General features: G+C 42.1%; 2 protein-coding genes and 1 pseudogene across 2 annotated transcripts; 2 read left to right on the forward strand and 1 right to left on the reverse strand.

Moving 5' to 3' along the window:
* Positions 1–1,398: 1,398 nt before the first annotated feature.
* Positions 1,399–64,432, reverse strand: LOC129137654 (transcription factor Spi-C-like; annotated as a pseudogene).
* On the forward strand, positions 18,511–20,935 carry LOC748792 (BTB/POZ domain-containing protein KCTD9-like). Its single transcript, XM_054670790.2, has one exon. It carries the CDS (start codon positions 18,511–18,513, stop codon positions 19,336–19,338), a length of 828 nt encoding a protein of 275 aa, XP_054526765.1. The 3' UTR covers positions 19,339–20,935.
* LOC455243 (polyunsaturated fatty acid (12S)/(13S)-lipoxygenase, epidermal-type-like) lies at positions 23,342–29,888 on the forward strand. Its single transcript, XM_016931390.4, is given in 14 exon segments — positions 23,342–23,476; positions 23,878–24,079; positions 24,271–24,352; positions 24,442–24,564; positions 24,654–24,757; positions 24,901–25,061; positions 25,865–26,008; positions 26,103–26,312; positions 27,749–27,835; positions 28,074–28,243; positions 28,352–28,474; positions 28,919–29,018; positions 29,121–29,288; positions 29,396–29,888. Coding segments are annotated over 14 exon segments (1,989 nt in total). The 3' UTR covers positions 29,576–29,888.
* Positions 64,433–124,100: the final 59,668 nt, after the last annotated feature.

Consider the following 124,100-nt stretch of genomic DNA (forward strand, 5'->3'; position numbering starts at 1 on the left):
TTTGGTACTCTCAAACCCTAGGGAGGCATCTCTAGGTCCTATAAGAAGTTTGAATAATTAGTAAAGATCTTAAAGCTCTAGAGAAGATGCCCCTAAGATTGACTAACTTGTGTAAAAAATTTCTCCCTTCATGGCCAGGCACAGTGGCTCATGCCTGTAATCCCAGCACTTTGGAAGGCCGAGGTGGGTGGATCACTTGGGGTCAGGAGTTTGAGACCAGCCTGGCCAACCTGGTGAAACCCTGTCTCTACTAAAAATATAAAAATTAGCCAGGCATGGTGGCATATACCTGAAATCCCAGCTACTCAGGAGGCTGAGGCACGAGAATTGCTTGAACCTGGGAGGCAGAGTTTGCAGTGAGCCGAGATCATGCCACTACACTCCAGCCTGGGCAACAGAGCAAGACTCCATCTCCAAAAAAAAAAAAAAAAAAAAAAAAAAAAAACAAGAAAGAAAATTTCTCCCTTCATTGTATGTAGTTTCATTTTCAAAACTACAGTTTCAAAAGGCCACAACATGACAACCATTACAATTGATGACCCCGAGGTGGTCCATTTTGTGCACTGGTCTTCTTCAGCTTTAGTTACAAGCTCAGCTTCCTCTCTAAGTCTTGAGGTATCCTTGTATGTAATGATGATATCATTTGTCGAATGCTTATTAAATTGTATAGACTGTGTTAAGAGCAAGTTTGCACAGTAACCCTTTTAATCCTCAAGTATCTCTATGATGTAGGTTTTAGTATTTTGATTTTATAGATAAGGACATAGAGGCTGTATCCTCAGTAATATGTCATGGGTCACACAGCAAGTTAGGGGCATGGCCAGAATGTGACTGAAGTGTGTTCAGCTCAAAACCCTATGGCCTTAACTACTACACCAGTCTTTCTCCATTATCTCATCCTCTGAGATGCTTCCCATGAGGCAGTCTCAAACTCTTAAGTCCAACTCAAAGAAAATGGCTTATCTGAATATGGTTTAATACTGTTTTGATTTAGAGGATTTTCCTATTGCCTAAAGGCTTTGCAGTGGTGAGAATGGGATGGGAATTCCCAAAGTCACCTGGACAAGTTTAATATTAATTTTTGTGCATACATAGTGGATATATATACTTATGGGTTACATGAGATATTTTGATAAAGCATGCAATGCGTAATAATCACATCAGAATGGAGTATCCATCTTTGCTAAAGGATAAAGCATTTATCCTTTATGTTACAAAAAATCCAATTATACTCTTCTAGTTATTTTAAAATGTATAATTAAATTATTTTTTACTATAGTCACCCTGTTGTGCTAGCAAATAATAGGTCTTACTCATTCTTTCTTGCCAAGACCAGCTCAGTCGGGGAGACCCTAACCCAGTGGCACTAGAGGAATTAAAGACACACACACAGAAATATAGAGGTGTGGAGTGGGAAATCAGGGGTCTCACAGCCTTCAGAGCTGAGAGCCCCCGAACAGAGATTTACCCACGTATTTATTAACAGCAAACCAGTCATTAGCATTGTTTCTATAGATGTTAAATTAACTAAAAGTATCCCTTATGGGAAACGAAGGGATGGGCTGGATTAAAGGAATAGGTTGGGCTAGTTAACTGCAGCAGGAGCATGTCCCTAAGGCACAGATTGCTCATGCTATTGTTTGTGGCTTAAGAATGCCTTTAAGTGGTTTTCCATCCTGGGCGGGCCAGGTGTTCCTTGCCCTCATTCCAATAAACCCACAACCTTCCAGCTTGGGTGTTAAGGGCCATTATGAACATGTTACAGTGCTGCAGAGATTTTGTTTATGGCCAGTTTTGGGGACAGTTTATGGCCAGATTTTGGGGGGGCCTGTTCCCAACATGTCTCCCTTCTTTGATTTGCAAAGAGATAAAAGCAAAGGCAGCTTTGTCACAGTAAGCTACCTCTCACAGGAGTCAGGATCCGCATCTGCACACTATACAAAGACAAACAACATAGATTAAAAGCACAATCATCATTGAAATACAGAGCTTCCAAGTGTTTTTATCCATTCTAATGGGTTACTAGCTGCTAATTTGTCTGCAGCTCCTTTAAGCACTCCAGTTCCTGGCATTAAGGTCAGGTGTGCCTGGGATGCTTTAAATATTTGTTCTTTTAATTTTGCCATATCCAAAAACAAGTTTGTAGAGTGTCCTTCTAGATGCTTTTTTATTCTTTCCCAAATTTTGATCTTATTAAGAACATCTAATAGTTTCCACAAATCCTTATGTTAAGCTTCTAGAGCAGGCCATATCATTTGAGGTTGAGGTGCCACTATACCACCACGGTTCCAGATAATAGGAACTTTTGCCATACTTCTTATCATTTCTACCATCTGACCATTTTGTTCAGATCATCTGAACATAGTGTGGCCATGGCACGCAGACTGAGAGGTGCAATTCAAGCTAAACATCCCCTTAGGGTACCAATTAATAATGATTCCATAGGAATCATTGTGCAGCACCTCTGTCTGTTCTGCAAAGCAATCTTCCTAAACAAGTACGTTCACTTTTTTCTAACTGGGTCCAATCCTGTTTACAAAAAGGTTTTTGAGGATGGTATGCCTCAATTATATGAGCAGATTTATTATGGTAAATACTGAGATCAGAAAGCATGTGTAACTGTGTCAGAGTGATTGCATCCAGGCATTATTGCCAGCCAAGATTGATAAATATGCCCAATAAGTATAACTGTTCTCTGTGTCAGCCCTTATTGAAGGAATACTCATGGCAGTGGTGATAACCGCTATCATAGCTACCATTAAATTATTCATTGTGACTGGTTGTCCCACTTTCCTCAGGTTTTCTTCCGCCATCTGTGACAGCTTCTTGATCTGTTCCCAGGTGGGTGGCTGTGTTCGATGGGTGTTGCTCGTGACAATTGGGGTCCTCCTCAGCATCAGTCTTGACATGGCTGCAACTGGGGGGTCCTCGGGATCCTCCTGGAATCTGGCTCATGCTAAGGTTTCAGGTGTCTTGATGGTATCCAGATCAGCTGTTGATTTTGGCCTGGAGAAACACAAGCATAACCTCTACCCCAGGTTGTCTTCTTTTCAGGTAATGCTGTATCTGCGTTTGAGACCAGAGGCATTAACATGGGTTAAATTGTGAGTGTCTAGCATTAGATATTGCATTAGCAACTAGGCGATCAGCCATTTGATTCCCTTCAGTCAAAGGTCCTGGAAGAGGTATATGAGCCCTAATGTGAGTGATGTAAAAAGGGTGCATTCTACTTCTAACTGCTGTTTGCAATTGGGTAAATAAAGTCATCAGTTGTGTATCTGTATGAAATCATAACTGAGCATTTTTAATTAGCTCTGCTGGAATGAACCACCTATGAAAAATCAGAAATCACATTAATAGGCATATCAAAAGCAGTCAATACCTCAATTACCACTACAAGCTCTGCTTTTTGAGCTGAAGTATAGGACGTCTGGAAAACTTTACTTTTTGAGCCAAAATAAGAAGCTTTACCATTACTAGACCCATCTGTAAAAACATTCTCAGCATCTTCAATTGATTTAAACTTAGTTATTTTGGGGAGAATCCAATTAGTTAATTTCAAAAACTGAAACAGCTTCATTTTAGGAAAATGATTATTGAGAATACCCACAAAGTCAGCTAAATGGGTTTGCCAAGTAAGACTTTTTATAAAAGCTTGCTGTATTTGTGCCTTCGTGAGAGGGACAATAATTTTTCTAGGATCATATCCATGTAATTTAACAATCTGAGTTCTCCTACTCCCTATAGTAGCGATTTGATCTAAATAAGGAGTTAGAGTCCATGAATTAGTATGTGGAAGAAAAAGCCATTTTACTAAGTCCTGTTCTTGGACAATAACACCAGTGGGTGAATGCTGAGTTGAAAAAATTAGCAAATCTAGAGTCTTCTCTGGATCTATTCTATTTATTTGAGCTTTATGGACTTGCTTCTCAATCAGTTGTAACTCTGCCTCTGCCTCCTTTGTTAATTGCCAAGGGCTAGTGAGACTAGGATTTCCTCTAAGGATAGAAAACAGATTACTCATGGCATAGGTAGGAATGCCTAGAGCAGGTCGTATCCAATTACTATCCCCTGGTAATTTTTGAAAATCATTTAATGTTTTTAATTTATCCCTACGTATGGTTACTTTCTGTGGCACAATGGTAGTGTCATTTACTAAGGTCCCCAAGTAGGAATAAGGAGTAGTAGTCTGAATTTTGTCAGGAGCTATAATTAAACTAGCACAAGAAATCGAATTTTGCAAGTGATCATAACATTGGAGTAATATTTCTCGAGTGGGGCAGCACAAAGTATATCATCCATATAGTGAATAATGTAACACTGTGAAAATTTTTTACGAGTAGGTTCAATTGCTTGCCCCACATATGTCAGGCAAATTGTGGGGCTATTTAACATGCCCCTTTCCAATGAATACGCTTTCCAATGAATACGCTTAGCAGGCTGCAGGTTGTTTACTGCAGGAATTGTAAATGCAAACCGTTCACAGTCTTGCTCAGCTAAAGGGATAGTAAAGAAACAGTCTTTTAAATCTTTGACTATCAAAGGCCAATTTTTTGGAATTATAGCAGGAGAAGGCAATCCTGGCTATAATGCTCTCATAAGTTGTGTAACTGAATTGATGTCTCTTAAGTCAGTTAACATTCTGCATTTACCTGATTTTTTCTTAATTACGAAAACTGGAGAATTCCAAGGGGAAAATGTTGGAGCTATGTGCCCATTTTCTAATTGTTCAGTAACTAATTTCTCTAAAGCCTCCAGTTTCTCTTTACTTAGCATCCATTGTTCTATCCAAATTGGCTTATCTGTTAACCATTTTAAAGGTATAGGTTCTGGAGGCTTAACAATGGCCGCCATCAAAAATTATTTCCTAATTTTTGGCGAGAACTTTGTTTTTCCACTTGAAGCAGTTCTTTCAAACCTTGCAAACTTTTTTCTAGTCCCACACCAGGGACATACCCTATTTCATGAATTGTATGTTGACTTTGAGGGCTATATAATTGTTCTGGAATTAGAACTTGTGCTCCCCATTGTTGTAATAAATCTCTTCCCTATAAATTTACAGGTACAGAAGTTATAATTGGTTGAATAGTCCCAGGTTGTCCATCAGGCCCTTCACAATGCAAAATATAACTACTTTGATATACTTCAGGGGCAACTCCAGCTATGTTAAATTGAGCGGGTTGAATTGGCCACGCAGACGGCCAGCGCTGTAGAGAAATGATTGAAATGTCTGCTCCTGTATCTACCAAACCTTTAAATTTCTTTCCCTGAATAGTTATTTCACAGGTAGGACGTTTATCAGTAATTTGATTTACCCAATAAGCTGCTTTGCCTTGTTTATTTGTGCTTCCAAATCCTCCTATTCGTTTAATTTCACTTTTTCCCATTCCCACATACGGCAAAATCGGGAGCTGTGCTATGGGCTCTCCTGGCTCTGCTCTCCAGGGAACAGAAGTAGATGTAACAATTTGAATTTCCCCATTATAATCTGAATCAATGACTCCTGTATGTATTTGTATGCCTTTTAAACTTACACTAGACCTTCCTAAAAGTAATCCTATTGTCCCTGCTGGCAAGAGTCCACAGACTCCTGCTGGGACCTTTTGCGGGGGTTCCCCAGGCAGAAGGCTCACAGCTTTTGTGCAGCATAAATCTACTGCGGCACTACCAGCTGTGGCGGGGGACAGACATTGTACAGCGGTGAGGGAACGGCCTGAGCTGGAAATGCCCCGGTTTAGAATGGGGCCCGGGACGGGCCCCTCATGGCATTTCCCGAAATTGGGTTCCCTTCTTTATCAAACTTAGAGTGACACTGATTAGCCCAATGTTTTCCTTTTTTACATTTTGGACATATTTCAGGATCAGCAGTTTTCTTTTTTCCCCTAACTGACGGCCTGACTCACTGATTTTTTCTACATTCTATTTAGTATGACCATGCTTCCCACAGTTAAAACAAGTTCCAGGAAACAGAGTATTTCCTTTATCCACTCTCAGTCCTGCTATTGCCTGTGCTAGCAGAGTAGCTTTATGCAGATTACCTCCAATACCATCACAGGCCTTGATATAATCAACTAAATGTGCTTTCCCTCTGATAGGTCGCAGAGCAGCCTGGCAATTGGGATTAGCATTGTTGAAAGCTAATAACTGCAACACTATGTCCTGAGCAGCCGAATCTGCAATCATCTTTTTAAGAGACTCCCGTAACCAAGCTATAAAATCAATGTATGGTTCTCTTGGTCCCTGTTTTATAGCACCAAAGGAAGGGTATTGTTCCCCACCTGAAGTGATTTTTTCCCAAGCTCTAATGCACACTCCCCTAAGCTGTTCTATGGCATCATCCTGCATGACCAGTTGTGCATGTAAACCAGCCCAGCCGCCAACCCCCAAAAGCTGGTGTGCAGTTATATTAATTTGAGGTTGGGCCTGGGCATTGTGAGAAGCCTGAATGGAAGCTTCGTCTGCCCACCAAGTTTTAAACTGTAAGAACTGAGCAGGAGTTAGACAAGCTCGAGTAAGAGCATCCCAGTCAGTAGGAATCATCCGACTGGAAACAGCAACATTCTTTAACAGTCCCATTACAAAAGGAGAACCTGGTCCATACTGATTTATAGCTTGTTTAAATTCTTTGAGTAATTTAAAAGGAAAAGGCTCAAATGTAGCTATAATATTTCCCTTTTGATCGGGGGTGGGAGGGGTGTATTCTAACAGGGAACTGCCAAGCCTCTAAATCACCCTCTCATCTAGCTTGCTGAATTCCTACCTGAATAGAACTAAAAGCAGTCGCTTGAGGCGCTGCTCAAATAGTCACAGCGGCAACTACTTTTCGCCCAGTGTCCTCCGGAAAAGAAAGATCTGGAGGGTCTTTTTCTTCAAAATAATAATGAGGGGGTGCAGAAGGGTAGGGATGAACCTCTCCTTCCTTTGCTGCTTTAGCTGGTAAATGAACATGCTCTGTAACCTCTTCTGTTACTTCACTATACTCTCCTTCCTCCTCATCATCAGTGTGAAAAAGTTCCAAGATGGAACGAACCAGACCCCACACTTGTCCCATTGTTACCCTTCCAAGCTCCCCTTCTTACTCACCACGGGGATTGCTTTAAGAGTACTCCTGTGTCCTCCAGCTGGTTTTCCATTCCAACTGTTGCTCTGGTGACCCTTCGACCTGGATTTGAGCCCCCACGAATGGACACCACTTGCCGAGACCAGCTCAGTCGGGGAGACCCTAACCCAGCAGCGCTAGAGGAATTAAAGACACACACACAGAACTATAGAGGTGTGAAGTAGGAAATCAGGGGTCTCACAGCCTTCAGAGCTGAGAACCCCGAACAGAGATTTACCCACGTATTTATTAATGGCAAACCAGTCATTAGCATTGTCTCTATAGATGTTAAATTAACTAAAAGTATCCCTTATGGGAAAAGGGATGGGCTGAATTAAAGGAATAGGTTGGGCTAGTTAACTGCAGCAGGAGCATGTCCTTAAGGCACAGATCACTCATGCTATTGTTTGTGGCTTAAGAACGCCTTTAAGCAGTTTTCTCTCCTGGGCGGGCCAGGTGTTCCTTGCCCTCATTCCCATAAACCCACAACCTTCCAGCTTGGGCGTTAGGGCCATTATGAACATGTTACAGTGCTGCAGAGATTTTGTTTATGGTCAATTTTAGGGACAGTTTATGGCCAGATTTTGGGGGGCCTGCTCCCAACACTTTCTAATTTTTTTGTACCCATTGACCATCTCCATTCCCCACACCCTACCCACTCCCCCCACCACATTATGCTTCCCAGCCTCTGGTAAGCATCCTTCTACTCTCTACGTCTGTGAGTTCAATTGTTTTGATTGTTGGCTCCCACAAATAAGTGAGAGCATTTAGTTTGTCTTTCTGTGCCTGACTGATTTCACTTAACATAATGACCTCCAGTTCCATCCATGTTGTTGCAAATGACAGAATCTTATTTTTTTGTGGCTGAATAGCACTCCATTATGTAACTGTACTATATTTTCTTTATTGATTCAGCTGTTGATGAACATTTAGTTTGCTTCCAAATCTTGGCTATTGTGAATAGTGCTGCAAGAAACATGAGAGTACAGATACATCTTCGATATTCTGATTTCCTTTCTTTCGAGTATATACCTAGCAATGGGATTGCTCAATCATATGGTAGCTCTACTTTTAGTGTTTTGATGAACCTCCATAGTGGTTGTATTAATTTACAATCCCACCAACAGTGTACAAGGGTTCCCTTTTCTCCACATCCTCACCAGCATTTGTTATTGCCTGTCTTTTGGATATAAGCCATTTTTAACCTGTGGTAAGATGATTTCTCATTGTAGTTTTGATTTGCATTTCTCTGATCAGTGATGTTGAGCACCTTTTCATTTACCTATTTGACATTTGGATATCTTCTTTTGAGAAATGTCTATTCAGATATTTTGTCTGTTTTAATCAGATTATTAGGTTATTTTCCTATAGAGTTGTTTGAGCTCCTTATGTATTCTTGTTATTAATCCCTTGTCAAATGGGTAGTTTGCAAATATTTTCACCCATTATGTGGGTTGTCTCTTCACTTTGTTGATTGCATCCTTTGCTATACAGAAGTTTTTTTTTTTTTAACTTGATCTCTTTTGTTGATTTTTGCTTCAATTGCCTGTGCTTGTGGGGTATTACTCAAGAAATTTTTGCCCAGACCAATATCCTGGAGATTTCTCCCTATGTTTTCTTGTAGTAGTTTCATAGTTTGAGAACATAGATTTAAATCTTTAGACTTAAGTCTTTAATGCATTTGATTTGATTTTTGTATGTGGCAAGAGATAGGAGTGTAGTTTCATTCTTCTGCATATGGATATCCAGTTTTCCCAGCACCATTTATTGAAGAGACTGTCCTTTCCCTGATGTATGTTCTTAACATCTTTGTCAAAAATGAGTTCACTGTAGATGTGTGGATTTATTTCTGGGTTCTCTATTCTGTTCCACTTGTCTATGTGTCTGTTTTTGTAACTCTACCATGCTGTTTTGGCTACTATAGCTCTGTAGTATAATTTGAAGTAAGGCAATGTGATTCCTCCAGTTTTGTTCTTTTTGCTCAGGATAGCTTTGGCTATTCTGGGCTTGTGTGTGTCTGTGTGTGTGTGTGTGTGTGTGTGTGTGTGTGTGTGTGTGTGTGTTCCCATATAAACTTTAGGATTGTTTTTTCTATTTCTGTGAAAAATGTCATTGATATTTTGATAGGGATTGCATTGCATCTGTAGATTGCTTTGGGTAGTATGGACATTTAACAATATTGATTCGTCTAATCCATAAACATGGAATATCTTTCCATTTTTTTGTATCCTTTAAAATTTTTTTTAGGGCCCCATAACTTTGAGTATAGTTTTATTCTGAATAAAGTGAATATATTCTTTTCATGTGTTTATATGTTTATACAAAAGTAGATGAACAGATGTAGGCACAATTGAAATAAAAGGAAATTCTTTAAAATATTAATATTGTATTATTAATGGATGAGATTATAGGTGATTTGAAACGTCTTTTTTATAGTTTTTGTTATCTTTTTTTATTATACTTTAAGTTTTAGGGTACATGTGCACAACGTGCAGGTTTGTTACATATGTATGCATGTGCCATGTTGGTGCACTGCACCCATTAACTCATTTAACATTAAGTATATCTCCTAATGCTATCCCTCCCCCCTCCCCCACCCCACAACAGGCCCCAGTGTGTGATGTTCCCCTTCCTGTGTCCATGTGTTCTCATTGTTCAATTCCCACCTACGAGTGAGAACATGTGGTGTTTGGTTTTTTGTCCTTGAGATAGTTTGCTGAGAATGATGGTTTCCAGCTTCATCCATGTCCCTACAAAGAACATGAACTCATCATTTTTTATGGCTGCATAGTATTCCATGGTATATATATGCCATATTTTCTTAATCCAGTCTATCATTGTTGGACATTTGGGTTGGTTCCAACTCTTTGCTGTTGTGAATAGTGCCGCCATAAACATACGTGTGCATGTGTCTTTATAGCATCATGATTTCTAATCCTTTGGCTATGTACCCAGTAATGGGATGGCTGGGTCAAATGGTATTTCTAGTTCTAGATCCTTGAGGAATCGCCACACTGACTTCCACAATGGTTGAACTAGTTTACAGTCCCACCAACAGTGTAAAAGTGTTCCTATTTCTCCACATCCTCTCCAGCACCTGTTGTTTCCTGACTTTTTAATGATCACCATTCTTACTGGCGTGAGATGGTATCTCATTGTGGTTTTGATTTGCATTTCTCTGATGACCAGTGATGGTGAGCATTTTTTCATGCGTCTTTTGGCTGCATAAATGTCTTCTTTTGAGAAGTGTATGTTCATATCCTTCACCCACTTTTTGATGGGGTTGTTTTTTTCTTGTAAATTTGTTTGACTTCTTTGTAGATTCTGGATATTAGCCCTTTGTCAGATGAGTAGATTGCAAAAATTTTCTCCCATTCTGTAGGTTGCCTGTTTACTCTGATGGTAGTTTCTTTTGCTGTGCAGAAGCTCTTTAGTTTGATTAGATCCCATTTGTCAATTTTGGCTTTTGTTGCCATCGCTTTTGGTGTTTTAGACATGAAGTCCTTGCCCATGCCTATGTCCTGAATGGTATTGCCTAGGTTTTCTTCTAGGGTTTTTATGGTTTTAGGTCTAATGTTTAAGTCTTTAATCCATCTTGAATTAATTTTTGTATAAGGTGTAAGGAAGGGATCCAGTTTCAGCTTTCTACATATGGCTAGCCAGTTTTCCCAACACCATTTATTAAATAGGGAATCCTTTCCCCATTTCTTGTTTTAGTCAGGTTTGTCAAAGATCAGATAGTTGTAGATATGCGGCATTATTTCTGAGGGCTCTGTTCTGTTCCATTGGTCTATATCTCTGTTTTGGTACCACTACCATGCTGTTTTGGTTATTGTAGCCTTGTAGTATAGTTTGAAGTCAGGTAGCGTGATGCCTCCAGCTTTGTTCTTTTGGCTTAGGATTGACTTGGCAATGTGGGCTCTTTTTTGGTTCCATATGAACTTTAAAGTAGTTTTTTCCAATTCAGTGAAGAAAGTCATTGGTAGCTTGATGGGGATGGCACTGAATCTATAATTTACCTTGGGCAGTATGGCCATTTTCATGATATTGATTCTTCCCACCCATGAGCATGGAATCTTCTTCCATTTGTTTGTATCCTCTTTTATTTCATTGAGCAGTGGTTTGAAGTTCTCCTTGAAGAGGTCCTTCACATCCCTTGTAAGTTGGATTCCTAGGTATTTTATTCTCTTTGAAGCAATTGTGAATGGGAGTTCACTTATGATTTGGCTCTCTGTTTGTCTGTTATTGGTGTGTAAGAATGCTTGTGATTTTTGCACATTGATTTTGTATCCTGAGATTTTGCTGAAGTTGCTTATCAGCTTAAGGAGATTTTGGGCTGAGACAATGGGGTTTTCTAGATATACAATCATGTCATCTGCAAACAGGGACAATTTGACTTCCTCTTTTCCTAATTGAATACCCTTGATTTCCTTCTCCTGCCTGATTGCCCTGGCCAGAACTTCCAACACTATGTTGAATAGGAGTGGTGAGAGAAGGCATCCCTCTCTCTCAAGACAGGGCATCCCTGTCTTGTGCCAGTTTTCAAAGGGAATGCTTCCAGTTTTTGCGCATTCAGTATGATATTGGCTGTGGGTTTGTCATAGATACCTTATTATTTTGAGATACGTCCCATCAATACATAATTTATTGAGAGTTTTTGGCATAAAGCCTTGTTGAATTTTGTCAAAGGCCTTTTCTGCATCTATTGAGATAATCATGTGGTTTTTGTCATTGGTTCTGTTTATATGCTGGATTATGTTTATTAATTTGCATATATTGAACCAGCCTTGCATCCCAGGGATGAAGCCCACTTGATCATGGTGGATAAGCTTTTTGATGTGCTGCTGGATTTGTTTTGCCAGTATTTTATTGAGGATTTTTGCATTGATGTTCATCAGGGATATTGGTATTAAATTCTCTTTTTTGTTGTTGTGTCTCTGCCAGGCTTTGGTATCAGGATGATGCTGGCCTCATAAAATGAGTTAGGGAGGATTCCCTCTTTTTCTATTGATTGGAATAGTTTCAGAAGGAATGGTACCAGCTCCTCCTTGTACCTCTGGTAGAATTCGGCTGTGAATCCGTCTGGTCCTGGACTTTTTTTGGTTGGTAAGCTATTAATTATTGCCTCAATTTCAGAGCCTGTTATTGGTCTATTCAGAGATCCAGCTTCTTCCTGGTTTAGTCTTGGGAGGGTGTATGTGTCGAGGAATTTATCCATTTCTTCTAGATTTTCTAGTTTATTTCCGTAGAGGTGATTATAGTATTCTCTGATGGTAGTTTGTATTTCTGTGGGATCGGTGGTGATATCCCCTTTATCATTTTTTATTGCATCTATTTGATTCTTCTCTCTTTTCTTCTTTATTAGTCTTGCTAGCTGTCTATCAATTTTATTGATCTTTTCAAAAAAACCAGCTCCTGGATTCATTGATTTTTTGAAGGGTTTTTTGTGTCTCTATCCCTTTCAGTTCTGCTCTGATCTTAGTTATTTCTTGCCTTCTGCTAGCTTTTGAATGTGTTTGCTCTTGCTTCTCTAGTTCTTTTAATTGTGATGTTAGGGTGTCAATTTTTTCTTTAGTTAATTCTTACGTATTATATTTTATTTGTAACTATTGTAAATAGGATTACTTTCTTAATTTCTTTTTCAGATTGTTCGCTGTTGGCATATAGAAATCCTACTGATTTTTGTATGTTGCTTCTGTATCCTCCAATTTTAATAAATTTATCAGTTTTAATTTGGTGGAGTCTAGGTTTTTCCAAATATAAGATCATATCATCTGCAGATAATTTGACTTCTTCCTTTCCAATTTGGATGCCCTTCATTTCTTTCTCTTATCTGATTGCTCTAGCTAGGACTTCCAGTACTATGTTGAATAACAGTGATGAAAGTGGGAATATTTGATCCTTGAGCAGTCTTATTGAAAAAGAAAGAAAAAATAAAAAAAGAAAGTGGACTTCGTTGTCTTGTTCCATATTTTAGAGGAAAGGCTTTCAGTTTTCCCCATTCAGTGTGATACTAGCCAGAAGTCTGTTGTATATGGCTTTTATTATATTGAGGTATGTTCCTTCTATATCTTGTTTATTGAGGGTTTTTATCATGAAGAGGTGTTAAATTTTATCACGTGCTTTTTAATCATCAATTGAAATAATCATATGTCTTCTGTCCTTCATTCTGTTGAGATGATATATCACATTGATTGATTTGCATATGTTAAACCATCCTTGCATCCAGGGATAAATCTCACTTGGTCATGATGAATGATCTTTTTAATGTATTGTTGAATTTGGTCTGCTAGTATTTGTTGAGAATTTTTGCATCAATATTCATCAGTGAAATGTTGGCCTGTAGTTTTATTTTTTGGTGCGTCTTTGTCTGCTTTTGGTATCAGGATAAATCTAGCCTCATAGAATGAGTTTGCAAGTATTCCCTCCTCCTATACTTTTTGTAATAGTTTGAGTAGGATTGGTATTAATTCTTCTCCAAATGTTTGGTACAATTCAGCAGTGAAGCCATTGGGTCCTGGCTTTTTCTTTGCTGGGAAAATTTTTATTTTTTTATTAACAGTTTCTATCTCATACCTTGTTATTAGTCTGTTCAGGTTTTGGATTTCTTCCTGGTTCAATCTGGGTAGGTTGTACATATGTAGGAATTTATCAATTTCTTCTAGATTTTCCAATTTATTGGCATATAGTTGCTCATAATAGCCACTAATGAGCCTTTGAATTTCTGTGGCATTTGTTCTAATGTCTCATTTTTCATTTCTAATCTTATTTGGCTCTTCTCTCTTTTTTTTTCTTATTCTGTCTAAAGATTTGTCCATTTTATTTATCTTTTCAAAGACCAACTTTTTGTTTCATTGATCTTTTGTGCTACTTTATTTCAAAATCTTTAATTCTGCTCTGATTTTTATTATCTTTTATTCTACTAATTCTGGGTTTGGTTTGCTCTTGCTTTTCTAGTTCTTTAAGATGCATTGTTAGGTAATTTGTTTGAAGTTTTTTTTTCTTTTTCGATGTAGATGCTTTTAGTTATAAACTTCCCTCTTAGTACTTCTTTTGTTGTATCCCATAGGTTTTGGCATGTTGTGTTTCCGTTAACATTTGTTTCAGAAAACTTTTCAATTTCCCCCTTAACCTCTTCATTGACCCACTGGTCATTCAGGAGCATATTAATTTCCATGTATTTGTATAGTTTCTAAAATTTCTCCTTTTATTGATTTCTACTTTTATTTCAATGTAGTCAGAGAAGATGCTTGATATTATTTCAATTTTTTTAATGTTTTAACACTTGCTTTGTGACCTAACATATGATCTATCCTTGAGAATAATTCATGTGCTGAGGAAAAGAATGTGTATTCTGCAGCTGTTGGATGAAATGTTCTGTAAATATTTATGAGGTCCATTTGGTCTATAGTGCACATTAAGTGTGATATTTCTGTATTGATTCTCTGTCTGGAAGATCTCTCCAGTGCCAAAAGTGGGGTGTTGGAGTCTCCAGCTATTATTGGTCTGTCTCTTTAGCTCTGGTAATCTTTCCTTTATATATCTGCGTGTTCCAGTGTTGGATGCATATACATTTGTAATTGTTATCCTCTTGCTGAGTCGATCCCCTTATCATTATATAATGACCTTCTTTGTCTCTTCTTATAGTTTTTGTCTTGAAATCTATTTTGTCTGATGTAAGTGTAGCTACTTCTGCTCCTTTTTAGTTTCCATTGGTATGGAATATCTTTTTACATCATTTTTAGTCTGTATGTGTCTTCAATAAATGAAGTGTGTTTCTTCTAAGCGACAGATCACTGAATCTTCATTTTATGTCTTTTGATTGGAGAGTTTAGTACATTTACATCCAATGTTATTACTGATAAGTAATATTCATGCCATTTTATTATTTGTTTTCTGATTGTTTTGTGGTCTTCTCTTCGTCCTTTCTTCTTGTCTTCCTTTTAGTAAAGGTGATTTTCTCTGGTGGTATGATTTAATTTCTTGCTTTTTACTTTTGTGTCTATTTGTTGTATGTTTGTGATTTGAGTTACCATGAGATTTTCCAGCACTATTTTATAAGCCATTATTTTAAGCTTATCACTGTTATCACAACCTAATAGTGCTTGCATAAACAAGCAAAAAGAAAACTAATAATAACTCTATGCCTTAACTTCGTCCCCCACATTTTAACTTTTTGTTGTTTCTATTTATATCTTAATGTACTATGCATCCCTTGAAAATTTCTTTTAGTTATTATTTTCAATTGGTTGATCTTTTGGTCTATTTAGTATAAGACTAGTTTACAAGGCTGGGCGCGTTGGCTCACGCCTGTAATCCCAGCACTTTGGGAAGCCGAGGTGGGTGGATCACGAGGTCAAGAGATCAAGACCATCCTGGCCAACATGGTGAAACCCCGTCTCTACTAAAAATACAAAAATTAGCTGGGCGTGGTGGCGCATGCCTGTAGTCCCAGCTACTTGCGAGGCTGAGGCAGGAGAATCACTTGAACCTGGAAAAAAAAAAAAAGAGTAGTTTACAAATCACAGTTACAGTGTTTTCATATTCTGTGTTTTTCTGTGTACTTACTATTACCAATGAGTTTTGGACCTTCAGATGATTTCTTATTGCTCATTAATGTCCTTTTCTTTCCAATTGAAGAACTCGTTAGCATTTCTTGTAGATCAGGTCTTGTGTTGATGAAATCATTCAGCTTTTGTCTGTCTGGGGAAGTCTTTATTTCTTCTTCACATTTGAAGGATATTTTCACGATATGTATTATTCTAGAGTAAATGTTTTCTTTTCCTTCAGCACTTTAAATATGTCATGCCGCTCTCTCCTGGCCTGTAAGGTTTCCATTGAAAAGTCTGCTGTGAGACCTATTGGAGCTCCATTTTACGTTATTTGCTTCTTTTCTCTTGCTGCTGTTGGAATCTTTTCTTTATGCTTGACCCTTGGTAGTTTGATTATTAAAAGCCTTGAGGTAGTTTTCTTTGGGTTAAATCTGCTTGGTGTTCTATAACCTTCTTGTATTAGGATTTTGATATCTTTCTCTAGGTTTGGGAAGTTTACTGTTATTATCCCTTTAAACTTTTTACTCCTATCTCTTTCTCTACCTCCTCTTTAAGGCCAATAACTCTTAGATTTGCCCCTTTGGGGCTGTTTTCTAGATCTCATAGATGTGCTTCATTCTTTTTTATTATTTTTTTCTTTTGTCCCTTCTGATTGTGTATTTTCATTTTTTATTTATTTTTTTATTTGACTATTTTCAAATAGCCTGTCTTCAAGCTAATTCTTTCTTCTGCTTAGTCTATTCTTCTGTTAAGAGACTCTGATGCAGTCTTCAGTATATCAATTACATTTTTCACCCTGAGAATTTCTTGATTCTTTTAAATTATTTCAATCCCTTTGTTAAATGTATCTGATAGGATTCTGAATTCCTTCTCTGTGTTATCTTGAATTTCTTTGAGTTTCCTCAACACAGCTACTTGGTCTCTTTAAATCTATTTTCTATCTTTATGCATTCTTCTTTCTTCCCTGGAAGGATACTATTATGAGCTTTCATACCCTTCAGCTAGTTACTTCTCTCTTTCCTCTTTCCTTTGGGCCCAGGGATGGTGCCAGCTACACTGCTGCCAGCCTCAGGCTCCTGCACTATCCCTTTTTGGTTCCGTCACACCCTATCCACCATAAGTTGTTCCTTTGTAAATAAACCCTCCTCTAATTATTCTAATTTAAGTGTTCCAACTGTTCTATATTGAGTCCTTGACTGATATGGGAAAATTGGCAGAATATGAATCTCCTAGTACCATCACTGAGGTGTAGAATACTGAAAGTTATTATGGAAGAGTTCTGAGATCTTAGCAGTATAGAGCATTGCACAGTCTTATTCCTCCATTATGGAGAAGAAGGGGCTATTTGGCATGTATTTTCTGAATTTGGGAGCATATTTTAATATAGCAACTCATGTTTGCTACTGTTTGAATGAAGAAATTTCACTGAGCATTTTTTAATGAGACACTGGTCAAGAGTGCCAAGCCTGAAATAATCATAATGTATTGTGCCTTAGAAGAAGATGGAGGCCATTTTCAACTCATTTTACTTCTCTGCAGCCCTTAAAGGGTAAACAAGAGCGTGTCAGGGATTCCTGTGGCTCCATATGAAGGGTCGTGGAGACTAGCAGAAGGGCAGAAACCATCAGACTGCAGTTTTTCCAGGCTAAACAATGGAACATCCAACCTGAAAATGACGTTGGGATAGTGTCCCGATGAAATACGGATTTCATTCTAGAAGGAGTTCTTTTGGTAGCAAAGATAGGCATGAAGCTGAACATTGCTCCAAGAAAACCAAACATTGCTTTTAAGAACCATATAATGTTCACACAGGTAGCCAGTAGCAGATGGCAGAGATACATTTGACTACTTACTAAGTGGTTTCTTCATTCTCTCTTTGCTTCCTTCATAGGAGATGTATGAGAATATGAGATTCAAAGAGAGAAAAAAAAGGGAAAGTTCATTTTTTAAAAAAAAAAGATAAAAAGATAAGCCCTCTCCTTTACTGTAAGCCTCTAGGTTCAAAAACAGGTTTAGCTTGAGTTAGGACAGGTGGAGAGGAACATAGTTTAGGAAAGGAGGCTGGAGGCAAGGAGATGAGTCTAGAATGGACTTTGATATGGAAGCTATAAAAGAAGCAATCTTGAGACAGAGTGCGTGCGTGTGGTGTGTCCCCAAGGACAGGAAGGTGGCGAAGGGAGGCGAATCCGAGTGGATGGAGGGAGGGGAAGGGCGGGAGGAGAAAAAGGTGGGAGGAGGACCAGGTGGGAGGGTGGCGGCTCACTCAGGACCCAGCGGGGGCAGCGCGATGAGGCGGGTGACCCTGTTCCTGAACGGCAGCCCCAAGAACGGAAAGTGTAAGAGACTTAAATGAATATGACTGTCACACAAAAAAGGTGTGTCCTACTTCAACACTCAACATTCAAGAAATATTTGTCAAAGACCTGCTGTAAGCCGGGTGGTTGCTGTATATGGAACTTTATCTGATTTGCTTTCTGTGGCCAGCAGTAAACTCGGCATAAAAGCCACCAGTGTGTATAATGGGAAAGGTGGACTGATTGATGATATTGCTTTGATCAGGGATGATGATGTTTTGTTTGTTTGTGAAGGAGAGCCATTTATTGATCCTCAGACAGATTCTAAGCCTCCTGAGGGATTGTTAGGATTCCACACAGACTGGCTGACATTAAATGTTGGAGGGCGGTACTTTACAACTACACGCGTTACTCCTACCAGGTTGTAGCATGCATCTTTTTGAGAGAGCAGCTGGGATCGAGTATACTCTTGACTTAAATATGTTTGTTTATAAAGACAAATGGAGAAATCAATTTTTTTCCCTGAATTCTTAGGAGCACTTTAGTGAATAAAGAACCTGACAGTATGCTGGCCCACATGTTTAAGGACAAAGTTGTCTGGGGAAATAAGCAAGATCATAGAGGAGCTTTCTTAATTGACCGAAGTCCTGAGTACTTCGAACCCATTTTGAACTACTTGCGTCATGGACAGCTCATTGTAAATGATGGCATTAATTTATTGGGTGTGTTAGAAGAAGCAAGATTTTTTGGTATTGACTCATTGATTGAACACCTAGAAGTGGCAATAAAGAATTCTCAACCACCGGAGGATCATTCACCAATATCCCGAAAGGAATTTGTCCGATTTTTGCTAGCAACTCCAACCAAGTCAGAACTGCGATGCCAGGGTTTGAACTTCAGTGGTGCTGATCTTTCTCGTTTGGACCTTCGATACATTAACTTCAAAATGGCCAATTTAAGCCGCTGTAATCTTGCACATGCAAATCTTTGCTGTGCAAATCTTGAACGAGCTGATCTCTCTGGATCAGTGCTTGACTGTGCGAATCTCCAGGGAGTCAAGATGCTCTGTTCTAATGCAGAAGGAGCATCCCTGAAACTGTGTAATTTTGAGGATCCTTCTGGTCTTAAAGCCAATTTAGAAGGTGCTAATCTGAAAGGTGTGGATATGGAAGGAAGTCAGATGACAGGAATTAACCTGAGAGTGGCTACCTTAAAAAATGCAAAGTTGAAGAACTGTAACCTCAGAGGAGCAACTCTGGCAGGAACTGATTTAGAGAATTGTGATCTGTCTGGGTGTGATCTTCAAGAAGCCAACCTGAGAGGGTCCAACGTGAAGGGAGCTATATTTGAAGAGATGCTGACACCACTACACATGTCACAAAGTGTCAGATGAGAATTTTAGGGGCTGGAGGAAGATGTAAAAGATGAAAATGTTTTCCTTATCACTTTTCTTTCTCCACCCACTCAGTTGTCTAGAAGAAATAACACTGTAAGGAAATTTAAAAAAAACATTTAGAGGATTATGCTTGTTTTGAGTGGTGCATAAGGGAAAAAACTGACTTTTTTTCCATATTCTGATTTTTAACAGAAAAGCACTCATTTAATAGATGTAGGGAAACTAGATATTGCTGCCTTTTGAATGGGGTAGGGGGGTTTACCTGGTTTTATGACCAGGCATAGTATCTATTATATTTGCTTTTAAATAGGCATGATGTGGAAATACCATCTTGGTTTGAGATGCATTTGAGGATTTTAATTTATGGAAAGCACAACATATGCAATTATATTTATTGAATTCCTAGATGCAGTATGGATATTTAAATTGTTAAAACTTTCTGAAAACTTGGAAAAGGTTGTTCAGGTTTATAAATAGCTTTAGTGATGCCTCCCCTCTTTAAATACCTGTCACACCGTATGAATATGGTGAGATCAGACTCCCTAAGACTCTTTTCAGGTTCATTTTTATAATGTTTACTTTTTAGGACAGAACAGTAGCTAAATTAAAGTAATATCCAGTTCTTACTGATTGAGACAGAGTGGAAAGAAAGACATCATTGTACATCACTGTCATTCCAAAGGTACAGTGGAACTCTGGATGGAGGAATAACTTACCTATCACTACAACACTTACAAATGAGAATTTCTCAGAATTTCATTCTAGGCAAGTTCCACTCAACACCAGATCAAGCAATTCTGTCTATTTACACTATTAGCCTAGTTTTCTCATACAGTCATCACAAGCATAGGAAGATACTTCAAAACCAAAAAAACCAAGGTGCATCATTAATATTCATTTAATTCGAATACCAAATAGTTTACATAGGGCCAGCTTAGAAATAGATACTAAATCCAGAGCTACTGCAATCAAAGCTTATATGAGTGAATATGGTAGAGTTGCCTGCTAAAAGGCAATGTAATATAATTGCAGCTAGAACCCTACAGTGGGGAATGAGGAATTTTAAACACACATTTGATTACAGCCACCAAAAAAATAGATGTAAAAATAAAGGCCTTTGGCTGGTCCAAGATGTAATTATCAATCAGTCAGCACCTGTGATTCTTTTACTTTTTTTGTGTGTGTTTTTTTTTTTAAACAAATTTCAGCCCAATTTTCTTGAGTCATTATCTCTCTGCAGCAGCAGAGGAAGGGCCTGTACCTCCCTACCAATGACTTGGTGTCCTTATTTTCTACCCCAAGAGCAGGGATATTAGCTGTGTCCAAATGGGTTCTGAATTCTACAGACTCATCAACATGAGGCAAGGAATCATTGAAAACCACCTGTGTCTCCTTTGGGAGAATGACATATCTTTAGTATTTACGTAGCTTATTCTTCTATATCTACATATGCAAAGCTTTCCTTAACAGTAAAGGGTACATATGCATAGTGGGAGGAGATCAGACCTTTACAAGTGAAGGAAAGCAACTTCAGAAATGAATTATTTTCTTTGCTTTATTATTTTTACCAAGACAGAGAAGTATTGTATTGAGAGATAATCTATTTTCATAATCAATATGTGCCTAAATTATATTTAAATCATTTCACTCTGTACTATATTTTCAGGAATTACAGAATGTGGTATTCATTCACTTAAAGGTACCTCTGTAGAAATAACCTAAAACTGCAGAAGGATCTGAAAGATCTAAACATGGTGTGCTTAGAAACTGCAGATTTTAGATCTAATGTATACTGCATTAATAAATGATATAAAGTGTTGAAAAAAAAAAAGAAGCAATCTTGAATATTGAAACAAGAGTATACTATTAAACAAGAATGATTGGAAAATTGTGGACTTGGCCACGAAACTGTTAAGCAAACCGCTACTCAGGAGAAAGGAAGAGTTATTAGAAAAGGAACACAAGTTCATGTTTATACTTCAACTCTTGAGACTCACTGCAATTCCCTTCTGACAGGAATTTTTTTTTGTCTTATATATGGTAGAGTTAATTGTTCTAGAAACCTACTTCAAGCTAACTTAAGCAACAAAGTGGGATTTATTGGAAAGCCGCTTGGGTGTCTCACAGAACCCAAGGAAGAGAATTGAGCTGGATTTCACAGGACCTGGAAATTCCTCAGAAACTCAATTGTTCTCTTTCTTCTCTCTCCAGTCAGAACCTTCAGGAAGGGGAGAGTAGCTCATGGGCTGAGTGGATAAACCACAAAATGGGTAATATACTATAGGTGAGTTTTAAGTGACAAATGAAGTCTAAGCTGTTATTGCACTGGTCGGTGACTGAAACTGAAAATGGGAATTAGAGGTTAAGTGGAGGGAATATGTTGCCAAAATGTTAGAAGGATCTTCTTCAAAGAGAAGTTGAGGCTCTAGAGGATAATGGTAGGGCACAGAGTGGAGGTGAAGCTTGTGAGGGGTGGGGGTCAATGGGGAGGATAGGAGAGCATTCCTGATTTTGAGGAGGAAGGATAGAGGGTTTTATTGGTGAATGACGTGAGTAAGTGTCATGACCGCTCGTATTCTCAGGATTCTTGAGTATTGGGAGATGTGACTGCAGTGGACAGGGCAGTGTCAGAGAGACTAGATTTTATAATAGAAGCTTTTAAATTACCTACCCATCACCAACTTATCAGGAGACTGACACTGTCCATCTCCTCAAAAAAAAAAACTGACCTGCCCGGCACTTTGATGTCCACCAGTTGAGCTTTATGTTTATCAAGAATAGTTGTGTAAACTTCCAAAACTGTTTATGGCAGGCACAGTGGCTCACGCCTGTAATCCCAGCACTTTGGGAGGGCGATGTGGGTAGATGACTTGAGGTCAGGAGTTTGAGACCAGCCTGGCCAATGTGGTGAAACCCCATCTCTACTAAAAATACAAAAAAGAAATTAGCCAGGCGTGGTAGCGGGCGCCTGTAATCCCAGCTACTCAGGAGGCTGAGGCATGAGAATCGCTTGAACCCAGGAGGCGGGGGTTGCAGTGAGCCGAGATCATGCCACTGCACTCCAGCCTGGGTAACAGAGCAAGACTGTCTCAAAAGAAAAAAAAAACTGTTTATATCAGTTATATTTGTTATTGTAATGATGAAATTTATAGACAAACTAATGAAATAGGAGTATAAACATACAGGTATTTTTTTAAAATAAGTTGAATATTTTATGACTACATAAACACTAATCTTTTAAAAGTCACTGTCAATTTGATGACTAGGAGTCAGCCATACAACTATAAAAGGTTTTGAGAAAACTGTAAAGATCTAAATAGAGGCTGCATTTAGTTTTTTTCCCCACAAGAACCTTTAGGTTCTAGACATTTATTTCAAGTAAATGTCAACTCATCTGGATGTAGCTTATGCAAGAAAGACCTAGAAGAGCTCTTATTATGGACCCCCATTCAATGAAAACACAATGGCCCTTTATTTCTCTTTCAACATGAGGAGGTGGAAGGGCTGTTCAAGCCCTTCTGTTCACGATAGCACAGGAGGTCCAGGACAGAGGCGAGCCGTGGGTGAGCTGGAGTGTCTGGGGAGTGTCAACTTTCCATTGAAAAATACCCCTATGATCAAGCCATTTCACTTCCGTGGCAATCTTATTTATGTATTCACCAAAATTGGGTGGGAGCTAGTGTTTAGCTGTCATCGTCCGTAGGCTGCTGTGTTTGGCTCATGGCAGGGTGTGAAACTGGCATCAGGGAGTGTTTGCCAAGTGAATAAGGGTGGGGCTGCCCTTTCCAGAGCCGCCGGGAGAAACTCTGGATACAGAGACCCTAGCCTGGCGCCAGTCTCAGCGTTCCTCCTAGTCGGGGAGGAATCTGTGGGTGGGAGGTGGGGAGCCTGAAACCCAAATACAACAGCCACTCTGGACTGGGCGTGGTTCCCTGGGAGCTGGGTCTCAGATCCTTTTAAAGCTGATTTCTCCCCGGATCTCCCTGGAGGTCCGGGCAAGATGGGCAAGTGCACGGTCCGCGTAGCCACCGGGGATTTGCTCCTGGCGGGCTCTCCCAACCTGGTGCAGCTGTGGCTGGTGGGCGAGCACGGGGAGGCAGACCTAGGGAAGCAGCTGCCACCGGTGTGGGGAAAGGTGAGCGCGGACTGCGGTGAGAGCTGGGGCCCTGGGACTCAGAGGTGTCACTGGGGGCCGGGGCCATTCGGAGGGTGCTGCTGCCCCACCCGTGAGAAACCTGGGAAGCGGGGTAGGGGCTGAGGTCGGGTGCACTTGGTGCGCCTGATAGGAAAAGCGAGAGGAACAGGAGAGATGAGAGGCATTTTCCTGCTCGAGCGGAAGGACAGAGACGCCCGCTGGGGTGTGCACGGCAGGCCCGGGGGGAGGCTGGCGCCCCGCAATACCAGCTGCTCCTCCTCACCTCCACCTCTCCCCGGGTGTGCTGTGGAGGGGAAACGGAGCCAGGATTCTCTGAAGGTTCACCGACCCCGCCATCCTCCCTGAAGACCCCAAAACCTGAGCTGTGTACTGTTGCGCAGGAGGCAGAGTTTGAGATCGACGTCCACCTGCACCTGGGGCGCCTCCTGATGGTGAAGCTGCGCAAACACAACGTGCTGTTGAGTCTCGACTGGTTCTGCAAGTGGATCTCAGTGCAGGGCCCGGGGACCCAAGGCGAGGCCTTTTTCCCCTGCTACCGCTGGGTGCAGGGCCACGGAATTATCTGCCTGCCTGAGGGTACTGGTGAGCTCGGTGGAGAAGGGGCACAGCCCCTGGCAGGCTGGAGGAAGAAGCGGGTTGGGGGAGGCTACTGTAAAAGGGAAAATGAGAGATGAGGGAGATGGGGAGAAGTGAAGGGGGAGGGTGGCTGATGGGGAGACCCGAGCGCGGAGGGGTGACCAGGGAGGGCATGTGCTCTTGTCCCTCTCCCCCAGCCCGGACGGTGAGTGATGACCCCCAGAGCCTGTTTAAGAAATATCGGGAACAGGAGCTCGAGGAAAGAAGGAAGGTGTACCGGTGAGCCCCAGGAAGTCTTTGATCCCCTACCAGATCCCAAGAAACCCGCCACCTGCCTCCTTACCCCTACCTGTGTGTTCTTCCTCCAGGTGGGGCTCCTGGAAAGATGGGTTAATCCTGCCTATAGCAGGGAATAGGCAACCGGACCTTCCTAGGGGCGAGCGATTCCTCGAGGATAAGGATTTAGACTTTAATGTCTCCCTAGCAAAAGGGTGAGTGCCAGGTAGAGGCTGGGCACTTGCTTCCTAGGGCACAAGGTGGGATTCTTCCTTGATCTTCTTGCACTCCATTCTTTCCACAGGTTGAAGGACTTGGCCATTCAGGGGACACTGGATTTCATAAATTGTGTGAAAAGGCTGGAAGATTTCAAAAAAATATTCCCACATGGAAAGACTGTCCTGGCTGGTCAGTTTTCACAACCTCCCAAAACCAATATACAGACTTCCAACCCAGGGATTTGAAAAAGGAGGGGGATGGAGGATTAGATCAGTGGGATTAGGAGTTCGGAGCTCAGAGCTCACAGGGTGCTCCCCAATTGATGTTCCTAGAGCGGGTTTATGATTCTTGGAAGAATGATGCCTTCTTTGGGTACCAGTTTCTCAATGGTGCAAACCCCATGCTCCTGAGGCGTTCTTCAAGGCTCCCGGCCTGCCTGGTGCTGCCTCCAGGGATGGAAGACTTGAAGACCCAGCTGGAGAAAGAACTCCAGGTGCTGCTGGGCTTTCTGCCATCCACCATCCCAGCCATTACCCCCACCTCCCTTCTCCTCCCATCTCCAGCCCCTTCTCTCATCTCCTCCATCTACACCCAAGGTTTCTCAACGTTGGCACTATTAACATTCTGCACCACATAATTCTCTGTTGGGGGGGGGGGGCTTTCCTGTGGATCGTGGGGTGTTTAGTAGCATTCCTGGCCTCTACCCATTGATGCCAGCAGCATCCCCCCGGTTGTGACAACCAAAAATGTGTCTAGATAGTGCTGAATGTCCTGGGGTTGGGGAGAGGAGGAATTGCCCCTGATTGAGAACATTGATCTACAACATCTCCTCCTGTATCTTCTTTTCTCTTCTTTCTCCACGTTCCTCTCTTCCTTCTTCATTGAACATATATCAGCCTTAGGGAAAAGCGCAAGCTTCTGGAGAGAAATAGCAAGAAAAACTAAACAAAGCCTTGGAGAGCTAAAAGCCGAATCTGTTTTGCTGGGGAGGTGGGTAGATAAAGGAAATATTTTTGCTACATTGGCTAAAGCTGGCAGAAGAGGGGATACGTGAAGAATGCAGTGGCCTTATGTGGTGGAAAACCAGAAACTTCGCTGCAGGGAGCTCCAAGTCTGAAGGAAGACATCAGTTACGAAAACTTTGCGTTCAGTTTTTTGGTTCTGCGGAAAGTGATTGGTGCTTAAAGTAAAAAAGACTTGGATGGGTAGAGGAAGGATCCACCCTGGAAAATGAGAGAAGGGCAACTCCAGAAACAACTCCAACCCTGTTTTCTATTCCTGCCCCTGGCCCTGTAGGCTGGATCTCTGTTTGAAGTGGACTTCTCCTTGCTGGATGGAGTCAAGCCTAATGTCATCATTTTTAAGCAGCAATACGTGGCAGCCCCTTTGGTCATGCTGAAGCTTCAGCCTGTTGGAGGACTCTTACCCATGGTCATCCAGGTGAGAGGGCCCAGGTATTTTTCTACCAGACACTGATCTCCTTTAGGGACTTAGATACACAAGTTCTCAGCCCCCACTCTCTCTCCTGCTCTAGCTCCAGCCACCTTGACACGGATGTCCCCCACCTCTGCTCTTTCTGCCCTCGCATCCCCCCATGGCCTGGCTCCTGGGCAAGACCTGGGTCCGGAGCTCTGATTTCCAGCTGCAGCAGTTACAGTCACATCTGCTGAGGGGACACTTGATTGCTGAGGTTATTGCTGTGGCTACAATGAGAAGCTTGCCTAGCCTCCATCCTATCTACAAGGTACTTCAGCATCTCTGTCATTCTGTATCTGACTGTCCTTCATATTTCAGACTCCTACAAAGAGTCTAATCTTGTACATTTCAGTCTAGCAGCAATCAATTTATATGTGGAGACACATACACAGATACATACACACACGCGTACACATACACAGTACTATGGAAACACCCAGGACACACACTTACTATGAGTTGGGGGGAAAAGTGAGAATAGGTTTTGCAAAGGAGTTGAAATTTTGGCTGAGGAGGTTTCCAGGTGGGCAAGTGAGGGGTGGAACATTACAGCCACAAAGATCTATAGAGGCGAGGAAACAAGGGAACATGGAAAATGGCTGAGATTGGGTGAGATTAAAGTGTAGGGCATGAATTGGGATGAGGAGGAAGAAGAAGTGGGAGGAGATGAGAGAAGAAGCCATGTTACTTAGCGGGGAGAAGAATCAAGAGTTATTTTCTGACCATGTGGGGCTTCCAATGCCTATAAAGACCCATTTGCACATGTCAGGAGGGCAACTGGATATGTGAGTCTGGAGTTCCTAGAAGAGGTGTAGGTTGAAAATACAAATTTTAGAGTCATTAGAAAACAAAAGTATCAAAGTCATTATACTGGATGAAGTTCTCTAGGGTTTGTAGAGAATTTGACCGAGATATAACTCTAGGGTGAACCAACATTTACAGACTGAGAGAAGGGAGCAGAGTGAGAAAAGAAACAAGAGAAGGAACCTCATTGAGGTAGGAGGAAAACCAAAAAGTGCAATCCATGGCAGCCAGGAAAAGAAAGCGTTTCAAGAGGGACGCATGATTATCTGTCTCAAGTGCTGCTAAGAGATCAAGAAAGTTACAGAGAAGTGACATTTGGATTTCTCAATATGGAAGTCATTGGTTAATAAATGGACATGCGCCATCTCAGGGAAGTGGAGGAAGCCTGATTCATGGGGGTGAGCAGCAAATGTGAGGTGGGTAAGCAAAGACAACACTGAGTGAAGATTTGCTGTGAAAGGGAAAGCAAGAAACCGGGAGATGGCAAGACAAGGATGTGGGTTTTCTTTAGGGTATCCAATATTGCACATGTTTGTATGACAGAGAGAGGAGAAGGAATATAATTATAGGAGGGTGAAGGTCTGGGTGAAGGCAAAAAGGGATGGGCTCATATGTGGGTACCTGCTAGGATATGGGATTTTTAGAATTCTTCCAAGGACATGAAACTGTGGAAATAAGTGAACTCCTAAAACTTTCACCATGGGATGCTCTGAGAAGACATTTTCCCATCTCTATATTCCCAAATGTTACCCTGACCCACTCCAATTTAACGAGAAGTCTCTCCATTTCATAAAGACCCATCCTCTCCCTTTTCTGTCACTTCCTTTAACATCCTCTTCCCTCATGGATGCTGGGAACTCTCTTATTTGACCATGTCCCATTTCTTTCTTCCATAATCAGCTCCTGATCCCCCACTTCCGCTACACCATGGCGATCAACACGCTGGCCCAGAGTAGTCTTGTCTCCGAATGGGGAATTTTTGACCTGGTATGGAAATGGATGGGTGAAGGGGAGGATGGTTCAATACTGGAAGAATCCTAGGGGTTGTTCCCCTTTCCCACTCATCCCCCAAGCTCTCCTTCCTCCATGGAAGGCCTCTCCCAAACCTGCCTCATGCCTGAAGAGCTTCCTGCTTAAAAGGGCTAGAGTAGGATCATAGGCCTGGAGTTTCCTGATACTCATCTCCCTCCCTCTGCAACTTGGCATGGCTGTGGGTTATCCTCAGGTGGTGAGCACTGGTAGTGGAGGCCACGTGGACATTCTTCAGAGAGCCATGGCTTGTTTGACCTATCATTCCCTCTGTCCTCCTGATGACCTGGCTGACCGTGGGCTCCTGGATGTGAAATCTACTTTTTATGGCTAAGATGCCATCAGGCTGTGGGGAATCATCAGCCGGTAGGTGAAGGTGGCACAGAGAGGCAATGAACGGAGGGGCGGGGGACTGTAGGTCCAGAAGGTCCTGCATTGGCCCCTGAGACTGAGTGTCTTCTTCCCAGGGAACAGGTACGTGGAGGGGATGGTTGGGCTTTTCTACAAGAGTGACCAAGCCATGAAGGATGATCTAGAGCTGCAGGCCTGGTGCAGAGAGATGACTGAGACTGGACTGCAGAGGGCCCAAGACCAGGGGTGAGACATGGATCCCTCCCCACTGAACCCTGTCAACACCCACTCCTCTGCAAACAATCTGCTTCTTCTCACATCATCATGAGACACCCCACCTGCCCAAGGAAGCTGAGAATTCTCCAGAGTGTGTCCAGAAATGCTAACAAGCACTCCTGATCTCCCCAGCCCTGTTCCTACACAGTGTTCTCTCTCCTCTGCACTAAGAGCTTCCTCTGGAACTAGATACAAAACTTCTCTTAGGTATTTTCCCTCACTCTTCCCTCCCCTCTCCCCATAGCTCAAGGTTCATCCCAAGTGCATTAACCTTTGAGCACACACAAGGTGGGAGTCCTACGGTGTGCAGGCCAGAACCACAGAAAAGTTCTTTTCTGTATCTCCGCATAGCTTTCCCTGCCTGAGACCTATTTCGTGTTCTGGTTTCGAGATCTCTGATTCTCATTTCACCAGGTTCCTCATCTCCTTAGAGTCCCGGGCTCAGCTCTGCCACTTTGTCACCATGTGCATCTTCACATGCACAGGTCAGCATGCTTCTAACCACCTGGGCCAGGTAACCTATGTGATCATCCCACAAGGGCTCCTGGGATGGAGAAGTGGGGGATCAAATGCCCAGGTCATCAGCCTGCATTTCTCTGGGCTCTCCTCCCTGCAGCTGGACTGGTGCTCCTGGATCCCTAATGGCCCATGCACTATGCAGAAGCCCCCGCCCATCTCTAAGGATGTGACAGAGAAGGATATAGTGGACTTACTGCCCAATCTCCACCAGGCACGTATGCAAAAGACCTTCACAAAGTTCCCTGGCAGACGCCAGCCTGTCATGGTGAGAAGCAAATGCCTGGGTCCTGGGAAGGAGGCAGCTCAAAGGAGGGGAAGTATTCTGGGCTGAGAGCCCCAAGGGGCTGAGCCAACTTGTCTTCTGCCTCTCAGGTGGCCCTGGGGCAGCATGAGGAGAAATATTTCTCTGGCCCTGAGCCCCAAGCTGTGCTGAGACAATTCCAGGAGGAACTGGCTGCCATGGACAAGGAGATTGAGGTCCGGAATGCAGTCCTGGACCTGCCCTGTGAGTACCTTCGACCCAGCATGGTAGAGAACAGCGTGACCATCTGAGAGGCCTTGCCCGTCTCAGCTCCAAAGCTCCACCATCCCTGAGTGCCGTTGAGTATTCCGTCCTCCTCACATCCTCTGGTGAACAAATTGTCCCCAAAGCTTTGTGGTCAGGGTATCCAGAGCTGCTCACCACACAACTATGGGGAATACACAGTGATGGTCCCCATTGCATTTGGAAGCGGCATCCCCCAAAGCTGCCCTACCTTAAATGTCCATCCAGTCCTGCACTTCCTCACCCCGATCCCTGCACACCTCCTCATTGCCAAAGGACCTGGCTTAGATACAAGTAAAAATACATGATTAAATAACAAAACGGATTATATGTGTGGTGGTGGAAGGTGGGAGGAGAGACCTTGCTTTGTTTCCTGCCCCTTTATTCAGATTCCAAAGAAGGAAAGAAAAGTTTTCCTGGAATGAAAATTTTTTCTAGCAATCAATGCTTTTTCCAAGGGTATCTTGGAACCTCTCTAAGTTAAATGACAAGTGTTCTGGATGACTGAGTCCACTGGGGCTAAGAAACCTGGCTCTTGACAAGGGTTTTTGGCTTGAGGCCTCTCTGAATCCTCAATAAGCCGTCCCTTAGGCTACCTGCAGCAACGCCTCTGGTGCAACTCCCAGCACAGCCCTCCTGCATGATCCCTCCCCAGCTGCATCCCAGCCTTCCTCTCAGTCCTGTCCCAGGACTCTTGATAAACCCTCTTCTTATCATGCTCTATCCTTGCATCCTTAAAACATACCATCTAGCCCACAGTCCTAGATATTGGAGATAAATGGATAAAGAAGGAACTAGTAGGCCAGACTCTATGTTAGAAATTTTAAATATATAATCTCAATTTATCACACCAGGCGCAGTGGCTCATGCCCGTAATCCCAGCACTTTGGGAGGCCCAGGCGGGCAGATCATCTGAGGTTGGGAGTTCGAGACCAGCCTGACCGACTTGGTGAAACCCCTTCTCTACTAAAAATACAAAACTAGCCAGGTGCGGTGGCAGGTGCCTGTAATCCCAGCTACTTGGGAGGCTGAGGCAGGAGAATCACTTGAACCCAGGAGGCAGAGGTTGCAGTGAGCCGAGATTGCACCATTGCACTCCAGCCTATACAACAAAGAGTGAAACTCGGTCTCAAAAAACAAAAAAAATTTATCCTCACAACTTCTCTGTAAGGTTGGTATCACTATCACCATCTTATAACAGGAAAATGAAGGTTGGAGAGATAAGGGCAGAAATGACCTGGGACCAAAATGCAGCAGAGTCAGATTCCATTTGCTAGAAGGAAGCAAAGCCCAGGATTGTGGTCATAGCAATAACAGTTAAAAGACTGATCATAAAATCTAGAGGCCAATGAAAGCCTCGGATGGATCTGATGTAATGGGAAAAAAAGGAGAGATAAAGATTCTTTGAGTCTTTTAAAGAATCTTACGCATTCAAATTACTTATGTCCCATATATTTTTAAAAGGAACATATACAATACGGCTAATACGGTAGAAATAGACATGTGTGAGCCATCCAGATTCACCTACTGATGCCCTCAACCTTCTAATGTCCCGTCCTGTTCTGTGTATTGCTTCCGTCCATCATATGGCTTTTTTCAGTAGATGACAAAAGAATTTTAAGATAGCCACAGACCATAGACTCACAGAATCTTTGACTTGGTTGCTAGAAGTTTTTGTGGTTGCATGGAATGGTAGCAAGGAGAGTCAGAAGAGAGGGAGGGGATGAGGCAGAGGTCACGCTGAGGTTTTCAGTTGCGGCACAACTGGCGAGAAATACAAAGATTCAGAAGGAAGGTTGTTTAAGTTTGATGTAATACTGTGGTTCTTATGGGAAGAAATTAAACAGGTAATTGGAGAGGCTGAACTGAAAAGAGAAAGGAGGTGAGTTCTGGCTGGGCGCGGTGGCTCACGCCTGTAATCCCAGCACTTTGGAAGGCCAAGGTGGGCGGATCACGAGGTCAGGAGATGGAGACCATCCTGGCTAACATGGTGAAACCCCGTCTCTACTTAAAAAAAATACAAAAAATTAGCCGGGCGTGGTGGCGGGAGGCTGAGGCATGAGAATGGCGTGAACCAGGAGGCGGAGCTTGCAGTGAGCCGAGATCGAGCCACTGCACTCCAGCCTGGGCGGCAGAGAGAAACTCCGTCTCAAGAGAAAAAAAAAAGTGGAGGTGAGTTCTACAGTTCGGATGATTTATAAGCTGAATTTATGAACAAGGGAAAAAGAAGAGTCAGAGGGCCAAGGTGTCCTTGGCCCTAACAAGAATTAGGGATATAAAAAAGAACATGAGGCCAGGAACGGTGGCTCATGCCTGTAATCCCAGCACTTCGGGAGGCCGACTTAGGTGGATCACCTGAGGTCAGGAGTTCAAGACCAGCCTGACCAACAAGGTGAAACCCCATCTCTACTAAAAGTACAAAAATTAGCTGGGCGTGGTGGCACGTGCCTGTAGTCCCAGCTACTCGGGAGGCTGAGACAGGAGAATTGCTTGAACCCAGGAGTTGGAGGTTGCAGTGAGCCGAGATCGCACCACTGCACTCCAGCCTGGGCGATGGAGCGAAACTTGTCTCAAAAAAAGAAAATGAAGCCAGGAAGTGAGAATGATCCTAGTTTGAAAGGTAAGAAGAAAAGCTGGATGATGCAGGTCACGGAAGCCCTGTCATCACTCCCTATGACTGGGTTGTCTCCCTGAGCTCTCTCATTTTCTTTTTTTTCTTTTTTTCTTTTTTTTTGAAATGGAGTTTCACTCTTGTTGCCCAGGCTGGAGTGCAGCGGCACAATCTTGGCTTACCGCAACCTCCGCCTCCCAGAATCAAGCAATTCTCCTGCCTTAGCCTCCCAAATAGCCGAGATTACAGGCATGTGCCACCAAGCCTGGCTAATTTTTATATTTTTAGTAGGGATGAGGTTTCATCATATTGGTCAGGCTGGTCTCAAACTCCTGACCGCAGGTGACCCACCCGCCTCGGCCTCCCACAGTGCTGAGATTACAGGTGTGAGCCACCGCACCCAGCGGCTCTCCCATTTTCTAGATGCGTCACCTCACTCCCATTTTCCTCCCCAGTCTACTCCCCATCCTCACGTGTTTCCTCAGCAAGTGTCCCCATCTCTGCACAGCACAGTCATATCCTCAGTCCAGCTTTCAAATTCTCCCACCTCATCTCTCAGGAGGGTCTGATATAACTACTCTTTTACTCAGATAATCTGTTCAGGCACCTGTGCCTATGAGAGGCTTACTGTGATCTCTGAATCTATGTTTGTGGTAATCCTACGTGGACTGCTCACCTCTAGATGTCTTATGAAATCACCTCTCCTTATTTCTACAACAGGCTCAAATTGCCTTCGGGAATCGTTAAAGCTCAGTGTCCTGGCTTTGATCGGTCCTTCGCTCCCTAGTCCGCCTACACTCATGTAGGGTCATGCTATTACAAAACTCCACAGGGTACCATTTATGTTGTATTCCATGTGGAAGGTGTCCTCTGGAGTTTGGCAATATAGCAGCTGTCTGTAAAAATGATATTGAAAGCATCCTGAGTTCTGGAGTTGCGCCGATTCTATTAGGCTGAGAACCCCAGTTTCAAGTTCATCTCTTCATTTTTCTCTCATTCCATTTCACAGCGGCTTAACAGCAGGTCCTTTGTATTCGTTTCTGGCCCATAGAGGGATCTTTATTCAAAATCACAGGGTTGTCTCTAAATTTCTGCTAAGCTAATGAATGGTGTTAGTATGTTCTCTTCTCCAGGGCAGAGGCAGAGTTTTTTTTTTTTAATTAGCCAAAAGCAACATTACACAATAAATCACATATCATTTTAGAAGAGAAGAGTTAACTATTATAACTAAAAGATAAAATGCCATGGCATTCAGGCAACGGTGGATTAAAAGTACTTCGAACCTATCAGTTCTGTAAAGCCTAGCTTAAGTCTGTTGGTCTAACTTTCTAACTAGACTTACCTTCCTTTAGAAAATATTTGATGTGCAGAGAGCTAGACTGAGGATCTAGCAGTCACAGATCACCTTAATTCAATCAGGAACTAAGATTATTTGATGCTGGGTTTTAACCCCTTTAAGGCCTGAATTTCCACCCCACCTTTACTGCTAGGGTGCAGCTCTTTGAGGTCCCAACCCAAAGTGGGTGAGAAAGAGACAGAGAGAGAGATACAGGGATGGTCGAGAATCCTTCAAAGACATCATCAGCCACAGATCAAAGAGAAATCTTCAATGTGGAGAAAAATCTCATTACTTTCACATGGGCATCAATAATACAGGGAGCATTTTCTCAAATGAAACATTAGCTGCCAGAGACAATGAATAATCTTGGAAGTGTTGAAAGAAAATACCTGCCAGACTAGAATAAAGACTTTCTACAAATCAGTAAGAAGAATAGGCAGTTCAATAAAAAATGGACAAAAGGCCGGGCACGGTGGCTCATGCCTGTAATCCCAGCACTTTGGGAGGCCGAGGCAGGCAGATCATGAGGTCAGGAGATCGAGATCATCCTGGCCAACATGGTAAAACCCCGTCCCTACCAAAAAAAAATAATAATAATTAGCTGGGCATGGTGATGCGTGCCTATAATCCCAGCTGCTCAGGAGGCTGAGGCAGGAAAATCGCTTGAACCCAGGAAGCAGAGGTTGCAGTGAGCCGAGATCGCGCCACTGCACTCCAGCCTGGTGACAGAGCGAGACTCCATATCAAAAAAGAAAAAATTATACTCAAGACTTAAACATACATTTCTCATGGGGACATCCAAATGTCAGTAAATATACGGAAAGGATTATATTTGATGATTCTATTTGTCAGTTTAATATCACATCACCTTTTATGGTATCTAGAGGAGTTGCTCCCATTCTGGGTAAGTCTGATGCCCGTATGGCTCAGTTCGTTGCTTGTATCTCTAGCTTTGCTTACTGCTCCAGAGAACTGCCTGATTCCATACTGCATGAAGTTTTAAGATATTTGAATACTAGAGAAATTTCCAAACCTAGCAAAAGGGTCCTGTATTATACAAATCTTACAGAAATCTCCAAGGCCTCTCATCACATCTCCAGGAGATCTACATCTGTGTCTCTTATATGTGGCCAAAGAGGCTATCCTTGACTAACTCTGGGTCACTGGGATGCCTATTTTCCCCATACCACCTTATTATTTGGATACTTTACCAGAATGGGTAGGAAGTCTGCTGGTCAGATATAGATCATAGTTATCACAGTCAACAGCAGTCTATGTGGATTCTTGGTAGCATTTGACACAGCCACTTTCACTTTGCTTAAATACTTTTATCTCTTACTTTCTATGACATCATAGTCTCCTGGTTGTCCACTTTCCTCAATGGTTCTCTGCCATGCAGGTACCCATTCCAGGGAGTCCCTGGTTCCCAAAGTCATCCTGATTTTCACTCACAAGCTACCCTTAATATTTAAACAAATAGGCTGGAAACTCTGTCTCTAGGCTTTTGGGAAGGGCCCATAGGAGAATGACTGGGTTTCTCATTAATTGATTAGAAGGTACATTGTTAAGGTAACAGCTGCTGTAACAAATCAGCCCAAATAAATAATGGTTCAAAGACAATAGATGTTCTTTTTTTAAATTTAAAACAATGGTTCCTAATTGGTGCGTAGTCCTCCTTCACTAAGTTAGGGACTCAGGCTCCCTTCGTCTTGTGGCTCTGCATATTTAACATGTGGCCACCATACTTAAGAACATTTAGGTAGCAAAATAAGAGAGAACATAAAAGATGACATGTATGATATTTTTATGGGACACACACATAGCAATCAGAATCCCTGGCAGGAAACAGTTGGCATAATCAAAGTCAGTGTTTGTTTGTAAATCTCTTATATTTTCTCTACCATAAAAATTGCTATTGTTATTTTATATTGATATTGATTATTGTTATATTTTTATTGTGAATTATTCCCTCTAGTCTTCAAAAGGCTGGGTGTGGTGGCTCATGCCTGTGATCCCAGCACAATGGGAGGCCGAGGCGGGCAGATCACGAGGTTAAGAGATCGAGACCATCCTGGCCAACACGGTGAAACCCCGTCTCTACTAAAAATACAAAAATTAGCTTGGCATGGTGGCACGTGCCTGTAGTCCCAGTTACTCGGGAGGCTGAGGCAGGAGAATTGCTTCAAACCCGAGAGGCGGAGGTTGCACTGAGATCACGCCACTATACTCCAGCCTGGGCGACAGAGTGAGATTCCATCTCAAAAAAAAAAAAAAACACGTAGCCTTGCTTTCTGCTCTGAATTCTATAATGTCTAATTTTTTTTTTTTTTTTTTTTGAGATGGAGTCTTGCTCTGTCGCCAGACTGGAGTGCAGTGGCATGATCTCGGCTCACTGCAACCTCCGCCTCCCGGGTTCAAGCAAGCAATTCTCCTGCCTCAGCCTCCCAAGTAGCTGGGACTACAGGCGCACACGACCACACCCAGCTAATTTTTGTATTTTTAGTAGAGACGGGTTTTCACCATGTTGACCAGGATGGTCTCGATCTCTTGACCTCGTGATCTGCCTGCTTTGGCCTCCCAAAGTGCTGGGATTACAGGTGTCAGCCACGGTGCCTGGCCTATAATATCTAATTTTAAGATTATGAGTGATACTTTTTTTGTTTTTGTCTGTTATACATTTGCCCATCCTTTTATTTTCAACTTCCAGAATCAGTTTATTTTAAATGTACCTTTTGTGTATAGTAGACAGTTGGGTTTTTCTTTGTAATCTAATATGAAAATATTTTTCTTGTAATACATGCTATGTTCATGTACATCATTTATGTAATACATGCTATGTTCATTTACATCATTTACATCTATTGATATGCTCTATTTTTAAGTTTTTCATGTGATTTTTTTGTATATATAAATTATAATGTTTTACTCTGTGGCTTCTTATTGCAGTTAGACTATTCAAGAAGGTTTATAATTTTCATCTAGCAATAATCTTTATAGTTTCTATTTGATATAAAGACCTTAATCTCCTCATTTAAAATATTTCTTAGTATGAGCAATGATGAAATTGGCTTGTAGATATTTCCTCCCTCTCATCACCAAATTTTTATGGATATCTTTTAAAAATTTATTCTTAAATGTGTGTGTACTTCTACTACTTGAATTGTCATTATTAAACAGGCAATAGTTGTGTACTAGAGTTCTCTAGAGAGACAGACCCAATAGGATAGAGAGACACACATATAGATTACACACACAGATATATATAGATATAGATTTATAGATACATATACACACACATACACATATATGAGGGGGGTTATTATGGGAATTGGCTCATGTGATTATGGAAGCTGAGAAGTCCCACAACAGGCCATTGGTGAACTGGAGACTCTGGGATGCTGGTAGTATGGCTTAATCCAAGTCTAAAGGCCTCAGGTCTAGGGAAGCTGATTGTGTAATTCTTGGTGTGAGGCCAAGGTCCTAAGAACCTGTGAAGCTGCTGATGTAAGTCCTGGAATCCAGGCTGGCAAACCTGGAGTTCTGTCGTCTAAGGCAGGAGATGAGTGTATCCCAGCTCTAGGAGACGTGTTTGCCCTTTTCTTGATTTATCATAAGTATTTTAAACTCATATGGAAGGGTTTGGATACATGTTTTATTTGCTCCCTAGCAATATATTTCTGGTGAGTTGTTTTTGTTTGTTTGTTTGTTTGTTTGTTTGTTTGTTTTGAGACAGAGTCTCACTTTGTGGCCAGGCTGGAGTGCAGTGGCGTGATCTCGACTCACTACAACCTCCACCTCCTGGGTTCAAGCGATTCTCCTGCCCCAGCCCCCAGAGTAGCTGGGATTACAGGCACCCGCCACCACACCTGGCTAATTTTTTGTATTTTAGTAGAGAGGGGGTTTCACTGTGTTGCCCAGGCTGGTCTCGAACTCCTGAGCTCAGGCAATCCACCCGCCTGGGCCTCCCAAAGTGCTAGGATTACAGGCGTGAGGCACCGCCCCTGGCCTCAAGATTGTTCATCACATGTGCAGTCTCTTTACCACGTAAGAAAACATTCACAAATGCTGGGGATTAGGACATGGACATTTTCCTCCTACCACGATATCCATCAACTCTGAAAGTGTCCCTGTGCCCTTTTATGAACCCTTCCTATGGTTCCTTCCTCCCTGCATTCTGCACCCATGACCCCAGGCAACCACTGATCTACTTTTTGTCACTATAAATTAGTTTGCATTTCCTCAAATTTTATATAAATTGAATTATAAAATATGCAGGGTTTTTTATTTGGCTTTTTTCACTCGGCAAAATTATTTTGAGATTTATCTTTGTTGTGACCTGTCTCCACAGTTCACTATTCTTTTCTGTTGAGTAGTGTTCCACTATACGTATATACTGCAACTTAAGAAAAATCTGCCACTTGCTGATGGACATTTGAGTTGTTTCCGGTTTTTGACTCTTGTAATAGTCAAAATATTGACATATATAAAAATTATAATACAGCTGCTATGGACATTTGTGAACAAGTCTTTGTATGGGCATATGATTTTATTTCTGTTGGGTAAATATCTATAAGGGAAATATTTTGCTTGGGGATGACTGGTTCACATGGTATATGTATGCCTAACTTTTGTAGAAACTGCCAAACTGTTTCCCAAAGTGTCTGTATCTGTTTACGTTCCTACTAGAGTTCCAGTTACTCATAGGGTGGTGGCCACTGGATTAGTTTTCATTTGCACTTACCAGCAGCAACAGCAGTGACACCATGGTAAGGTGAATGCTCCTTGGCTGCGGCAGGATGCTAGTGGGTGCTGGGGTACCAGCCTCCATGCAGGCATTCATAGCAGCAAAAGAGGTAGCATGGCTTGGGCGGCACAAGGGTCTTCCGCCAGTGACCATGCATGTGTTTGTGGTGGTGGTGGTGTTCGCATGGAGACAGGGTGGTGTTGGGAGCAGGAGTGTGTGTGCAGCTGTGTGTGTGCTCACATGGGTGGTGGTGGCTGCTCAGGGAAGGGGTGGGATTCGCTGTTCTCCATGCCTAGCTTTGTGCCAGTTGTAGTTTTGGCACAGGGCCAGGGCACTGTTGGTAGCAGAGCTGGTGTGTTCCATGCCCACCAACACTGACAGGTATGGTGAGGGGCAGGAGAATGGAGTGTATTCATGCCAGCAGCAGTGGCATGGCAGGGTGTGCACACATGTGCACTGGTGGGGAAGGGAAGGCAAAGTTTGCCTGTAAACACATGCAGTGGCAAAGCAATGTGGGTGGCTTGGCTACAAGTAAGTGTGTACAGAGAAAGCTGCATGGGGGAGGCTATAGTTAAGGGAGGGCAAGGAAAGCCTGGTGCATATCTGTGAAGGCTGCGCTGCTGGATCCATATATTGGTCAGGCATGGTCCACCAGCACAGGAGCTATGATGTGGGCCCCCAAGGAGGTATCTGGGAGCTGCACTGCAGGCAGGTGCAGCCAGGCTGGGGCTCTGTGAGATGCCAGCAGACCAAGGGATGCTGAGGTCAAACTGGTCCTGTCTCATGGGCAACACCACCCTTCAGAGTTCAGGTCTGACTGTGCCCCTAGGGCTAAAGTGTCGTATGGGAGCAAGTCAAGCCTAGGGACATGGGTTTCCCTGGCTGTACTCCAGTACAAATACTGTTGCACCGAACTCTCTGGGCTCTGCACCAGCAGGATTTCTGCCCCTACCCCTTCTCTAGACATCTCTTCCTGCCAACTCAAGTATATCTGGTGGTTGAGAGCTCTCCTCTTGTTGGGATTCTGGAGGCCCATGGTGAGGGTGGGCTGCTCCTTGCCTGTTAGACTCACCCCTTCCACAGGAATCAGTGGGGGCCAGAATGAGTCCTGGTGTGCAGTATCCCTGTTCAGGGTTCCCAGCTTCCTCCCCTTCAGCCCAGCCTCTGTGCCTTCCCTCTGTCCACTCTCAATGCCTTCCCTCTGAAGATCTGCTAGGAGTGCACCGGTCTTCCTGATGTCTTGGTCCCTCTTTGGGAGATGTTTCTACTGGCTGCATCTAGTAGGCCATCTTGGAGCAGCAATTTGCATGTTAAGGCTCAGAATGTTTGTTTGAATGCACACAGAAAAGAAAAAAAGAATGAAAAGAAATTAAAAACACCTACTAGATCTAGGGAAAAGCCTCCAAAGAGCAAATGTAAGAGTCACTGGAATTTGAGAGGGAGTTGAGAAATAGCAAGGTGTAGAAAGTTATTCCAAGAAATAATAGCAGAAAACTTTCTAAACCTAGAGAAAGAAAGAAATATACAGGTACAGGGAGTTCAAATATCATCAAATAGATTCAGATCCAAATAAGACCACCCCAAAGCGTATAATAATCGCACTCTCAAGGGTCAAGAACAAAGAAATGGCCAGGCGCGGTGGCTCACACCTGTAATCCCAGCACTTTGGGAGGCCGAGATGGGCGGATCATGAGGTCAGGAGTTCAGGACCAACCTGACCAACATGGTGAAACCCCATCTTTAACTAAAAATACAAAAAAAAGTTAGCTGGGCATGATGGCACATGCCTGTAATCTCAGCTACTCAGGAGGCTGAGGCAGAAGAACTGCTTCAACCCAGGAGGTGGAGGTTGCAGTGAGCCGAGATAGAGACTCCATCTCAAAAAAAAAAAAAAAGAACAAAGAGAGGATCCTAAAAGCAACAAGAGAAAAGAAGACAATAACATGTAAAGGAGCTCTGATTTGTCTGGCAACAGACTTTTCATCAGAAGCCATACAGGCCAAGACAGAATGGGAAACACATTCAAAATGCAAAGAAAAAAACTTTTTTTTTTTTTTTTTTTTTTTGAGACAGAGTCTCACTTTGTCACCCAGGCTGGAGTGCAGTGGCACAATCATGGCTCACTGCAGCCTCTATTTTCCTGAAGCCCAAGTGCTTCTCCCACTTCAGCCTCCCGAGTAGTTGGGACTACGGGTATGAGCTACCAAGCCTGGTTAATTTTCAAATTTTTATAGAGACAAGGTCCCCCAATGTTGCCCAAGCTGGTCTTGAACTCCTGAACTTAAGTTTTCCTCCTGCCTTGGCCTTCCAAAGTGCTGGGATTACAAGTATGAGCCACCACAACTGGCTGGAAAAAAAGTTTCAGTCATGAATACTATATCCAAGAAACTATCCATGAAACATGAAGGAGAGAGAGACTTTCCCAGAGAAATGAAACTGACAAGGTTGATCATCAGCGGATCTATCCTATAAGAAACGCTAGAGGGAGCTCTTCATTCTGAAACAAAAGGATCCTAATATGTAACAAGAAAACATCTAAATGTATAAAACTCACTGGTAAAAGCAAGTACATAGACAAATAGACAAATACTCTAATACTGCAATAGTGATGTGTAAGCTACTCATGTCTCTAGTTTGAAAATTAAGAGATAGGCATTATAAAAAATGTGAGTTGAGACAATGAAAAATCAAAATGTAGGGAGATGGAGTTAAAGTGTAAAGTTTTCTTCAGTTTTTCTCCTTGTCTTTGTGACTAAAGTTAATTTTCATCTTAAATGACAACTGGTTAAGTTTAAAATAATGTGTTATGTTTTCTGTAAGCCTCTCAATAGCCACAAAGCAAACACCTATAATAGATACACTAAAAATAAAAAGCAAGGAAATTAAAACATACTACCAGAGAAAATCACTTAAGCCAAAGGTAGACAGTAAAAAAGAAAGTAAGGGAGAGAGGAGTTGCAAAATGACCAGAAAACAACTATGTAATGTCAATAGTAAGTTCTTACCTATCAATAATAACATTAAATTGACTAAATTTCAAATTAAAGACAGAGTGGCTGAATGGATTTTAAAAAAAAAGATCCAACTATATTTTGCTTACAAGAAACTCACTTCATAAAGATGCACATAGGCTGAAACTAAAGGAATAGAAAAAGATATTCTATGCAAGTGGATACCAAAAAGGAGTAAGAGAAGTTACACTTAGATAAAATAAACTTCAAGTCAAAAACTGTAAAAAGACACAAGGTGGATTAGGCCATTTTTGCATTGCTATAGAGAAATACTTGAGGCTGGATAATTTATAGAGAAAAGAGGGTTAACTGGTACACAGTTCTGCAGGCTTCACATCAAACCCCACAGACTGGTACATCCCAAGCAGAAAAAATGAACATAAATCCATAACTAGACACATCAGAGTGAAACTTCAGAACACCGCAGATAAAAAGATAATCTGGAATACAGGCAAAAAGGAAGGAAAGATCACCTACAAAGGAACCAGAATTAGCACAACAACAAAACTCCCAACAACAACGGAAGCCAGAAAATAACAGAATCAGGTCTTCAGTGTATTGAAAAAAATTATTGGTCAACCAAGAAATGTGAACTCAGCAGAACTCTAAAAAAAATGGTTTCAATCATTTTTTAATGAGAAAATCTACTTCTAAAGACCTGCCTCACAAAAACTTTTGGTAATGTGCTCAGAAAGAAAAGGAAAAATAATACTATAAAAGTTATCTGAGATGCCAAGAACGTGGTAATATGTAAAGAAACCAAAAGCAACAGTGTCAGGTTGAAACAAGCATGCTTTATAATTTGTAGTATTTTTTTAAAGGCAGATATGCTGGTTCCTCCCTGCCACTGAATGTAACAATGAAGACCTGGGCAGAATGCGTGAAGCAGCAGTATCACGTGGGTTGGAGTGAAAGCAGAAAGAAAACTAGTAATCGGCTTACTAGACTTTCCCTGCAGAACTAGACTGACTTCAAGGCAGCCTAAAACCTAGAGGTGCAAGTCAGCATGGACAGGTCAAACTTTAGGGAAAGCCCTCAGTTCTGGGATAAGGGAGTGATAAAGGGGTCTCCTGGAAATGACAACAGCAGCGGGGGCCGATAAGCACGTGCAGTCTGAAGAAGGGGAATCTTCCTCTCCAATCAGAAGAAGTGTGGTCCCAAGAGCGTGGGGGAACACCTCCGTGGATTTTTTTCCTCTCTCTTTCCTCTTACCACTTGACCCCGAATGAGGGCACAGATGCAAGAAGTGTACAGCAAGGTAGGGTAAATTAGGCCCTAAATTTCTGGCTGAAGGACCAAAAAGGAAAATGCCAGGAAACTGAAAAGCACAGAGGAGATCACAGGGAGAGAGGAGCTCAGGAAGGAAACCCCAAAATATTGTTTATAAGCTCAGGGGCTCATTCCTAAACTGCACAAACAGAGATTAGATCACGGACCAAACTACTAAAGACTGAGAGCTGAATTCAGAGGTAGGGTCCCATCCAGGTTCCTAACTGGGTGGCACATGCATGGGCTAGATCCAAATAGCATTGCAAAGGCCTGGAAAACAGAACTAGAATTGAAACCACCGCAGAAGACTCATTCGAACTCGTGGGCTGAACTCAACCAGGTCAATGCTTCAGAAAAATACCAGCATTCTCCACAGGACATAAACAAGATTGTCTCATAACATACCATTCAAAATATTAGGATACAATCCAAAATTGCTCATCATAAGAAGACAGGAAAATCTCAGTTCACATGAGAAGAGACATAGATGACTATGAAGAGAAGTTATAAAATACTCCAAGTCGGGGCAAACACTGTTGAAAAGGTAGAAAACCTCAGGAACTAAATAGAAAAATATAAAGAAGAACCAAATGAACATTTCAGAACTGAAAAATGCGATAAGGTTTTTTAACTGTTTTTGTCAAGATGGCGGATGAGGGCATTGCTGGCACGCCTCTCCCACGTGGAAAGACAAAATAGTGTAGGGACACTCACTTTGTGAACTTTTTTCAAGAGGCGATGCGGTCATTGAACAGGAAAACCCAGGGACACTTTGAAGGACGCAGGAGGCTGCCGTCTACACTGTGAGTCAGGTGAAGGGCTGTGAGTCCCAGAGTGTGAGAGGGGAAGAGTTTTTGCCTCTGGGATACACACCCCCACCAGGGACCCGGAAAGTACAGGACACGGAGGAAGGCCCTAACCCCACCCAGCAAAGGAACCAACTGGGGGAGGGTGGCGGAATATAAAAATAGGAGCAGTGGCAGAAGACACTTGCGTGCACTCCCAAATCCCAACACAGGAGGGCAGCCGTTCCTTACTGTTCCTCACAGGGGACCCCGTGGAGGACAGGCAAAAAGTTTAGACGGCGGTCGCAGGTTGAAGGAAGCTCCCGAGGGGTTTCACGATATATATACATAACCTTGGGTGGGGACCAACTCCCTTGGCCAGGGCCAGGCGTGGGAGAGTGACAAGTGGGCTGCGAGTGCACGGGGCCGTGAGTGCAGAAGCCGCGGGTGTAGGAGCCTCGGGTGCCGGCTTTGCAGGACAGGGAAGGGTGTGGCGTGAAAACCACAATTGCGATCTCCCGTGGGGAAAGCTTATAACTGTGGCAAGTTCTGATTACAGACTGGCTGGAATTCAGCTCACCGCTGCCAGTGGAAGCTGTGGTAGTAGATCTGCCTCACTAAGTGCATGGGAATTGGGGGACTCACCGCTGCCTGCTACTCCCCACTCTGCACAAATTCTTCTGCGCAGCGGAGGCAGAAGAACATCAACCCAGTGGCCTGAGACCCACTCCATCCCCCAACATTCACCGGAGCTGCTGCTTGCCCTGCACACGGAGAATCAGAGCACAAACCTCACCGACGCAGCCCCCATCTGGCTTTGCCCCGCCACCTGCCCTGGTAGCTTAAGACAAAGGACAGAATCTCTTGAGAGCTACGTGGCCCTGACTATTGCCTGTGAAACCAGAGTATTCCTCCCTCCACGCCCCCACCCCCCCCCCCCACCCCCAACACACACACACCTACCGCAGCTGGTGTTCATTTGCAAGCACCACCTCCTGGCTGGAGGCCAACCAGCACAGTCCATTACAGCATCTCCTGGTAGAATAACATTGCACCCAGGAAGAAAGAGGCTCTGTGATCTCAGCTGTTACCACTGCCTGCATCACTCCGGCTAACCAGGAGGTCCTGAGTCCACATGACCAGCTCATTACTACTGTAACTAGCATTCAAGAAAGCCAACATACTACGGCTACCAATAACCAAGGAATTTCAGAGTCTACGTCACTCCCCTGCTACCCCCAGTAGAGCTGGTGTTGCTACCCACGTCTGGGAAACTGGCATTCACAACTGGCATTTCCCAACACCAGCCTGGAGGGTGGCAACGTCACTGGGCAGCTAGACCCAGAGGAGCAACAACATTCACAGTAGCGTGGCTCACAGGGACTCCCACTCATAGGAAAAGGGGGAGTGCGCCCCATCAAGGGAAGACTCTGTGGGACCAAAGAATCTGGATGGCAGGCCTTGAGCATCAGATCCTTCCGCTGGTGGAAAGCTTCCTTGAGCAGAGGCGCAGTTGAAGTGCTGGGCTCAGCAGGGAAAGTCTTCAGCTCTATCGCAACAGTCAGACAGCTTTGGTGCATGGGAAGGATCTTGGAGAAGAGGCAGTCCTTCCCCCCTTGTTCACCACCATATGCACAGTTGGGACTTCTCCCACAGGAGCTCGACATGGGTGCAACTATAGACGGCCATTGTGGAACACATCAAGGTGACGGCATCCCCACAAGAGGAGCACCCTCCAGGATCAGGCTTGCACAAGAAACAGTCACAATTCCTCTCTATTTGGAACACCAACATCCTACAGATGAAAAGAGGTGCCTGTCTGGTCTGAATAGCCAGAGCGCTGGGACAGGAGCATATCTAAGAGGTGGAAAACGTCCCTGCTGACCTTGCAGGGGAGCTAAGGTGGCTCCAACCCTTCTCCCTGATAAGACCTCACTGTGACTCACTGAGGGCTCCTCCAGCCACCTCTGTCAAGCCTGGGTCTTCATTTACCCACTTGCTTTACCCACAACCGATTCCTACTCAGGGACACCTCTTCTACTGGCCTGAAACCTGAACCATCAAACCAGTAAATAAAATACTGGGGGAAAATAAATAAATAAAAAGTGCATGAGATGGGAGAAGGAGATAAGCTTTAAGAAACCTCTACCATTCCAACCCCCTAGGGGATAATGGAATGGAAAACCAAACACTGTATGTTCTCACTTATAAGTGAGAGCTAAGCTAGGAATACGCAAAGGCATACAGAGTGATATAATGGACTTTAGAGATTCAGAAGGAGATTCAGGAGGGTGGGAAGGGGACCAAGGAAACAAAATCTATGCATTAGGTACAATGTACACTATTCAGGTGACGGGTGCACCAAAATCTCAGACTTCACCGCTATATAATTCATCCATGTCACCAAAAACCACCTATACCCCATTAATAAATTAATAATAAAATAAATTTTTTAAAAAAGTTTTAGCTCACTGAGTGAGCTTGCAGCAGAATGGAGACAGCAAAGGAAAGAGTCAGTGAATTTGAAGATAGCTCAGTAGAAACTATGCAATTTGAATGACATCAAGAAAAAATTGTTTAAGTAAATAGAGTCTCAAGAACATGAAGGACAAAACCAAAAGGTCTAACATTCATGTCATCAGAGTCAAAGAAAGATAAGAGTGTGTGGTGCAGAAAAAAATAAATAAATAATGACTTCCAATTTTTCAAATTTCATAAAAGATATAACTTACAGCTTCGAAAATCTCAACAAATCACCAACAGGATAAAACAAACAAATCCTCATCCAGATAATCACAATCAAACTAGTGAAAACTAAAGCCAAAGAAAAAAATCTTGAAAGCAAGCAGAGAAAAGCAATGTATTTCCCATAGAGAAACAATAATTTGAATGACTGCAGGGTTCTCATCAAAAACAATGGAGGCCAGAAGATTCATCTGACAAAGCACTAATATCCAGAATCTACAACAAACTCAAACGAATTAGCAAGAAAAAAACAATCCCATCAAAAAGTGGGCTAAGGACGTGAATAGACAACAATTCTCAAGATATACAAAATGACCAACATATGAAAAATGCTCAACATCACTAATCAGGAAAACACAAATCAAAACCACAATGTGATACCACCTTACTCCTGCAAGAATGGCCATCATCAAAAAAATCAAAACATAATAGATGTTGGCATGGATGTGGTGAACAGGGAACACTTCTACACTGCTGGTGGGAATGTAAACTAGTACAACCACTATGGAAAACAGTGTGGAGATTCGCAGAGAACTAAAAGTAGAACTGCCATTCGATCCAGCAATCCCACTACTGGGCATCTACCCAGAGGAAAAGAAGTCATTATACAAAAAAGGTACTTGCACACGCATGTTTATAGCAGCACAATTTGCAATTGCAAAACTGTGGAACCAACCAAAATGCCCATCAATCAACAAGTGGATAAAGAAACTGTGATATGCATATACACATACATACGATGGAATACTACTCAGCCATAAAAAGCAATGAGTTAATGGCAGCAACCTGGATGCAATTGGAGACTATTATTCTAAGTGAAGTAACTCAGGAATGGAAAACCAAATATCCTATATTCTCACTCATAAGTGGGAGCTAAGCTATGAGGATGCAAAGGCATAAGAATGATACAATAGAATTTGGGGACTCAGGGGGAAAGGGTGGGAAGAGGGTGAGGGATAAAAGAACACAAATTGGGTGCAGTGTTTACTGCTCAGGTAATGGGTGCACCAAAATCTCATAAATCACCACTAAAGATCTTACTCATGTAACCAAACACCACCTGTTCCCCAATAACCTATGAAAATAAATTTTTTTTAAAAAAGAAAGTAGAATAATATTTTTAAAGTGCTGAAAGAAAAGAGTTATCAACTCAGAATTCTATATCCAGAAAAAAATCTTTGAGAAATGAAGGTGAAATGATAACATTCTCAGATGAAAAGAAGATAAAAAAACTAAGACAATCAATTTCCAGCATATGTAATCTAAAAGAATTGCTTAAGAAATTCTTCAGAGAGAAGGGAAGTGATGTGAGAAGGAAACCTGGAACACGGGGAATCAAGTGAGAACAACAGAAACATTAAATATCTGGGTAAATATAACAGACTATCCCTCTCCTAATGAGTTCTTTAAAATATATTTGATGGTTAGAAGCAAATATTTTAACTAAAAGATTTTTAATATACACAGATGTGATTAATGGGCTGACCGTCTGACTTCATCTGCTCTCAGCCAAAAACACAACCGCGGCTTCTCCCTCTGCTCAGCATGTCTTTTCTCTACCATGAGGTTCTACTTCTTTGTAACTTCTGTTCCCCATGGCCATCTTGGCCCTTCTGGCTTCTCTCCATCTTTGTTCCTACTGCTAACTGCCTGATCCTCTCTGTATTTTCCAGATCAACACACACATAGTGAGAAACTGACCCTGCTCTTTTGTCTGGGGAGTGGTCCCATCCAAGTACACCTCTGACTGTGGATGGGGCGGATTTCCTTATAAGGCGATGGCGGGCATTATGATCGCCATGTGGAATTCAGATGCATTAAACATTTTGTTATTCTGAGAATCGTGCCACACATTTGCACCCCTCTAAGCCTTGATATGGTCTATTCCTTCTTCCTGGGATTTCTTTTCCTCTTTGCCTAGAAAACTTGTACATATCCTTAAAAATCCAACACGAGGGCTCAGTCACTCCTCCTTTCTCTTCAGTCCCCATTGCCCTTACATCCAACCTCTATTCAAGTATTTAATATGCTCTTTGGACACTGGTTATCTATACATTTGTCGCCCCAACCAGACAGCTTGCTCCCAAAAGGAGGCATCAGGAGATTCTCATTACTATATTCCTATTACCCATTAACCGTTATATTCATTCATGTCTTGTCATCCATTCAACAAATATTAATTGAATGTCCACTGTGTGTCAGCCTCTGTATGAGGCACTGGAATGCAAACGTGAACAAGTCAGAGTCCCTGCCCCCTCGGAGATTAGCGTGGACCACACTGTGTCTGGCACATAGTGAATGTTCAGTAAGTTATTTTAAGTTGGATCGTACTTGCTTATAGTTCTCTACCAAGGATCCCTTTGACCTTTCTCAGACATCAGAGCTTTCACAGATGAAAAGGAGTGGAAAGTTAAGTGGGCCATGATTCCCAAAAGCACCTCAGACTTGGTTATCAAAAACCAAGCAACTCTTCTAGTCCTTATGTGTCCCACATCTCAGCAAATACACACACATCATATACCTAGTTGCCCCAGCCAAGAACCAGGGAGTAACAATGACCAATCTTTCCTTCTCTTCTGCTCTCTCTCACACAGTCTACTCTTTCTCTTTCTCTTCCTGTCATCACCAATTAAACAATGGAGTCCTGACCGCTCCACTTCCTTCGCATGTCTTCCACCCTGCCCGTCTCCATTCCTGGTTCCCCTGCTTGCTGCAGGGCTTTATTATCTCTCCCCAGCACACCAAAGACGTCTCCTCATGGGTCTCCTGTTTTCTGTGCAACCACATCACTTATCTCTTCCTGACCCAAAATTCATGAATTTCCCTGAAATTTCATCAGCTCCCTGCAACTCTTGCTGTCTGTTTGCCCAGAATGCCTACCCTCTCCCCAACTGTCCTTTATTCCCATCAACCCGGTAGATATCTACACAGATTTAAAGACTCAGCTCAAGTTGACTCCCTGAGAAGCCTTTTCTATCTCCTCGAGGTGAACCTATCCCTCCCTGCTTTGTGCCCCCATAATACCCCACACGGGCTTCTTTCTCCATTGTAACACACTGTTGCATTTACTTTTTATGTCTTTGTTTCCCCCCACTAGACTAGGAACTCCTTGAGGGAAAACAAAATCTCTATGTTCTCAATGCCTGGTGCATAGTATATGCTCAATAAATACTTCTCTGAATGAATCCAGTAAACAAAATACTTCCCTGTCTTTGGCCTTTGTGAAACAAGCAGGTAGACCTTCCAGGAGGGGCTTCTTTGAGCCTCTACAAGAGTCAAATTAAGTAAGTAATTCATTGAGTTGTCTGCCTTTGTAGATCTGAGGAGGCCAAACTCCACCCAATTTTCCCTACCCTGAGGCCCATCTGGTTCTCACCCAACAACCTCATGAGCACATCCAGATGGTCCCTCTAACATGAGCACTGCCAATGACATGTAGGACAGTCTCACACAATCTCATACTCGTATCCCTCTTCTGCGATCTTAATCCCCAAACCCAATTTTGCCTCTCCTTTAACCCTTTGTCCCCACCACAGTTTTATCCTTCATCCATTCCTATAACGTCTCCCTTGTTTATTCCCCAAACTTTATCTTCTTGCCTTCAAACCTTCATCCTATGCATAAGCATAATCATTCCACATAAAAGCTATTGAGACTAGGCATGGTGGCACATGCCTGTAATCCTAGCACTTTGGGAGGACAAAGCAGGAGGAATGCTTGGGGCCAGAAGTTCAAGACCAGCTTGGGCAACATAGCCAGACCCCCATCTCGATGGAAAGTAAAAAAAAAAAAAAAAAAAAAAAATGTTAGCCAGGTGTGGTGGCCTGCACCTGTAGTCCTAGCTACCTGGGAGACTGAGGCTGGAGGATCCCTTGACCCAAGGAATTCAAGGCTGTGGTGAACTATGATCGTGCCACTGCATTCCAGCCTAGGTGACAGAGAGACCCTGTCTCTCAATATATAAATAATTTTTTCAAAAAGTTATTGAACATCTATGATGTCCAGATCCTGTGCCAGGCACTGAAGATAAATAGAGAAATAGAAGGTAAATAGAGATAGATATAGTCTCTGCACAGGGGAAACTCAGGGAGGCCAAAGAGATAATATATAATATGTAAATACCAACCCAGTCTATCAATAAGCATTGGCCTCAGGTTTTGGAAGGGTCAGTTCCATGGACTGTGGAGGTGGTCAAAAAATGCTTTGTGTGTGTGTGTGTGGAGATGGGGTCCCACTATGTTGTCCAGGCTAGTCTCAACTCCAGGGCTCAAGCAATCCTCCCACCTCAGACTCCCAGAGTGCTGGGATTACAAATATGAGCCACCACGCCCAGCTAAAAGAATGCTTCTTGAAAGAGACAGGGCTTGACTGGGATTTGAGCTGGGAAAAAAGTTCTTGAACAAGTTCAAAAAAAAGGAGATCAAAATTTCAGATTGAGTTAGTGGCTCAAGGAAAGACCCAGGAGTCAGCAAATGCAAAGTGTTTTAAGAGACCAGTAACTAAATGATTTGCGCTGGAGTGGAACACGGGTGTGGGAAGAGCAGGAGGTGAGTCTAGGAAGACAGTTTTGTGCTAGACGGTGGGAGGTATAATTACCAGGATTAGAAATTGGGACAGTGGCAGGTAAGCAAGAAGGTGAGGAATTCTGTGTTCAGGAGGAAGAGGATTAACATGTAAACAGCATTTTATAAAGGTTCATGTGGCAGCTGTAAGGAGACGGGTTGGAGTGGGGACAGATTCATGGCAGGAAGTCTATCATGATCTAGGTGGTAAAATAGACTGAAACTATGGGATGGAGGAGAAAGATATTACAGGAGAAGAACCAGTTAGAGCTGGATGTTAATGAGAAAAGTCAAGGATAAGGCCAATGTTTTGAGCCCATGACTTTGGGTATACACAAATGCCAGTGATAAAAAATGGAAAGCTTAAAGAAGGAAACTGAGACAAATGACTGACTTTGGTCGTCGACAAATCTTTATGAGCAGTGGTGGGTATGAGATAAAGGAAGAGATGTCCAACAAGTAATGGCAAATCCAGACTTGGAACTTTTGAGAGAAGTCAGATATTGAAGAGGAGATGAGGGAGCCACCTGCATGGAAGAGGAGACCTGCAAGAGCAAAGGATGTGGAGGGAAGAGCAGGACTGAGCCTTGAGATCCGCCTTTTCAGGAGGAGAAGGGGGCCGGGTGCCGTGGCTCATGCCTGTAATCCCAGCACTTTGGGAGGCCAAGGCGGATGGATCACCTGAGGTCAGGAGTTCGAGACCAGCCTGGCCAACATGGTGAAACTCCATCTCTACTAAAAATACAAAAATTGGCCGGGCACGGTGGCTCACGCCTATAATCCCAGCACTTTGGGAGGCCAAGGCAGGTGGATCATGAGGTTAGGGGTTTGAGACCAGCCTGACCAACATGGTGAAACCCCATCTCTACTGAAAATACAAAAAAATTAGCTGGGCGTGGTGGCGGGTGCCTGTAATCCCACCTACTCAGGAGGCTGAGGCAGGAGAATTGCTTGAACCCGGGAGGCAGAGGTTGCAGTGAGCCGAGATCGCACCACTGCACTCCAGCCTGGGCAAAGGAGCAAGACTCTGTCTCAAAAAAAAAAAAATACAAAAATTAGCCAGGTGTGGTGGTGCACGCCTGTAGTCCCAGCTACTCGGAGGCTGAAGCACAAGAATCGCTTGAACCTGGGAGGCAGAGGTTGCAGTGAGCCGAGATCACAGCCCTGCACTCCAGTCTGGTGACAGAGTGAGACTTTGTCTCAATCAGAAAAAAAAAAAAAAGAGAAGGAAGGGGAAAGAAGAGAGAGCCCACCTGGAGGTTAGGAGGAGAACCAGCACAGGGACGAAGCAGCCAGTGGCAGAGAGAGGTTCGAGGCTTAGGAGGTTGGTGTTGCCTGGTATCCTGTAAGTTTGTATTCTTATGGTTTGTATGCACAGGAAGAAAGCATGTGAAGAAATACACCAGATTGTTAGGAGCAGTTAAAAAACAACAAACAAACAAAAAAGTGGTGAAAAGGAGCTGAGGATGTTCCCTTCTATTGTCCATGAATTTTTACAATTAGTAGTGATTATTTTAATAATTATCCCCACTGCCACTCCAGCCAAAAAGCAGTGGTGACAAGTCACTTTGCTCTCCCACATCTCTCTATCTCTCTCTCCAGCCATGCCTCTTCACTCCTTCTCAGCACCCCGTCTCTCCCCCAGCACACCCCTAATCTTTCCACTCCAGGCTTTAAACTCTTTGCCATAGTTTCCTCCAAGTGTTGGTCAGCTACTCTTTGTGGGGAGAAGAGTAAACTGTCCCAGGGGCCAACATAAAAAGAGAGCTTGTTTCTGCCTCTAATGTTTTGTTCATGGTGGTTCCCGTACCTGTTACTTTCCCTCCACTTATTGTTTCCAGCATTTTTTTTTTTTTTTTTTGAGACAGAGACTCACTGTGTTGCCAGGCTGGAGTGCAGTAGCACGATCTCGGCTCACTGTAAACTCCACCTCCTGGGTTCAAGCGATTCTTCTTCTCAGCCTTACAAGTAGCTGGAACTACAGGCGCATGCTACCGCGCCCATTTAATTTTTGCCTGTAGTCCTGGCAACTCAGGAGGCTGAAGTGGGAGGATCGCTTGAGCCTGGGAGGTGGAGGTTGCAGTGAGCTGAAATTGTGCCTGTGCACTCCAGCCTGGGTGACAGAGTGAGACCCTGTCTCAAAAATAAAAATAGTAACATACAAGAGTGGTTTCTTAGTTATGACAATTGACCAGTCATGTGAGATGAGAACATCAGGAGAAGCAAACTGGGGGAGGGGAATACAAGAACTCTCTGTTGTCTTCATTAATTCTCTGTAAATCTAAAATTATTCCAAAATAAAAAGTTTATTAAGAAAATACATTAGCGACATGGAAAATGCTTATGATACAATATTAAATGAAAAAAAGGATGACAGGTATCTGCTCAGGGTAAAAAAGAAGACAAATGGGGAGAGAAGGAGGAAGTGAGAGTTGGCTTCCTCCTACCTGACCCACCTCGTCTCAACTCCCTGATTCCAGTCTTGCTGATGCAGCCGCCCAAAGGAGTATCTGCCACTTTATTTCCTGCCAGTTCAAATCCCATCCCATCAGCTCTCATTAAGAAACCCTTTCCGGCCGGGCATGATGGCTCATACCTGTAATCCCAGCACTTTGGGAGGCCAAGGCGGACGGATCACCTGAGGGCGGATCACCTGAGGAGTTCGAGAGCAGGCTGGCCAACATGGTGAAACCCCGTCTCTACTAAAAATACAAAAATTAGCCGGGCATGGTGGCGGGCACCTGTAATCCCAGCTACTCAAGAGGTGAGGCAAGAGAATCACTTGAGCCCGGGGGGCAGAAGTTGCAGTGAGCCAAGATCAAGCCATTGCACTCCAGCCTGGTGACAGAGCAAGACTCTGTCTCAAAAAAAAAAAAAAAAAAAGAAGGAATAAAAAGGATAGAAAGGAAGGCAGAGTACTGATGACATCTGATCCAGCCACACCTTAATCCTATTGACCTCAGACTTAGCTCTATGAGCCAATAAATCCCCTTCCTACTTTATTTTTGAAATTGTAAATTGATAATTTATAATTAAATTTATGGGATACAAAGTGATGTTACAATTTATGAATACAATGTGGAATAATTAAGCTGGTTAACATATCCAGTACCTCAAATACTTAACATTTTCGTGGTGAGAACATTTGAAATTTACTCTCTTGGCTATTTTGAAATGTACAATACTCTATTATTAACTATATTCACCATGCTGTGCAATAGAACTCAAAAGTATTTTTAAAATCCTCCTGTCTGACTAAAATCTGATGCCCTTTGATCACCATCTCCCCCTTCCCCACAACCCCCAGCCTCTGTAACCACAATTCTACCTTCTGCTTCTACGGGTTTGTTTTAGATTCCACATATATGTGAGAACCTGCAGTACTTGCCTTCCTGAACCTGACTTAATTCACTTAGCATAATATTCTCTAATTCCATCTATGTTGTCACAAATGTCAGAATGTCTTTGTGTTGTTGTTCTTGTTTTTTTGTTTGTTTGTTTTTTGAGACTGAGTCTCACTCTGTCACCCAGGCTGGAGTGCAGTGGTGCGAGCTCGGCTCACTGCAACCTCCACCTCCCCGGTTCAAGTGATTCTCCTGCCTCAGCCTCCTGAGTAGCTGGGATTACAGGCACCCACCACCATGCCCAGCTAATTTTTATATTTTTAGTAGAGACGGGGTTTCACCATGTTGGCCAGGCTGGTCTCGAACTCCTGACCTCAACTGATCCATCCACCTCGGCCTCCCAAACTTCCGGGATTACAGGTGTGAGCCACCATGCCTGGCCGAGAATGTCTTTCTTTTTTAAGGCTTCATAGTATTCCTTTCTGTAAGTATGCAACGTTGTCTTTATCCACTCATTTGTTGATGCACAGTTAAGTTGATTCTGTAACTTGCTATTGTGAATAGTGCTGCAATGAACATGGGATATAGACATCTCTTCGACAAACTGATTTTAAACCTTTTTGGTAAATACCCAGAAGTGGGATTTCAAGATCATATGGCAATTTTATGTTTAGTTTTTTGAAGAACCTCCATACTGTTTTCCATATTGACTATACTAATTTATATTCCCACCAACATTGTACAATTGTTCCCTTTTCTCCACATTCTTGACAACATTTATCTTTCATATTTTTGATAAAAGCCATTCTGACCAGTGTGAGATGATGTCTCATTTTGGCTTTAATTTGCATTTCCCTAATGATTAGCAATATCGAGTATTTTTCATTATATCTGTTAGCCATTTATATGTATTCTTTTGAGAAATGTCTTTATCCCTGGAATGCAAGGAGGGTTCAACATATGCAAGTCAATAAATGATATGCCACATTAACAGAATAAATGACAAAAAATCATATGATTATCTCATCAGAAGCAGAAAAAAATTGACAAAATTCAACATCCCTTAACCATAAAAACAATCACCAAATTAGGTATACAAGAAAGGTAGCTCAACAATAAAAGCTATCCAGAGATGCTGACAGCTAACAGTGACTCAGCAGTGAATAACTGAAAGCCTTTCCCCCAAGATCTGGAACAAGACAACAATGCCCACTCAACATGGAATTGGAAGTTCTAGACAGAGCAATTAAGCAAGAAAAAGAAATTGGCAATAGATTTAACCAAGGAGACAAAAGACTTATACAACGAAAACTATAAGGTGTTGATGAAATAAACTGAATAAGACACAAATAAATGGAAAGATATTTCATGTTCATGGTTCAGAAGAACTAATATTACTAAAATGTTATACTACCCAAAGTGATCTACAAATTCAATGCAATCCCTATGAATATCCCAACATCACTTTTCATAGAAATAAAAAAAAAAATCCAAAACTTCATATGGGGCTGGACATGGTGGCTTACACCTGGAATCTCAGCACTTTGGGAGGCCGAGGTGGGAGGATCACCTGAGATCAGGAGTTCGAGACCAACCTAGCCAACATGGTAAAACCCCATCTCTGCTAAAAATACAAAAATCAGCCAGGTATGGTGGCACTCACCTGTAATCCCAGCTACTTGGGAGGCTGAGGGACGAGAATCACTTGAAGCTGGGTGGCGGAGGTTGCAGTGAGCCTTGATTGCACCACTTGCACTCCAGTTTGGGCCATAGAGTGAGACTCCATCTCAAAAAACAAAACAAAACAAAAATTCATATGGACAACAAAAACCTCAAACAACCAAGGCAATCATGAACAAAAAGGACAAAGCTGGAGGTATCACACCACCAGATTTCAAAGTATACTACAAATCTATAGCAATCAAAACAACATGGTATTGGAAAAAAAAAAAAAAGACAGACACATTGACCAATGGAGTGGAACAGAGAGCTTGGAAATTAACCTACTACTATACAGTCAATTGATTTTCAACAAAGGTACCAGAATATGCAATAGGAAGAGGACAGTCCCTTCAATAAATAGTGTTGGGAAAATGAAATTTCCACCTTCAGAACAATAAAATTGTTCCACCATATACAGAACTAAAAATCAAATTAAAATGAATTAAAGATTCAAACGTAATACCAGAAACTCTAAACTTACTGGAAGAAAACACAGGGAGGAAAAACTACATGACACTCTCTGGACAACGGTTTTTTGGATGTGACCCAAAAGCACAGGCAACAAAAGCAAAAATAGACAAATCGGATTACATCAAACTAAAAAGCTTCTGCATAGCCAATGAAACAACCAACAGCATGCAGAAACAACTCACAGATTGGGAGAAAACAGCTGCAAGCCATACATCTGACAAGGGATTAATATCCAAAATACAGAAGGAGCTCCAACAACTCAATATTAAGAAAACAAGAAACCCAATTAGAAAATGAGCAAGGGACCTGAATACACATTTCCACTAAAGTTTTTAAGACATAAACATACTTTGGCATAAACGCTGTATTATATGCAATTACTTTTTGTAAATAATTTTTGTAAAGCCATCAGATATATATCCAAATGATTTTTCACCTGAGTGTAAGACAGGAAAATGTTTAAATTAATACATAAATCAAATCATCTGCACTGGCATTGTTAACCTAGAAGAAAGTGGCTGCATAGAGAATAGTAAAAGCAAGGATATTTAGTCCATACTTTCAAATGGGGCTTGATGATTTGAAACAACAAAGTTGTTCACTGGCAGAATTTCCCACCAAGTCTGTATAAATTATGTGCTATTTGATAAAAGATAGCCTCAATGAAGCTAATATTTTTATCTTCAGTATTTGCTTTAAGAGAAAAATCCTGAAGCTTGTAGGGATTTCTAATGCCAAAAAAGATGATGAAATGGGAGAGTATATTTAGCAATCATGGTGACTAAGCTCATGGTAACTGGTATATGTATAATTTTAGTTTGCATTCCAATTACTTAAACTGAGATGTTCTTGATCAGTTGAACACACTGTGAGTAGACAATCTCTTTCTCCAAGAAACAAGATGGAGAGATCTTCAGAGAATGGCCCCACTGAAGCTCATTGGTAAATGAGCTTTCTCCAGATTTTGTTGATTTCCTGAGTTTTTCCATAATTCCTCAGGTCCCTGGCCATTTTCTGATAGATCATGGTCTTCCTGTTGCCCTTTCCTACTCCTCAAAGTTTGGCAAATTTTTCTTCCTTTTTTGATACAAACTGGAAACTGCCTTTAGTTTTATCTGCTTACTGAATGCAGATGCCATCTTGGGATTATACCGAGATTTGTGAAGTTATTCAAACAGTCAGAGAAGCTTCCTGCCTTGTCCTCCCTCTTGCTGGAAAACAGCAGACTGTACCAGCTGGCTTTCAGTTATGTTCCACAAAGATCAATGAATAGTTCCTTCAAAATAGAAGTCTGCAGCATTATTTATTAAAGTTCTCCAATTATAAATAGATTCCTCTGTAAGCAACATTCCATAGCAGTTGGAATCTCCTCTGACATGGGGACAATCACTGATGAAAACCAGGTAAGTTTTGAAGATCTCCAGTTGAATGTTGCCTCAGTACCTCAAAAGTATCTTCAAATGCTTGAGCCAGCTGGTCTTGTTCACACAAGTTATGCTTCACTAATAAACTGATGATTCTGTCCATCAGTGCCCAATCTAGCATGTACTTGTAGATGTGGAGATAATCTTCCCTCCTCTGAAACACACATCTGCACTCCCCACCACCCACTTTAATTTTGTTAAAGCAGTTTTGAGTTGGGTTTCTGTCATCTGCAAAGGAAAAAGTCCTGAGTCATTTATACCTAAGAATGAGATAATTTAAGTAACAGGCCCTAACATATGAAAATAGCTGAGATAGTGTGGGGTGCAAAACAGAGAGGAGATAATTATTCCCATCCCTAAATAATTATTTGAAAAGTTTTGTTATACAGTAGAAATGCAACTGGCTGTCCGATGGTTTGTTAAATCTTTGGACTCAGCCCCAAGAAAAATAGCAAGATATTGAACATTACTTGTGGCCTCAAATAATATTATATGAGAAAAGCACAAGTTCAGTCCAAGCTATACCATCTAAAAGCAGAGAAGGAATAATGAAACTTCATTTTTTAGAAAAATCTTTATACCCATACCTTGCAATCCTTGAGGACTGGGAGTCAGAATTTGAAAAGGCCAAATTCTGCATCCTAAGCTAAAATTTGTGAAGACAAAAGCAAAGAGATAAAGAAATACCATACTAAAATATTGGGAAAGAAATTGAAAGGGACACATCAAAATGAAAAGATATTCCAGATTCATGAACTGAAATACTTAATATTGGTTAAATTATAATACTACTCAAAGCAATTTACAGATTAAATGCAATCCAATTACATTCTCTACAGAAATAGAAAAAAATCTTAAGACGTATATGGAACCACAAAAGACCCCAAATAACCAAAGCAATCTGAGCAAAAGGAACAAAGCTGGAGGCATTACACTACCTGACTTCAAATTTTACTACAAAGCTATAGTAACCAAATCAGTATGACACTGGCATAAAAACAGACAGAACAGACCAATGGGACAGAATAGAGAACACAGATGTAAATCCACACATTTACAGCCAGCTCATCTTCAACAAAGGTACCAAGAACATATAATGGGGGGAAGGATAGACTTTTCAATAAATGGTGCCAAGAAAACTAGATAACTATATGCAGAAGAATGAAACTGGATCCTTCTCTCTTACCATATACAAAAAGCAAATCAAAATTGATTAAAGATTAAATCTAAATCCTCAAACCATGAAACTACTGGCAGAAAACATTGAGGAATCACTCCAGGACATTGGTCTGGGTGAAGATTTTTTTATGTCAGAACTCAAAAGCATAGGCAAACAAAGTAAAAATAGACAAATGGGATTATTTCAAGCTAAAAACTTCTGCATAGCAAAGGAAATAATAAAGTGAAGAGAAAACCCACAGAATGGCAGAAAATATAACTAACCACCTGAGAAGGGGTTAATAACCAGAATGTATGGGGAGCTCAAACAACTCAATAGAAAAAAACAAACAAAATCCAATTTAAAAATGGGCAATAGATCTGAGTAGACATTTCTCAAAAGAAGCCATACGAATGGCCAACAGGCATATAAAAAATGTTCAACATCACAAATTATTAGAGAAATGCAAATCAAAACCACAATGAGATATCATCTCACCCCAGTTAAAATGGCTTTTATCAAGAAGACAGGCAATAACGCAGGCTAGCGAGGATGTGGAAGAAAGGGAACCCTTGTACACTGTTGGTGGGAATGGAAATTAGTACAGCTACTACAGAGAACAGCTTGGAGGTTCCTCAAAAAACTAAAAATTGAACTACCATATGATCCAGGAATCCCACTCCTGGGTATATCTCCAAAAGAAAGGAAATGAATATATCAAACAGCTATCTGCACGCCCATGTTTATTGCAGCACTATTCACAATAGCCAAAATATGGAGTCGATCTAAGTGCCCATCAACAAATGAATGGCTAAAGAAAATGTGGTATATATACAAAATGGAATATTATTCATCTGTAAAAAGGAATAAAACCCTGTCATTTGCAGCAACATAAATAGAACTAGAAGTCATTATGTTAAGTGACACAAAGAGACAAATACCACGTGTTCTCACTCATATGTGGGAGCTAAGAAAAAGTGGATCTCATGAAGGTAGAGAGCAGATTGGTGGTTACCAGAATCTACTCTGGTAACAGAGTAGGGGATTCAAAGAAGTTGATAAATGGATACAAATATAAAGTTGATAGAAGAAATAAGCTCCAGTGTTCAACAGATGAGTAGGGTGACTATAGTTTACAAAAACATACTGTACATTTCAAAATAGATAGAAGAGAAAAATTCAAATATTTCTAGGATAAAGACAAATATTAAGGTGATGGATATCCCAAGTACACTGACGTGATGTATACGAATTATATGAATGTATTGTTATCATGTGTGCCCTGAAACTATGTAACTTATTATCCATCAATTTTTTAAATTGTTGAAAAAATGATTAAATGAATAAATAAAATATTGGGTCTTGGATAAGCCAGAAAATTTGGGAAGTCTGATTCTCTCTCACATATTATATTCTAGGTATTCTTTGCCAGACAAAAGCATCATACCCCTTATAAAAATGCATCCAGTAGGTTATAATCTTTGGGGAAATGCCACATTATTTAGCTTCATTTTCCCTTTTTTTTTTTTTTTTTTGAGATGGAGTTTCTCTCCTGTTGCCCAGGCTGGAGTGTGATGGCACAATCTCGGCTCACAATGACCTCCGCCTCCCAGGTTCAAACAATTCTCCTGCCTCAGCCTCCCAAGTAGCCGGAATTACAGGCATGCACCACCATGCCCAGCTAATTTTGTTGTATTTTTAGCAGAGATGGGGTTTCTCCATGTTGGTCAGGCTGGTCTCGAACTCCCGACCTCAGGTAATCCACCCGCCTCAGCCTCCCAAAGTGCTGGGATTACAGGCATGAGCCACCGTGCCCGGCTCCCCTTCAAGTCATTCACATTGTTCAAAGGAGACAGCAAAGAGAAAGCATGATTCTGGGAGATGGGGAAAAGCCAGAATAGACTATTGGCAAGAAATAGAAACCACAAGGTGAGGATCAAGAGTCAAGGTCCAGGTTTAGACAAGATCTCTGGATGTGGTTATTATGCCACAGAATCATCAAACGTCAACTGAGGTTTTAAATACTGCCTAAAAACACCAAGCCTGGAAATAGGTGCCTGTAATTCCTCAGTCCTTCAGTAAATACCCAAGCTATTAAAGTAGGTCATTCCCAGGAATGAAATCCTCCTTGCACCTCTCTTAGGGGTGGCCATGGAGGACACAAAACACAGATATTTATCTTTGGAAGAAGGAGGTAGATCTGTTTTTGAAAATATATATAAAGTATAGTTGCATTTGAGAAGCGGAGGCATTTTTGAAACTATATGTATAATTAGAATGGTATGTGAATATATATACAACCAAAGATACAAGGGGTAAAATGGGATAAAAATCTACTATTATTCACTATACAGCACTCATTCTCAACTACTTTCTCAGATCTAAACTCTACTTTTCTGTAGAGAACCCCTTCCCTGTGGTTAGGACAGAGCCAACACTGACTTGTCACCATGACGACATCAGTGGGTACATGACCTAGACTCAGCAAATTATGCTACCCATAACATTGGCTACCATGATCATTTAAGACCTGGACATGAAATCTAAACTAGGTTCTCCCTGGACATTTTCTGAAAGGTATTAGAGAGTGGGCGTAGTGCCTCACACCTATAATTCCAACATTTTGAGAGGCTGAGGTGGGAGGATTGCTTGAGCCCAGGAGTTTGAGACCAGACTGGGCAACATAGGGAGACTTCGTCTCTATGAAAAACAAAAAAATTAGCTGGAGGCCGAGGCAGGTGGATCATGAGGTCAGGAGATCGAGACCATCCTGGCTAACATGGTGAAACCCGTCTCTACTAAAAATACAAAAAAATTAGCTGGGCATGGTGGTGGGCGCCTGTAGTCCTAGCTACTCGGGAGGCTGAGGCAGGAGAATGGTGTGAACCTGGGAGGTGGAGCTTACAGTGAGCCAAGATCTCACCACTGCACTCCAGCCTGGGTGATACAGCGAGACTCCATCTTAAAAAAAAAAAAATTAGCCGGGCATGGTGATGCACACCTGCAATCCCAGCTACTCAGGAGGCTGAGGTGGGAGGATCGCTTGAGCCTGGGTGGTTAAGGCTGTGATGAGCTGTGATTGCACCACTATACTCCAGCCTGGGCAACAGAGCAAGACCCTGTCTCTAAATAAATAAATAAATATAAAAGTAATTTTTTATTATACATTAAGTTCTGGGATACATGTGGAGAATGTGCAGGTTTGTTACATAGGTATACATGTCCCACGGTGGTTTGCTGCACCCATCAACCCGTCATCTACATTAGATATTTCTCCTAATGCTATTCCTTTAAAATGGAAGGTATTAGGAAGATTTCTTTCCACTGTCGGTCAGGAGATGAGATGGATGTGGTGCTACTGAAGGTCGCCTTACCACTCTGTAGCAAAAGAAATCTCTGCAACTAATTTGAGGGAATCACAGCTGACAGATGTAAAGAGGACACAGAGCCCTCCTCACATTGTTAGAATTCCTGGAACTAAACAAATCACTCCTTTTACCTTCCAGCTGTGTAAGCCTCCTACTCAAAAAAAAGAAAATCATTTTTTGTTTAAGCTTGTGTTTTCTGCAATCTAAAGCTTTAAAAATCCAACTCAACAGCAACAAAACACAACCCAATTTAAAAAGGGACAAAAGACTTGAACAGACATTTCTCTGAAGATATATAAATGGCCAAAAAGCACATAAAAAGATGTTCAATGTCATTAGTCATTAGAGAAAGGCATCAAAAGCACAATAGATACCATTTTACACTCACTAGGATAGCCATTTCTTAAAAATAGAGAATAAATGTTGGTAAAGATGCAGAGAAATTGGAACCTTCATACATTGCTGGTGGGGATGAAAAATGGTACAACCACTGTGGAAAACAGTCTGGTGATTCTTCAATAAACACAGAATTATCATATGACCTAGCAACTCCACTCCTAAATATGTATCCAAGAGAAGTGAAACCAGGAGAGGGTAGCCAAGATGGCCAAATAGGAAGAGCTCCGGTCTAGAGCTCTCAGCGTGAGCGACACAGAAGACGGGTGATTTCTGCATTTCCATCTGAGGTACTGGGTTCATCTCACTAGGGAGTGCCAGACAGTGGGCACAGGACAGTGGGTGCAGCGCACCGTGTGCAAGCCGAAGCAGGGCAAAGCATTGCCTCACTCGGGAAGCACAAGGGGTCAGGGAGTTCCCTTTCCTAGTCAGAGAAGGGGGTGACAGATGGCACTTGGAGAATTGGGTCACTCCCACCCTAATACTGAGCTTTTCCGACGGGCTTAAAAAACGGCGCACCAGGAGATTACATCCTGCACATGGCTCGGAGGGTCCTGCACCCACGAAGTCTTGCTGATTGCTAGCAACAGCAGTCTGAGATCAAACTGCAAGGTGGCAGTGAGGCTGGGGGAGGGGCACCCGCGATTGCCCAGGCTTGCTTAGGTAAACAAAGCAGCTGGGAAGCTCGAACTGGGTGGAGCCCACCACAGCTCAAGGAGGCCTGCCTGCCTCTGTAGGCTCCACCTCTGGGGACAGGGCACAGACAAACAAAAAGACAGCAGTAACCTCTGCAGACTTAAATGTCCCTGTCTGACAGCTTTGAAGAGAGCAGTGTTTCTCCCAGCACGCAGCTGGAGATCTGAGAACGGACAGACTGTCTCCTCAAGTGGGTCCCTGACCCCTGACCCCTGAGCAGCATAACTGGGAGGCACCCCCCAGTAGGGGCAGACTGACACCTCACACGGCCGGGTACTCCTCTGAGACAAAACTTCAAGAGGAACAATCAGACAGCAGCACTCCCGGTTCACGAAAATCCGCTATTCTGCAGCCACCGCTGCTGATACCCAGGCAAACAGGGTCTGGAGTGGACCTCTAGCAAACTCCAACAGACCTGCAGCTGAGGGGCCTGTCTGTTAGAAGGAAAACTAACAAACAGAAAGGACATCCACACCAAAACCCCATCTGTACATCACCATCATCAAAGACCAAAGGTAGATAAAACCACAAAGATGGATTTATCTACCTTCAGAGCAGAAAAACTGAAAATTCTAAAAATCAGAGTGCCTCTCCTCCTCCAAAGGAACGCAGCTCCTCACCAGCAACGGAACAAAGCTGGATGGAGAATGACTTTGACGAGTTGAGAGAAGAAGGCTTCAGACGATCAAACTACCCCGAGCTACAGGAGGAAATTCAAACCAAAGGCAAAGAAGTTAAAAACTTTGAAAAAAATTTAGACGAATGTATAACTAGAATAACCAATATGGAGAAGTGCTTAAAAGAGCTGACGGAGCTGAAAGCCAAGGCTCGAGAACAACATGAAGAATGCAGAAGCCTCGGGAGCCGATGTGATCAACTGGAAGAAAGGGTATCAGTGATGGAAGATGAAATGAATGAAATGAAGCGAGACGGGAAGTTTAGAGAAAAAAGAATAAAAAGAAATGAGCAAAGCCTCCAAGAAATATGGGACTATGTGAAAAGACCAAATCTATGTCTGATTGGTGTACCTGAAAGTGACGGGGAGAATGGAACCAAGTTGGAAAACACTCTGAAGGATATTATCCAGGAGAACTTCCCCAATCTAGCAAGGCAGGCCAACATTCAGATTCAGGAAATACACAGAATGCCACAAAGGTACTCCTCGAGAAGAGCAACTCCAAGACACAAAATTGTCAGATTCATCAAAGTTGAAATGAAGGAAAAAATGTTAAGGGCAGCCAGAGAGAAAGGTCGGGTTACCCACAAAGGGAAGCCCATCAGACTAACAGTGGATCTCTCGGCAGAAACTCTACAAGCCCGAAGAGAGTGGGGGCCAATATTCAACATACTTAAAGAAAAGAATTTTCAACCCAGAATTTCATATCCAGCCAAACTAAGCTTCATAAGTGAAGGAGAAATAAAATACTTTACAGATGAGCAAATGCTGAGAGGTTTTGTCACCACCAGGCCTGCCCTAAAAGAGCTCCTGAAGGAAGCATTAAACACAGAAAGGAACAACTGGTACCAGCCACTGCAAAATCATGCCAAAATGTAAAGACCATCGAGACTAGGAAGAAACTGCATCAACTAATGAGCAAAATAACCAGCTAACGTCATAATGACAGGATCAAATTCACACATAACAATATTAACTTTAAATGTAAATGGACTAAATGCTCCAATTAAAAGACACAGACTGGCAAATTGGATAAAGAGTCAAGACCCATCAGTGTGCTGTATTCAAGAAACCCATCTCACGTGCAGAGACACACATAGGCTGAAAATAAAGGGATGGAGGAAGATCTACCAAGGAAATGGGAAACAAAAAAAGGTGGGGGTTGCAATCCTAGTCTTGGATAAAACAGACTTTAAACCAACAAAGATCAAAAGAGACAAAGAAGGCCATTACATAATGGTAAAGGGATCAATTCAACAAGAAGAGCTAACTATCCTAAATATATATGCACCCAATACAGGAGCACCCAGATTCATAAAGCAAGTCCTGAGTGACCTACAAAGAGACTTAGACTCCCACACAATAATAATGGGAGACTTTACCACCCCACTGTCAACATTAGACAGATCAACGAGACAGAAAGTTAACAAGGTAACCCAGGAATTGAACTCAGCTCTGCACCAAGTGGACCTAATAGACATCTACAGAACTCTCCACCCCAAATCAACAGAATATACATTTTTTTCAGCACCACACCACACCTATTCCAAAATTGACCACATAGTTGGAAGTAAAGTTCTCCTCAGCAAATGTAAAAGAACAGAAATTATAACAAACTGTCTCTCGGACCACAGTGCAATCAAACTAGAACTCAGGATTAAGAAACTCACTCAAAACCGCTCAACTACATGGAAACTGAACAACCTGCTCCTGAATGACTACTGGGTACATAACGAAATGAAAGCAGAAATAAAGATGTTCTTTGAAACCAACGAGAACAAAGACACAACATACCAGAATCTCTGGGACACATTCAAAGCAGTGTGTAGAGAGAAATTTATAGCACTAAATGCCCACAAGAGAAAGCAGGAAAGATCCAAAATTGACACCCTAACATCACAATTAAAAGAACGAGAAAAGCAAGAGCAAACACATTCAAAAGCTAGCAGAAGGCAAGAAATAACTAAAATCAGAGCAGAACTGAAGGAAATAGAGATACAAAAAACCCTTCAAAAAATTAATGAAACCAGGAGCTGGTTTTTTGAAAGGATCAACAAAATTGATAGACTGCTAGCAAGACAAATAAAGAAAAAAAGAGAGGAGAATCAAAAAGACACAATAAAAAATGATAAAGGGGATATCACCACCAATCCCACAGAAATACAAACTACCATCAGAGAATACTACAAACAACTCTACACAAATAAACTAGAAAATCTAGAAGAAATGGATAAATTCCTCGACACATACACTCTCCCAAGACTAAACCAGGAAGAAGTTGAATCTCTGAATAGACCAATAACAGGCTCTGAAATTGTGGCAATAATCAATAGCTTACCAACCAAAAAGAGTCCAGGACAAGATGGATTCACAGCTGAATTCTACCAGAGGTACAAGGAGGAACTGGTACCATTCCTTCTGAAACTATTCCAATCAATAGAAAAAGATGGAATCCTCCCTAACTCATTTTATGAGGCCAGCATCATCCTGATACCAAAGCCAGGCAGAGACACAACCAAAAAAGAGAATTTTAGACCAATATCCTTGATGAACATTGATGCAAAAATCCTCAATAAAATACTGGCAAACTGAACCCAGCAGCACATCAAAAAGCTTATCCACCATGATCAAGTGGGCTTCATCCCTGGGATGCAAAGCTGGTTCAATATACACAAATCAATAAATGTAATCCAGCATATAAACAGAACCAAAGACAAAAACCACATGATTATCTCAATAGGTGCAGAAAAGGCCTTTGAGAAAATTCAACAACGCTTCATGCTAAAAACTCTCAATAAATTAGGTATTGATGGGATGTATCTCAAAATAATAAGAGCTATCTATGACAAACCCACAGCCAATATCATACTGAATGGGCAAAACTGGAAGCATTCCCTTGAAAACTGGCACAAGACAGGGATGCCCTCTCTCACCACTCCTATTCAACATAGTGTTGGAAGTTCTGGCCAGGGCAATTAGGCAGGAGAAGGAAATCAAGGGTATTCAATTAGGAGAAAAGGAAGTCAAATTGTCCCTGTTTGCAGATGACATGACTGTATATCTAGAAAACCCCATTGTCTCAGCCCCAAATCTCCTTAAGCTGATAAGCAACTTCGCAGCAAAGTCTCAGGATACAAAATCAATGTACGAAAATCACAAGCATTCTTAATACACCACTAACAGACAAACAGAGAGCCAAATCATGAGTGAACTCCCATTCACAATTGCTTCAAAGAGAATAAAATACCTAGGAATCCAACTTACAAGGGACGTGAAGGACCTCTTCAAGGAGAACAACAAACCACTGCTCAATGAAATAAAAGAGGATATAAAGAAATGGAAGAACATTCCATGCTCATGGGTAGGAAGAATCAATATCATGAAAATGGCCATACTTCCCAAGGTAATTTATAGATTCAATGCCATCCCCATCAAGCTACCAATGACTTTCTTTACTGAATTGGAAAAAACTACTTTAAAGCTCATATGGAACCAAAAAAGAGCCCGCATCGCCAAGTCAATCCTAAGCCAAAAGAACAAAGCTGGAGGCATCATGCTACCTGACTTCAAACTATACTACAAGGCTACAGTAACCAAAACAGCATGGTACTGGTACCAAAACAGAGATATAGATCAATGGAACAGAACAGAGCCCTCAGAAATAACGCCGCATATCTACAAATATCTGATCTTTGACAAACCTGAGAAAAACAAGCAATGGGGAAAGGATTCCCTATTTAATAAATAGTGCTGGGAAAACTGGCTAGCCATATGTAGAAAGCTGAAACTGGATCCCTTCCTTACACCTTATACAAAAATTAATTCAAGATGGATTAAAAACTTAAACGTTAGACCTAAAACCATAAAAACCCTAGAAGAAAACCTAGGCATTACCATTCAGGACATAGGCATGGGCAAGGACTTCATGTCTAAAACACCAAAAGCAATGGCAACAAAAGCCATAATTGACAAATGGGATCTAATTAAACTAAAGAGCTTCTGCACAGCAAAAGAAACTACCATCAGAGTGAACAGGCAACCTACAAAATGGGAGAAAATTTTCGCAACCTACTCATCTGACAAAGGGCTAATATCCAGAATCTACAATGAACTCAAACAAATTTACAAGAAAAAAACAAACAACCCTGTCAAAAAGTGGGCAAAGGATATGAATAGACACTTCTCAAAAGAAGACATTTATGCAGCCAAAAGACACATGAAAAAATGCTCATCATCACTGGCCATCAGAGAAATGCAAATCAAAACCACAATGAGATACCATCTCACACCAGTTAGAATGGCAATCATTAAAAAGTCAGGAAACAACAGGTGCTGGAGAGGATGTGGAGAAATAGGAACACTTTTACACAGTTGGTGGGACTGTAAACTAGTTCAACCATTGTGGAAGTCAGTGTGGTGATTCCTCAGGGATCTAGAACTAGAAATACCATTTGACCCAGCCATCCCATTACTGGGTATATACCCAAAGGACTATAAATCATGCTGCTATAAAGACACATGCACACGTATGTTTATTGTGGCACCATTCACAATAGCAAAGACTTGGAACCAACCCAAATGTCCAACCATGATAGACTGGATTAAGAAAATGTGGCAAATATACACCACGGAATACTATGCAGCCATAAAAAATGATGAGTTCACATCCTTTGTAGGGACATGGATGAAATTGGAAATCATCATTCTCAGTAAACTATCACAAGGACAAAAAACCAAACACCACATGTTCTCACTCATAGGTGGGAATTGAACAATGAGAACACATGGACACAGGAATGGGAACATCATACTCTGGGGACTGTTGTGGGGTGGGGGGAGGTGGGAGGGATAGCATTAGGAGATATACCTAATGCTAAATGATGAGTTAATGCATGCAGCACACCAGCATGGCACATGTATACATATGTAACTAACCTGCACATTGTGCACATGTACCCTAAAACTTAAAGTATAATAATAAAATAAAAATAAAAATAAAAAAAGAAGTGAAACCAGGTGTTCAAATAAAAACATTTCCATTTGTTTACAAAATGTTATACACCAATGAACACAGCAGCTCTATTCACAATAGCCAAAAGGTTAAAACAATCTAACTGTCCACCAACAGATGAATAAACAAAATATGTTTTGATACCATAAAGTTAAATGTTATTCATCCATAAAAAGGAATGAATGAAAAATACTACAACATGGATGACCCTCAAAAACATTATGCTAAGCTGGCCAGGCATGGTGACTCAAGCCTGTAATCCCAGCACTTTGGGAGGCTGAGAGGGCGGTGGATCATGAGGTCAGGAGTTCGAGACCAGCCTGACCAACATGGTGGAACCCCGTCTCTACTAAAAATACAAAAATTAGCCAGGCATGGTGGCGCACGCCTGTAGTCCCAGCTACTCGGGAGGCTGAGGCAGGAGAATCACTTGAACCCAGGAGGCAGAGGTTGCAGTGAGCTGAGATCGCACCACTGCACTCCAGCCTGGGAGACAGAGTGAGGCTCTGTCTCAAAAACAAACAAACAAACAAACAAAATTATGCTAAATAAAGGAAGCCAGACACCAAAGACCACATATTGAATGATTCCATTTATATGAAATGTCCAGAATAGGCAAATCCATAGAGACAGAAAGCAGATTAGTCGTTGCCAAGTGCTGAGAAGAGAGACAAATAGAGAGTGACTGCTTAGTTAGCATTTCTGTTTAGGGTGATTTTTTAAAGTTCTGGACCAAGATAGAGGTGATGGCTGCATAACATGGGTGAACAGGCTTAATGCCACTGAATTGTACACTTTAAAATGGTTAAAACTTCATCGTGATTTTAAAAATGTTAAGGGCCCTGGCTAATTTAAGCCCACTCTGCACTGTGTAGTCAGGAACTAGGACTTAGAGCTGGCATAGAGTGGGAATTTGTCAAATAATTGCTATCATTTTGGATTCTTAATGAGTCGCCAACTGTCCTAAGTATTACTATTTTACATATCGTAATGAATGCTTTGTGAAACAAAAGCTTTTGTGGATGTTGCTGTTGATTACAAATTTTATCTTTTTTTTAACTTTTATTTTAGGTTCAAGGTACACATGCAGGTTTGTTGTATAGGTAAATTGAGTATCATGGGGGTTTGGTGTACAAACTGTTTTGTCACCCAGCTGATAAGCATAGTACCCAATAGGTAGTTTTTGATCCTTAGCCTCCTCCCACTCTCCACCCTCACAAAGGCCTCAGTGTCTACTGTTCCCTTCTTTGTGTCCATGTGTACTCAATGTTTAGGTCCTACCTCTAAGTGAGAACATGCAGTATTTGATTTCCTGTTCCTGCATTAGTTCACTTAAGATAATGGCCCCCAGCTCCTTCCATGTTGCTGCAAAGAACATGATCTTGTTCTTTTTTATGGATGCATAGTATTCCACGATGTATATGTGCCACCTTTTCTTTATCTGGTGTATTGATGATGGGCATTTAGGTTGATTCCGTGTCTTTGCTACTGTGAGTAGTGCTGCAATGAACATATGAGTGCATGTGTCTTTATGGTAGAACAATTTATTTTCCTTTGGGTATTGGTATGGTTTGGCTGTGTCCCCACCCAAATCTCATCTTGAATTGTAGCTCCCATAATCCCCATGTATCATGGGAGGAACCCGGTGAGAGGTAATTGAATCATGGGGGCAGGTCTTTCCCAAGCTGTTCTCATGATAGTGAATAGTCTCATGAGATATGATGGTTTTATAAAGGGCAGTTCCCCTGTACACACTCTCTTGCTTGCTGCCATGTAAGATGTGCCTTTGCTCCTCTCCTTCACCTTCCGCCATGATTGTGAGGCCTCCCTGGCCATGTGGAACTGTGAGTCCATTAAACCTCTTTTTCTTTATAAATTACCCAGTCTTGCGTATGTCCTTATAGCAGTGTGGTCTACTGCAGGTATATAGCCAATAAGGAGATTACTGGGTCAAATGGTAGTTCTGTTTGAAGCTCTTTGAGAAGGCTCCACACTGCTTTGCACAATGACTGAACTAATTTACATTTCCACCAGCAGTGAATAAGCATTCCCTTTTCTCTGCAATCTCACCAGCATCTGTTTTGTTGTTGTTGTTGTTGTTTGAGATGGAGTCTCGCTGTGTTGACCAGGCTGGAGTGCAGTGGCGTGATCTTGGCTCACTGCAAGCTCTGACTCTCAGGTTCACGCCATTCTCCTGCCTAAGGCTCCTGAGTAGCTGGGACTACAGGCGCCCGCCACCATACCCAGCTAATTTTTTTTTGTATTTTTAGTAGAGACAGGGTTTCACCGTGTTAGCCAGGATGGTCTCGATCTCCTGACCTCATGATCCACCCACCTTGGCCTCCCAAAGTGCTGGGATTACAGGCGTGAGCCACTGCACCCGGCCAGCATCTGTTATTTTTCAACTTTTTAGTAATACTCATTCTGACTGGTGTGAGATGGTGTCTCATTGTGGTTTTGATTTGCATTTCCCTAATGATTAATGATGTTGGTCATTTTTATGTTTGTTGGCTACATGTATGTCTTCCAAAAGCTTTTTTTCATAATGAAATTAAGCTTTTAGATTTGCTAGCCATTTCTGTTTTTAAGAAGAGAGCTTTTAAAGTACCTCAGAGTAGCCTCTTTTTTTTAATTTGGGGAAGTATACAGTTTGGTCACTTAGTTACACAAAAGCAAGAACCCACCCATTGTTCTAGAGAAAAAAACTAGCAGGATTTTCTTTTGGAGGCGGGTGGGAGGTATAGGGAAGATTAACAGGGAGCAAGAGTTTAAATGTTCTTGGTAGAAAAAAGTAGGTGGTACCCCCCACCCCTTGCATCCTGAAAACAAGGACCTTCAGGAAGGAAGAGAATAAGGATCTGAGTTATTTCCCTTTGATTTGCTGTAACTTATTGACATATTTCTATTAAGTTGGAGTATCTCCAACTGAAGTAAGCTGGCCCTCAGATAACCCAAGAGAAATCTTAAGAGGGTCAGGGGTCTGGAATCGCGATCTGGAGTCAACACAAGGGCTAGGTTAACACAGAAGAGAACTTAGTCTGTATCTCATGCTTAACACCAGCCCTGACCAAGCACCTGGACCCTGCGAGCCTGCCTAGGGGAAAATGACTGCTTATATATGTGACCTGAAGGGATTTGAATACTTCTATGGGTTGGCGCCTGACTGGGAGTAACACTGGAGAGAAGAGGTATCACACCCTGAGGAACTGCTGACTTTTAAGTTAAGGTGATTCCTGAAACAGGACCAACCTTTAAATAAGCTTCTCACCTTTCCGTTTTCACCAACATCTCCAGGAAGTGATGATGACAAAAACACCAGGGGAGGATGCGGCGTTTAGATGATGCATCAGCCTTTCTTGTTTCTTCCCTCACAGTCAGTATTAATAAAGACTAATCCCTTTAGACTATCACAAGAAGATACTGCAGAGGAAAGATGAGGCTTCTTTTAACTAAGGGGTCACGGCCGTTATAATTTGAGCATCAAAAGACTGGAGGAAAAGAGATGTGGCCAGAGTTCTAGTTCTTGTTTTGGAGGACTAGATGGTATCAGATTAACCCCTCTGCCAAAATTATTTATAAACTCTGGGCAAAATATAACAAACAGGTCTTTGAAGGGACTGGAGATAAACCTAAGCAGGCAGAAACTGAGCAGGGAACAGACAGTCCTCAAAATGAAGGAAGCACGTGAGATGAGCTCCACATTTACCAAGATTTTTCTCCTGAGGGACTTCCCAGCTTGCTGCTGCTGCACACAGCGGAAGAGATCTCAAACAGAAAGAAGCAATTTTAGGGGCTGTGGAGCCAGAGATTGGACTCTGGGGCTTCCAGAGAAGCTGGAAATTGAGGAGGAGATTCCCAGAAAAGGGGGGCCTATGGAAGGAAAACTGAAAATCTGCTTGCAAATCCCCTTCAAATCCTCAGCTGACTCCTAACCTTCAGGTGCACAGGAGAGAATCTAAGAGATGCGGCAAAAACCAGCGGCTAGGAGGCTATAAAGCTGAGCATATTTTAGCAGCTTCCTACTCTTAAAGGCATCTGAGAAATCCTGTGGCCAGCCAGGTCCAGGTCTGTTCTGCCCATGAGCAGTAAGTCAGTCACAGTGACACAGGTTTTGCAACAAGAGAAAAGATTTCTTTGCAGAGCTACCAAGTGAGGATGTAGGAGAACAACTCTCAGATCTGCCTCCCCAAAGGTAATGCTTACTGACATTTATGGGTTAGGGAAATGGGATGGTGTAAGGGGTGGGGAAGGTGATTGGCAGTAGGGAAAAATGAAGTCACAGGTCTGTTCTGTGCAGAGCCGGAGTTCCTGGCATTTCACAGGACATATGTACAGAAAATGGCAGCATTAGCATGATCTGAAGGTAGGATTTTTGGCCCTCTGACATCAAAAGGTCACCTCCTGGGAACTTGAGCAGGCACAGCTGATGCGCTGGTGGTCTCAACCAGTTTGAGCTGAACAGTAGCTAGCCTAAGTTTCTAAAAGACAAGAGAAGGCCGGGCACGGTGGCTCACACCTATAATCCCAGCACTTTGGGAGGCCGAGGCAGGCGGATCATGAGATCAGGAGATTGAGACCATCCTGGCTAACACTGTGAAACCTCGTCTATACTGAAAATACTAAAAATTAGCTGGGTGTGGTGGTGGGCCCCTGTAGTCCCAGCTACTCAGGAGGCTGAGGCAGGAGAATGGTGTGAACCCAGGAGGCAGACCTTACAGTGAGCCGAGATCGCGCCACTGCCCGGGCATCAGAGCGAGACTCCATCTCAAAAACAAAAAAAGACAAGAGAAGTGACCATTCCCATGGAGACCTATTGAGAGGTGACACTGTGCTGGCAGCCCTCGCTCGCTCTGGGTGCTTCCTTGGCCTCCGCGCCCATTCTGGCGGTGCTAGAGGAGCCCTTCAGCCCGCCGCTACACCATGGGAGCCCTTCTCTGGGCTGGCCGAGGCTGGAGCCGGCTCCCTTGGCTTGCGGGGAGGTGTGGAGGGAGAGGCAAGGGCAGGAACCGGGGCTGCACACACTGCTTGCGGGCCAGCTACAGTTCCGGGTGGGCGTGGTCTTGGCGGCCCACACTCAGAGCGGCCGGCCAGCCCTGCCGGCTCTGGGCAGTGAGGGGCTTAGTACCAGGCCAGCACCTGTGGAGGGTGCACCAGGTCCCCCAGCAGTGCTGGCCCACCGGCACTGCACTCGATTTTTTGCCGGGCCTTAGCTGCCTCCCCACGGGGCAGGGCTCCAGACCTGCAGCCCACCATGCCTGAGTCTCCCCCATCCGCCCCACCCCCCGACATGTGCTCCTGCACGGCCTAAGCCTCCCGGACAAGCGCCACCCCCTGCTCCACGGAGCCAGTCCCATCGACCGCCCAAGGGCTGAGGAGTGCAGGCACACGGCCCTGGACTGGCAGGCAGCTCCACCTGTGGCCCAGTGCCAGATACACTGGGTAAGGCCAGCTGGGCTCCTGAGTCTAGTGGGGACTTCGAGAACCTTTGTGTCTAGCTAAGGGATTGTGAGTGCACCCATCAGCACTCTGTGTCTAGCTCAAGGGTTGTGAACATACTAATCAGCACCCTGTGTCTAGCTCAGGGCTTGTGGATGCACCAATGGGCACTCTGTATCTAGCTAATCTGGTGGGGACTTGGAGAATCTTTATGTCTAGCTAAGAGATTGTAAATACACTAATCAGCACTCTGTATCTAGCTCAAGGTTTGTAAACACACCAATCAGCACTCTGTGCCTAGCTCAAGGTTTGTAAATACACCAATTGGCACTCTGTATCTAACTAATCTGGTGGGGACTTGGAGAATCTTTATGTCTAGCTAAGAGATTGTGAATGCACCAATCGGCACTGTGTATCTAGCTCAAGGTTTGTAAATGCACCAATCAGCACTCTGTGTCTAGCTCAAGGTTTGTAAATACACCAATGGACACTCTGTATCTAGCTAATCTAGTGGGGAGCTGGAGAACTTTTGTGTCTAGCTCAGGGATTGTAGATGCACCAATCAGCACCCTGTCAAAATGGACCAATCAGCTCTCTGTAAAACAGACCAATTGGCTCTCTGTAAAATGGACCAATCAACAGGATGTGGGTGGGGCCAGATAAGAGAATAAAAGCAGGCTGCCTGATCCAGCAGCAGCAACCCGCTGGGGTCCACTTCCCGGTGGAAGCTTTAGTCTTTTGCTCTTTGCAATAAATCTTGCTGCTGCTCACTCTTTGGGTCCACACTGCCTTTATGAGCTGTAACACTCACCACAAAGCTCTGCAGCTTCACTCCTGAAGCCAGTGACACCAGGAACCCACCAGAAGGAGGAAACTCTGAACACATCCGAACATCAGAAGGAATAAACTCTGGACACACTGCCTATAAGAAGTGTAACACTCACTGCGAGGTTCCACGGCTTCATTCTTGAAGTCAGTGAGACCAAGAACCCACCAATTCCAGACACACTATGAATGTTATCTATAAGGTAGCCAGAGAAGGTTAAGTTTTAGTGTTCAGTGGGGAGGCCTTCAGCTACCACGAACATCAGCTTCATGGAGAAAGGGAGAACAAACTAAAAGCAAGCAATCAAAAGCAAGCAGGCCAGGCCAACCTGATCAAATGAGTGCCTCGGTTTCAATCCCTTATCTTTTACATTTGTATACTGAAATATTTATCTAGGAAATGAGGTGATGTCCTCGATTTGCTTCAAATCAATTATGAAGAGTAAAGGAGTAACGAGGAAACAAGATTGGCCATGTGTTGGTAATTATCAAAGCTGAATCATGAGCAAACAGGTCTTTATGCTGTTTGTTCACCTCATATAAATAGTCCTTAAAAATCAGATTGCATACAAAATAGCAATGGTTGGACTTACAGTTAACTTCTCAGGTGTCTCGAAACATCTATGGAAAGCAGAACAGTGAAATGACATCTTCTAGGAATTGTGCACATGTGTGAGGACATGTCTTTGTTTTGTCCCCAGAAATCCCTCAATAATGGAAATTCTAAATTTTATACATACATATATATATATATATATATATATTTTTTTTTTTTTTTTGAGACAGAGTTTCACTCTGTTGCTCAGGCTGGAGTGCAATGGCACAATCTCGGCTCACCACAACATCTGCCTCCCAGGTTCAAGCGATTCTCCTGACTCAGGCTCCCAAGTAGCTGGGATTACAGGCATGCACCACCACACCCAGCTAATTTTGTATTTTTAGTAGAGACGGGATTTCACTATGCTGGTCAGGCTGGTCTCGAACTTCCAACTTCAGGTGATCTGCCCACCTCAGCCTCCCAAAGTGCTGGGATTACAGGCATGAGCTACCGCGCCTGGCCCTAAATTATATTTGTTAATGAAAAAGAAAATGATCCCAGATGGAAAGTCAGAATTGCAAAAAAGTAATGAAGAGCAGAGAAAGTGTTAAAATGGCAAGTAAAGGTACATGAAAATGGAATCTATAAAATATGATATTAATGTGGATTTTTTTTAAAAAGTGAAAACCCCAATAATAACATAAAAGTCTAGGAAAGGGATAAATATTTAAAATGTTAAGCTTTCTTGTATTGTCTTGGATGAGGGTAAAGATATTGATGAAGGCCAGGTGTGGTGGCTCACGCCTGTAATCCCAGCACTTTGGGAGGCCGAGGCAGGTGGATCACCTGAGGTCAGGAGTTCGAGACCAGCCAGACCAACATGGAGAAACCCTGTCTCTACTAAAAATACAAACATTAGCCAGGCGTGGTGGTGCTCACCTGTAATCCCAGCTACTCGGGAGGCTGAGGCAGGGGAATCACTTGAACCTGGGAGGCGGAGGTTGCAGTGAGCTGAGATTGCCCCACTGCACTCCAGCCTGGGTGACAAAGCAAGACTCCATTTCAAAAAAAAAAAAAAAAAAGATATTGATGAAATTTGGCTTCGATACATTAAGAGTGTGTAAGTTTCAGAGTAATCACTAAAAAGTGCAACAGAGTGCAGAGCTTCCAAACAACTGATAAGGAAGTTGGAATGATCTAATAATCCATCCAAAATAAAGTAAAAAAAGGATAAGGAAAAACCACACAGAACAGGCAAGACAAATGGAACGCATAAAACAAGATTATATATATAGAAAAAAGAAAAGTACCCGTCATTTTATTAAATGTAAGTAGTCCAAATGCTCCAGTTAAATCAAAGAGTGACAGGTTGCTTTTTAAACGTTGCTATATGTTTATCAAAGAAACATATATAAGTTTATAAAAAGGAAGATAAAGGTGAAAAATATTGTGTATAAAAATTTAGAATTAAATGCAGCCTCCAAGAGGCACCTGTACACCAATGTTCACAGAGGTATTGTTCACAATAGCTAAAAGGTGGAAACCAGCCGAGTGTTCATGGATGGATAAATGGATAAGCCAAATGTGATATATACAGACAGTGGAATACTATTAAGCCATAAAAAGGAATGGAATTATGATACATCCTAAAACACGGATGAACCTTGAAAACATGATGTTAAGTGAAATAAAACAGACACAAAAGGATAAATGCTGTGTGATTCCACTTATATGAAGTACCTAGAAAGAGTGAATTGTTAGAAATAGGAAGTAGATTAGAGATTCTCAGGGGCTGAGAGGAGAATGGGAAGTTATCGTTTAATAGGTATAGAGTTTCTGTTTGGGATGATGAAGTTCTGGAAACAGACAGTGGTATTGTTGCACAATAATATATATATACTTAATGCAACTGAATTGAACACTTAAAATTATTAAAATGGTACATTTATATTATGTATATTTTACAATAAAAAGTATATTATATATCCACATACATAGTTACATAAACCACATACATATACATATATAAACACACACACTATATATATCTAGTAAATAGTTTTTCATCTATCAATTGCAGAAACAAAAAATTGAAGGCAGCAGTATATCTATAGATAAAGCAGCTCACTTCATATTGATTAAATGTTCAATTCATCAGGAAGATATAATGATTTTAAATTTGGATGACCCTTATAATCTCAAAACATATGAAATAAATACTGAACTACATGGGGAAGCAGACAAGACCACAATCATACCAGGAAATTTAATACACCTTCCTGAGTAATTGATAGAACAAGTAGATGAAAAATCAGTAAGAACATAATTAACAGACTTGATCAAGTGGACATTCACACAACACAGCACCCAACACTGCGTACCACACATTCTTTTCGAGAACTCACAGGACATTTACAAAGTGAATCACGCTGGACGATAAAGTTTTAAGTCTCAACAAAATTAGGAGATTGCAATCAGGCAAGACATGCTATGGCTAGTATGAGCAAACAAGCCAGACATCAATAGAAATGACCTGTTTTGAAGATGGCATGGTATTAACACGGGGATTGACAAGTAGAACAATTGGAATAGAAGAATGGACAGCCCAGAAACAGGCATATATGGACGCTTCATTTTTGACAGAGGCGGTGTTACCAGCTGAGGGTAGTTGTCCAGGTTCTTGGCGTTTTGAACAAAGAACTGGACAAAATGGACAAAGCAAGGCAGCAAGAGCAGAGATTTGTTTTAAACGAAAGTACACTCCACAGGGTGGGAGTGGCTCATGCAAGCAGCTCAAGAGTCTTGGTTACAGAATTTTCTGGGGTTTCAATTCCCTCTAGGAGTTTCCCATTAGCCCCCGACCAGTCTGATTGGTTGCAGGAGGGGACCAATCAGAGGTACTTTCATTTTTCAACCGCCAGGCAGAAAAAGGAGGGGCAGCAACTGTCGCGCAGAAAAAGGGGGGGGGGTTGAAGAGTAGCCTCTGATATCCAGTGAGCATGAATCGGCCTTAGGTTTCCTGCCTCCAGACCCTATTCTCCTGCCTCATTTCCCCACTGAGAGGCATGATCCCCTAAGTCTTTATGTGAGACAGAGGGACTGATGGTCTTTTTCCTGTAACTGCCTCACACTGACTTGACTGACAGTCCCTGCCTATTGGGAATCACAGAACTCTCACCCAGCTCTGTCTGGTAGAGACAGGGTAGTTTCTTGATGGCCAGGGGTGGTGAATTCATTTGGAACTGGCTGGAAACCTTACTGCACAATCATCTCCAGGCAAGAGGAAATGAATTTCGTTAAAAGATTTCATGGGAACTTCAGGAGGTAGACACCTATGCTGTCAGGAATGTTTGTTATAGAAATGAATTAAAATATTCTACTTAATTACTATGAAGGAAGTGATTCCAACTGTTTGAAAGAAAGCAATTAGTCTGCAAAAAAAAAAAAAACAAACATGGCTACTATTATCCAGCCTACAGTAACTATGCAACAAAAACACCAAGGAACGTTGGTAGGCATTTCTCTTTTGGCTGTCTTCTAAACAGGTACTTCAGGGCTTCCACAGGTTCACAGGTGCAGTGGCTGATGGGAACTTCAGGTTCCAGGTCCGGGGCTTCAGGTATCACAGACTTGATCCTTGAAAGGTGTATCCAACTATCTAATCCTAGTACTTTGACTGCAGAAGGCGTGGCCAGTATCACTGAAAACGGTGCCTTCCATTGGGGTTGTAATTGCTGAGCAGGTGACCCCTCCGTCCATGCTTTAACAAGCACCTTATCTCCTGGCCTGATTTGAGGTTGCTGGTTAGTTCCCAGTACCGGAAGCCTTTGAGTTCCAAACTTCTGTATAAACCTGCTGACATTGTCCTAGGTTAACTAGGTATTTTACTAAACCAGCTGTTTCTGAATCAGTAATTAGACCATTAGTTAAGAATAGCCTTCTGTAATCCCAGCACTTTGGGAGGCCGAGGCGGGCAGATCACCTGAGGTTAGGAGTTCAAGACCAGCCTGACCAACGTGGAGAAACCTCATCTCTACTAAAAATACAAAATTAGCCGGGCATGGTGGTGCATGCCTGTAATTCCAGCTACTCGGGAGGCCGAGGCAGGAGAATCGCTTGAACCCGGAAGGCAGAGGTTGCAGTGAGCCGAGATCGAGGCATTGTGCTCCAGCCTGGGCAACAAGAGCGAAAATTCCGTCTCCAAAAAAAAAAAAAGGCCAGGCGCAGTGGCTCACGCCTGTAATCCCAGCACTTTGAGAGGCCGAGGCGGGTGGATCACGAGGTCAGGAGATCCAGACCATCCTGGCTAACACGGTGAAACCCCGTCTCTACTAAAAATACAAAACATTAGCCGGGCGTGCTGGTGGGCGCCTGTAGTCCCAGCTACTTGGGAGACAGAGGCAAGAGAATGGCGTGAACCGGGAAGGCAGAGCTTGCAGTGAGCCGAGATCGCGCCACTGCACTCCAGCCTGGGCGATAGAGACTCCGTCTCAAAAAAAAAAAAAAAAAAAAAAAAAGCTAAACACTAATAGCCTTCATATAACATTTCGTATGGGCTCATGTTAATTTTTGCTCCAGGGGTATTACAGATTTTTAAAAGAGCTCTGGGCAGTAAGCTGACCCAAGCTTCTGATGTTTCCTGATCGAACTTAGCTAACGATCCTTTTAGAGGTTGATTAGCCCTTTCTACTTTCCCAGAGGATTGATGCCTCCATGCTGAATGTAAATAGTATTTGATTCTGAGAGCCTTAGCAACCCCTTGAGTTATCTGGGAGATAAAGTATGGGCCGTTATCACTTTGGAGACTCTGAAGTAACCCAAACTGGGGTATTATTTCTTTTAAGAGAACCTTATAACCACAGTAGCCTTCTCTGATCTGGTAGGATAAGCTTCGACCCAACCAGTAAAGATATCTATTAGCACTAACAAAAACTTATAACCTCTGCCAGCTGGCGTATGTGTGAAGTCTAATCGCCCATCTTTTCCTGGGTATGTTCTATCAGCATCCTCTAATACAACTCCCCTCTGGACTGGTTCTATTCCAGGAGGCATTCTGTTTCCTGGGCTGTTCAGTGCACACAGTGAGCAGGTTTGACAGACATGCTTAACCACAGAAGCTAAGTTAGGCTCAATGAACAGCCTGTTAACCACGGCCAGGGTGGCTTCTCTGCCCATATGGAAAGAGTCATGCAGAGTTTTTCTAATTCTCCATCAGGCTGCTTGAGGGAGATGTGGTTTTGATGCCATATACCACCAGCATCCTGGGTTTTGTCCCCCTTGCTCCTTTATTAACTGTTCTTCCTGTGGTGTGTATTCAGGCTCCATTGGGGAATCACAGAAAAGAAGTAGAGCTGGAATCTGTTGGGATTGCACCCTGAGAACTATAGCTTTCGCTTCTCTATCAGCCTTTCTGTTTCCTTGTGCTATAAGGGTTAAGGCCCTTTGATGCTCCCTGCAATGAATTACAGCTACAGCCTTTGGCAGGTGTATTGCTTCCAAAAGCTGCAGAATTTCAGGCCTATGCTTTACAGGGGAGTGTTTGCTAGTTAGCAGCCCTCTTCCTTTCCAGATTGTAGCATGAGCATGGCAAGGGTTACCTTGTCCTGTGGAACCTCCCTTACTTCATCATCACTTACTGCCTTAGTTATTCCCTTTCTCATTCCTCCAAGGAGAGCCTCAAGAAATTTAGCCCAGTTTTTCGTTCCCACGAGAGCGTTAGAGTCCCAATTAGGATCAGTTGTGGGGACTGTGTCTGGGCCCAGGTGATTGCCCTGAGGGTTTTGGGCAAATAAATCGTCTGCTTCCCAGTGGGCAGCCTCAAAAGATTCATTCCTTTTCAAAGGGGGTACAAGAGGTTGCTAGAATGAATTGAACATTTCTCCGTGAGAGATCGAAGGCTGAGGTCAAAGTTTGGAACCCATCTGCTAATTTCCTGGCATTCTTAGAAGAGCCTCCTAGCTTTCCCTGACACTGTTGTATATCAGTTATAGAGAAGGGGGCCTGCACTAGGACTGGCCCCTCGGCTCCTGCTACTTCCTGAAGGGGTAGCAGGGCTGGAGGGAGCGTGAGGGGGACCTAGTAGGGTGTCCAGTGTTTGGGTTTTAGCCTCAAGAGCACTTGGCAAGGGGCTACGTGGGGGCAGTTATGTTCACCCTGAAAGACAGGTGGCCCTTATAAAAGGGGGTCATCTATAGTATCTAGTCCTGTCTTTGGACTTTCTTTGCGGAGATGATTAGGTTTTGGAGTAGGGCCGTGAAGGCCTGTACATATGGTATTTCTGACCATTTGCCCTGCCAGGAAACAGCTGCTGCAAGACTGAAAAGAAAAGGACTCAGGTCCCTCACCCAAACCGGGTGGTGGTGATCAGGCGCTTCCACACGGAACCCTTTCAGTTTCCCCTGGAGAGTGGCCCCGACCACAAACCTGCGGTTGCCTCCATGCCTAGGCGCTGTCCACCGAGAGTCCCGAGTTGGAAAGGAAAAGAGAGAGAAGGAGGACAAAAAGAAAAATAAATCCCAAACGCTGGGCTTACCTGCTGGCTGGCTCACCAAAATACGTTACCAGTTGAGGGTAGTTGGCCAGGTTCTTGGCGTTTTGAACTGAGAATTGGACAAAACACACAAAGCAAGGCAGGGAAAGCAGAGATTTACTCCAACAGAGGACGGTGGGCTCAAGCAAGCAGCTCAAAAGCCTGTTACTGAGTTTTCTGAGGTTTAAATACCCTCTGGAGGGTTCCCATTGGCCCCTGACCAGTCTGATTGGTTGCAGGAGGGGACCAATCAGAGGTACTTTCATTTTTCAACTGCCTCGCAGAAAAAAGGAGGGGTTGAAAAGGGATGAATCGGGCTTGGGTTCCGAACCTAAGCCCAATTCAACCCCTCCTTTCCCTCATAAGCAGCATGAATCAGCCTTAGCTTCCCTGCCTCCAGACCCTATTCTCCTGCCTCAGTGGTAGTGTAGATCAGGCGAGGAAGTAGAAATTCTAATAGACAGTGGTGGGACAGGGAAGTGTCCATATGGAAAAAAATGGACCTTTATATCATACATAAATAAATTTCAAGTAGATTAAAGGTCTAAACATAAAAGGCAAAATTAAGCAATGCATATAGAAGTGTAAAACTGTAAACATTTGCAAGGAAGTGATTGCCACACGTTTGGAGAGTGGTTACTTCCGGGAAGAGGAAGAGGTTTGTGGCAGGTAGGGGATGGAGTGGGGAAAGGGACTCTGTCCATATTCTAACTCTTGGACTGGGTTGTAGCTATCTGGGTACTTTTTAATTTGCTTTAAATTTTTTTTAAATTGTATATAAATATGGTGGCCTTTTGTGTATTCTATACAGTCCACACTAAAAATCGTTAAGAAAAAAAGCATGACATATTTAAAGATAACCACCACCGTAAGTCAAATCACTGAGTAACTTAAAGCTCACAAGTAATATTTAAGAGTACCCAGAAACTTGTTCTCCTCCTAGAAAATATATACAGTCAAAAACAACAAGAGCCCTCAAAAGTGTTAGTCCAAACTGCACCATTTTGTAAGTCTCCCCTTTCACAGACCTTGGTCAAAGTGGAACATTCCACGGGGGTTCGTACCGTGAGAAACAGCCTGCCTCTTATCCTATTCTGCTAGGAGAAAATGCAAGGAACACCACACTCCACCAGAACAAGGGCCAAACCGCCTGATCAAAGGAACATCTTATCAATATCCTGTCAGGCAGCAAGCCATACTGCCCAGGCCCCTCCCGCCCATACCTATAAGTTCCCCAGCCTGTAAGCAGTGGGCACTGACATTAAGCTGGTCCCCCACCTCTATAAGTTTATCCTGGACATAAATGCCTGCATTTGCTGTTGAGTCATTTTCTCTCCCTCTCTCTCTCTCTCTCTCACTCTCTCTCTATTTTTTTTTTTTTTTTTGAGATGGAGTTTCCCTCTTATTGCCCAGGCTGGAGTGCAGTGGCACAATCTCAGCTCACCACAACCTCTGTTTCCCTGGTTCAAGCGATTCTCCTGCCTCAGCCTCCTGAGTAGCTGGGATTACAGGCAGGCGCCACCACGCCCGGCTAATTTTGTATTTTTAGTAGAAATGGAGTCTCTCCATGTTGATCAGGCTGGTCTCGAACTCCCCACCTCAGGTGATCCGCCCGCCTTGGCCTCCCAAAGTGCTGGGATTACAGGCGTGAGCCACTGCGCCCAGCCAAGTTGTTATTATCTAAGGACCTGAAATCAATAGAAAGGAATTGTCTGGGTTAAGATAAGGGGTTTTGGAGACCAAGATTCTGAGGTGGGAGGCAGGACTTGACTCCAGAGGTGGGGCTAGGACACTAGACCAGTTGAAGGCTAGCTAAAAACAGGTCAGGGTGCAGGGTGGGGTGGGGGGCAGAAGCACCTTCTCATAAGACACACCCACCAGTGTGCCAAGTCAGTTGACCATTGCCATGGCAACACCTGGAGGTTACTGCCCCTTTCCATGGCAACGACCTGACAACTGGGAAGCTATCACCCTCATTCTAGAAATTTCTGCATAACTCGTCTAATTTGCATATAATTAGAAGTGGGTATGAGTGCAGACCTGCCTCTGAGCTGCTACTCTGGGCACACTGCCTATGGGGTAACCCTGGTCTGCAAGGAGGAGGACCTCGGCTGCTGCTGGCACACTGGTGCTTCAATACCAACCTGGCCAACATGGTGAAACCTCGTCTCTACTAAAAGTACAAAAATTAGCCAGGCATGGTGCGTGCCTGTAATCCCAGCTAATCAGGAGGCTGCGGCAGGAGAATCACTTGAACCCGGGAGGCGGAGGTTGCAGTGAGCCCAGATAGTGCCATTGCACTCCAGCCTGGGTGACAAAGTGAGGCTCTGTCTCAAAAAAATAAATAAATAAATAAGATAACATAACTCTTTCAACCAATTTCCAGTCAGAAAATCTTTCAATCCACCTATGACCTGGAAGCTGCTGCCTTGAGTTGTCCCACCTTTTCAGGCTGAATTGACGCACACCTGACATGTATTGATTGGTATCTGTGTAATTTCTGTCCCCCTAAAATGTATAAAATCAAGCTGTGGCCCGAGCACCTTGGGCCCATGTTCACAGGACCTCCTGGGGCTGTGTCGTGGGCCTTGGTCACTCATTTCACTCAGAATAAACCTTTTTAACTATGTTACACTTTAGCTCTTTTTGTCGACAGCCTCCTGTCACTTTCCCTTGAGAAGACGCTGTTTTCGAGAATACTCCCAGTACCTGCCTTTCTTGTGCCAACTAAGAACACTCCTATTCATCATAACCTGCATTCTCACGGAGGGTCGCTTGTTACTCACCAGGCAAACAAACCCTGGCTTTCCAGGTAACAGTCGGCCCTCTGTATCCACAGATTCCACCTCTGCCATTATAGAGGGCTAAGTGTATGTAAAACCTGTCATTTAGAGCCATGTGATTTAAAGAAAAATATCTCACTCATGGATTTGATGGGTACTGATATGCACTTGGCTATAAGCTATTGGTGTATCCACAAGCTCATTGGAACAGAAACCCAACTATTACAACAGACCCTGAAATTTTGTGAGCTCTCAAAAATTTCTGCTCGAAAAATAGATTCTCACTTTCTGCTTAATTTTTCCGTAAATCTAAAATTTCTCTTAAAATGAAGTCTATTAATTGAAAAAATATATACTCTGGAAATGGGCAATGTTGTCTTTAAGAAAAACTTGTAGTCGGTGTGTTTGTTGTTAAGCAGTTACAAAATTTAAGTTATAGCATTTCTGACTTCGATACTTAGAAACAAAACTAGATTTGTTTTGCTTTAGAAAGAATGTAAGGAAAGCTAATTTGTGAAGTAAGTACTTCCTAAAATGAAGATGAATTCCTGTTTAGATAAACCAGGAGAGGAAGTTAAACTGAGTGAGTGTGGGAAGAAAAAAAAAAAAAGATTCCTTTGAGAGATGCGCCTTTTGAGCATAATTGAAAGTGACTGAGATGTACAATAACGAGGGAACCAGGCAATAATTCATTAATGGAGCAGCAGCATTACTCTAAACAAATATTTGCTTTTACATAATTAACCAAACTAAAATGATCTGAATGGAAAAGTAGTTTACAGTAACCAAAACAGCATGGTACTGGTACCAAAACAGAGATATAGATCAATGGAACAGAACAGAGCCCTCAGAAATAACGCCGCATATCTACAACTATCTGATCTTTGACAAACCTGAGAAAAACAAGCAATGGGGAAAGGATTCCCTATTTAATAAATGGTGCTGGGAAAACTGGCTAGCCATATGTAGAAAGCTGAAACTGGATCCCTTCCTTACACCTCATACAAAAATCAATTCAAGATGGAGTAAGACTTAAACGTTAGACTTAAAACCATAAAAACCCTAGAAGAAAACCTAGGCAATACCATTCAGGACATAGGCATGGGCAAGGACTTCATGTCTAAAACACCAAAAGCAATGGCAACAAAGACAAAATTGACAAATGGGATCTAATTAAACTAAAGAGCTTCTGTACAGCAAAAGAAACTACCATCAGAGTGAACAGGCAACCTACAAAATGGGAGAAAATTTTCGCAACCTACTCATCTGACAAAGGGCTAATATCCAGAATCTACAATGAACTCAAACAAATTTACAAAAAAAAAACAAACAACCCCATCAAAAAGTGGGCAAAGGACATGAACAGACACTTCTCAAAAGAAGACATTTATGCAGCCAAAAAACGCATGAAAAAATGCTCATCATCACTGGCCATCAGAGAAATGCAAGTCAAAACCACAATGAGATACCATCTCACACCAGTTAGAATGGCAATCATTAAAAAGTCAGGAAACAACAGGTGCTGGAGAGGATGTGGAGAAATAGGAACACTTTTACACTGTTGGTGGGACTGTAAACTAGTTCAACCATTGTGGAAGTCAGTGTGGCGATTCCTCAGAGATCTAGAACTAGAAATACCATTTGACCCAGCCATCCCATTACTGGGTACATACCCAAAGGACTATAAATCATGCTGCTATAAAGACACATGCACACGTATGTTTATTGCGGCACTATTCACAATAGCAAAGACTTGGAACCAACCCAAATGTCCAACAATGATAGACTGGATTAAGAAAATGTGGCACATATACACCATGGAATACTATGCAGCCATAAAAAATGATGAGTTCATGTCATTTGTAGGGACATGGATGAAATTGGAAATCATCATTCTCAGTAAACTATCGCAAGAACAAAAAACCAAACACCGCATATTCTCGCTCATAGGTGGGAACTGAACAATGAGATCACATGGACACAGGAAGGGGAACATCACACTCTGTGGACTGTTGTGGGGTGGGGGGAGGGGGGAGGGATAGCATTGGGAGATATACCTAATGCTAGATGACGAGTTAGTGGGTGCAGCGCACCAGCATGGCACATGTATACATATGTAACTAACCTGCACAATGTGCACAGGTACCCTAAAACTTAAAGTATAATAATAAAAGAAAAAAAAATAAAAGTAGTTTGGAGTATTAACTATGTACATGATTACTCTCAAGCAGATTACAGGCATAAATGGCGGTTGTATTTCACATAACTGCACATCAATAGCTTTCAAAAGAATCTCAACCCTCCACTGACCACAGTTCAGACAGATTTTCCATTTAGACGCCTGTTTGATGCCTCAAGGCCTTAGACATTGCCAGAAATGACAAATACAGTTGTCCTGGATATTTCTAGGAACACCAGTTATTATGCTCAGAATGTTATAATAACCCTTCTATTTATTACCTACAGCTAAAAATCTAATGATGGTTATTTTATAGTGTCTCTGGAAATTGGAAAGGTAATCATGACCTCGAACTTCTACAAACAGAGTGGGGGGAGACTTAAAAGAAAAAGGCTTGAATTATATAATTAATAAATATCAATTTTTAAGCATAAAAGCCATTGGGTTTTTTATTATTTTGGTAGTGTTAGGTACATAGCTATAAGAAGGTATCCCAAGCCCGTTTTCTCCTCCCAGTCCTGTGTCCTAAAATTTTCCTGATGTGTCAATAGAGTGTCACTATAGCCCTGTGAATTAGTAGATATCGCTCTAATGAGATATTTACGCAGGATGAAGTTGGGAGAAAGTAAAGGAATGCCTAAGCCAGAGATCTCTGCCAAGATTCACACCAGCACCTTTCAAAACTTTGCAGCCTATGAAGAGCCAAATATTGCATAATCCAGATCATGTTTTCCAATATTGTCAATGGAAAATCCTAAAGTAAGAGATTCTCAGAATCAGAGATACTACTTCAACCCAGATTCTTGTCTCAGTGCGGGTGGTAAAGACAAATAGGTTTGACTCTGACTTGGTACTTTCTTCTAAGTTCCTAAGCTATAACATAAATATGCAATACTAGAAGGTCATAATTATTCACAATAAAATGTCAATGCATTTATTTATTAATATGCTTCATTTCAGACAGAATTAACAATCTTATTCTTCTAACATATAGCACTTAGTGAGCCCAATGAATAAACTCTTGAGAGAACCTTAATCACACTCTGACTAAATACACGTTTTGGCAGATGTCTTAGTCCATTTTCTGCTGCTATAACGGACTGTCACCAACTTGGTAATTTATAAAGAATAGCAGTGGCTGCCGGGTGCAGTGGCTCATGCCTGTAATCCCAGCACTTTGGGAGGCCGAGATGGGTGGATCACGAGGTCAGGAGATCGAGACTATCCTGTCTAACATGGTGAAACCCCATCTCTACTAAAAGTACAAAAAATTAGCCGGGCATGGTGGCGGGTGCCTGTAGTCCCAGCTACCGGGAGGCTGAGGCAGGAGAATGGCGTGAACCCAGGAGGTGGAGCTTGCAGTGAGCCCAGATCATGCCACTGTGCTCCATCCTGGGCAACGGTGCAAGACTCCATCTCAAAATATATAAATAAATTTAATTTAATTTAAAAAGAATAGCAATTTATTTGACTCACAGTTCTGGAGGCTAGAAAGCCTAAGAACATGGTGTCAGAATCTGGCAAGGACCTTCTTGCTGCATCAACCCATGGCAGAAGGGCAAGCAAGCACACAAAACAGAGACAGAAAATGGAGACCTAATTCCCACGACAACTAAGCCACTCCCATGATAACGTCAATCTATTCATAAGGGCCAAGCCCTCATGACCTAATTACCCTTTAAAGGTCCCATCTCTTAATACTATCATGATGGCAATTAAATTTCAATATGGGTTTTGGAGGAGACATTCAAACCATAGCAGCAGGTATGAGCAGGTTTAAGTCAGAAGTCCATTGCTAGCTATGACTTACTGATGGGAGCCATTGAAACAGTTAAACACCTAGGAAACTACCTTCTTTTGACTCTTCAAGACATTTTGTACCAGATTATATTGGATTATACGTAGGGTGGAAGCAGGTTTTCGCATGCCCTCACTTACAGTACATATTTCCTATGTTAGGCTCTTCTGTGAAAACTTCTTGTTAATTTTTCAAATCTGATACTTACTGAGTACCTCTACATTTTTGCACTTCTCATTTCCAGTAATCCATTTTATCTCTGATTATTTCTGTTTGTCTTGGTTACTGCAGTTTTATTGTAACCTTGCAGTCTATTTGATCTTTTCACTAATATTTCCTAGTCTTTTTTACTCATTCTCTATGAATTCTAACTCATGCTTCAGCTACTTTGGTACCCCTTTAAATTCTTCAGTTTCTAATGAGCTTTCCAAAATTCCTAAGGATAGCTAAGTAATTAAACGTTGAAAAAAGTGCCTTTAATTGTTATAAACAATCACTGTTATGTCACCTATTAAATGTAAACATTTCCATAAGTACCAGTGTAGTTTTTTCTTGATCACTGGAGACTTGCCCATTTGTGAGCTAGAGTGATCACGTGAAAACCTCAACAACTAAACCATTTCCCATTTTACGATTTTGTTTTTTGTGAAATTTTTTAAATTATTAGATTATAAACTATATCAGACATACCAAAAAGTATAAGCATTTTATATGAAGAAATTTCGTAAGAGTAGTCTCTTGTTACTCTTTTTATCATCTTACACTGAATGACCTTCTTATTTTTTCTATTTAAAAGGTTTGGGAGCCAAATGCTTTTGTGGGGGTATTAAATAAAATGTATCGGAGGCCATTGGTTTTGACTGAGCTCCTATACTAAGTCCAACAGACCAAACCAAAATGGAGTCACTCATTCTACAGGTCCACATCATCAAGACAAAACTAAGTTGTTTATCTGACCTTCCAAGAAATCAGGAGAGTGAGACATAATAGCCAAATCCCCAAACAACCCAATTTTAGCTGGTATAATAAGGAAGTCCACTCTGCTTTAATCTTTACGAGGAAAGTAACTCTGAAACAACCAGTCTACCTTTTATTTTCTATTTCTGCTTTCCTCAGCCATTTTCTGCCTATAAAACCAACCGCCTCTGCTCAGCTCCTCAGAGCACTCATTCTATTTTGTAGGATGAGGTGTTACCTTATTCTAGAATGGCAAATAAAAACCAATTAAGGTCTCTAAATTTGTTGTAATTTTGTCTTTTGTCTTTTGATGGGGGTTAGCCACTTTTGTATCCTCTGATAATATTTTATTGTGTACAACTTGTACACCTGTACACCATTCTCCTTCATTTGTTTACAAATATGGCAATTTTTTCTTCATGTCAAAAGTATCTACATCCATTGTAAAAAAAAATTTAGGTAATTTGGATGAACAGAAAAGAAGAAAAATAATATAAAAACCATGCAAAATTCTACCACCTTGAGATGTTTCTTTTTTGTATATTTCCTTTTGTGTAACCAGGGAGGAGGCCTACACTGCTTATTTCTCCTTATAAAGGAATTTCCACTCATATAACTCCTGTTGCTAATGCTGCCTTATTTTGTGCCACGTGGCCCCATTCCACAAGTCACACAAATCACACTGACGATGAAAACCCTACCTATATTAGTCAAGGTTTAGTCAAGAAAACAGACACCACCCTAGACTTTTCAAACCAAATAAAGAGGAATGTTAATAAGGAAATTGGTTACACAGGAAATGGAAAAGCTGAGAAGCCAAACACAGGATGAGATGATGAGGCCACTGAGAGGTCGGCAACAGCCAAAAGCAACCGCCACCCTGGAACTAAAGGGTCAACGGGAGGAGGTAGTTTCATCAGAGCACAGAAGTTGAGGCCAAACAGAAAGAGCCAGAACTAAGGAGAGGGTATTTCCCCCACAGGAGCTGGAACCACAGAGAGCGTTTGGTTGGGAGGAATTGGAGACACACAAGAAAAGCTGTCATGGAAAACAGAGAAATAGGGGGCAATATCCTAGCCTTTCCCCTCCTCCCACCCACCAGTCATCTGCTATCATCTTTCTGTGGCCAAACTTACCCAAAAGACTTCAGGCAAAGGAAATGATGGGAGGTGGGGTGGGATGGGAGCAAAGCACAGGCAACTGGCCAACAATTGTCTAAGAGTAGCCCCTAAAGTGACTGGCCACACATCACCTATGGCGTAGTCTTGCTAAAAATGTTTAAGCTGAATCTAATCATGAGGAAACAATCAGGCAAATCCATATTGAAAGACATTGTACAAAACAACCAGCCTAGACTTTCCAAAACGTCAATGTCCTAAAAGACAAAAGAGGACAGAGAACTTATCTAAATTAAATAACAGTAGGGAGGCTCACGCCTGTAATCCCAACACTTTGGGAGGCAGAGGCAGGAGGATCACTTGAGCCCAGGAGTTCAAGACTAGCCTGGGCAACATAGTGAAACCCCATCTCTACATACAAGAAAAATCAAAAAATGAGGCGGGAGGATCACTTGAACCCAGGAGGTCAAGGCTGCAATGAGCCATGATCAAGCCACTGCATTCCTATCTGGGCAAGGGAGTGAGATCCTCCTGTCTTTCAAAAAAACAGAATATTAGGGAGACATGGCAACTAATTTTGATGTGTGATCACAGATTAAGTATTGGATCAAAAAAGAATGGTATATAAAGGACACGATGGGGCAATTGTGGAAATATGAATATAGTTAGTACACTAGATGATAGTGGTATATAAATGTTAAATTTCTTGAGTGTGGTAATTTGGTTGTGGTTATGTAAGAGAATGCCCTTGTTCTCAGCAGATACATGCTAAAGTATTTAAAGGTAAAATGTCATGATGTCTTCAACCAACTCCATATATATATGCATGGAGAAAGAATGTGTGATCAAACAAATGTGGCCAACGTTAAAATTGGTGAATCTAAGTGAAGCGTCTATAGGCATTCATGGTACTGTTCTTACAACTATCCCAAAGGCATTTTTTTTTTTTTTTAGATGGAGTCTTACTCTGTTGCCCAGGCTAGAGTGCAGTGGCACGATCTCGGCTCATTGCAACCTCTACCCGCAGGGTTCAAGCGATTCTCCTGCCTCAGCCTCCCAAGTAGCCGGGATTACAGGCACCTGACACTGCACCTGGCTAATTTTTGTATTTTTAGTAGAGATGGGGTTTCACCATGTTGGCCAGGCTGGTCTTGAACTCCTGACCTCATGATCCACCCGCCTTGGCCTCCCAAAGTGTTGGGATTACAGGCATGAGCCACTGTGCCCAGACCCGAAGGCTTTTCAAAATAAAAACTCAGGAAAAAAAAAAAAAATAGGATGGCCTCTGACCTCCGACCACTGACACGAGGCAAAGAGATGAATTAAACCAACTGTTCTCAGGAATTTAAACCTAAACAAAAAGAATTTGCTACTTAGCAATAAAGTTGGAGGTGACAGAAAAACATGTGGAGTTCGGCTATAGCAAATTAAAATTACGTACACACCAAAATTATGAGGTGGAAGAAAAGATATGGCAAATTGTTTGCAAAAATAGCTGCCACAAATGCTTCTCACCTAGTAAGCACTTCTCCCATCATGAGATGAAATCTATGTCTCCCTGCGTTCTAGACTGGCCTTGTGACTTACTTTGACCAACAGAATGCAGAGGTGACATGGTGCCAGTTCTTGACCACGAAGAGGCTTGACACCTTGCACTTTCCTTCTCTTGGAGCCCTGAGCCACTGCATAAAGAAGACCAACTGCCCAGGAAACAACAGATGCTGGAGAGGATGTGGAGAAATAGGAACACTTTTACACTGTTGGTGGGAGTGTAATTAGTTCAACCATTGTGGAAGACAATGTGGCAATTCCTTAAGGATCCAGAACCAGAAATACCATTTGACTCAGCAATCCTGTTACTGGGTATATACCCCAAAGGATTATAAATCATTCTACTATAAAGACACATGCACATGTATGTTTATTGCAGCACTATTCACAATAGTAATGACTTGGAACCAACCCAAATGTCCATCAATGATAGACTGGATAAAGAAAATGTGGCACATATACACCATGGAATACTATGCAGCCATAAAAAAGGATGAGTTCATGTCCTTTGCAGGGACATGGATGAAGCTGGAGACCATCATTCTCAACAAACTAACACAGGAACAGAAAACCAAACACCACATGTTCTCACTCATAACGGGGAGCTGAACAATGAGAACACATGGACACGGGGAGGGGAACATCACACACTGGGGACTGTTGGGGGGTGGGGGGCTAGGGGGGGGATAGCATTAGGAGAAATACCTAATGTAGGTGACCGGTTGATGGGTGCAGCAAACCACCATGGCACGTGTATACCTATGTAACAAAACTGCACGTTCTGCACATGTACCCCAGAACTTAAAGTATAATAAAAAATAGGAAGAAGAAGACCGACTGCCTGCTGGAGAGATTGGTCTGGCCAGTCTTTTGCTGTTCTAGACACCTCTGCTGAGCCACACAGGTGAGTGAAACCACCCGGACCCAGGCAAGGCGGCCCAGCCAACACCACATGAAACAAAACCAAGCTGTTCCTGTCAATCCCTTCCCAAAGTTCAGCATTGTAAACCAACAAATAAGTAGTGGTTGGTTTTTTTGTTTGTTTGTTTCTGTTTTCTTTTTTGGAGTCTCACTCTGTCGCCCAGGCTGGAGTGCAGTGGCGCGATCTCGGCTCACTTTGCAAGCTCCGCCTCCCAGGTTCACGCCATTCTCCTGCCTCAGCCTCCCGGTAGCTGGGACTACAGGCGCCCGCCACCACACCTGGCTAATTTTTTGTATTTTTAGTAGAGACGGGGTCTCACCGTGTTAGCCAGGATGGTCTCGATCTCCTGACCTCGTGATCCGCCCGCCTCAGCGCCTCCCAAAGTGCTGAGATTACAGGCGTGAGCCACCGCACCCGGCCGGTTGTTATTTTAAGACAATACATTTTGGGGAGATTCGTTATACAGACAATCCCCAACCCACGATGGTTCAACTTGGTGTTTTTCAACTTTAGGATGGTGCAAAAGCAATACACATTCAGCAGAAACTGTACCTCAAATACCCATACAACCATTCTGTTTTTCACTTTCAGCATAATATTCAATAAATTACATGAGATAGTCAACACTTTATTATAAAATGGGCTGTGCGTTAGATCATTTTGCCAACTTGAGGCTAATGTAAGTGTTCTGAGCACATTTAAGGTAGGCTAGGCTAAGCTACCTTAGACTAGGTTAGGTGTATTACATGCATTTTTGACTTAACGATATTTTCAACTTACAATGGGTTTATCAGGATACAGCCCCATCATAAACAGAGGAGTGTCTGTAGAGCTAATAGAGAACAGAGCAGACAGACACACAGAGATGCCTGTAGGAAATGGTAAGTTTTACTATTCCGGTTCCTTCCGTGCGTAGGCTCAAAACAACTCCTACTCTTTTTGAGATACAGCAAAAAAAGAGCCAGAGAAAAAAAATGTCTCTTCCTGGCTGCTCTGCCTATGGAGTAGCCATTCTTTTATTACTTCACTTTCTTAATAAATTTGCTTCACTTTAAAAAAAATAAAATGTAGGGCCGGGCGCAGTGGCTCACGCCTGTTATCTCAGCACTTTGGGAAGCCAAGGCGGGCGGATCACGAGGTCAAGAGATGGAGACCATTCTGGCCAACACGGTGAAACCCCCAGCTCTACTAAAAACACAAAAATTAGCCAGGCGTGGTGACAGGCGCCTGTAATCCCAGCTACTTGGGAGGCTGAGGCAGGAGAATCGTTTGAACCTAGGAGGCGGAGGTTGCAGTGAGCCGAGATCGTGCTATTGCACTCTAGCCTGGGCGACAGAGTGAGACTCCGTCTCAAAAATAAATAAATAAAATAGGCTGGGCGCCGTGGTTCACGCCTGAAACCCCAGCACTTTGGGGGCCGAGGCGGGCGGATCACCAGGTCAAGAGACTGAGACCATTCTGGCCAACATGGCGAAACCCCATCTCTACTAAAAATACAAAAATTAGCCAGGCGTGGTGGCAGGCGCCTGTAATCCCAGCTACTCAGGAGGCTGAGGCAGGAGAATTGCTTGAACCTGGGAGGCGGAGGTTGCAGTGAGCCAAGATCGCGCCATTGCACTCCAGCCTGGGTGACAGAGCAAGACTCCGTCTCAAAAAATTAAATTAAATAAATAAATTGTCCCTTCTTATCCTTTCTCTTTGCAGGTATTTTTGTTATCCAAAGATTCAGAATAAATATCTCTTATTTCTAATTGTTTCATTGACTTCCCCTTTTATTGAGTAACAGCACCTGATTTTTTTTTGAGACAGAGTCTCGCTCTGATGCCCAGGCTGGAGTGCAGTGGCGTGATCTTGCCTCACTGCAAGCTCCGCCTCCCGTGTTCAAGCAATTTTCCTGCCTCAGCCTCCTAGGTAGCTGGGGACTACAGGTGCCCACCACCAAGCCCGGCTAATTTTTTGTATTTTTAGTAGAGATGGGGTTTCACCATGTTAGCCAGGATGGTCTCGATCTCCTGACCTCGTGATCCGCCCTCCTTGGCCTCCCAAAGTTCCGGGATTATAGGCGTGAGCCACCGCGCCCGGCCAGCACCTGATTTTTTAAATGGTTTGTTGTAAAATGCATCATACAAATAGAAGGATGGATAAAATTTGCTCGATAGAAATATTTAAAAGTAAGAGCAAATGCCACAATTACTTTTGCACCAACCTAATATAATAATAAGGTAAATAATCATCTACCCAGTTTAAGGTATAAACATAACCAGTCCTTTAGAAGCCTCTGCTTATCCCTCCCAAATTGTGGTCTCTTCTCCACCCGCAGTGATAACCACGATGATGACTTATGTTAATCATTCTCCTGTTTCCTTTACAGTTTTCCACCAATATACACATCCCTAAACAACATGACTTAGTTTTGAAACACTGAGCAGCAAGCACCAATCTAGAAGAATAAGGAAAGGGTGATGTTACCACTGTTTGAGGAAGGCTCAGGAGGAGAAGATAAACTGAACAGCCTCTCGGTCATTGTCTGGCTTCAGCTTCCCTAAGCATTTATAAGAGCTTTTTATGGGAAAATCATTGAGTAAGATGATGAGTAACACTGGGAATCACTGGGCTCAGCACAGGTGAGACATACGGTAACGCTGGAGAATGGGCCGGGTTTTAGATGTTTGGCCAGGATATAGTCAGAAGGAGATGGCTGTTGTGTATATTCTGCTCATCACGACTTCTCCTCCACTTCCCAGAAGAGGTCAAGGCAGAACATTTCTGGATGACACCCACAGTAGATCAAGCATCAGAGCACTCGAGGAATGAGCAGGAACTTTATCAGCATGTGGTCAAAATAAAGAAAGTACAAAGGAAAAATCTGGGCCAGACTCTGGGTATTGAGTCCTTGATTTAAAAGTTAGCATGATGGCAGTGGGGACGGTGGTGATGGAAGCCCTCAGTGTGTCTCTCCCTGGAGTCCTGGTGTCCCACTTCTTCAGGCTGGACTTGTTTCCTTCTGCACCTAGTGCATAACTGTCATTCTGGACTCTCCCATCACCCTTACCCTAGAGTCCCTTCACCACTCTCCTGTGTTTGATTCCTACCTGTTGTGTCCCATATGTTCTTTCTTGGCTTGTCCTCTTATTCAAGAAGCACAGCCTCCAGTAGCCCCTTAAGAAAGAACGCATGGGAAGTAAATCTTGCATATCTGAAAATGCCCTTATTTTACACTCATATTTGATTGATAATTTAGCTGGGTGCAGAATTCTAGGCTGGGAATAGTTTTTCTTAAGAATTTTGAAAAGCATTGCTCTGGTGTCTCTTGCCTCTACCATTGTTTATTGAAGCCGGCAAAGCCAAAGCTGATTCCCGATCCTTTATATTTGATCTTCGTATGTACCCTCTCACTTGCTCTCTAAGCTTTTAAGATCTCTTGGACTTTGTTCTGAAACTCCATGATAATGTGCCTTGACAGGTCTTTTTTCATCCGTTTCTCTGGGCACTTGAAGAACCCTTTCAATCTGGAAACTCATGTCCTTCATGAGTTTTGAGTAAACTTTTCTGTATGGTTTTATTGATGACTGCCTCTCCTACATATTCTTTTTCTCTCTTGAGCACCAATTATTCAGATATTAAACACGCCAGTGGTTTGTTTTTTTTTTTTTTTTTTTTGAGACGGAGTCTCGCTCTGTCGCCCAGGCTAGAGTGCAGTGGCACGATCTCGGCTCACTGCCAGCTCCGCCTCCCGGGTTCACGCCATTCTCCTGCCTCAGCCTCCTGAGTAGCTGGGACTACAGGTGCCCGCCACCACGCCCGGCTAATTTTTTTTGTATTTTTAGTAGAGACAGGGTTTCACCGTGTTAGCCAGGATGGTCTCGATCTCCTAACCTCGTGATCCGCCCGTCTCGGCCTCCCAAAGTGCTGCGATTACAGGCGTGAGCCACCGCACCCGGCCTGAACACGCCAGTCTTAATCTCTAATCTTCTGTATCTTTTCTCTTCTATTGTTCATCTCTGTGTCTTCTTGGGCAATTTCCTCAAGTTTATCGTCCAACTCTTCTGTTACATTTTTCAGGTCTACTCTCTTGCTTTAATTTTTAAGGGCCCTTTTTTCTTCTCTTAAAATTATCAGGATCTTATTCTGTTCTTATAACATGGGTGCAATCTATTCTGTACCTTTCCAAGTATATTAATAGTAGACTTTTAAAGTTTTCGTATCCTTGTTTATTCTATGGGGTTGTTTAGTTTTTCTTTACTTTTGTTTTGGGCTTTATAGTCAATGTCTGAAGCAGCATCTGATTCTTCTTTGAAGAACTGCTGCCTCCCATATTCTCAATCCATGTGAGCGAATGCATCATTTGCTAATTCTTTCAACTTAAATAATAAACTTGCTTTAGTTTGGATGTTTGTCTCCTTCAAATCCCATGTTGAAATTTGATCCCTAATGTTGAAGGTCGGGCCCAGTGGGAGGTATGTGGGTCATGGGGGTGGGTCCCTCATCAATAAATTAGTGCCTTCCCTCAAGGGTAAGTTCTTCCTCTGTTCATTAGCAGGAGAACTGATTGTTAAAAAGAGCCTGGCACCGCCTCCACACCTTGCTTCCTCTCTCGCCATGTGATCTCCACACACGCTGGCTCCCCTTCACTTTCCAGCATTAGTAGAAGCAGCCTGAGGCCCTCACCTGATGCAGATGCCAGTGCCATGCTTCTTGTAAAGCCAAAGACCCATAAGCCAAATTGGCCTCTTTTCTTTAGAAATTACCCAGCCTCAGGTATTCCTTTATAGCAATGCTAAATGGACGAAGACAATAATTAACCTGCCTGAGCTTCAGTTTCTTCATCCATAAAATGAGGATGGACATAGAATCTGTTTCACTAGGATTGCCAAGAGAATTTAGTGAAATAATACAGAGGACACAGATTATGTGTTCTTTTCTGGCTTAGGAAGGTTGAATTGCTCAAAGTTACACATCAAATCATGGGACTCAGACTCATAATCTGACACATAATCAATATTCAATAAATTTCAGCTATCATTATTATGACATAGTTCAAATGGGACTCACACCTCCTCTCAGTTAAAGAGAGGAGTACATGAGCCAGACCTGGCCAATGAGATTCAGCCCTAGGATTTTTGCTAGAATGATTTGAAAGGAAATTCTCTTGTCCTGTTAAGTTATCAAGTTGGTAAAGCACAATCCCAGAGCTGCTGGTAGCTCTCTTTAACAATGCTTTTAGAGGGTCTATCTGAAAGTAAAGCCAAACCAAGAGACGGAAACAGATTACTGATGATGAGGCTGGATGCAGCCTTACCTGAAGGCACTGTGGCCCTGGACTTTCCAGTATTATGAATCAATATCTTCCTTTTCTTTCTCTTAAGCCATTTTTAGTTGAGTTTTCATTACTTGCAGCAGAAAGAATCCCTTGTAATACAAAAAAATACTGTTTTGAAACTGTGTATTTCACTGAATGTAACATTATCATATGTTCATGTTATTAAAATTATTCTTCAACATTATTTTGTGTCTGGTATTTTATTTTATGAAGTCAGTATTAGTGGACAGATACATTGTTATTAATTTTTCAATATTATAAATAACACTGAAATGAATATCCTCATAGCTAAATTTTTGTGAATATCATGATTGCTTCCTGAAAATAAATTCCTAGAGGCGGAACTTCTGGATTAAAAGTTGCATGGAATATTAAGAGTTTTGTTATATATAGTAAAATTGACCCCTTGAAAGGTGTTACCAATTTGGTTTCACACCAGAAACATATAAGAATGCCTATTTTCTCCATCCATTGCCTATAGTTGGTAGTATTTCTCTTAAAATCTCTGCCAAGTTAGTAACCTCTGCACAAAAATGGTACCTCATTTTACTTCATATTTATGTATTGAGTTATCTACCATGCACAGATTTTTCATTAATTTGTGCTAGATTCAGTTGGTTACTGTTTTATTTAGGAATCCTGCATCTATATTCTGAAATTGGTTCTTCTGGTACTCTTATGTGCTCAGGCTTTTTTCTAGTTTTATACAATAAATTTTAAACACAGAGGTTTGAAGATCGAAAACCTGGGTTCGAGTCTGAATTCCACAATACGATGTGGAAGCTTGGGCAATTCAATCTTCCTTACCCTGAAGAAGAGTAACGCAATGGCAAGTGAGCCACTAAACCCCCGCAGAACCTGGAAAGGCTCGGCCCTGGGAGGTTCAATGTGGAAAGGTGAGCCATAGAGCAACAATCAAGGGGGTGCCTAACAGTGTGTCACAGAGGATCAACCACCAAATCCCCTCCTACCCCACACACGCAGGTGAAAAAACTGTTGTGTATACTCACCGTGGTCGTGGTTACATGAATCTATACATGTGTTAAAATGTGTAGAACTGTATACCAAAAGGCTAATTTTACTGTATGATAATTTTAAAATAAAAAAATTTGAAGGCCAGGTGCGGTGGCTCACGCCTGTAATCCCAGCACTTTGGGAAGCCAAGGCGGGTGGATCACGAGGTCAGGAGATCGAGACCATCCTGGCCAACACGGTGAAATCCCGTCTCTACTAAAAATACAAAAAATTAGCCGGGCGTGGTGGCGGGCACCTGTAGTCCCAGCTACCTGGGAGGCTGAGGCAGGAGAATGGCGTGAACCCGGGAGGCGGAGCTTGCAGTGAGCTGAGATTGTGCCACTGCACTCCAGCGTGACACTCCAGCTCAAAAAAAAAAAAAAAAAAAATTTAAGAGACATAAAAGGATACCAAAGGAAGGCTAGGGAACTGTTAGATTTTAATAGAGACAAGAGACCAAATACAATATGTGGCCCTGGATTTGAACCTGGATTCAAGGCACCTAATTTGATTGATTGATTGATTGATTGATTGATTGATTGATGGATTGATACAGAGTCGCTCTGTCGCCCAGGATGGAGTGCAAATGGCGCACTCTCTGCTCACTGCAACTTCCGCCTCCCGGGTTCAAGCGATTCTCCTGCCTCAGCCTCACGAGTAGCTGGGACTACAAGTGCACGCCAACACGACCGGCTAATTTTTGTATTTTTAGTACAGATGGGGTTTTGCTATGTTGACCAGGCTGGATGCAAACTCCTGGCCCTCAAGTGATCCACCTGCCTGGGCCTCCCAAAGGGCTGGGATCACAGGTGTGAGCCACCACACCTGGCCCAAAGTAACTAATTTTAAAAAGACATTTTTAAACATAAGTGAAAATATAAATGCATAATAATTATTAAATAATATCATGGTATTATATATTATGATATGATAAATGATATGGTAGTTATGTATGAAGGCTATGTATTTTTAAAGTCCTTATCAGTTAGAGACATATACTAAAATATTCAAAGGTGAAATGACATGATGTCTGGGATTTGCTTTTAAATACTCCAGAATATATATATATAGTAAATATATGGTGTGTAACAGAGTAAGAGTGGGATTTTTGTCTCTTTGTTTACTGCTGTGTCTTCAATTTCTAGAAGTTTGGGAGTTTGTGGTAGATACTTAGCAAATATTAGTTGAATGAATTAGTTGAATGAACTCCTCTTATTGCCTGTCTCGCAAACTGTGACGGTACATACCTCTACTGATGTCTCTATCTCTTAGCTCAACTATCACTCCTGACTTCTCCCATGTACAGTACTGCAACTGAGCATTGATGAATCCATGTCTAAAATCCTGCTCAGATAGAAAGAAAAGTCTTCGCTGGTAAAGTTCAATAAGCAGAGTCATCACGAGTTTTCCATTTTCTTTTATAGTTTTCACTGTACATATGAGCCCATGGTAATCTGGCCCCTGACTAACTTTCCAATTACATACTCCCACTGTCTCCTTCCATGAAACCTACATCCAAGTCCCACAAAAAACTTAACTGTCCATCACAAGCACCTTGATATATTAAATTTCTCTGCCTTTGTACCTGGAGTTCCCTCTGTTTAGGATGCGATTTTCTCTTCATACATCTAGTAGTGAGTTCTGTTCATTCTTCAAAATTCAGTCCAGGAGTGAAATCAGTAACATGGCAGAATAGGGTGTTCCAGCTCTCATCCCCCCACAGAAACACCAGTTAAGGCAGGCAGTGGAAGATGAGAATCATTATGTGGGAGGCCTGGAGTCTGGCTGAGGTTCCAGCACCCCACTGGAGCAAATCAACCCAAGAGTGGAAGCATCGAAAAGGGTAAGAAGTGCAGCTCCACTTTACCTGCATCAGCCCTCCCCCAAGGAGGCACAGCTTGTGCTGAGAGAAGCTCCTTTGGCTTTCAATCTCTCCACAGGGGAAGATAAAAGCATAGTCAACACCTGGCTTCCCCAGACTTGAATAACATTGCCCAGGAGGCTCATTTCTGTCTCCCTGCCCAGAATACAGATGATCAGCATGAAGAACACTGAATACAGAATACAGATGATCAGCATGAAGAACACTGAATACAGAATACAGATGATCAGCATGAAGAACACTGAATACAGAATACAGATGATCAGCATGAAGAACACTGAATACAGAATACAGATGATCAGCATGAAGAACACTGAATACAGAATACAGATGATCAGCATGAAGAACACTGAATACAGAATACAGATGATCAGCATGAAGAACACTGAATACAGAATACAGATGATCAGCATGAAGAACATTGCCCGGGAGGCTCACTTCTGTCTCCCTGCCCAGAATACAGATGATCAGCATGACTGATCATCTAGGAACAGGGAGAAGGGAATGGACTGCACAGCAACCAGCATGTGGTTTCAACAACCAACCACAGATTCTGCCACTTAGCTCACAGACTCCAGCAAGAGACTTGCCCACAAATCCCACCAGATGACTCACGTGAGGACCCTCCACCCAACGAGTCTATGCAACCTGCATGCCCCACCCCACCATGTATGGGGCCCAACACACCACTGTGCATGGCCCACATTAAATGCTGCAGAGAGAACATGAACATTAACAACAGGCATGGATCTTAGCAGCTGGCTCAACTCTGCTGGACTTATGGGAAAACATCAAGCAAACTAATATAAATATTATAGAAATCCCAAAAGGACCAGAGAAAGAGAAAGGGAAAGAAAGCTTATTGAAGGACATGAACAGACACTTCTCAAAAGAAGACATTTATGCAGCCAAAAAACACATGAAAAAATGCTCACCATCACTGGCCATCAGAGAAATGCAAATCAAAACCACAATGAGATACCATCTCACACCAGTTAGAATGGCAATCATTAAAAAGTCAGGAAACAACAGGTGCTGGAGAGGATGTGGAGAAATAGGAACACTTTTACACTGTTGGTGGGACTGTAAACTAGTTCAACCACTGTGGAAGTCAGTGTGGCGATTCCTCAGGGATCTAGAACTAGAAATACCATTTGACCCAGCCATCCCATTACTGGGTATATACCCAAAGGACTATAAATCATGCTGCTATAAAGACACATGCACACGTATGTTTATTGCGGCATGATTCACAATAGCAAAGACTTGGAACCAACCCAAATGTCCAACAATGATAGACTGGATTAAGAAAATGTGGCACATATACACCATGGAATACTATGCAGCCATAAAAAATGATGAGTTCATGTCCTTTGTAGGGACATGGATGAAATTGGAAATCATCATTCTCAGTAAACTATCGCAAGAACAAAAAACCAAACACCGCATATTCTCACTCATAGGTGGGAACTGAACAATGAGAACACATGGACACAGGAAGGGGAACATCACACTCTGGGGACTGTTGTGGGTTGGGGGGAGGGGGGATGGGGGAGGGATAGCATTGGGAGATATACCTAATGCTAGATGACGAGTTAGTGGGTGCAGCGCACCAGCATGGCACATGTATACATATGTAACTAACCTGCACATTGTGCACATGTACCCTAAAACTTAAAGTATAATAATAATAAATAAATAAATAAATAAATAAATAAAATATAATGACAGAAAACTTTCCAAATCTGTAAAGAGAAAAAAAAAACACTCAGATCCATTAAGCCCAAAGAATTCCATATACATTGAGAATAAAGAGGTCTTCACCAAGACACATTATAATCAAATAGTCAAAAATCAAAGACAAAGAGAGAATTTTCTTCCTTTTGTTTTATTTTAATTATTTTTTATCTCCTCAAATTCCTTTTACCAGAGAATTTTTAAAGCAGCAAAAGAAAAACAACTCAACACATACAAGGAAACCTCCACAAGATTATCAGTGGGTTTCTCACCAAAAACCCTGCAGACCAAGATAGAGTGGAATGATATACTCAAAGTGCTGGAAGAAAAAAAACTGCCAACCAAAAACACACTCAGCAAAGCCATCTTTCAAAAAGGAAAGAAAGATAAAGACCTTCCCAGACAAACCAAAACTGAGGAAGTTCATCACCCCTGGACTTGCCTTACAAGAAATACGAAAGGGAGACCTTCAAGTTGAAATGAAAGGAACATGTATCAGCAACATGAAAACATATACTCACTGATAAAGGTAAGTATATAGTCAAACTCACAACTCTCTAATACCATGATGATGGTATATAGTTCGATACACAATACAAAAAGCTGTAGATTGTGATATAAATAATATAAAATGTGGGGGGAGGAGTAAAAGTGTATAGTCTTTGCATGTAATAAAAATTAAGTTGTTATCAGCTTAAAATAGACTATCACAACTACAAGATGTTTTATGTAAGCCTCATGGTAATCACAAAAAGAAATCCTATAGTAGATACACAAAAGATAAAAAGAAAAGAATCAAAGCATACCACCACAAACAATAATAATAATAAAGCCACAAAGGAAGACAACGAGAGAGGAAGAAAGGAACTACAATTAACAAAATAGCAATAGTAAGTCCTTACCTATCAATTATTACTTTAAATGTATATAGACTAAACTCTCTCATTAAGAGGCATACAGTGGATAAACGGAATTTTTTTTTTTTTTTGAGATGGAGTCTCGCTGTCTCACCCAGGCTGGAGTGCAATGGCCTGATCTCAGCTCACTGCAACCTCCACCTCCCAGGTTCAAGCAATTCTCTGCCTCAGCCTCCCGAGTAGCTGGGATTACAGGCACCCACCACCATGCCCAGCTAATTTTTGTATTTTTAGTAGAGACGGGGTTTCACCATCTTGGCCAGGCTGGTGTTGAACTCCTGACCTGGTGATCCACCTGCCTTGGCCTCCCAAAGTGCTGGGATTACAGGCCTGAGCCACTGCACCGGGTCGATAAATGGACTTTTAAAAATAAGACCCAACTATATACTGTCTACAAGAGACTCACTTTAGATTTAAGGACACAAATAGCCTGAAAGTGAATGGATGAAAAACACATCCCATAAAAATGATAACCAAAGAGAGCAAAGGTGGCTATACTTACATGTGACAAAATAGACTTCAAGTCAAAAACTGTCATAAGAGACAAAGAAGGTCATTATAAATACTAACAAAAGGGTCAATTCATCAGGAAGACATAAAACAGCAATACATAATAGAAGAAATCAATACCCCCACTCAACAATGGTTGGATCATCCAGACAGAAAATAAATAAGGAAACAGTGGAATTAAACACTAGATACCAAACAGATCCAATGAACATATACGTGACATTCTATCCAACAGAAGCAAAATACACATTCTTCTTAAGCCCACATGGAACATTCTCCAGGATAGATCACATGTTAAGCAACAAAATAGGTCTTAACAAATTTACGAAGATTGAAATCATATGAAATATCTTTTCCAATCACAATGAAATGAAACTAGGAATAATAGGAGGAAAATTGGAAAACTCACAAATATGCAGAAATTAAGCAACACACTCCTGAAAAACCAATGGGTCAAAGAAGAAATTAAAAGAAGAGACAAAAATATCTTGAGACAAACAAACAAACAAACAAAAACCAAAATGGGATGTATGGGATGCAGCAAAAGCAGTTATTGGAGGGAAGTTTATAGCAACAAATGATTACATTAATAAAAGAAAAGATCTCACATAAACAACCTAAAGTTACACCCCAAAGAAATACAAAAATAAGAACAAAGCCCAAAGTTAGCAAAAGGAATAATAAAATTTAGACCAGAAATAAATGAAATAGAGACTAGAAAAACAATAAAGAGAAATCAATGAAACAAAGAGTTGGGTTTTTGAAAAACACAAAATTGACAAACCTTTAGCTAAACTAAGAAAGAGATGAGATATAAATAAAATTATAAATGAAGGATGAGTCATTCCAACTGATACCATGAAAATACAAAGGATCAGAAGAGGTTACTGTGACCAATTACACACCAACAAATTGGGTAGCATAAAAAAATGGATAAATTCTCAGAACTTACAACCTACAAAAACTAAGTCAGGAGAAATACAAAATCTGAACAGAGCACTAACAAAGACTAGATGGCTTCACTGGTGAATTCTACAAACCTTTAAAAAGAATTAATGCCAATCTTTCTCAGTTTTTTCCAAAAATTAAAGAGGAGGGAACACTTCTAAACTGTTTCTACAAGACCAGCATTACCCTGATCCCAAAGCCAGATAAGAACACTACAAGAAAAGAAAAATACAAGACAATATCCCTGATAAACACAAATGCAAAAATCCTCAATAAAATACTAGCAAACAAAATTCAACAATACATTAAAAGAATAATACACCATGATCAAGTTAGATTTATTCCTGGGATGCGAAAATGGTTCAAAATATACAAATCAATAAATATGATCCATATTACATTAACAGAATGAAGGATAAAAATGATCATCTCAATAGATACAGAAAAGCATCTGACAAAACTTAGCATCTTTTCATGATAAAATCTCTTTACAAATTAAGTACTGAACAATGTAACTCAACATAAGAAGGCCATACATGACAAGCCCACAGCTAGCATCATACTCAACAGTGAAAGTCAAGTTTTCCTCTAAGACCAGGAACAAGACAAAGATATCCATTCTCACCACTTCTATTCAACATAGTACTAGAAGTCCTAGCCAGAGCAATTAGGCAAGAAAAAGAATGAAATGGCATCCAAATAGAAAAGGAAGAAGTTAAATTGTCTCATTTGCTAACATGATCTTATATGTAGAAAACCCTAAAGATTCCACCAAAAAAACTGCTAAAACTAATAAATGAATTCAGTAAAGTTGCAGGATACAAAAACCAACCTACAGTATCAGTAGCATTTCTATACCCTGACAACGAACTATCCAAAAAAGAAATTAAGATAACAATTCCATCTACAATAACATGAGGAAGAATAAAATACTTACGAATAAACTTAAATAAGGAGGTGAAAGACCTGTACACTGAAAACTATAAAACATTAATGAAATATATTGGAAAGTCACAAATAAATGGAAAGATATCTGCAGGACAGTTATTTAGGGAGGAGGTAGACTTGCACTGACTTAGTTCTTCCCCTTTCTTGCTTGTAGTTCCCAAGAATAACTATAAAATGTGCTGGGAATTCGCCATCCTGAGATAAGGAGTTGGCCAGAATAGCCCAGGCTCTATTCCAGTCTCCCCTAGAAATAAGATGTCCTTCAACGATTTAGCCCAGTATGTCACATACCCCAGGGTATTTTTAAAAAGCCAGCCAGGTGCAGTGGCTCATACCTGTAATCCCAGCACTTTGGGAGGCCAGGAGTTTGAGACCAGCCTGGGCAACAGGGCGAAACCCCATCTTTACTAAAAATACAAAAATTAACCAGGCCTGATGGCACACTCATGTAGTCCCAGCTATACAGGAGGCTGAGGCAGAAGAATCTCTTGAACCCAGGAGGCGGAGGTTGCACTGAGCCAAGATCATGCCACTGCACTCCAGTCTGGGCAACAGAGTGAGACTCTGTCTCCAAAAAAAAAAAAAAAAAAAAAAAAAAAAAAGCCAGGGCAGGCTGCTTTTTTTGAGGAGGTCCCTCAGCTGCAATGCAGGTGGAGCATACACATATGACGCTCCATCCACCACAAGCAGCTTTCCAGAGACTCCGGGAATGCTTGCAATGAACACTGGGTTTCTGTTGTCCCTTGCTGCCTATCTGTAGGTAATAAATCCACTATATTTAATTTGCTGCGTATAAGTGTGTTCAGTCTTACTGGACCCAGGGAAGTTGGTAATCAGTGCACAGTAAACCTATTCCACAAAATCCCATGTCCATGAATAGGAAAAATCGATATTATCAAAATGTCTCTACTACCCAAAGTGATCTAAAGATTCGCTGCAACCCCTTTCAAAATTCCAATGGCATTTTTCACTGAAATAGAAAAAAGAAATCCTAAAACTTGTATTGAGCTACAAAAGACTTCTAATATCTAAAGAAATTGTGAGCAAAAACAAAAGAGCTGAACATAAACATTAAAAAAATGAAATTAGACCTTATTTATAACATACACAAAAGTCAACTCAAAATGGATTAAAGACTTAAATGTAAGACCTGAAATCATAAAAATGTTAGAAGAAAACATACAGGAAAGCTCTATGACATTGGTTTTGACAATAATTTGGGGGGTCCATCAAAATCCATATCCATTTTTGGATACGGTACCAAAAGCACAAGCAACAACAGCAAAAATAAATAGAATTATATCAAACTAAAAAGTTTCTACACAGCAAAGAAAACAATCAACAAAATGAAAAGGCAACCACAGAATGGGAGAAAACATTTGCATACCATGTATCTGATAAGGGGTTAATATTCCAAATATATAAGGAACTCATACAACTCAACAGCAAAAAAAAAAAAAAAAAAAAACCTGATTTTTAAAGTGGGCAAAATACCTGAATAAACATTTTTCCAAAGGAGACATACAAATGCCCAACAGGTATATAAAAAGGTGTTGAACATCAGTCATCATCAAGGAAATGCAAATCAAAATCACAATGAGACATAATCTCATACCTGTTAGCATGAGTATTATCAAAAATTCAAAAATAACAAATGTCGGTCAGGCGCGGTGGCTCACGCCTGTAATCCCAGCACTTTGGGAGGATGAGGTGGGCAGATTACCTGAGGTCAGGAGTTCGAGACCAGCCTGGCCAACATGGTGAAACCCCCTCTCTAGTAAAAACACAAAAATTAGCTGGGCATGGTGGCGGGTGCCTGTAGTCCCAGCTACTCAGGAAGCTGAGGCAGGAGAATCGCTTGAACCCAGGAGGCAGAGGTTGCAGTGAGCTGAGATCGTGCCATTGTACTCCAGCCTGGGCAACATGGGCAACAGAGTGAGACTCTGTCTCAAAAAAAACAAGGGATGCAGGGAGGGGAAAATGAGGAAGTGGTAATTACAGGGTACAAAGCTTCGATTATGCAAGATAAATAAGTTCTGGAAATCTACTATATGGCATACCGCCTGTAGCTAATGATGCTGTATTTTGTACTTAAAATTGCTAAAAGAGTAGATTTTATGGTAAGTGTTCTTGCCAAAAAAAAAAAAGAGCCACACATCATCATCATCATCATCACAGAAGGGGACAGGAGGAAACTTTGGGAGATGACGATGGGTTTGATTGTAGTGTTGGTTTCACAGGCATATATTTAACTGCAAATTCATTGATATGTGATAATTAAACAGGAATAGCTTTTCATATCAATCATACCTCAATAAAAGTAGTCTAAAGACTTCAGTATTAACTTCTCACTGAAAACTCCCCTGACTCTTCCAACCTCTGTGCTCCTAGGCTTCAGTCAGGATTCTTTTTTTTTTTTTTTTTTTTTTTTTTTTTGAGATAGAGTTTTGCTCTTGCTGCCCAGGCTGGAGTGTAATGGAGCAATCTCAGCTCACCACAACCTCCGCCTCCCAGGTTCAAGCGATTCTCCTGCCTCAGCCTCCCGAGTAGCTGGGATTACAGGCGCCCACTACCACGCCCGGCTAATTTTGTATTTTTAGTACAGACGGGGTTTCTCCATGTTGGTCAGGCTGGTCTCAAACTCCCGACCTCAGGTGATCCGCCCGCCTCGGCCTCCCAAAGTGCTGGGATTACAGGCATGAGCCACCGCACCCGGCCATGCCAGTCACGATTCTTACACATTTTATTTGTGTTTTCACTGCAAGGCTTCTTTTCCCAGTAGACAGTGGGTCATAATAATAATAGTTATTATCATACAATAAACCAGTGCTTACTAGTTACTATTCCGATCATTTCACTTGTATTGACCTTTAATTTTCGCAAAAATCATTCAGGGTAGGTACTTTTTTTCACAATTTACAAATGAAGCAACTGAGGCACAAAGATGAAATAACTTTCCCAAGATGACACATCTAGTAATAATGGAGACAGAATTGCAAACACGGGTGGTCTGGATCCATGGTCTGCGCTCTCAACAACTACTCTACACACAACAACTTCTCCACACAAAGTGCTGCGTGCTTGGCTGCAACCGCTGCCTAACGTCATTTTAAGGTTTGCCAAATGTATTTGTCTAAAGAATGCATTTTAAGTTGTAATACATCGATGAAAAGTCAACAAGGATTCAAGATATGTACTATATGGCTGAGTTTTAAAAGGAAAAAAAGAATAAAAAACTATAGAAAGGAGGGAAAGAGGAAGAGAAGGAAGAAGGCAAAAGAAGGATAGAGGGATAGAGAGAGGAAGATAGAAAGAAAATAAAACTGGTTTCAAAGTCACAAGAAATGACCGAAATTGAAAATTAAAATTCTACAGAATACTGAGAGACATTGACACATAAATAAATAATAAAGAAGTACACCATGCCCATGGAGCAGAAGACTCAGTATACTTGAGATACCAATTTTCAGCCAGGCTTGGTGGCTCATGCCTGTAATCCCAGCACTTTGGGAGGCCGAGGCGGGCGGATCACCTGAGATCAGGAGTTCAAGACCAGCCTAGCCAACATGGTGAAACCCTGTCTCTACAAAAATACAAAAATTAGCCAGGCATGATGGTGGGTGCCTGTAATCCACTTCTCGACAGGCTGAGGCGGGAGAATTCCTTGAACCCAGGAGGTGGAGGTTGCAGTGAGCTGAGATCACACCATTGCACTCTAGCCTGGGCAACAGAGCGAGACTCCATCTCAAAAAAAAAAAAAAAAAAGACATCAATTCTTCCTAGACTGATTTAGGCATCAATAAAAATCAGAACCTCAGACAGCTATTTTATAGAAGGGGACAAGCAGAATTTCAAGTTTAAATAGAAAAGCAAAATATCTAGAAGATCCAAAACAATCTAGAAAAATAAGAACAAAGTTGGAAGACTGATACTATCTGACTTTCAAGACTTAGCTAACTATAAAGCTAGCTCAGTAATAGATATTAATATATGAAACGGTAATATATATTATTAGCAAGAGTGTTGGCATCAGGATAGACATATAGATCAATGGGACACAGTCCAGAAATAGACCTACATGTATATAATCAATTGATTTTCAACAAAGGTATCAAGATAATAGAGGATAATCTTCACAAAAGGTGCTGGAATAATCAGATATCCATAGGCAAAACAATAGAGCTCAACTTTATCTCATGCCATATAAAAATAATTCAAAATAAATAATAAACCTCAGTATATGAATTGAAGCTATAAAACTTTTTTTTTTTTTTTTTCTGAGACAGAGTCTCACCCTCTCGCCCAGGCTGGAGTGCAGTGGTGTGATCTCGGCTCACTGCAACCTCTGCCTCCTGGGTTCAAGTGATTCTCCTGCCTTAGCCTCCCGAGTAGCTAGGATTACAGGCACCCGCCATCATGCCCAGCTAATTTTTGTATTTTTAGTAGAGACGGGGGTTTCACCATGTTGGCCAGGCTGGTCTCAAACTCCCAACCTCGTGATCTGCCCACCTCGGCTTCCCAAAGCTATAAAACTTTTAGACAAAAAGCATAGGAGAGAAATGTTGTGACTTTGGCTCAAGCAAAGTTTTCTTAAATAAGACACAAAAATACAAGCTACAAAAGAAAAAAAGAACAAACTTCATCAAAATTTAAAACTTGTTGTCTTCAAAAGACACAGTTAAAACAATGAAAATTTCAAGTCCAACAAAGCTTTCTTTTTAAAAAGACTACAAAAACACAAGGCACAGACTGAGAGAAAAAGATTTGTAAAACACGTATCTAATGAAAGATTGTATTCAGAATATATAAAGAACTTCTACAACTTCATAACAAGAAGGCGACCCAATAAAAAGAGGCCAAATTTGTTAACAGACACTTCACTGAATAAGCTATATGAATAGCAAATACGTACATGAAAAGATGTTCAACATCATCAGTCACCAGAGAAACGCAAATTAAAACTAGAATGACTAAAACTTAAAAGACTATTAAAACCAAACATTGGTGAGGTTGTAGAGCAACTGGAACATTGCTGGTAGGAAAGTAAAATGGTACAACTCCTGTGAAAAACAGTTTGACAATTTCTCATAAAGTTACACACACAATTACCACATGACTCAGCAATTCCACTCCTAGGTGTTTACCCAAGAGAAGTGAAAACAGTCCACACAAAGACCCGACAACATATATTCATAACAGCATTAAATTACGCTCAAAGCAGCACTGTTTCCTAAAGCCAAAAGTTGGAAACAATCCAAATGTTTGTCAACAGGTTGATGAAATGGATGATCAAATTGTGACATTTCTATACAATGAAATATTGCTCAGCTATAAAAGGAATGAACTTAAGATTAAATAGAGGCACTTCTTCCTATACTTCCCACTAAGTATAGCTAAAACCATGGATATTATAGATAAAACAAACACTAAAAGGCTCTTGAAGGTGGAGAGAAGACAGAACAATTGGAAGCCTTGGGACCTCGGGAATGGCATGGCAGTGAGTTCTCTGAGTTTTCTTTTCTTCCTCATATATCTGGAACTGGATGCTGGAGAAACCACTGGAAAGACCAATGGGCGCAAACGAAAAAAATAAAATAAAATCCCCAAGAAAGCCTGGTCTCTCTGGCCAAAAGACCAGGAAAGGACTAATTTGGCAAGACAGAAAACTTCTAGACAAAAATCACACTATCCTTGCCAAACATCATGGAAAGAACCACAACCCTGTTGCCATCCCATTAGCAAATGCTGAGTGGCAGCCTGGATTTCTACCCTTACCTGGCTGGGACAAGGCACACTTAAAATTCCCCTGCTGGGCCAGGCGTGGTGGCTTACGCCTGTAATCCCAGCATTTTGGGAGGCTGAGGGGGGCGGATCACTTGAGGTCAGGAGTTCAAGACCAGCCTGGCCAACATGGTGAAACCCTGTCTCTACTAAAAGTACAAAAAAATTAGCCGAGCATGATGGTGCACGCTTGTAATCCCAGCTACACAGGAGGCTGAGGCAGCAGAATCGCTTGAACTAGGGAGGCGAAGGTTTCAGTGAGCTGAGATTACACTATTGCACTCTAGTCTGGGTGACAGGCCGAAACTTTGTCTCAAAAAAAAAAAAAAAAAAAAAGAAGAAGTTTCAATGAGCAATTATAAACACACTTGAAACAAATAGAAAATGAAAAATAGCAGCTGAGAAATAAAAAATGTAAAAAGAACCAAATGGAAATTTTAGAACTGAAAAATAGAATAACCAAGATAAAAAGCTCAATGCATGGGCTTAATAGCGAATGGGGGAAACAGAGGAAAAATTAATGAAATGCAAGACAGAATAGAAATTGCCCAATCTGAACAGCAGAAAGAAAATGGGCAGAAAAACAAAATAAAATAAAATAAAATAAAAAGAATCTCAGGGACCTGAGTGGCTACAACAGAGGATCCAGCAATCACATCACTTTAGTCACAAAAGGAAAGGAGACAGGGGGTGGAGCTGAAAAAATATTCAAAAAAATGATAGATGAAATGTCCCCAAATTTGGCAAAAGATCTAAACCTACCTTAGCAAACCCCAAACAGAGTAAACTCAAAGAAATCTATGCCAAAGACACATCATAATCAAATTTCTGAAAACTAAAGACAAAGAAAAAATTTCTGAAAACAATGGGAGAGACAGACAACATTATACCTTCAGGAAGAAATAATTTGAGTGACAGCAGATTTCTCATCAGCAATCACAGAGGCCAGAAGGAAGTAGAACAGCCTTTTTTAAATACAGTCACACATCACTTAACCACAGGGATACATTCTGAGATGTACATCACTCTGAGAGATGCATCACTAGCCAATTTCAGTGTTGTGCATACATCATGGAGTGCACTTAAACCTAGACGGTATAACCCACTACACACCTAGACTACATAGTATAGTCCATTGCTCAAACAACCTGCACAACACGTTACTATACTGAATATTGTAGGCAACTGCAACACAATTGTAAGTATTTGTGTATCTCAACACAGAAAATGTACAGTAAAAGTATGGTATTAAAGATTCAAAATGGCATACCTGTACAGGGCACTGACCATGAATGGAACTTGCAGAACTGGAAGTTGCTGCAGGTGGGTCAGTGAGTGAGTGGTGAGGGAACGTGAAGACCTAGGGCATTGCTAGACACTCCTGTAGACTTTATAAACATTGTACATCTCCCCTACACTAAATTTATCTTTAAAAACTTCTTTTGGCCAGGCACGGTGGCTCACGCCATAATCCCAGCACTTTGGGAGCCCAAGGCGGGCAGATCACGAGGTCAGGAGCTCGAGACCAACCTGACTAACATGCTGAAACCCCGTCTCTACTAAAAATACAAAATGTAGCCGGGCGTGGTGGTGCGCGCCTGTAATCCCAGCTACTCAGAGGCTGAGGCAGGAGAATCGCTTGAACCCGGGAGGCGGAGATTGCAGTGAGTCAAGATCGCACATCGCGCCACTGCACTCCAGCCTGGGCGACAGAGTGAGACTCTGTCTCAAAAGAAAACAAAAAAACTTCTTTCTTCAATAATAAATTAACTTTAGCTTACTATAATTTTTTTACTTTATAAACTCTTTAATTCTTTTTAACTTTTTGACTCATTTGTAGTCATGCTTAGCTTAAAACACAAACATATTTTACACTTGTACGAATTTTTTCTTTATATCCTAATTTCATAAGCTTTTTTCTATTTAAAATTTTTTTAACATTTATTTATTTATTTATTTATTCATTCATTTATTTATTTTTCAGACGGAATCTCACTCTGTCGCCCAAGCTGGAGTACAGTGGCACAATCTCGGCTCACCACAACCTCTGCCTCCCAGGGTCAAGTGATTCTCCTGCCTCAGCCTCCCAAATAGCTGGGATTACAGGCGCCCTCCACCACACCCAGCTCATTTTTGTATTTTTAGTAGAGACAGAGTTTCACCATGTTGGCCAGGCTGGTCTTGAACTCCTGACCTCAGGTGATGCACAAGCCTTGGCCTCCAAAAGTACTGGGATTACAGGAGTGAACTACTGCACCCACTGCACCCAGCCCTTTTTTTTTTTTTTTTTCAATTTTTATTTTAGATTTGGGGATACATATGCAGGTTTCTTTCTTTTTTTTTTTTTTTTGAGACAGAGTCTGGCTCTGTCGCCAGGCTGGAGTGCAGTTGCCCGATCTCAGCCTCAGCTCAATGCAACCTCTGCCTCCCGGGTTCAATCGATTCTGCTGCCTCAGCCTCCCAAGTACCTGAGATTATAGGCGCCTGTCACCACGCCCGGCTAATTTTTGTATTTTTAGTAGAGACGGGGTTTCACCATGTTGGCCAGGCTAGTCTCGAACTCCTGACCTCAGGTGATCCACCTGCCTTGGCCACCCAAAGTGTTGGGATTATAGACATGAGCCACCGCACCCAGCCTACATGTGCAGCCTCCTGAGTAGGTGGGATTACAGGTGTGCACCACCATGCCCAGCTAATTTTTGTATTTTAACAGAGATGGGGTTTCACCATGTTGGTCAGGCTGGTCTCGAACTCCTGACCATGTGATCCACCTGCCTTGGCCTCCCAAAATGCTGGGATTACAGGCGTGAGCCACCATGCCCAGCCAAGAAATTTTTTTAGGTAATGAATTACTAATAGCCATAAAAAAGTGAATAAATTACAAAGACATGATGCTGAGTGGATAAAGCCAGATACAGAAGAGTATATTATATATAATTCTATTTATATACAACTTTAGAAAAGACAAATCTGTAGTGACAGAAAGCAGACCAGCTGTTTCCTGGAGCCAGGGAGACTGACTGGTATGAGCACAAAAGAACATTTAAGGTAATGAAAATGTTCCCTAGTGATGGATACATGGGTGTGTACATTTGCTGAAACCTGGAAACGTACATTTGAAATGAATACATTGTATTGTACATGAGCTATACCTCAAATACACTTGATTTAAAATCCCTTTACAAAACATTAGAAAGATAATCAAATTATATCATTTTATGAAAAAGAAAAGAACAAAATAATTTAAGATACAGTAAAATATTTAACTGTATATTTTTTGTTACAAAATACGGCGTATTTGGCCATTTGGGTTTAAGATGATTGAGAAGGTCCAATCCAATTGTAAGACATATCCTACACATATGCAAAAGCCTTACTAACATTGATACTTTGTATAAAACAAAGTCATATATTATGCATCCTCATATTATCCTCAAAATCTGATAGGTGGAACCTTAACGGCCTATTTTCACTGATCAATCACTTCACTGGCTGTGCAGAAGTGTATCCCACTATAAACCAGAAAGCAACCACAGTTGTATAGATACAATAAGAGGGAAATGCTGCTTCAAATAGAGGAGTTTCTTGATATACTGTACTCAGATTACAGGAGACTGAGATCCAGCTACTACTTGAAATATTTTACTTAGCCGTTATACAAGAGTACAGGGTCACCACAAATAACCTCAAAGAGAACCCCAAACCTAAACATTTTTAAACAAATTTCAAAACGTTGGTGATAAATTCTCTGTACTATCTTTGCAATTTTCCTGTAAATCTAAAACCATTCTAAAATTTAAAGCTTATTTTTTAAAGCTACTGTTTTATAAAATAAATCACAGAATATTTTTTAATGTTGATAACACCATGGCATGAGCGGGTGGTGTGACATTTCTGAATCACACATCAGTGGAATCTTGATGTCACCGATTTTACATGTTACTTTTTGAGGTTAGGTGGAGACTGCAAGTCCTCACAGATTAATGCTGTAAAGTAGATTTATGAAAGGGAGACTTTAAAAACCCCACCCAAGACGCACTCCCAAAAAAAGTATTGCTGCTGCTTGCAAAAACACCTCCAGATACCAGAAACCACTGAAAAGATAATAAATATTACTATAAAATTAACACAAACTAGAGCCAAGCGTGGTGGCTCACGCCTGTAATCCCAGCACTTTGGGAGGTCGAGGTGGGTGGATCACCTCAGGTCAGGAGTTCGAGGCCAGCCTGGCCAACATGGTGAAACCCTGTCTCTGCTAAAAATGCAAAAATTAGCCAGCCGTGGTGGTGGGCGCCTGTAATCCCAGCTACTCAGGAGGCTGAGGCAGGAGAATCACTTGAACCTGGAAGGCGGAGGTTGCAGTGAGCCGAGATCACGCCATTGTACTCCAGCCTGAGCGACAGAGCGACTCCATTTCAAAAAAAAACATTAACACAAACTAGCTGGCCAGTGGTAAGGTGATCTCTACATAATGATAGAGAAATTCGGAAGATTATCTGTGTGAAAATACAAGTTGAATAGGAGATGCCAAATCAAGGTGGCTGACTTTAAAGGACCTCCTCTGAGAGCTGGTGGACAGAACTGTCGATATGATTTGAATATCCGGCCCCTCCAAATCTCATGCTGAAATGTGACCCCCAGTGTTGGAGGTGGGCCTACTGGGAGGTGTTTGGGTCATAGGCCCAGATCCCTAGTGAATGGCTTGGTGCCATCCTTGAAGTAATGAGTGGTAATGAGTTCATACAAGATCTGGTTGTTTCAAAGCGTGTGATACCTTCTCGCTCACTCTCTCTTGCTTGCTCTCTTGCCATATGACATGCCTGCTCTCCCTTTGCCTTCCAACATGATTGGAAGCTTCCTGAGGCCCTCACCAAAAGCAGAAGCTGGCACTATGCTTCTTACACAGCCTGCAGAACTGTGAGCCAACTAAACCTCTTTTGTTTATAAATTACGCAGCCTCAGGTATTCCCTAATAGCAACACAAAGCAGACTAATGCTAACACAACTGTCTTCTATCCCTCCTAAGATTAATAGGCAGGAACCAAGATAATAATAATAAAATAATAATAATAATAATAAATTCTCCAGAAAATAAGAGGATGACTACTTCCAACTACATGAAAAATTTTAAAAGAAATATTAAATAGTGAGTCAACATGAAACTATAAGGCCATCACTAGGCAGTCTTCTCATACTCAAATGCATTGACCTTTATCCTGGCTGACTCACCCATAGAAATATGAAAAAAAAACCTAGGAGATGCCAACTTCCCACCCCTGAGGGTTGAAGGTCCCAGCAATTTTGAGAAAATATCCCCACCAAAAGGACTCAGTGGCTGGGCGCGGTGGCTCACGCCTGTAATCCCAGCACTTTGGGAGGCCGAGGTGGGCGGATCACCTGAGGTCGGGAGTTCAAACCAGCCTGACCAACATGGAGAAACCCCATCTCTAATAAAAATACCAAAAAAAAAAAATTAGCCAGGCATGGTGGTGCATGCCTGTAATCCCAGCTACTCGGGAGGCTGAGGCAGGAGAATCACTTGAACCTGGGAGGTGGAAGTTGCAGTGAGCTGAGATGCCACCATTGCACTCTAGCCTGGGCAACAAGAGCATAACTCTGTCTCAAAAAAAAAAAAAAAAAAAAAAAAAAAAGGACCCAGGTATGAGGATAGCAAGAAATTCACTCCACATGCAAACTCACTTGCACAAATCCTGGACTGCCAGGAAGAACGCCACTCACAGGCTGGTACATTGTTTGAAGTCACTAGTTTTTTAGCCCCAGTCTACAGTTGCCCAGGTGCTCCCGCCTAGAGACCGTACCTCCGCTTCACCTCTGGCCTTACTCAGGACTCTTTTGTCTACATGTAACAGAAAGTGAATTCAAAGTGGCTTTTAAAAATAGGCATTTTTAGGCTGGCGCAGTGGCTTACACCTGTAATCCCAGCTGTCTGGGAGGCCAAGGTGGGTGGATCACCTGAGGTCAGGTGTTCGAGACCAACCTGGCCAACATGGCGAAACCCTGTCTTTACTAAAAATACAAAATTAGCCAGGCAGGGTAGCACATGCCTATAATCCCAGCTACTCAGGAGGCTGAGGCAGGGGAATCACCTGAACCAGGGAGACGGAGGTTGCAGTGAGCCAAGGTTGCACCACTGCACTCCAGCCTGGGCAACAAGAGTGAAACTCCATCTCAAAAAAATAAAAAATACCAAAATAAAATAAAATAGGCATTCTTGTCTCACCTAAGTTGGAGGGAAACAGAAAAAAAAACAATAAAAATAAAAGGAATTTATTGGTTCCTATAACATAAAAGGTCAGGGTTAGTCTGACCTCAGGCATGGCTGCATCAGGGGGTTCAAAGAATATCATCAGGACGAAGACTCACTCTCTTGCTCCCTCTCCGTGACCTCGATTTTTCTTTCCTGTCTGTTGGCTTTATTCTCTGACAGGCTTTCTCCAAGAGGGTCACTGGAGTCAACAGGCCTGTAGTCTACCAGCTTGGCAGCCACTACGGAAACACAAAGATTTCATTCTATTTCCATCAAAGCCCCAGAAAAAGCCTCGTTAGCTCTGATTAGCCCATCTTGGACCATATGTCCATCTTTGAACCAATCACTGTCCAAGAAGATGTGATACTCTCATTGACCAGTGTTCAATGGGGACCTACTCTCCTAGCAGTAGACTAGCAGAAAAATAGTAGGACACCCTGAGATTCACCGGAAATATCGTATGTGAGTAAAAGCAACAACAGCCAAAGAGAACAGGAATCTCTGGCTGACTGAGCAGGTTTTCAGGCTTTGTTCTTCCAAAGATAATAAGAAGTGCTAACCCATAAAACTTAACAAGCCTCTCTAAGGAGTCCGGAGTTGTTACGAGTTATTATATGTAAAAAGCACTTAGAAAAATGTCTGGCCCAAAGTAAGTACTGTAGAGCTGTTAGCGAACATCATGGAAGAATGATCCTGGAGAATGGAAAAGAACATATTCTAGTAGTCAGGGTGGAGGCACAGAATTGTTTAAATATTAAAAGGAGTGTAACCTAATTTTGTAACAAACTGGTGAAGCAGGATATATGAGTTAAACTACTTTTTGCTTCTTTGATTCATAATTTGAGAATGACAAAACTGTTTTAAAATAAATCTTTTCCGTCACCAACACAAGGGGATTTGATGTAAAATAAAATATCTGGCCAGGTGCGGTGGCTCATGCCTGTAATCCCAGCACTTTGGGAGGCTGAGGCGGAAGGATCCCTTGAGTCCAGGAGTTGGAGACCAGCCTGGGTAACATAGGTTGACCCCATCTCTACAAAAATAAGAAAATTAGCTGAGCGTGGTGATGCCTGCCTATGGTTTCAGCTACTTGGGAGGCTAAGCCAGGAAGATCACTTGAGGCCAGGAGATTGAGGCTGCAGTGAGCTATGATCACATCACCACACTCCAGCCTAGGTGACAGAGTGAGACCCTATCTCAAAAAAATAAAAGGAGAAGAAGAAGAACAAAATATCCAATACTGGTTATAAGATGATGAACTAATAGATACTGCAGTCTACCCTTCTACACCAAATTCTAACCACACAAACAACAGAAGCATATTATTAATAAATTAATAATTATGCTCAAAACCCAGAAATGCTTGCTGGACTAGGGAGAGAGAACATGCTGAAAGACAGAAATCATACTGCGGTAGGAGGCAGGTGGGACTCGTCTCCAGACCAGATTGAAACTGACTGAAGGCCGGGCACGGTGGCTCACGCCTGTAATCCCAGCACTTTGGGAGGCCGAGGTGGGCAGATCACCTGAGGTCGGGAGTTCGAGACCAGCCTGGCCAATATGGTGAAACCCTGTGTCTACTAAAAATACAAAAATGAGACAGGCGTGGTGGTTCATGCCTGTAATCCGAGCTACTCAGGAGGCTGAGGGAGGAGAATCGCTTGAATCCAAGAGGCGGAGGTTGCAGTGAGCCAAGACCGCACCACTACACTCCAGTCTGAGCGACTGAGCCAGAGTCCATCTCAAAAAAAAAAAAAAAAAAGACAAAACAAAACTGACCGAAACCAGTAGAGGGGCTGAAAGAACCTCTCACTGCCCATCACCATAAGACACTCCTATCAGCACCATGACAATCTACCATTGCCACAGCAACACCCAGAAGTTACTGCCCATTTCCTAGCTATTCCTGAATAACGTGCCCCTTAATTAGCATGTCACTAAAAGTGGGCATAAATATGGCTGCACACCACCCTGCACTGTCCTCTCGGACTGCCTCTGGTGTAGCCCTGCTCCCCGGGAGAGGTCACAGAGCTGTGACACAGCCACCTCTTCAGTAAAGTTGCTTTCTTCCAGCACTGGCTTGCTCTTGAATTCTTTCCTGAGCAAAGCCAAGATCCTGCCCTTCATCAATACTAGGTTAGATGGAAAGGGGAACTGGAGCCTACAGTACCTGCAGGAATACATAGAAGACTTCTCCCTCAGGAGGAAGCAAGAGCATGCCCTGAGGTGTGGTAACCACAGGAAGCACTCCACAGGGAGTATGGAGCCGTCACACCCAGCACACACGCCTCCCATACACCTCACGAGCAGCCCAACCCACCCACTCCCAACTTTCAGTGAAAACAAATACCTATCGGCCGGGCGCGGTGGCTCACGCCTGTAATCCCAGCACTTTGTGGGGCCAAGGAGGGCAGATCACGAGGTCAGGAGATCGAGACCATCCTGGCTAACATGGTGAAACCTCGTGTCTACTAAAAAATAAAAAAAATTAGCCAGGCATGGTGGCAGGCACCTGTAGTCCCAGCTACTCAGGAGGCTGAGGCAGGAGAATGGCGTGAACCTGGGAGGCGGAGCTTGCAGTGAGCTGAGATGGCGTCACTGCACCCCATCATGGGCGACAGAGCGAGACTCCGTCTCAAAAAAAAAAAGAAAGAAAATAAATACCTATCAACCCATCGCCTAGGTATTATGCCCAGCAATGCATTTGCTCTTTTTCCTAATGCTCTCCTCCCAACCTCTGCCCTCTCCTGACAGGCCCCAATGTGTGTTGTTCCCGTCCCTGTGTCCACATGTTCTCACTATTGAGCTTCCACTTACAAGTGACAACATGCGATGTTTGGTTTTCTCTTCCTGAGTTAGTTTGCTGAGGATAATGGTTTCCAGCTTCATCTGTGTCCCTGCAAAGGACATGATCTTGTTCCTTTTTATGGCTGCATAGTATTCCGTGGTGTATATACCACAGTTTCTTTATCCAGTCTATCATTGATGGGCATTTGGGTTGACTCCATGTCATTGCTATTGTGAACAGTGCTGCAATGAACATATGTGTGTATGTATCTTTACAGCAGAATGATTTATATTCCTTTGGGAATATACTCAGTAATGGGATTGGTGGGTCAAATGGTATTTCTGGTTCTAAACCTTTGAGGAATCACCACACTGTCTTCCACGATAGTTTAACTAATTTACATTCCCACCAACAGTGTAAAAGCATTCCTATTTCTCCGCAACCTCACCAGCATTAGTTCTTAACTTTTAAATAATCACCATTATGACATGGCACACATTTGCCCATGTAACAAACCTGCACATCCTGCACATGTACCCCAGAAACTCAAATAACTTAATTTTTTTAAAAAGAAAATAAATACAAGGTGTAACCCTGACAGCAGTGGCAGCACCCTCTCCCCAACTGAGCTGTGAAAGCCAAGATAGCAGACAGTCTAGTAAATAACATCAACTGTAAACAGCTGTGCCCCAAAAAAAGCCTCACCAAACAGTTGAGAAGTTCCTAACACCATAAGAGAGAAACAAAGTCAAAAAATTGGAGGAACTTACACCCAATAAATTAATAAGGTATCAGGATATGACTTTAAAAATAAGTATAATGAATATCTTCCAAGAGGTAAGTGTGGGTAGTATAATCACGAAACAAGAACTGGAAGTTACTAAATGAAGCAATTAGTGATCTTCAAAGTAAAAAATGATAACTGTTGAAATTTGGCCGGGCATGGTGGCTCACGCCTGTAATCCCAGCACTTTGGGAAGCCGAGGCAGGCGGATCACGAGGTCAGGAGATCGCGACCATCCTGGTTAACACGGTGAAACCCTGTCTCTGCTAAAAATACAAAAAATTAGCCAGACGTGGTGGCGGGCGCCTGTAGTCCCAGCTACTCGTGAGGCTGAGGCAGGAGAATGGCGTGAACCGGGAGGCAGAGCTTGCAGTGAGCCGAGATCACACCACTGCACTCCAGCCTGGGCAACAGAACAAGACTCCGTCTCAAAAAAAAAAAAAAAAAAAAAAGATAACTGTTGAAATTAAAACTCAATGGCAGGATGGACAGAGCTGAAGAGCCAACTTGTGAATTGGAGGACTCAGCTAAGGAGTTCTCTGAAAGTGCACCACATAGAATAAGGCTTTGTAATGTGAGGAAGAAACATTGAAAAACATGGAGAACAGGTCCAGAAGTTCTAATCAGCTTCCAACAGTTCAAAAAGGAGGGACTAGAAAAATGGGGGGAAGGCACTATTTAAAGAAATAATGTTTTGCAGTTAATCATGAAGGAATGAACAAATGCTCCCTTCTTCACTCTCCTCCCTCCCCACTAAAATGCCAGTTGATGAGTTAAAAAGGAAGACATAAGCCCACCAATACAAAGAGAGTTGCAAAGATACACAAGTATATGAGAAATGGCATCTGGCTGGGCGCGGTGGCTCATGCCTGTAATCCCAGCACTTTGGGAGGCCGAGGCGGGCGGATCACCTGAGTTCAGGAGTTCGAGACCAGCCTGGCCAACAATGGAGAAACCCTGTCTCTACTGAAAATACAAAATTAGCCAGGCGTGGTGGCACATGCCTGTAATCCCACCTACTTGGGAGGCTGAGGCAGGAGAATGGCTTGAACCCAGGAGGCAGAGGTTACAATGAGCCGAGATCACACCATTGCATCCCAGCCTGGGCAACAAGAGCGAAACTCCGTCTCAAGAAAAAAAAAAAAAAAAGAAAGAAAGAAATGGCATCTATATTTTGGAAGCTGAAAGCAGATAAACAAGGGGTAATCAATTCAGCAGACCAGGGAAAGTTAAAAGTCAAATGCTTGCAGTATGTAGGAAAAGCAATAAGCACAAACCCTTAGAAAGACTCAGGAAGGGGAGTACAGTCGTTTCCCCTCATCTGTGGTTTTGCTTTCCCTGGTTTCTGTTTCCTGCAGTCAGCCACAGCCCAAAAATAGGTGAGCACAGCACAATCAGATATTTTGAGAAAGGCCACATTCACCCAACTTTTATTATAGTTAGATTGTTACAATTGTTCTATTTTATTCTATTTTATATTAGTTATTGTTGCTCCCCTCTTTTTTCAGTTTTCTTTTTTTTTTTTTTTTTTTTTTGAGATGGAGTCTCGCTCTGTCACCCAGGCTGGAGTGCAATGGCATGATCTCGCTCACTGCAACCTCCACCTCCAAGGTTCAAGCGATTCTCCAGCCTCAGCCTCCCAGGTAGCTGGGACTACAGGTGCCCGC

This window comes from Pan troglodytes, chromosome 19 (genome assembly GCF_028858775.2).
Source record: "Pan troglodytes isolate AG18354 chromosome 19, NHGRI_mPanTro3-v2.0_pri, whole genome shotgun sequence".
Classification (NCBI taxonomy): domain Eukaryota; kingdom Metazoa; phylum Chordata; class Mammalia; order Primates; family Hominidae; genus Pan; species Pan troglodytes.

Coding starts and splice junctions, on each gene's coding strand:
- LOC748792 (XM_054670790.2), top strand. CDS start 18,511: ATGCTGGCCCACATGTTTAAGGACAAAGTTGTCTGGGGAAATAAGCAA.